General features: G+C 47.7%; 3 protein-coding genes across 7 annotated transcripts; 1 reads left to right on the top strand and 2 right to left on the bottom strand.

Moving 5' to 3' along the window:
• Window positions 1–29,204: 29,204 nt before the first annotated feature.
• Window positions 29,205–41,849, top strand: LOC144144459 (glutathione S-transferase-like). Its single transcript, XM_077675914.1, has 3 exons — window positions 29,205–29,444; window positions 39,353–39,630; window positions 41,350–41,849. Exons 2-3 carry the CDS (start codon window positions 39,365–39,367, stop codon window positions 41,747–41,749), a joined length of 666 nt encoding a protein of 221 aa, XP_077532040.1. The 5' UTR covers window positions 29,205–29,444; window positions 39,353–39,364; the 3' UTR covers window positions 41,750–41,849.
• A 2,612-nt stretch (window positions 41,850–44,461) lies between these two features.
• LOC144144462 (monocarboxylate transporter 12-like) lies at window positions 44,462–119,432 on the bottom strand. Of its 3 annotated transcripts, none has more exons than XM_077675918.1 (8): window positions 119,273–119,432; window positions 112,996–113,239; window positions 106,324–106,566; window positions 104,324–104,467; window positions 104,192–104,252; window positions 103,251–104,030; window positions 101,502–101,743; window positions 44,462–44,994 (listed from the first exon to the last, which is right to left on the bottom strand). In XM_077675918.1, exons 3-8 carry the CDS (start codon window positions 106,544–106,546, stop codon window positions 44,813–44,815), a joined length of 1,632 nt encoding a protein of 543 aa, XP_077532044.1. In that variant the 5' UTR covers window positions 106,547–106,566; window positions 112,996–113,239; window positions 119,273–119,432; the 3' UTR covers window positions 44,462–44,812. The 3 variants fall into 3 exon arrangements, with proteins under 3 accessions (XP_077532044.1, XP_077532045.1, XP_077532047.1); XM_077675919.1 differs by having other exon boundaries at window positions 112,996–113,169; XM_077675921.1 differs by lacking the exon at window positions 44,462–44,994 and adding an exon at window positions 98,491–99,569 and having other exon boundaries at window positions 119,273–119,429.
• On the bottom strand, window positions 64,226–92,184 carry LOC144144460 (monocarboxylate transporter 5-like). Of its 3 annotated transcripts, XM_077675915.1 has the most exons (8): window positions 91,913–92,179; window positions 83,881–84,048; window positions 81,803–82,004; window positions 80,268–80,411; window positions 80,136–80,196; window positions 79,191–79,970; window positions 68,684–68,925; window positions 64,226–64,591 (listed from the first exon to the last, which is right to left on the bottom strand). In XM_077675915.1, the coding sequence occupies exons 1-8, from the start codon at window positions 92,054–92,056 to the stop codon at window positions 64,458–64,460; spliced, it is 1,875 nt and encodes a 624-aa protein (XP_077532041.1). In that variant the 5' UTR covers window positions 92,057–92,179; the 3' UTR covers window positions 64,226–64,457. The 3 variants fall into 3 exon arrangements, with proteins under 3 accessions (XP_077532041.1, XP_077532042.1, XP_077532043.1); XM_077675916.1 differs by lacking the exon at window positions 83,881–84,048 and having other exon boundaries at window positions 91,913–92,178; XM_077675917.1 differs by lacking the exons at window positions 80,136–80,196; window positions 80,268–80,411 and having other exon boundaries at window positions 79,191–79,259; window positions 83,877–84,048; window positions 91,913–92,184.
• Window positions 119,433–124,107: the final 4,675 nt, after the last annotated feature.

The raw sequence follows: 124,107 nt of genomic DNA, 5'->3' as shown, positions 1-124,107 counted from the left end.
ACTAAAATTCTAGCCTATAATGCCGGTGGTCATTCAAAGCTTGAATATGTTTTCATTATTTGGTATCCGCACACCAAGAAAGATATTAAGAATCTGGAACGTATTAACAAAAAAGCCGCTAGGTTTATTTTTGTCCAAATCGCAGGCTTGATTCCCCGACCGCCCTAATGCAATTAAACGACATTTCTACTTTAGAAGCTCGGAGAAAGTTCAGTCGTCTTTCCTTTCTTTACAATTGTTTGTGTGGTAATGTAAAAATTGATCTCCCTGACAATGTTAAGCCGTTACCAGCACGACGTACTCGTCATGGTCATGAGCATGCTCTAACCCCAATTTTTCCTCGATCAAATGCTTCAAAATATAGTTTTTTCCCTAGAACTGTGGAGGACTGGAATTGTTTGCCCTGTGACATCTTCCATTCTAGTAGGTTTCTCGGTGACCTGGAGCGTGACATTCTTTCTTAACTTTTGTTTCTTTTGTATTGCTGTCTGTTGCTTTTTACAATTATGTGTTGATGTATCCACTCCTGCTTGGGCCAGCACATTGGCCTGAAGTATTGTGAAATAAATAAATAAATAATATACGGAGGAAAATCAATGCATATGTGATATTTGCAGTGTTCATTTATTAAAAAATTAATGTATGCTTGTTTTTTGCCATAGCGAATGAAATACTACATCAACTGCAGAAAACCCGCCGCCTGCTGTTGGCTGCACTACTATAGCTCCTGGCGGCATTGACGAAATCAAACGGTAACAGCAACGAAAGGTTCCACTAGATGGGTTCCACGTTCCGCTTGGAAGGCTCGCGGAGTCGGGCAACGTTGTAGTAGGGCGCCTCATTTTACGCGCGTCTCCGCCGTACGGCAGCGTTGGCATCGAGGCACCAAACATGAAGCAGTAGAACGCGGTAAATCAAAATGTACTTGAGCAAACCTCTAGCGTGTTATCCTGGGAGGAACGAGACGGGAAAGGAACAGCATGAGAGGTGAACGGGAAAGAGAAGGGAGGTCTTTACTTTGCAGGGACGCCAGTCGACTATCGCCTTTCGTCGACATTTGCAACGACAGGAGCAGATATACGGCCATTTTTTGTGTCATTTTATTGATACAACTCAACAAAGTTAGCAAATCATGGGCTCACAGTTCACGGTATTATTTGGAAAAGCTTCCTTACGCGCTTCCAACGTAACCGTAAAACGCTACGCGGCGACACGCTGAATGATCTAAAAGTTATTTAAATATGGTTTTGCTAAAGTAACAAAAGCACTGGCGCTTTTCTGGCGCCTTCTGCAGACAGGCAGCCTCCCCTGTCGCGCGCTGCTCCATCGCATTCATCCGTCCTTATTTCCCTCCCCGAACTGCCCATCATGCGGCATTCCCGCCACCTTATCCCACACCATGTGGGCTTGTCCCAATGATCCTTTTCCCTCCGTCACCTGCGACGAGCACTGGGAGAGGGCGCTGGGCAGCTCTGATCCGGAGGTTCAAGCCTCCCTGACGAATCGGGCTGCCATAGTCGCCGCCAGGCTAAAGCCAGCGGCCACCACGTCCCCGTAACAGAGCTCGGCTCAATAAAGTTTACCTCTCTCTCTCTCTCTCTCTCTCTCTCTGAGATGACTACATGTCTGCTTTGCAAAATCCTATCTTGGAATATCACTTTACCTGGGGAAGTTGCAAATAAAAGAAAAAAAAACATACAAAAAAACACGTCCCTGCAAAAATTTCTTCCAAGCAATGCAGTTATGTATAGTGGTGGCGCCGACTTTAAAGAGGCTCCGAAGAGCTATGCGGGGTCTTGTGAAGGTATTTAATAAACGGCGCCAATAAGGCACAGTTGCCTTTATATTTTGATGTAAAATGGTTTATTTTACCCCTGGAAATGTGCATTTTAAGCAAAGCATTTGTGAAGGAAAGTTTGACATCCACCTGAATGCAGCTAACGCTACAGAGGAAAGCTATACAGCTTTCGCAGGAACTTCGCAGTTGAAGAAAATTCGTCCTGGTCCAGGATTAGAACCCGTGACCACCGCTTAACTGGAGCAGTCGCTCTACCAACTGAGCTAACCAGGAGGCTCGTTTGTAGCACGAGAACGAATTTATCAACAACTCGAAGTGATGGACAGGTGTTAATCGACGTGATTAAGGGAAATCGCCAAGGTGGAGTAAGTTTCTGCGAAGGAAAGTTTGACATCCACCTGAATGTAGCCAACGAACTCCTACGCATCAGTGGCTCACAAAACTAAATGACTTACTCTTTTCTAACGGTCTCGGGGGCATCGCCAGTCTCAAGATTCTCTGGTGATTCCATGGCGGCGGGGGACGTTCTACAAAGGGTGCACGGATTCCAGAAATGGTATTCTTCTTCTTCTTCTTCTTCTTCTTCTTCTTCTTCTTACTCTTCTTCTTCTTCTTCTTCTTCGTGAGTGCTTCTCGTCCCCTGTTTTTCTTCAGTCGTATTTTTAAAGCACATGCTCTGACGGATTAGCCACGGTTGGGCTTGTCCGAAAACTAACCACTTATTCCGCTTTACACTGTTCAAACATTCTTCTGGTGAACAGGATATGTTGCTGTAACTATTTGATAAGTATTATTGTCATCAATTATATAAACCAGAACGTAAATCATAGGAACAGGAGGCTTTACAAGGTAGTGTAATAACCATCTCAGCTAATACCCTGCTGTGGCCCTTATGAAATTTTTACCTGCCCCCCTTCACCAACCCGTTCAGAAGCACATTCTGTAATTATTGAGGCCCACACGCACACACACGCACGCACAAACACACATGCACGCACACGCAAACGCACCCACACGCAAAGAGAGAAGGAGAGAGAGAATTTTTATTTTTATGACTCAAAGATTGGTCTGCTGATATTCGTTTGACTGAAACGCTCGCTGGAGTGACGTTCATTCAAGTGAAGTTTTATGCAACTTCCTTAAACACTGTGAACTTGAATGCGAAAGACCTCTTTTGAATTGCACTTAAGATGTAAGACATAATTAGGACATATTAAACACACACTTGACGTGTATCTTAAAAAACCCGAAACAAATCAACGAGCCTATTTCAAAAGTATAAGAATGGTCCTCCAGCGTTGAGAAAGCAAAAAGATGCATTCACGATTACTATATGCCCTAATGCGAAATTTGGGCGCAGCGCGAGCTGCAGCCTTCTGGGCCACGGCGCACATCTGCTGCGTCTCAGGAAATGATCGCGTGATCAGGGAACGCACGACGGCGTGCGCTACACTGCTGTTACCTCGGAGCGCGTCGCCGCCGGAGATCATGTGTGTAAATCGTGTTTGAACCTCCAGCGCAAATGACACGAGGTTCTGATGAGCCACGCACGGTGAAGCAGCGAGCATGTTGTTGCAAATCGTGTTGAAACCTCCCGCGTAAATGTCCCGTGGTTTGAATTAGCGGCCAACGGAACAGTGTCTGGAAGGGGGAGGACATGGAGGGCGCTCTTTGGCGGCGACGCAATGAAACCAGAGTGAAAGAAAGGCAGTGAGAGAGCTTTAGCCGCGCGTGCCACCCTCCTCCTCAACCTTCGCCGACGCTCCCATCCGTTTTCTTTCTGCCGACCCTCTGCGTTCGGTCATTCGGTTACGCGGGCGCCTACGCCGCGATTCCCGGGTGACGGCTGCCAGAAGGCTGCACCCTAAAAGCTGGTGTAGACGAGCTCGATGTATAGTAGGGCGCCCATGAACGAAAGCCAAGAAAAAGGCGCAAGCCAGAGTGTTACTGCATTTGAAACAGCGTACACTCGTTGTAGGCTGTACGCGTGGCCGGGGGCGCAACGCCTTTTTAAATTCAGAGCATTTCTTAGCCTCGCCTGTTCCTGCGTCGGACGGTGTCAACAGTTCCGCGTCCGCAGCAGGTGCGCCTCTCCTTCCCTCCTCTCTCTCAACAGCAGCTGGCGCGCGCATGCGTCGTAGTCAGCCCGTTCGCTCCGTCGCGGTCTCGGCGTAACAGGTGCGTGATAGCGGCGCGGTGGGGCGTGGAAGGGTGCGCGCTGCTTGCGCATGCGCGCTGTCCCCCCCGTACTGCTCTCCCTCTACTGCGCGCGCTGCAAATATAGCGGCTAGCGGTCGCTCGTGTTTCAGTCACTGCGTTGCTCCTTCCTTCCTTGGTTGACGCTCGTGCCCACGTTTACTCGTGTCTGCTACTCCAGCATCACGGAAGAAGCGATGGAAGCAACACTGCCTTCAATCAGTACTGAGGCCCCAATGCTCTGCATTTACTCGTGTTCCCATCACGGGAAGGCGCGGGAATTTTTTTTTGTTCATCTTTACTTCCATTTCAGTTGCTTTCTCAAATAATGCCCAAGCGTTTATAGTTCGCCACTCGTAGCAGCTTAGTCTCAGTTACCACTGCGTACCTCAGACTGGAGGTGTCCGTTCGAATATTTGGCGACGGCATAACCAGTTTACCAGAGGTGGCTTCGAGCCTTTCTGCGCAGGCCGTGAAATAGAAACGGAGTACAGAAGCTACCTGCTTGGAAATCTCAACGATGACTCTGGTTAGGCGAATTTTCGTTGTAACTGAGCTTGAGATAACTAGATAAGGCTGTTAACTGCACCTACGTGGCCTGCGATCTGAAATACGTTTTAGCCTACTGTAGGCTATTTCATCTTATTTTCGAGCTGGCTGTTCTCCGGGTTATTTATAATGGAGATTGCATTTCCTGCTTCTGCAAGAGCGGAGTTTAGTGAAGAGTTGTACATCATACCACAGCATGAATTCCACGGCTCTATAGGTTTCGCTTGCCGTTCAAGAATCAGGATATGCACGGAAGACCTCAGCGTCCGTATTCCTACATCGTCACACTATTTAGTCGCCGCCTCAGGAACAGCACGGATGCATAGCGCTCGGGCTGCTGTTAACATTGTTTTGAAGTCTACAATTGCTTAGGTTCGGTCACATGATGCTTTATTTTCCTCGGAGCCTTTATTTGTTCCCGGCAATCTTCCCGCAGTTGCTGCCTTCATGGGGCCACAGGTAAACGTGGGTACCATGGTAACGTTTCGTCTTCCACGTTCCGCTGGTGGCCTTCTGAAAAAAAGGTCATATTGTACGGTAAACTTTGTTTTAAAAGTTCATGCCAGCTTTAGCCTCTTCGCTACCCGACCAAGCTCGTTTTATAAGAATTCGGTATACTCCCAGCTGCACCAACATGCCTTGGTGAGTACGTACTCACAGAATCTACCGTGGCACTGGGAAAAGCAGATAACCTCCGGGGAACCTGGTGGATTTCTTGTCATTATTCCCTCTTGCAAAAAAAAAACGTATAAAATTGTCAGATTAGAATTTTTTTTACCGCTGCGGCACCACTGCTATGAAAACGTTGTCAATTAGAGCTCAGTGACCCTATAGCATGGTGAAATCAACGCAGCGGCACTTTTGTTCAAAAGAAAAAAAAGACTGCCTTTGAGAGGTTGAAAAGCTTCCCACATTATGTTCTGCCACTATACTTGGTCAGTTTTTATGACGAAAGGCTAAATTCCACCGGGCGTTGTGCCGCTGAGCCCAAGGACGCGGGTTCGATCCTGGCCGTGGCGGGTGCTTTTCAGATGGAGGCGAAAAGCGAAAGCGACGCTGTGTCGCGATTTCGGCGCACGCTGAAGATCCCCAAGTAGTCACAATTAGTTCGGAGCCCTCCACTATGGCGTGCCTCATAGTTCGATTGTAGCTTTGGTGCGCACGCCCCCCTCCAAATTCTTGTTTCTGGGGTGACGTGCAGACGTGCAGTGGCGTACGTACCTTTGGACTAGTGGCTGCGCCGTCGGTAGAAGAGCCACTTAATTGTGAAAGAGATCTTCCGATTCTCCCTCGTCGACGTCCGAACGCGGCCGCTGGCGCTGAAACGTGTTGCGACGTCAGTGACGCTACCGATGCGACCACGACTGTTGAGCGTCGTCAAGCGCGTCGCCTGGACTCTGTACGCTGTGCCCAATCGCTTGCGTAAGTCCGGCGGACGTGGCCGTGGACGGTACGACTTCATCGTCGCCGTCCTCGCCGAAAGGCCTGTGCGACGAGTGAGACGGCATATTAACGCCAAAAAACACGGCTGGGTGAGGTTAAAGATTCATAGTAACTTGTTGTATCGGCAATCTTAAATTTGGTCATCCAAGTCATCCCAGGAACCAAACTTGGAATTAAAAAAAAAGATGGTTAACTTCCGGTACAATCTTCGATACCCTAAGCACGTAAAATTGGGGCAAAAAATTTCTAATTAGTCATCCCCCCCGCAGGCGTCACGTGGTCCATTAAAGAAGAGGATAGGCCGTGCGGCAAAAAGGGTATGCGCAACGACCTACGGGAAGAGACAGGGTGATTAAGTGACCGTAGCCGTTACACGTCTGATACGCGCCAGTAATATGAGGAAAAGTTTTAAAAATATTCGCATTTAGCTTTTCCCGATGAACTTTTCCAGAAATTTCGGAAGCTATGGTATAGTTTTTCTTCCGTGGTTATAGCATTCCCACAAATGCATATGTCACGCCTTCTGTGACGGCATCAGGCTACGACGGCGCAGTAACTAAGTTTCTGAAGGGTAGGCTCAGTATAGTGGGTACCTCGTGGAAGTGTCTTCCAGCCGGCGGAGTACAGTCTCTCCCGCGGATGCTCCGGACCAGCCAGCGCAGCCGAGCGCACCGCAGGGCCAGCGGCAACGTCACCAGGGTGGCTGGTCGGTAAACAGCCGGGAGTTGGTCCCGGGGGGTCGCACCACGCTTTAAGCATGAGCAAGATAGGTTCCACTCGGTCGCGCGATTAGCCAGACAAAATGTTCAAGGTGCGACAGAGCCTGAATAGCCAATACCTAAATGCCAGGAATTATTCTCCTACCAACTGAACCAGAAAAGCAGCAAGTATACAACACATGCGCTGTAAATATGCCCCCTCCCTCCTCTGCCTCTCCTCTCTATCGATCTGTCATTCCTTCCCCCACACGCAGGCGTTCCGGTGCCCACCCCTATAGGTGTCAAAAATTACGCCTTCTGGTGGACTTTCTTGCTGACAATAAATTCATTCATTCATCATAACACAAGCAAAACGTACGACCAGCACAGCAAAGGGCATTTGAAAGTTGGTTCGGCCGTTCAATTTTACTATATTTGTCCGTGCCCTAGTTAACCTTCTTAATGGTTACAAGATGAACTATGCGTCAGCTTTGGCTTTCCCGCTACGAGCGAAAGTGGAGAGCTTTAACTGTATTCGTTCATGTTTCGAGCGCTCTCCCCAACAGCGGCCCTATACAAGAAGTGGAATGAATATGCACGAAGAAGCGCTTATCGTTTGAAAATGATTTCGGATCGGTGAACTTCCACTACAACAGCTTGTGCAGCCTATACACCTCGTTATAACGAACACTGATATAGCGATTTGTCGGCTGTAGCGAACTAAATACTAACTTTGGTTCGTCACGCTTTATTTCAAGGACAATTATACTTTTATAACGAAACTGAAACCGGGAGAGCCGCACGCGATATCAAATATAACGAAGAAAAATTTTTGCAGAAATTGAGAGAATTATCTACTAATGCGTAAAATTCTTATGTCGCCTGTCTCGAGTTTTTTTCCAGCCATTCTTTATTATTTTTTTGTTTTGCCAAATCCTGTCTGGCTAATTAGTTCCAATCACGCTATTATAACGATTACAGGTGAAACTTTCGCAAAATCTTCAATATTGTGGAAATGCCATGCGTTATACGTTTTGCCATTTTCTGTAATTTTTTTGTGTTTTTTATTGCTTACTTTTTCAAAATTTCGCCTTACCAATTCTCTCAATACGTTACTAATATTTGGAACTTCCGCAAAATCTGCGTTATTGGGGAAATGCAGGGCGATACATTGTTCGACATTTTCCGTAATTATTTTATATTTTCCCTATTTTTTTTATTTTTTCAAAATTTCGTTCAACCAATTATATCCATTTACGCTATTATAACGATCACAGGTGGAACTTTTGCAAAATCTACATTATAGTGCAAATGCCATGTGGTACACGTTTTGACGTTTTCCGTATCTTTTTTTTTATATTCTTGATATTTTTTAGTTTTTAGAAATTTCACCCGACCAATTATCTCCATTTACCTAACTTTAACGATTAAATTTGGTACTTTGGCGAAATCTGTAATATTGTGGAAATGCAGTGCGCTACACGGTTCGGCATTTTCAGTAATTATTTTATATATTTTTTATTTTATTTTTACAAAATTTCGTTCGACCAATGATCTACATTTACGTAATTACAACGATTACAGGTTAAACTTTCGAGAAATCTACATTAATGTGGAAATGCCATGCGGTATACGTTTTGACATTTTCTGTAATTTCTTATATTTTTGTTATTTTTTAGTTTTTCAAAATTTCGCTCGGCCATGATCTCCATTTACGTTGTTGTAGCGATTACATTTGGAACTTTAGCGAAATCTACAATATTGTGGAAATGCAGGGCGTTACACGGTTCCCGATGTTTTGTAATAATTTTATATTCTTCTGATTTTTTTAGTTTTCGATATTCAGTTCGACGAATTCTCTCTATTTACGCAATTATAGCCATTACAGGTGAATCTTTCGTGATATCTACATTATTGTGGAAATGCCATGCTGTATACGTTTTGACATTTTCCGTAATTTCTTATATTTTTGTTATTTTTTAGTTTTTCAAAATTTCGTTCAGCCAATTATCTCCATTTACGTTTTCTCGTGATTTCATTTGGAACTCTCGCGAAATCTGCATTTTTGTGGAAATGCAGGGCGTTGCACGCTCCTGGATGGGGGGGGGGGGGGGGGTATTCGGGTATTCGGCAAGAAATGCTAAGCATGAAAAACCCCGCAAGAGAAATGTAGCCCAAAGTGATCCTTTACACGTACTGATTATAGCGCTGGCCTTCTCCCCAACACACCACCTCAACGTTTGCTTACAATTTCAACAGCGTTTCCGGTGTTTCAGTCAGCCGGCGATTTTCCAATTCAATTAATTTATTGATAAAAATGTTATGAATTCCTAGAATTGCAGCGCCGGTATCTCATCTAGTAGCCCTCGCGACCAAGCTACGCCCGCGGAACCAATGCCGCACCTAAGTATCCTCTAGGTCTTACTGGTTGTACCCTATACAGTCCTCTATTAGCCACGGCACACCCACCTCCCTTAAGCCACTTCTTCTGTTAAGTCTCTTCTTTCTTTCCCTCGTTCTTTGCGCTGTGAATTAGTCAAAATCACCGCACCAACTTGCCAAGAATCCGTATGCAGTATTCAGAACAGCGCGCCGCCATGCAGCGAAGGCGGAAAGGCGCAAAAAACCGAGCCCGCGCGTTCGACGCGGGGCGCTGCTCCGCACCGCCTTGGCGCAGGCGAAAATTATACGAAACTGCGATTTCGTGATTGATACAAAAATTGCAAGGAAGCCGGGGTCCACAATCAACGCCACATCCAGGCGCGGACGCAAAGCCACCAGAGCGTTGCCGGACAACAGTCTAGCTATACTCCTCCGGCGCGGATTGCATCATGTCGCATCACGCGCGTTCTGCAGCCAGGAGGCGCCGACGTTCGCCGTCTACGTCTGCGAGCCGAGGCGCCGGGCCATGGAAGGCTGCACTTCCGCTGACACGGCGTCGCCGTGAAGCGCGTCAACGCTATGCCAGACAATAAACTGTCCTTCAGATGCCACCTAGTGCGTGGATTCGGTAACGTCACAACTGTATAATCCTTCATTTCCACAATGCCATCGAGCCTGTCGCCAAGCCGCCCGACTTTCGGGTGACGGAAAACGTGGCTAACACCTGCAGCAGATGGCGAGAAAAAGGCCCACCTGGTTCTATCGCTGTCCACCGTTGGGGCGGAGGCCGGTGGTATCACGATGCTGTCGGACGAACCGACTACGGTGCTGAGGATGGCCCACAGAAGAACGCCGTACAGCTCGCGAGGCTCGGCATAGCGTGGCCATTCCCGCTTCGTCCTCTTCTATTGTGGCGTCGCGAACGCAGCTGGCAACCTACTTATGAATTTTTTTGCGCAAACCAGAAATGCAGACGGGCTCGTTTTAGTTGTAGACAAACTTGAATATCGAATTCACTTGGCTCCGTTCTGCCCGTTTTATACTGCATGGACGTATACATACCCGATGAAGATGATGACTGGGACTATCAGGATAAAACACACCCACATAGGGCGACTGGCAAGTACTCGTCAGTAACCGCTGATTCAACTTGGAACAATAACAAATAAGACAAATAAATATGCTTTTGGACGTAACTACTGCACCACCTAAAAAAACAGAGAAAGCTAGAGAGCCTCATACGACGATGCCTACGAAAATACATTTCCCTTTGTCACATTATCATACCTCTTTACTTGCTCTTTGCTCGTTCACTGCGCGTAGTGTATGGTGCAGCCATTTATTTGCCTCGCTTGCTCAAAGGGGCCCTGCAACGGTCCTGATACTGCAACACTTTTCGTGCCTGGAACCCCTTCGAAAGCTGCTCTTACGGCCAGCCCAGAGCGGCACTGCGTGATTTACTCGACGCAGCAGATAACATTTTTGTGCGAAAGCATTACTTGCCTGTCAGCCTTGGTTTCGCCACCGTTAGAGGAGGTCAACTTTCATCGAATGGAAAGGCTCGAAGGCTCGCAGCTCATGCTGAACCTCTATCTATGGTTTTTGTTTGGTTTGTCTTTTCCACTGCCTCTGTACCTCGTCCCAATATGCATCGTACGTTAATATTGAGTTCTATGGAGAATTTTGCCATTAGTGTGAGGGTAGAGACGTTGACAGTCATTTGACTATGGTAACTGCAAATGTTCCAATTGCGACATTGTTTCCAAATCACTGATGTTCGGGCGCTTCTTGCTACACCTAGCGCTGTATAGTTACCATCTTTTAACTCTCCCACAATCTTCTTATTTGCTTAAACGCACATGCTGTTTGGCCTCTGTAGCCTTGCGGGTGGCGTCGCGGCTTTCAACGCTTACGTGCTGGGTTCGAGCCCCAGCAGGTTTGCTTTTTATTTCCAAAAAGTTTCAAGCGAAGCTTGTATTGGCTGACTTGCGCAGTCGGTGGTGGCGAACGCCGAAACGCCGTGGGGCAAAGCCAACTTTACCCACGTGCTCTTCAGGCGCAGACCTCGCTCGCTGTTCGCAACGGGCGCGCGCGCACAAGTGTCGCTCGTCGCCGTCGTCGTCGCTGTCATCACGCCATATCGCTTACCCCGGTTGTACCCTACACGAATTTGTCGCACGAAATTTTTAAAAACTAAAAAATAAAAAAAGATATTTAAAAATTACGAAGAATGTCGAACAGTGTAATGCGCTGCATTGTCGCAATACTGCAGATTTCGCGAAAGTCTCACCTGTAATCGTTATATGGCGTAAACGGAGATTATTGGCCGGACAATATTTAGAAAAACCGACAAATTTGGCTGCAAAGAACTCACACTCAAGACAAGTGGTATAAGATTGCTATGCTACGCGTTAATAGACTATCCTCTCAATTTCTGCAGATTTTTTTTTTTCCGCTTCTCGCTGTCGCCCACACAACTGTTTACTGTGCCCATTGAGTTGCGTTTTTCGCGTTGCTCACCGGAATCGCTTCATGTGGTTACCCCCCTTTAGGTCCTGGCGGTGTCAGTTGACGCCATAACACAAAACGTTCCTCTAGCACTCATAGAACGAAACCAAAACTGCTAGTTTTCTGGTGAATTCAGTAAGACTAGCTGTTGTAACGTGCTCTTGAAGGTAAGTTCCGCTTGTTAGACAACAGAGACGGTCACAGGAAGAAAAAACAACACTTTCGCAAGACGGCGGCGCGTTCTTGTGAAAGTGTTGTTTTCCCTTCAAGAGCAAGTTCTGGGGAATTGTTCTTCAATGATGCCTATTGCGATAGACATCAACGTTGTTGCGTTTCAGCGGAACTCGACGCAACAAAAAAGAAGCAGCGCCGGTGAAGACAAAACTGCGATGTCGATGCTAAAAAAAAACGGAATCCTTGGTTTTATTCCCAAGCTTGTAAATCCATAAATACGTGTACTACGAAGCTCGCTTTCGTTTCTAGGCTAATGTGATCATAAACTTTAGAAAATACACAAGATAGACTTCCCTGCAAAACAATTTTTAATTGCGAAATATCCTAGTTAATTGCCTTATCAATAAATCAGGTAATAGCTGCACTACCAAGCCTATTTTTTTTTATTTGTGGGCTTATGGGGCCCTAAAATTTAAGAAAAGACAGTAAACATGGTCTTGTTTGAAATAAAAAAGTCGGGGCTCAAAGGGTTATCACTTTAAAAAGACAAGTTAGGTCTCCGAAATGAAGAGCAAAATATTGTGCCCAGGAACATCGTCCATGCGACATTAGCAAGGCTACCACCTGCGTGATTTCATTAAAAAAAATGTGTCCCGGCCTTGTCACGTTTTGGGACAAACTTAAGATGCAGCAGAGAATTCGTTGATTGTCCTTTTAACTCAACAGTACTTTTACGATCCTATGAAAAGTTGTATTTTTCGAAAGGGTAGAAAGACGTGACTAGTGTGCAAAGCCTATGTGCTCGGACCTTACACACGTGTCGTGCAGCGTATCTGCCTAACAGAAGGCACGACTTGAAGCGACCATTCAGCTGGCACTGAAATCCTTGTCTTACTAGTTGGACTTTGCAAAAAAACGTTCCTCAGATGGGAAAGTACCGTTCACCTCCCTAAGCAGACATTACCCCATCACTGGAACTAGCGTGCCAACGTACCCACTTGCTCAGAAAACTTGATGTTCATAGACCTGTCAGCAGTCCGCACTGATTTCACATTTCGTTCATACTGCGTGTGGTTCGTTTTAGTTACTGTACAAATAAATGTTCTTATTTTTATTTTGCATTTTCCACTTTGTTTACACTGATGTAATGTGATTTATTTTTGCATTATTTAGTTCTTGTTCTATTAGACTTGCGGTTTTTGTGAAACCAATGTATCCCCATTACCCTATGTAATGCCCTCCCAAAGGGCTTTTGGGGTGATTGTGAAATAAATAATTAAATCAATTTAGATGCCGGAGAAGCAGGAGTCACCTCTTAGTTTCAGGAAACGTAACAACCTAAATTTAAGGAACGTCTCTGAGGCAAATTTAAGCAAATTTTAATACAATCATGCCAAAGCCCGGGTGGAACAGAAGGCAGCTAATCGGACATAACATGCCAAAAAAACCAACCAATTATGGCCACCCAGTACTTCGCTTTAAAGCTTGTGACGTCACAAATTGTGAACGACCATGGGGGCCTGGTGCAGATTTTTAAAGTAATTTGCTAGAAACGTCAGCCCCACATACGCTTTCGAAGATACAAAAATTTGACCGTCCACTTTTGCCAAGTAAGTATTTCTCGAACCGGCGCTTGTAAACACTCAACCGGCTGCTTTGCTTAAACCCCACCAGCGGCCTTCGTAGTATATATCATGGTTCTTGGATGCAGGAAAATGCTGTCAAAGTATTTATGGCAGTGAACCTATAATCCACCATCGCTTCTAAGCAGTTTACGCCGATCTAAACGGGGACACATGCGATGACAGAAGAATGAAATAATCACCACAGGTGACGAACTCCGCGTCAGCTTCAGCGTTAACCACTCTAACGAATTACGAGGGTACAGTTTCTGGGCCTTCTATTACGCGCCCCTCTAGGGGCCACCTCCCCAATCTCACCCGACGAATTGTAGCGTTACAAATATAGGCGGTTTGGCGCAGCTTCTATACCTCTGCATTAGAAAAATTGCCCATGATTTTTCAAACATACGGAATACCCTATAAAAACTTTTTATCGCTCCTTTCATTGTTGAAGCATCGAATGTGAGCTGTCAATGGAATGGCATTCCTTATAAAAGCGAAAATAAAATGTCTAAGAATCAAGGGAGATGACATCCCGCGTCATTTATTGTCAACACATGAAAAGCACTTTCCGTCGAAAAAAAAATGCCAATGAACGGGCACAAGTATAAATCCTTGCCGTTAAACAAACCTAAATTAGCTCATAATGTTCCGTAAACAACGGGCATTTCGGTTTTTGAAATAATAACAGATCGCATGAAGCCACGTTTGGACAAACGATGCTTTGACCGCACTGCCTTACCCTTCACAACGAAGCCGCTCCTGTTCCTTAAATGTACCGACCGAATCGCGGAACCTATATATACAGTTCCGACTGCGAGGGAATTCCTTTATGATATTTTTGTCAGCGAAGTTTCTCCGCAGATCACCCTTTCCCTGAACAGCATTGACGAAGTGCACAGCTTTAAATTTGCAATGCGTTACGTAAACACAATGTTCCCAATATTTTTCGGAACATTGCAACAAGTTTTGTCGTGGCGGGTTTTCGTCTGCTGTTGCGGACCAAACCACCGCTATGGCCATCTTTTGAATGGAATCTGATGCAGCAGTATATTGCGTGGCCTCGGCCCAGCTGTAGCCGTCCTTCAAGCTCTGTTATTGACATGGTCGCAATGGCCTACACGTGAGCATCCCAGCGACTTCAGAACGCGGAGCGAAGGCCAATGAAGCACGCAGGGCACGTTTCTGCACTGCTTCCAATCTTGCATAAAAACTTCAGCTCGGAAAGCCAGAACGAAATTAACACATCCTAGAGAAGAAACCCTAAATCACTTGCGCTCATAAAACTGCTTGGAGAATGTTCACCATGCCCCTCCAGATACCCACTATCCAAGTCTAGACTGGCCGACGAAGCCGCTACCTGAATTTTAACTCCTTTTAGAAAAATTGCTGAAAAGTGCGAGCGCCTGGGGTGAGTGTCATCTCCCACTTGACATTTTCTTTTGTAATAAGCCAAATATATGGTGGTTTTTCCTATCGGAACGTGGAAAGGCGACGCCTAGTGGCAGCTTCTCTATTAAGGCAGTGTGAGCCACCGTCAGATTCAGTTTTGGAACTGCCGCAGTAGATCCAAGCCTTCATCATGGTAAGCTAAATGCAAGCGTGCACTTTTAAAGGTCATTGGTTTGGCGCGTTTATGACAGTGGCAACAACAACAACAAAAAAGAATAACTGCGTAATTATGTATCGATCATCGGAGGGGCACCAGTGAGATCGTGAAAGTAATTGTCGTCCTCAACTCAAAATACACGGGTTATAACAATAAATAACCGACAGTTTCTGGCTGCTTCTCTCATGATATGTCAATACCGTTGTACGGTCCTGACTAATCCGCACTTGCTCTGTCCAAAAGTAATCCTATTTTCTAGTACAGGAGTTTTTCACATTTTCCTACTTCAACATTATCGATACCGTAAGTACCGTAAGTGAGGTGTGGGAAATGTTGATAATATTGGACAAACCCTAGAAAGAGCGAAACTTTCTTTTTCTCTTGCACATGAGCCGGTATGTATCTGCGTTAGGTATCATGGAAGTAATGCCGCTCCGTCATCGTATTTGCTATCTCCTCACTGCAGCACTTTTTCATGGGGCTTTTTTTGTCGATCAAATGTCTCTGACGCCCACAACGTTGTTTATTAATGCGTATCATTCTTTGCCGAGTACCCCCACAGCCAGAACCGTGTAACGCCCTGCATTTCCACAAAGAATGCAGATATCGCGGAAGTTCCACCGGCAATCGCTATAATAGCGTTGTTGCGGTGCAGGTCCGCCGCGCCGAGACGACGACGACGACGACGACGAAGACGGAACCACGAGGCGCACGCTCACGTGCGCTGGCGCTGGAGGAATAAAAATTAGTTCGAGCCCAAACGCTGTCGCGGCTGGTTGCCTCTGCGCCGGTGGCGACATGAATTGGTGACGTGGACCGAACTCGCTTCTTCTGACCGCGCCATGTCGCACCCTTCGGTCCCGCCGGATTCTGCGGGCCAACTACGGCCCTGCGGTGACCACGAAGCAGCTACGCCCGCCCACGAAGCACCGCTGCCTGCTCACGCTACAACCGCGGTTGTGCTGAGCACTACTCTACCCCCGTTTTGGACTCTGAACCCGCGAACATAGTTCACGCAAGTCGAAGCGCGCTTTCGTCTGCATGGCATCACTAGCCAGGAAACGAAATATAACACGTCGTGACCTCCTTGCCAGGCAGCATCGCGGACGAGCTAGCCGACATCCTCGACGCCCACATCCTGAAGCGCCGTACGACCACCTAAAGGCAGCGATCATCCAACGCAAGGCTGACTGGGAGCGCAGCAGGCTGCAGCAGCTTCTGTACACTGATGAGCTCGGCGACAGGCGACCCTCGCAGCTGCTACATCGCATGCGGCAGCTATTGGGCGATCATGGCCAGAACCTCAACAATCCACGTCTTCGGGAGCTCTTCCTTCAATGCCTCCCACAGAACATGGTATTGGTACTTGCGGCAGCCGCTGACATGCCACTCGACCAACTCGCGGAACTGGCTGACCGCATCGCGGACTATTCCCGGTCCCCAAAGCATCGCCACAGTCGCCGATACACCCTCCACCTCATAGGACGACTCCAGGCTTGGTCGACTTGACAGCCGCATTGATGAATTCAGCCATAAGCTGTCCTCCCTCGCACCCCTTTTGAAAAACTAAAAAAGAAGAAAAATATAAAAATACAGAAAATGACAAAACGTATAACGCAGGGCATTTCCACAATAACGCAGATCTAGGAAAAGTTCCACCTTTAATCGTTATAATAGCGGAAACGGAGATAATTGGTCGAAACAAATATTGAACTAAGAAAATAGGAAAAATATAACATAATTACGGAAACTGGCAAACGGTGTAACGCCCTGCATTTCTACAATCATGCATTTTTCGCGAGAGTTCCAAATGTAATTGTTATAATAACGTAAATGGAGATAATTGGTCGCACGAAATTTTGAGGAACTAATGATAGGAAAAACATTAACTAATTACGAAAAATGGCAAAATGTATAACGCATGGTCGTTCCACAATAATGAACATTTCGCGAAAGTTCCACCTGTAATCGTTATAGCAGCGTAAATAGAAATAATTGTCCAATGAAATTTTGAAAAACTAAGAAAATAAGAAAAAAAAAAACCTCCGTCGCATGCCCCCGCGCGAGGGACACGAGTAAATGCAGAGCATTGGGGGTGGTCACGTGGCGTAGGTTGTGGTAGTTGGCGATGGTAGTTGTAGTTGTTGTTGTCCTGGGGTTGGGGTTGGGTAGTTGGGTTGCGAGACGAGAGAGAGAGAGAGAGAGAGAGAGAGAGAGACGTAAGTACGTAACGTGTTATTTATTGCCATCGTTTTTTTCACCCCACCCTCTCTGCGGGGCAATCGGTTGGATCTTTGTTATTATTATTTTGTTTCTTTTCTTTTCTTTCTTATTATCCCTCTCGGGACGGCAGTGCGCCATCGTCGAAGTTCATAAGCGATGGAAGCAACACCTTCAACCAGTACCGCGACGCGAGCCAACGTCAGCGTTGCAGTACCAGTTCAAGACATCGTGCCATCCTCTTCATCGACGGCGGCAGAAGACAAGGCGGCGAGACGGCGCGCTGCCGACGCCGAACTTCGTGCACGAGAAGCCGCGGCCAAACGTCAACGTCGGGCCGCGGATCCTTCGCTCGGGCAACGAGTATATTCGTAGCGCGCGCAGTAGAGGGAGAGGAGGTAGCACCTGCTGCTGCAACGCCTCTTTCAGCGCCGGAGCACGCGCATGCGCGCCCGCACCTGTTGTTGAGAGCGAGGAGGAGCGGGGGAGGGGCGCACGTGCTGGCTGGCTGCGGACGCCGACTTACGGACGCATAACATCGTGAGTTAAAGAAATGCTCTGCATTTAAAATGTGGTTGATGCCTCTGTCATAGGAATCGGTATTACAGGACAGGGAAATGTGCCTTCACAGGAGCATTAAATGTTTATTGTGCATCCATATGAACTTGCACATAGCTATTTATATTACGTCGGTATGGCACCGTTAGACGCGTGAACGTTAGGCACTGGATTGCACGCTCCGTAAATCCGACTGAAATCACAGCCCCTTGAACACCGCGCGAAAGAAACCGAACCGAAACCGAAGGCGAAAGGAGATGGTGGCGGAGGGTGCCTCAATTCACCTGCGTCCAGCGTACACGAAGACGCTGGCATCGAGGCGCCAACTGTCAGCGCTCATTAGCGCCATGATGAACTACTTCGCTTCGCCTCTCCTAGACGACAGCACCATCTGAATGAATAGGTTAGTATGAAAGATATAAGGTGCGTTCGTAGGCCTGCTTGCGTTTGTATTCATAGCGCAGTGGGCATAGCGCTGTGTACCTCCCGTTGCGGCGAGACAGCGTGGCTCGAATCCGGGTGGAGCCGTGTCAATGAAACATTTTCTGGCGATGTCATTTCCGTGACGGATATGACGCCGGTGAAATGTTTGTGTACCCGGGCATAGAACACGTTCATGTTAAAATATAAAATAACGGCAACTAGAGAACTGTGTAATACCCTGCATTTCCATAATAATGCAGATTTCTCTGAGTTCTTCATGTAGTCGTTATAAAACGCGAATGGAGATAATTGGCTGGACAAAATTTAAAACTCAAACAGAAGAAATATATTAAGAAATTACGGAAATGGCGAACGGTGTAACACCCTGCCTTTCCACAATAATGCAGATTTCGCGAGCGTTTCAAATGTAATCATTATAACAGCGTAAATGGAGATAATTTGTCGAGCGAAATTTTGGAAAACTAAAAAATAAGAAAAATATTAAGCAATTACGAAAAATGGCAAACCTTCTAACGGCCCGCATTTCCACAATAATGCAGATTTTGCGAATGTTCCGCTTTTAATGGTTTTAAAGACGTAAATGGAGATAATTTGTCAGGCACGTTTTAGAAAAACCCATAAAATTGGCTGTAAAAAACTCACACTCATGACAAGCGGCATAAGAATCCTACGCATTAGTAGATAATTCTGCGAATTTTTGCAGAATTTTGAAGTATTTACTTATTTTTTTACAATATCTTCATGTTCAAAGGGCATTGGGAAGAGGGGGGACACATACGGTCATACAAAAGGTAATGGGTGCAGTACGGGGAGTAAGATGGATTCCAAATGAACTCAAGCCGAATACCCATAACGATCAGCTATAATTAGAACTACAGAGTTTACAAGGCCACTTCTACTGACCTAATGTTAGCTAATCCACCATAAGTGACGGCTAGTAGAATACCAAGGTTTCCAGTCGTCTTGTTGTCCCGCTATAAGCTAGCTAATGTACTTTTGAATAAGTGATTATAATAGGCGGCAACAATTGTGGTCCACGAGAGGCCGGAGGATACCTTTAGTAAATAACGTAATTCTAGGCATCGAAACTGCTTGCGAAAAGCCATTCCCGCACGGTGCGAGCGTCGCAAGTGAAGATTTCACGGCAGGTTGCACAGTCACGAGATCTATCTTCTCTTCCCCATTACCACTTCCTTTTCCTGCCCCAACCACTTTTGTACCACTACCTCAACCCATATTTCTACCCCCTCCCCTTCCCTTTTTCTCCCTGCGATACATATGTGGTGCAGGCTGGGAACCTCTTTCCCTCTCACAGTCACCTTAGTCACAAGAACAGGACTAGCATATAGCAGCGCACCTTACTGCATTGTGCTTAAATGTTTCAAGACAACAAATAAGGGCTGCCATAGTCTGGTCAGTTTTTGTCTCTCTCTTTTCACTGACGCATTACTGTATTCCGCAGATCCGTGCCTGCCTCGTCCTGGTCCTGGCCACATGCGCCTTCGCCGGCTACGTCGGCTACCCGGCCGCCTACTCCTACGCCGTCCACCGCACCCCCGCTGTGGCCCACGTTGCTCACGGCGTCGGCTACCCCACGTACGGCTACGGCCTCGGCACCTACGGTCTGGGCTATGGCCTCGGTGGCTTCGGCTACGGATACGGCATCGGTGGCCTCGGCTACGGATACGGCTTCCTCCACAAGTAATGTGAGTAACATCAAAGAAAATTACTGCCGTTATTAGCAGTACAGAACGGTTAGCGCCAGTGGTGGAGGGAAGGAACATGCACCTCTTCATTAGTGCTGGGTCTGTCGAGTTGTTTGCGTTCGCGCAAGCCTTGCAATTTCACAAAGTAATCCAGCTTGAGCAAGGTCACAGTGACTATCAGTACATAGAAGCAGACAAAAAGTGGCACTCAAGCAATTGTGAAAAAAAAAAATTTCCAGTCCAACATTCATTGCTCTAAAGAACACCGTGAAACTGAATGGCCGCTCTACACACCGTGCAATTGATTTACAGCCTTGAAATACTACTAAAGGTAACATCCATAGTTAACACTAAGCATAAAAAACATTTTCCCCGTCGCAATAAATCTTTCGGCCTCGATAATATTCATTCCCTGAAAAAAATTATCTGACGGCTCCTTCCATACAATGGGAAAGTTAATATCGGCTGCCTTATTGTCATTCGTATTTGCGGATTGTATCTTTGCGAGCCCGAGCAGGTTTTTTAGCATCGATTTTCTGTGCGCTACTTCGGGGTCGCTGTTTTGGTACTGCTTTTTAAACCCTTTTTTTAGCTCATCGGGGGCCCTAAAAGAGCAAGAACACGAAGTACATATAGGCAAAACATTTCAATACTACAGGCACAGTGTCACAGCTCATTCACGTCAACATTGTTCAGCCCGAAGGAAACCTTAGTCATACTTAACGCCAATCACAAGAGAATAAGAGGAAATACTACCATTCTTTTAAATCAAAATACGGGCTGGATTTAATTTTACGAAAAAAAAGCTGGGTTGTAATTGCGCCGAAACCGGGTGGGATAAAAGCACAACCAAAAAACAACAAAAGAGACACTGGATTACGCTACCACCTGCATCTACGCCAATAAATACGTTCGGGCTGTTTTATCTCACAGATTTAGCTCGATCTTTTCATAGGTACAAATGTTTATGCTGAAGTTCTTCATAACGTGCGCTGACAAAGAGCGCCGGAGAGTTATTTTCTCATCTCGATTCATTTTTTTTTTTTCAGTAACTGGACACGCCCGCTACCTTCGGCATGAAAACAATCAAATAAATGCTTTATTAGCCCCCAACGGCCTAACTCCTTTATTCTGTATTGCTCTCCACATTCAGAACGAGCATTGCAGTGAGGATGTCTTAAAGCTTAGAAGAAAATGAAACTTTATCCGACAAAGAGTTTCGGTTCAAGAAACGGAATGTTCAAAGGGAAAATTATGTTGCCGGAGAAGCTTTGGTTCAATGCTAGCAACGTAAGAAGAAGTTAAGAGTAGGTAGTTAAATGTTTCGTAAGGGCATACGCGCTTCGGAACGAACCCTTAGACACATGAAAATTTTAAGGACGATTTCAAGGGAGACAAACATGGTCTGAAAAACAACAAAGCCTTAGTGAACGCAATTACATTGGAGTTATCCCATCACTTCGGGTACTTAAACATCTTCATTACCGTCACCATTACAGATGCAGGACCATTATGAAGAAATTGTGTTTTAGGCCACTCGTATGGCAACCGGTTCATTCAGACATAAAGGGATAGAACTTGGAAGATACGATGCCTGGTCACGATTATCAACCACAGACGTTGTGATCACGCCTGGTGAGCCTGGATTATGTACAACATAGACTGAACCTTCTGGGGTTCAGTCTTCGCCATTCAACCACAGCCTTCGACACCACTTCTAGCTCAGCGGAAATCACTGCTGAATGATCCGGAGGCACTACGTAGTCGCATGCGGATTTAAAGTCTGATCAATCGGCTATCGGCGTGTGGATTCCGTCGGCGGGATCTGTTGTAAAGGAGTAATTCAACCACGAGACGTCTTCCCCCGTCCATGAGTTAGCTGCTATTAGGGCGGCACTCCTTTGTATAAGCAACAATCCCGCTCGGCAAGGGGTTATCTTTGTCGACTCACGGCCTGCCCTGCAACATCTGGGGAAGCCTTCCCTACTCCGCAGCCAATTTGTACGTGAATTAAACGCATTCCACCCACTTCGATTGTAAATGTACGCGAAGTACACCATTCCAAGTGGTGGTTGGTTAAAGCAATCAAGAGCCTTAAGCAGGGAGTGGCAACGCGATCTGGCACGTGGCACATGACCAGCAGTGTTGCGGAGTCACCCCTCGGGGATTCGAATGACTTCTGATTCATCCACCTTTTCGAGATGCCCAAGCGGAATGGGAATGGAATGAGAGGAGTGCTTTAAGGAATCTAATGGGAATGGATTCAGGTGCCTTTTGTCCGGAATGGAATGGCGATTTTCAGACGACGGTGTTACCATCGCTGGAGCCTTCCGACAGCTTAAGTAGTCTAAGGTTGCATTTTAGAAGCTTTTTCATACTTCAAATTCTGAACAGTTTATTTAGGGTTTTTTTTAGCCCCAATAAACCTTTTTTTTCTATCTTTGTCAGCCCTTTTTACTGCACTAAAAAGTGTTTTATTGCTCACAGTGGCTCCCACGCATGCAGTTACGAGTGCCCGAAAAAGAGCTGCGGTTTTGGAAGACGTGTTGAAGCTAGATTAGAAATGATATGTCCGAAGTTAGGGGTTTCTGGAGCACCAGTTCTTTCAAATTTGTTGTTTTATTCTTCTTCAATTTCGTGCAACGGTGTCAGATCATTGATCCTTCATCTGATGTACATACTGTGTAAAACTGATTTGTCGCGTCACATTCACTAAATTCTCACGTTTTACCTATTTTCTGCCTTCCCACATTGTACAAGAGCCCATTTTTATTATTCCGCTTCAGTAACGGAAAAAAAAAGCGCGAAGTCCCTGGACTACTGCCGGGGAAGAAATATTTTTAGACCTTGTGAGCAAATTTATCTCCACGTGTGGTTCCAAAAAATTTACTTTAGCTTTACATGTTGCAGTGGCGACTGCTGATGCAACACGGAGGTCTTAGTCGCTGAGGCGAAATCCGTCCATGCCGTGGACCCCCGGCTGCCCACGACGAAATGCGTCGAACAAATTGACACAGGTTTTTGTCCCTTTGGCGTGAATCGTCACGTCTGGCCGGTGGCGCCGTTAGGTCGGCACTACGGGCTTTGGCAGGTTTTCTGAGGCATAGCTTTCTTTGTACAACTCTGCGTGCCGCCGACGGCCGACGGGCGTATCAGTGGCAGGTGCCGGGGGCCAAGGCCATATATAAAGCGTCCACGCATGAAACATGAAACAGCGAGTCAGCTTGGTGTTCTCCTCACACCCTTCATACCCGGCGGGCAATGCAGACCGTCAGCGGTACTCCCGACACTTATTATGCAAAAAGGGGGCAGTGTGATACTGCCCCTTTTTGCATTAGAAGGGCGGTTGTTTTGCACGAAATATGTCACCAAGCTGCTACCATTTCCCTACTTGGGTAACAAGTACACGTTTTGAATACTTTTGTAGTTTTCAACGCGTATTATAACGCCAGATTCATGTTGCGTTCCTCCGTAAATCGATGCAGCACCACGAGACAGTTTTTACGTTGAGAAATGAAAGGAGTGGAATTGGACTGCCTGTCTATCCAAGAAGTGGTAATGGGCTAAGTTGTGTCATTCCGAGGAATTGACAGGAATGGGATTACGACAATTCTAATTCGTCGGAATGGAATTGGAATGGGGATGCCCATTTCTCAACGCTGATGGCCAGGCATGCATTTGATGCATGCACACGACATGCAACTTTCCTGGCACATGGCATGCACGTGATCCTACTAGTGTACATAACTGTGACGTGCTCGCACGATTCCTAGGTACAGTTAAAGGAAGTAGTTTGTTCTAGCTCTGAGTTGTTGGGGCACAACTTCATGTCGTTAGCATCAACGGGATAGCGTTGGAAGTTCAACGACTGAAATGTGGTGAACTTTCTCTTCTTAGCAATAATTTGCAACTTAATGGCTGTCATACGCTTAAATACTGTCATTTTTACGTTGGAGGGTCGTAAACAAAATGGAAGTAGTTCCACTGCAGGTCAAAGCTGTCAGAAGTGCACAGCAGTGATTCGACATACTGGCTGTGGCGCCGTCCCTCGCTCTTTGCTACCACCCCTCACACTATTCCCCTCTCTGTTTTACACCTCTCTTGCTGAATTGAACAGAGATTTGTTGAATTCAATTCAATTTTCTAGCCTTCGCAGTGCTCGCATGCCTTCTCCTGGGACAGCTCCCATCCTTTTCTTTATCTTTTGTGTCTTGTTCAGTCTGCAACGGCACGAGTGGGAGTTCTGTTCTTCTTATGCTTGCTTTCATCTCGCACGTGGTGGAGCCTTTGTGCTCCATTTTGAAGGCGGCGCGTTTTAGGGGCGAAGCACCTTAGGACCTTGCTTTGTCCGGGGCTTGGCGTCCGTGTACAGAGTGTTGGGCATGCGCGAGGAGCATTGGGCTGGGTTGGATTGGATTGAAATGGATTTGATTGGATTGGATTGAATTAAATTGAATTGTATCGGATTGGATTGGATTGGAATTCTACATACTGTACACCCGCGTTGCCACTCATTTACATGCCCAAGTGGGCAATGCCACGGGTGATTTACGGTAAGAACAATCCCCAGTGCTTCGCCCACTCGTCATGATTCCTTTCGTGAAGATGCGTGATTTTTTTTCTTCGGCGGCCACATATTTGCGCTTACTATCGTAAAAACCCATTAAATGAGCGTTCCTACCTAAACGGACGCGAAGCCTGCCGGTTAAGTGCATATATTTTGTCTCAAATGTACCTGCAGTTTTCTTCGCGCTAAATATTGAGGCCATATATGACAAGTGACAGTGGTTCCAGCAGTTTCGAATGGTTCTGCATATAAAACCTCTTGATCAAGTATCTTAACTTTTGTCCGGAAGGCTGAATAGAGGGACAAGTGGGTATATTTGCGGGGAGTTTAACTGCATACTTGATAGTATGCGCGATGTACGGGGTCCGGGGCAAGGACGACCGACGTGGACTGCACGAGAACAGGGGTTCCTGGTGCAAGCCATTCGCCTGGAGGATGTATGATTGCTCCACTGCGGAAATAGTTTCTCCCCCACGTGGAAGCGCCGCTCCTCAATGTCCAGACTAGACAGATTCTATGAAACTCCAGACCTAATCACCACTGTGTCAAGCATAGAAGTAAATCAATGCCCTATTATGGCCGGTTACATTTCCGACCATTAGCCAGTGCTCCTGCTTTCCACTGCTTACAGGTGACCGCAGACATGATGGCATCCGACACTGGAAGCTTTATACTGGAATACTGCAGGATAACGTAGTGTTATGGTCGTTAAATACAGAGGTTTCTTCGTCACTACCGGTCGAGAATATTATGCAGCAGAGGGACCGTTTAAAATCGATATGGAAGCAATGAGATCTAATAACTCGCAAACAAAAAACAAAAAGGTTTTTGACACAACTGAACTTAACAACACGCTCAGGCGTATCAGGATAGTTAAATATGACGGAGAACTAACGCCTTTAATGAGTGAATGCAAACGGTACAAACGCCAAATGAATGGGGGAGCGGTACAAACGCCAACTGAATGAAATAATGCAGCCATCAGCTGCCTACAATATTCGCGGCCCTTGCAACGGTAGTTTAGAAATTCGAGGATTTTTGGCAACGCGTGAAACTCCAAATATCATAGAGTGTGGGCGCTGCCCGGACAACAGCATCTCCACAGACCCATCAGTTATAAAATCAGGGTTTTTTTCTCTTTTTTTTCTGAGGTGTTTGCAGCAGATTCTCTTGAGCTAGATGAAAGACACACGGTAGCATAACTGTGTTCCACTTCAAATTCCCTACCTCAGGTTCTAGAGCCCACACACCCGCAAATACTGAAGGACGTATCCACTTCCGAGCTATACGACATTTTAAGAGAAATGAAAACCAGATCCCGCCTGGTCCGGATGGTTTACCAACTGAATTAAGGAAAATACCCTTCTCTCCTGAGTTTCTATAGACCAATAACCGTGTTTAATGCGGTTTACAAGATTTTAACTTCCCTTTTGGTGTGCAGAATTTAAGTTTTTTGGCCGGACCTCCTCTCACTCCAACAGGTTGGTTTGGTCGAATACAAGAATATTTTTCGGCACTTAGCCTAACTCGGGACATAGAAGCCCGTGCGCATCAAGCTGGTATTACTAGCCTGTGTGTCTCTTCGGGCCAAGAACAGGTATTTAATAGGGTCAACCATTCATACCTGCTTGCCATATTTCAGACATGTAGGCTTCCATCTGAATCTGTTCTACTTCTCCGAGTTTTGTATAATAATTTACCCAGTGACCTGGTCACTAATGGTGTGGTACAGGGTGAAATCTCAATTCATAGAGGCGTCAGACAAGGATGCCCCTTCTCGCCGCATGTTTTTGTCTTATGTCTAAACACCCTCTGCGGTGGCTCAGTGGATAAGACGTTGTGCTGCTGAGCATGAGGACGCGGGCTCGATTCCTGGCCGCGGCGGCCGCTTTTCTGATGGAGGCGAAAACCCAAAACTCCCGTGTGTATGAGATTTCGGCGCACTATAAAGATCCCCAGGTGGTCAAAATTAATTCGGAGTCCTCCACTACGGCGCGCATCGTCGCCTGAGTTGCGTCGCCGCGTTGAACCCTACAATCAATCAATCAATCTTATGTCTAAACCCCTTCATCAGAAAACTCGTCGGCAACCCCCAAATTAGGGGTCTCGCCCTGCCCGGATAAGGCTCTGTTAAAGTGTCTGCGCACGTAGGTGACGTCGCTGTTTTATTCAGGACCGAGATATTCTCACCGCTGCTTTAGGCGATTTCGATTCTTCTGTCCACCTTTCAGGTGCCGAGTTAACTCTCACAAAAACTGCTGTCCTCCGTCTGGAAAATGCAACACTCGACCCACATCACAACTTAGACAATAATCGGAGACGTGAGGATTATCGGCGTCAAATTCACCGAAGATGGTGTTTCACAAGACATGTGGTCCGAGCTAGTTGATGTCATTCAAAAGAATGTCGCCCGGGCTAGGTCTTTCAACTTTTCTTTCTGAGATAAATCTGATCTTATTAAATGCGTTTTTTTTTTTTTTGCAAAATTTTTCTTTGGCTCCAGGATTACGCTGCCTCCCAATTCTGTTGTCTCCCAATTCTGCCTCCCAATTTTTTTTTTTATTTCGTTTAGGGTGGGAACACCGAACGTTTAGCGAGAGATGCCCTGCGCCTCTCACGCTGTTCTGGGGGTGATGGTCTCCCTTGTATCAACCTCATGAACAGGTTGTTGGGCCTCAAAGTCGTCTCTTCCGTTTTCAGTGACGTATAAGCTTAATGCAGACCTTTGATCCTCTACTTTCTTGATCCCGCTAGACGCGTTCTTTGTCGAACAATCGCCAGCAACCTGCGCCCCAGTGCACCTGTCACATCGAGACTCTTTAAGTCCGTCATTAGTTTAGTTAAAGAAATTCGTGCACTTGATGCCGGTATTGATATTGCAAGTGAACAACCTGCCAGGCTGTGTGAAAAAATAGTTACTGCGACGTCGGGCAGGCGAGTAGACCGCCCGGATTTTTCCTGGTTATGCCTAACTTCAGGCAAGCTGCTCAAGAACCACGAAAAACATCCAGTGGCAAAATGCTGGGTGAATTCTTCCCACAAAAGACCGATTATTTCGCTAGTGAGTAACAGAAAACTCTACTGTCCCAACTGCGGCCAACCGCAATCCACAGCAGATATGTTCTCAAGCTGCACTATGGTGCGTTGCTTTTGGCGCATCGTATACACCGTGCGGCTCCAAGTTGGGGGCTTGCACGGTATCAACTGAGAGAACATTGCCCTGGCACTTCCCTAAGCAAACTATTCGCAGTAATTGCCGATTATGTAGTGTAGCGTAATCGCTGCACAGAATCACAGGCTACGTATGCAGTGACCCTTGCTTTTCTATTTCAGACAACACCTAGTGACCTTTCTGGAAGATGAGTTCGCCCTGTTTGGTAAGGAAGAGTTTCTGCGACGTTGGTTCACTCGGTTATTAGAGGTGTCGAACAAAAGGGCTATTATTCATGCCACTTTTCCAGGCCTGTGTCCTAGGTATATTCGTTGTTACAATGGTTCTTTTGTCGTTAGAGTTGGTTATTATTGCACCACATTATTCCTTGTGGTATTAACACCACCCTTGTACTGTATATTGCTGCATTCTCGTAGCGAATGCTTTCGTACCTTTGTTTCCCTGGCATGTTAACTTTTTGGTTGTAACCAACTCTAAACCGTTTGTCTGTGATCAATCTGAAATTATTTGTGTGTTTCTGTAAGTGTCTGTAACTGCTAGCCCAAGGGCTCTGTTAGTTTTGTAAGAAGAAGGCGCTGCACTTGTTTAATGGTTTCTGGTTCTTACGTTGTATTATAAATATCAGGACAGTTTGATAATAAATTTATCTTTTCAAGCGAATATCTTTTCGAAGCCACTGTTTGGGTGCGTGACGCGGAGTGACTGCGATGGCTAGATGGCGTGACCGCGAACAAGCCCGACGACGAGCCGGGCCCCTTAAGGACTCTGCACTTACAAGCCCGGTGGTCGGGACGATTCGATCCCCCACTCTCCCGCGAACTTTCCTGAAGTAGTTTGCCATTGTAGCAGCGCTTAAAAGTACAACTTAATTGGTCGTATGACCCTTGTCGGCGACTTCATATTCCGCCCAAACTGCCTGTGTATCCTAGTCCGTAACACTCAAGTATTTGCCTAGAAAGCAACAACAGTGACACCATCTAACGGGCTGCACATTTCCCCTAGTCGCGTTATATGATCGGCACAGTTCAAATTAGCATCCCGGACTGATGTCTTTAGTAGTGTTGAAGAAGCAGTGCCGAAATGGCATTACTTATCTGCATACATTACGGCGGTGCCCCTTTTTAATGCCTAGAAAGCATTCATATAGTTCCCCTGTGTCCCGCGAAGAGGTAAGCTTCGTGTTCTTCTTCTTCTTGCAAGAAAAACACTTCAGACAACAGCGCCAGTCTATCCAGCAGCAAAGCTTCTCGTCCGAGGCGCAGAAGCATTCCAGTGCACATAGTGTTGTAAAGTCGCCAGCCATGGCAACCGCTGTTTTGTGGAATATTCCTGCCATGGCAAATATTCCTGACAGGGCAACTGTCGCCGCAGCATCCGGAAAATGCTGTTCTATAGCCGGCGTGCCTTTTTTTCTTTATGCTCTTTTTGTTTTCGTTCCCTTTGATGCATGCACCGTTTATGCAGCGGCAAGCGAGCACCAACGGCGCTGCAAGGAGGAAAGCTTCCGGTACTTGCCGCAGCGGCTACACGCAGTAACATTTCTACACGCGCGGCATTCGTCCAGCGAGGTTTTCCTGCTCGTTCCCACGTGATAGCTGCTTCTCTCTCCGCAGAGCGAAGGGACGACCTTCGACGGTCGGCCTTCGTCGCCTGAGCACACGCGGTGTCATTTCAGCCCGACGTGTGAGCAGCTGCAGCCGTCGTTGTTGGTCGTACTGCCGGATCGATCGCCGCGGACTTCCTGTTTTCGTACACCGGATTGTGAGAAGCGCTTGGAACGTCTGTCACGGTTGTAAAGGTAGGAGATTACTGGGCTTTAGCGTTCATTTGCAATGAGACCTGCGGGTATGCGCCGGGAACATGAACGCTCAAACCGAATAGCGGTTGCCACGCCCCCTTTTGCCGTTGCGTACCTTTTGACATCTCTGATACCATACTGCTGTGTGTTCGGACACTCGGCTATCTTAGAAAGTTGCTACTTCCTGAGAGGAAGCCCTTGGAGTGGGCGAAAAGTTGTCTCTTTTTTTTTTTGGAGGGGGGGGGGGGGGGAGGGCAGGCTATGGGTTTGCTACAACTGGCGAAAAAGTTTGTTTGATGGTCTCGGCGCTTTTTGAATTGCACGTTGCCGGTTACGAAGTGCTTCAAATTTTGTTAGCAGCGTCGCAAAAATGCTTTTTTATCTTTATGTATCTCACTCATTGTATTCGACGGCTAGAATAAAGTTCGTTAAAGCCCGGGTGGCGTATTGTAGGCCACAAAGAACCCTGTCGTGGTACTTTCTGTGGTTTTCCTACAATGAGCGATGGAAGGGCCGACAGCCAGGAAGACTTCCATTGCTACCTCAATTGAAGAATGGCGTAGCTTTGCTCAGTCAAACGGAAATAAATTCTGCGAAGTAAACACAGACAAGAGTTTTTGGGCATTCACAATGGCAGAACCAAATTTTATGCGAAAGCATAGCCGACTCATAGAGCAACTAAACGGGGTTTGTCGCAAGGAAATTTTCCATTGGCGGCGAACTTTGCTAAGTGCCGTTCTGAGGCCCCATTGGCAGTGACGCGCCATGTGACTACAAAGCAACGACGTCATTGGCTAAGAAAGCGTGTTTGCGCCAGCCTGACGTTAGGCTGGCAAAGACCACCCGCTGAACTTAAAAGAACACGTCGCCTAAACAACAATTAACATATCTTAGCAATTTAGACCGAGTGGTTGTGGTAAAATCGCAAACCTCACAAACACCGTGCAGCCCAACTTTGTTTCGCACCATCTGAAGTAAGCGGTGCCCTCCGCAATTTCTATTTTTCGTGTTGGGATGCTAGTGTGTTTAGTTTTCTCTTTTTTTTACACCCTACCTTGGTTCTTGCTCTCATGGCTTTGTAAGGTTGCTTTCTAAAGATACCCAGTCTTAGGCCCTCAGTTTCAAGTGGTGAAAGCACTACGCGCCCAATCCTCGGCTACGCCGTTATCTATACCCCAAACTGCTGTCGTAAACTGTGGCTGCGTGGGTTGTACGCGTGACCCTGTGCGGCGCAACGCACAAAAGCAAAGGGCCGACAACAATAGTAGTAGGCAGTCGGCCTAGCTCCGTCGCTCGTCCAAGGACGAGCCGTCTGCCGCGGTTGTCGCGTCGGCCTATCATCCACTCGGGAGCGGCGATTTTGCTGCCGCGACGCAAGCGGAAAACTAAGTAATGTCGACCAAAGCGTATACGCTGCTTGATGTGCGCCCATATGCAAACCTGTAGTTGCGCGAGCAAATTAAAGCTTGTCACTTGTTCTAAACTCTTACAAGAACCGCCAGTCTATCCTTACCTTAACAAAGTTTGTCACTCAAAGGTTATTCCTGTGCTCAACTTCGGCTGCACAGGCGCCTTCGCAGGAAAAAGTTTATCTGTCTGCAAGTAAAGTTCGTTGTTCCTTGTGGGCAGTCGGTTATCGCAAATGCCAACACTGACGGGTATAAGATAACATGGTTCAAGTGTTTACTTGTATGCAAGTGCAAGTGGATCTATATTTATACCCTAGCTTCGAAAGACTTGGAAGAACTGACAAACTGCTAAGCCCAAATTGTAAGCGATGACGTCTACATCATTTATACGTAGCTGAAGGAGTTTGAAAGGCTTGGCATAAAAACTAATTATTAGAGACGTGCAGACCTTGTCTCTATTTGATTGTTTTTATCTCTATTCTGCTGACTGAAGAAACAAAATAAATTTTCGAATGCCCTGTTACCTAAAAAATAATTATTCACAACTTCAAATGTCGACACTTAAGTTATAGTGAAAAGTGAGTGTGTAATAGTCTTGCCAAGGATGTAGAACCTCTCACAGCCCTTCGTTTGTCGAAATTGGCATACGCGGTTCATTAAAAGTTTAGGGAGTCTTAACGGTGCGGAAATAGGTACGTAAAACCGGTAATTGAGCACGAAAGCAAATTTGGGTCTCGTCCGGGTTCCGCTTGAAAATATTTTGTTCCTGTTCAGTTCCAGTTGAGATGAAGCAGAAAATTACGGTTCGAAAATTCTGAACATTGAACTGGTTTCCGAACAAGTACTAAATTTCATGCTTCTTCACGTCGGCGTTTTTACGTCTGTTCTATGGCGTAGCTCCCCGCACGGGGCACCTTGAGTAATCTTGGTGACGGTACTGGCGATACCGCGGACCCCGAGCCCCCCAACATAAGCTGTGCCCTACCGTGGTGATGTGTTTTTAAGGTGAAGGGTAGAAACCTTTAACGGTGGCCGTCGGAGCCTTGGTCAAGCTCCGGCCGATGGGCTCCCTGCCTGTCTACCAGGCAGGGAGCTCCGGGACCTCTTTGACTACCAGGGTAAGGTCAAAGGAGAAAGTACCCCCGTCTCCCTGCTTTTATACTATGCTTTATGGTATTGTCTAAAACCCCCCCCCCAACCGTGATCGGCCCCCTAAAAGGGGCCGCACCGAAGTATCGTTTCCCCCATTGCCATCTTTGACATTTCCTGAACCAGATAAATTTTCTCGATTTCTTGTGATGGAATCGCTCAATCCAACCCACCCTCTTGCATCTCAGTCAGTCTTCTTGATCGCCAAGTATCTTGAAGCCATAGTAGGAAAATCGTATAAATGCAAAAAACAAAGGTCTGGTGAACTCCTAATTGAAATAAATGACAAGCAGCAGTCTGCAAAGCTTCTAGCTCAGACTAGACTGGCTGATCTTGACATCCGGGTCACACCCCATCGGAGCCTCAACAGCTCGCAGGGTGTGATATCCGAGACAGACCTCCTGAACGAAACTGATGCGGATCTCCTTGCCGGCTTGAAGGATCAGGGCGTCACTGCCGTGAGACGCATCACCATCCGCAGAGACGACAAGGAGATTCCCACCAAACACATTATCTTGACTTTCGACCGCGCAATTCTTCCACAATACATAAATGCAGGTTTTATCCGTTGCTCCATCCGTCCGTACATCCCGAACCCGCGGCGCTGTTTTAAGTGCCAGCGGTTCGGGCATGGTACGAACTCTTGCCGTGGCCGAACGACGTGTGCAAAGTGCGCGGCGCACGATCATCCGAGCGAGAACTGCTCAGCCGAAACTCTCACTTGTGTAAACTGCGGGGGGCCGCATGCGGCATACTCCCGCAAGTGCGAAAAATTTCAACTAGAAAAGAAAATCATCAACATCAAAGTCACGGAAAACATCACCTTCCCAGAGGCGCGAAAGAGGTTCGCCTCTTTCCCCCTGGGGAGGTACGCCGACGCGGCTCGCCGGGGGGCGGAGCGGCGTCTCGTTTCCACAGGGACCCAGTTCAGCGAGTCTGACCTGGTCCCTCGCCCGCCCCCCCCTGGGTTGCCTCTGGCAGCCCAACCCGCCACCACGCCGCTTGCTGAGGCAGCAGCGGTTGTGGTGGCAACCTCTTCCGTCGGGACCGGTGCCGCTCCCGTCCCTGCCTCCCCGTCCACCAGTGCGTTGGAGAGTGCCATGGACACCACGGGCCCCGCACTGGCTCCCACCGCCACCGCACCGCCCGTGCCACCTCTGGCGCCCCGGACGCCCTCAGCGGTGGCGGCTCAAACGAAGGGTTCCCGAGGGGGGGCCAAGTCCGGGGGGCCCGGTCCGTCGGGCACCCCTCGGACATCCGACGACGAGATGGATGTCGGGCCGTTCCTGCCTGCAACGCAGCGCAAGGAACGCGTCCCGACGCCAAAGCCTCCCGACAAGCCAAAAAAGGCGAGAGTCACAGCCCCGAAAGACGACACATAAACAAACACACACACTCCAGTAGCTCTCACACTAAATAATGGGAAGAGAAAACATAATTCAATGGAACTGTAGAGGCCTTCTTAAAAATCTTGACGATGTATACGAAATACTGCATGCTAATCAGCCAAGTGTAATGTGTGTTCAGGAAACACATTTGAATTCCAAGCACACAAATTTCTTGAATAGTTACATGGTCTTCAGAAAGGACAGGGATGGCTGCACACACTCTTCTGGCGGTGTGGCCATAATCGTCCGGAAATCCTTAGCATGCCACCCTGTCACTTTAAACACTATCCTTGAGGCTGTAGCAATACGCTTAATAATATTTAATAGGTTGATAACGGTATGCTCCATATACATTCCTCCTGATGTTACACTTTCGAGCTCTGACGTCGAGGCGCTGGTTGACCAGCTGCCCGAACCGTACATTCTAACAGGCGACCTTAATGCTCACAATTCTCTTTGGGGCTCTTCTCGTACGGATGCCCGGGGTCGCCTGATAGAGAGGTTTCTTACATCCTCTGGAGCATGCCTTTTCAACAATAAACAGCCTACATATCATAACATAGGACACAACACATACTCATGTCTTGACTTGGCTATTGGCTCCGCAGTTCTCTTTCCTCTTCTCGAGTGGGGTGTGGGAACTGACCCATATGGCAGTGACCACTTCCCCACCTCACTTACATACATAGGTAAAGGCCCATGCAGTCCATCTTCCCATAATAGGTTCAATGAAACACGAGCTAACTGGAATACATTTACAGAGACATCCAAACTACACCACACATCCATAGGACACCTACACGTTGAAGAATCTACCCAACTCCTCACGGCGCACATCCTCGACACCGCCGAAAAGTCCATTCCCCACGCCTCTGGTGCCCCGCGCAACCAGCGGAGGCCGTGGTGGAATGAGGACTGTAGGCGAGCGCGAGAGGCCCAGAACAAGGCGTGGGGTATCCTTCGTCGGTACCCCACGTCGGGAAACCTCCTCTTGTTCAAACGGGCCAAGGCGTTAGGAAAACGTGTGCGCCGTGAGGCAAAACGAGAGAGTTGGCGTACATTCATAACATCAATAAACTCCTACACAGACACAAGGAAAGTATGGACACGAATACGCAAACTCAAGGGACAACAAACACACAGCCTGCCTCTGGTCAGCACTACAGGGGACACACTCGAAGACCAGGCTGACACCCTCGCACAACACTTCCAACACGTGTCCAGTTCAGCACACTACACAAAAACTTTCATGAAACACAAACAAACGGCCGAAAAGAAACCTATACTAGATAACAATAGGTCAACATCTTCTTATAACTCAGAGTTTTCACTGCATGAGCTGAGGGCTGCTTTGAGCACGTGTAAACCCTCAGCTCCAGGCCCAGACAACATCACATACACAATGATACAACACCTGCACGCAGACACTCTTCTAACACTCTTACACCTGTATAACAAGATATGGCTTTCGGGGCACATTCCAAACTCTTGGAAGAAGGCTATAGTTGTTGCTTTTCTGAAAGAGGGAAAGGACCCGTCGTCCCCCTCAAGCTACCGTCCTATAGCCCTGACGAGCTGCCTGTGCAAGCTCTTCGAGAAGATGGTAAATCGCAGGCTCGTGTACTTCCTCGAGTACAACGGTCTTCTCGAGGGCTGCCAGGCAGGCTTTAGGGTGGGGCGATCGACGAACGATCAACTGGTTGCTCTTGATTCGTACATCAAGGATGCCTTCGCGCATAAGCAGTACTGTTTAACTGTCTTTTTCGACCTCGAGAAGGCCTACGACACCGCTTGGCGCTACGGGATCCTCAGTGACCTGAAGTCATTCGGTGTCTCGGGTAACATGTTAAACACTCTTGTCAGTTACCTGTCAGAAAGAACGTTTCGAGTGAGAGTCGGTGGTGCACTCTCAAGGGTTCACGTGCAAGAAAATGGCGTGCCACAGGGTGGCGTGTTGAGCTGCACTCTCTTCATAGTAAAAATGAACTCTCTTGGTAAGGCACTGCCACCCACAATCTCTTATTCCATGTATGTAGATGACGTCCAGATATCCTATAAATCTTGTAATATGTCAATCTGCGAACGTCAAGTCCAGCTTGGTGTCAAGAAACTTGCCGGCTGGGCAGACAACAATGGGTTTAAATTGAATCCTGCAAAAAGCTCCTGCGTTGTGTTCACCAGGAAGCGTGGGGTCCATCCGGACCCAGACATTACTCTTAATGGCGTGTCGCTTCCTGTGAACAAGGAGCACAAGTTCTTGGGTGTGGTGTTTGATCACAAACTCACATTCATTCCCCACATCAAGGAACTTAAAAATAAATGTCTCAAAACAATGAATATACTTAAGGTTCTCGCCCACCAATCCTACGGTTCCGACAAAGAACTCCTGCTTCGCTTGTATACTGCATTGGTTGGGTCTCGTTTAGACTATGGCAGTGTGGTATATGGGTCGGCGACTAAAACAGCGTTGCGAATGCTTGACCCAGTGCTACACTTGGGGCTTCGTCTCGCCTCGGGTGCTTTACGCACTAGCCCTGTCGAGAGTCTGTATGTCGAGTGTGATAAGTGGAGCCTTGAGAACCAACGAACGTACATGGACTTGCTATATGCTTTTAAAATTTCATCGCTGAATAATCATCCTTTTTATCCTGTCTTTAACGATACATCAACATCTCTGCTCTTTGCAAATCGCCCATCCGTTCCTCTGCCCTTTTCACTTAGAGTGAGAGAGCGAGCCTCGGATCTAAGTGCTTCGTTTTTAGATGTGTACAGGTCATCCTTCTCTAACAGTTTACCGCCTTGGCAAGTTCGCCCGGTGTCGTGCGACCTTTCTTTTATGAGACTTGACAAAAATCGTGTACCACGAGCTGCAATACTGCAGCACTTTCTGTCTTTGCAGTTTAAATACACATGTGCAGAATTTTATAGTGACGCTTCTAAATCCTCCAGTATGGTGTCGTGCGCTGCTCATGGTCCTAATTTCAATGCAGCCAGAACCATGAGCGTGCACACATCAATTTTTTCAGCAGAAGCGTATGGGATTTTACTGATTGGACGACACATTCTTGAAACTCAAATTCCCAATTCCATCATCTATACAGATTCTTTGAGTGTTGTTCGCGCACTGTCATCGCACAAGCCCCCCAAAAACCACATAGTCAATCTTGTATTCAGCACTATCATGTCCGTGTATGCACAAAAGCATGAGCTGGTCCTCTGCTGGGTCCCAGGACATGCAGGGATCGCTGGGAACGAGTTGGCAGATGAGAGGGCCGGTGCTGCTGCACTCAGGAACACTGTGGACATTACAACGGTACCCTACACAGACCTCAAGCCACACATAAGACAACACCTGCGCAGAACATGGCAAACACACTGGGACGAACAGACAGACAACAAACTACATGTAATAAAGCTACACTTGGGACGGTACACATCTGACTCACACAACAGACACACTGAAGTCGCCTTGGGTAGGCTGCGGATAGGGCACACCCATGCGACGCACTCGTATCTGCTGACGGGATCTTCTAGACCCCAGTGCAGCAGGTGCGGAGAGGCCCTATCCGTAGTGCACATACTAATCACATGCAAGGCACTTCACACAACACGACACAAACACTTCAGAGAACTCTACAGACAACATATTCCCCTACATCCATCGTTTTTCCTAGGTGATGATGCCATTGTTTCCGTGAAACGTGTGTTTGAGTATTTGTCCGACGTCAAGTTTTTAAACCTCATTTCCTATCACGCATCATGAAATCTGGCCCTATACACCAGCCATGCTCATTGTCGTGTTGTGATTTTACTTTTGTTTTTGCTGATTTTACTTAGTGTTTAAGGTTCCACCCCTATCATCGACTATTGTTTTGGCGCTCTTTGCCCCAGTTGGCCTTGCGCCATAAACATCCAACGATCATCATCATCTATGGCGTAGCTAGAATTGAGGCGAGGTGTACAAGGTGAATTAGACCTTCGTGTAACTGAAAACACGCGCCACACTCAATGCTGTGTAGTAAAAATAAAGATACCCAAAAATGTTTACCGACGGTAGCTCAAAGGTGATGTGATACAGCGGCAGCTATACCCCTTTACAATAAAAAACTTGGTCGCCGCCATTGTGAACTGTTTCATGCGTGCGCTGAATAAAGTGGAAATGAAGTGCTCGCGACACTCTAGAAAAGGCTAGGTTGAGCTCTGCTTATCTGAAATGAGCTGTATATTCACAAACAGCCGTCAAAAGTGGCAACAAAATAATTGGGTGCCAGCGCATGCGCAGAGCGGCAGCTTACGATAAACACCGGCGCATCTTCTGCGGCTGATCGGCGTTCACAGGGGCTGAACTTTTGCTCTGGGCTGCTACTGCGCATGCGCATCACCTCGATTATTGCCCCCTGATGGTAGGCCGCCTATCTGTTGCATAAGCTGGCACCTCTGGCTTTATTGTTAAGGCATCCTATACAGAGACATCGCGAGGCCAGTTGGGGCATCATGTTAATAGCAGTCGCTTATTCGAATAGGAACCTCAGAAATAGCGCATCGATCAGGTGCAAAGACCCAACCCAACAAAAAAGGTAGCCATCGCACCCGAAATGATCGTGAAAAACGACACAAATATAACGAGCTCACAGAAAGCCTGCATGGCCTACACCAGGGGTAGAATAGGGCAGGCAGCAGCCAGGATTTTTTAATGGCACAAAGCAAACCCTTGTATCATTCTGTGCAAGTGAATCAGTCTGTGCAAGTGAACAAAGGCGCACACGCCAGAACCCGAGAACTCCCACCCGGGAACCTCAACACACGAACGAGCAGCTAGTCGAACCTGCTGAACACTTATTCAGGCATTTTACAGTACTATAGGCTAGGTAGGCAGGAGTATGCACAACGTTGTAAGAAGCTGGATAAGGAGCAAGAAACATCGAGAACGTTGCAGACAAACACGCACTCAAGCCCCAAAAGACTGCGCGCAATCTTCCCGGACAGCTATAAGCCTCAATGCGTACACGCGCATGGAGGCGTTTAGGTCCCTGCACCATAACATATGGTATAGACTTGCCAAAGAAACACGGAAGTAACCAATATCAAAGACTCCACGACTGAGGGGTGAGAAAAAATGCTGTCCAGCGTAACCCGCAAGTTACCCGCAAGGGCAAGAGCGGCAACAAAATGCAACGGATACCCGGAATAGGGAATTGATCCCCAATTTTATAATAAAATAAAGGATATATTTTCAACATCATCATTGACGACTGTACGGGTACGCGATTGCAATTATTTATTGACAGTGTTTCATTTAAGACATCCCTGAGTTGTCGCTTAAAAACGCATGACGAAAAATCGAGCCTAGTATGAGCGATGTGCATGCAGGTGTTGGCATATGGTAGATACACTCGAGGTATACTAATAAGGAAGTGGCTTTGCAATTTTTGATCAATGCCTCTTGTGGGTATGTGGTATATAGGGAGGTAGGGGTCTGTAGCAGCAACGGCATGCATTTATTATGATACTTTTTAAGTTGCGTCGAAATGTATAAGCCGCTATGAATTTTTATTCCGCCTCCTAAGCCTTCGAAACTGCCACCAAACTTGGCTACAACTTCATACAGCGTGAACTGTTGCCGGTTTGAAATTACTCCCACCTCAAAAGCAGAAGGGCCTGGATTTGTTCACCCCAAACTTCTGAAGTGGACATGCAGGCTGTGACTGACAAACAGTGACACTGATGTCTTGTGATGCTCGCGACTAAAAGAAACCATTATTTTCTTACGGCTTTTGTTAGCACGAAGTCACCCTATAGATGGCCTCTTTACCGCGCGGTAGGTGGGTTGATGCTTCATGAAAATGGATGCTGCTGAATCAACCAGGCTGGTCGATGCTCACGTAGATGTAATTTAATTCTTGCGTAGATATAAACAAGACTAATGTAGTGATCACGAAATGCTCCACGCATCTGTTCGCAGAGAACAACCGACATGGCACCGATTCTGGCCTATTGGGACGCACGTGGCCTGACCCAGCCCATCCGCAATCTGCTTGTCTACAAGGACGTCAAGTTCGAGGACAAGCGCTACAAGTTCGGTCCACCCCCCGACTACAACCGCGAGGACTGGCTCAAAGAGAAGACTACCCTGGGCTTCACGTTCCCGAACCTCCCTTACTACATTCATGGAGACATCAAGATGGTGCAGAGCCTTGCTATAATCCGCTACCTGGCGCGCAAGCACGACCTCGCTGCCAGGTATGCATGGCAGACCAATCTTCACTGGTGAAGGAATCTCCTGGCGAACAACCTTACAATGGCAGCTATGGAGTTCAAGGCAAAACGACTGATTAAAAGTACAGGGACCTAAACCATTGGTGCAATACAATGGGGCAAGTTAGGCCTGAGATATTGAAATATTAGTAAGGGTTCTGTATGAAAGGAAAGCTGGATATCTTTTTGTGCGAAGCGCACAAAGCCAGATCAGGACAGCAAAGTTACTCACCTACAGAAGTGTGGACATTATACAAACGACTTCCAAGCAGAAAATGCAGGTAATTTTTCTAGTGAGATGTAGAAAGTTTCCTATATTGCGCCAACTGTTCTCCAATACTAAATTTCATTCGTCTCAGCAGGTTACAGCTCGTCACTAGCTCTACTCTCTTATCTAAAGCCTCCACTCTCATATCTAAAGTTACAAACAGTATTGCTATGTAACTTTTCATGTAATGGGCACAGGACTGCTCATTAGGCTGTTCTATATGCCATTTAATTACAAAAAACTCCCCTAGGTATTTTTTAAAATATACATCGATATCTGCATCAAGCAGACAAATTTGCAGAGTACGGTTTCATGCCGGTGCACCGGCACTGGTCTCAGCGACGACGAACAGCTGATCCACCAAACACCAGGCATAAGCACACAGTGTTTACTAAATCCATCCGGTGGTTCCATCCGCGTAGTGTGGCGGCGATGAGCTCCCACCCACTGTAAGAAGCGATGGGAGGGAGAACATAACATATGGCATCAATATTCCTTTCCAAGATAGGTGCATGCCCGCCACTTCCGGTTCGATGCAGAAGGCTAATTTAACGTGTCCATTTGCGCACCCCGCTCCTAAACTGACATTAAACCTACCAAGCCACCCCTATTTAAAAAAAACAACTTGTATAACCTCTAAACTAAAAACATCAATGTTCTTCAAAAAAAAAAAGCATTGTTGGGGGTCGAAACCAGGTCGTTCTCTAAAAAAACCGAGATACTACCCCTAGGCTATTGAGGCCGAACAGCGGAGTGATTTTAGCAGTTCCTCAAAAGAGTAGAACCAGTGTTCCAAGCGAACCAGTAGGTGGCACTCCCTGCGCGCAGGAAGTGCGTGGCTTGAACCCACAGGGACACGGAATGTCCCGAGATGGCAACAGGCTTCAGGGACCCCCAAGAGGGAACAGCGGCTTCACAAAAAGTGACGTCAAGGCACTTCTTAACAATTTATTTTTTGTGTGTTAGCATGGCACGGCAATATGTTTGTGAAGCAACGTCGCATAGCTTATTGCACATTCTGTACGGGTCGCGCTCAAGGACACGATGCGAGAAGCTTTATCATTATGGTTTCGACAAAACTTGATCACCAGCATGCCTGGAACAGCTGCCTTGAAAGTGGGCCAGTTGTCTCGCGTTACTTGCCGGCGAGCGAGAAGGAACCTTGAAGCAGTGCAATCTATTTCAATGATGGTAGAGTTTCCAACCACGGGCGGCAATTGCAGGTAAGTTATTCGTGTCTGACGTGGACATTTAGGATGCAGGAAGCATATTTCCCAACTCCGCCTCACCTGACTTACCCCCCGCCATAAAACACTTTCAATGCATGAGCTTCAGTCAGCGGCGAGCCACATTACCAGCACTTTCAGCTGGCACTAACTTGAGTGAATAGATCTGGGTAACTATTTTTTGTAACCTCAGTGTGTGATTTCGCGCAGGAATGAGCAGGAGACACGGGAGCTCGACATGCTCGAGCAGCAGGCTCGTGACCTGGCGATGAACATGGCCATGGCCGTCTACTCGCCTGCTGATCTGGGCGAAGCTAAGCGCAAGTACGAGGAAAACATGGAGAACCTGCTGCGACCCTGGGACGAGCATCTTCAGGGCAAACTCTGGGTCCTCGGTGAACGGATCACATACGTCGACTTCCTGCTTTACGAGGGTCTCGACTGGAACTACGAGCTGAACTCCAATGCCTTCCAAGGTTTCCCTGTCCTGATGGCCTACATGAAACGATTTGAGCAGCTTCCCAACATACAACAGTACTTCGCGTCAGACAAGTACAACAAGTATCCCATCCTGGGTCCCACTGCCAAGTGGGGTTTCAAGAAGCAGTAGAGCCCACTGCCTCCTGTTCCAGCTGCTGGAAATGGGCTATTTTAACGAATCGTCGTAACCAAAGCTAGTGCTCAAGATAACGAATAAAGTTACTACACGATGTCTTGTTGAACTAAACTCGTTATTTGCAATCATCTGCACCACAAAACAAGCAAGTGGTAAATTATTTGCGATGTATCAAATTATAAGAAAATTGATCGTCATCCCGCCCTGCGGAAGTGGATGTCTAAAAAAGCTGTAATCATCATCATAATCATCATCAGGCTGTCTACGCCCACTGCCGGAGAAAGGCCTCTCCCACAGATGTCCAATTACCGCGGTGCTGTGCTAACTGCAACCAATTTATCCCCGCAAACTTCTTGGTCTCATCTGCCAACCTAACTTCCTAACGAATCATCGTCGTCGTGTTCCAGCGTGGCACATTAGGAGCACGCTACAGGGCCATTAGTACAAAGTACCATTTCGTTTCATTTAAAAGAACTAGCACTCGGTTACCCGCTCAACTGAATTGCAGGCCCTAAGGTGGTTTTAGCCAAAAAGAAAGCGCAGCATAGAGAAACATATAGATTGTATTTTGTCTTCACGGTAACTTTCACTAAACGAGTATTCCGAATTGAGGCCCCAGATTTAATCTTTAATCGTTTTACCAGGTTAAATAACTGGAACGCAGTGTTTTGGTTATTGTGGCCCTGCGTTAAGCCGCGGATATATTCCCGACAACTGCGTTGGCTAGAAAATGCTCTCCGTATCTGGCCGCAGAGAACAACTGACATGACACCGATTCTGGCATATTGGGGCGCACGTAGTCTGACGCAACCTCCTCATCCTCAACGATGTCAATTTCGAGGACAAGCGTTACATGTACGGCCCGCCACGTGACAACGACCGTGAGGACTGGCTCAAGCGAAAGGCTTTTCTGGGGTTCATGTTTCCAAACCTTGAGTCCTACATTAATGGTTATGTCAAGATGGTTAGAGTCTGGCTGTTATCGGCTACCTGGCTCGCAAGCACGACCTCGCTGCCAGGTATGCACGGCAGACCACTCTGCACTGGCGGACGAATCTACCGAGGAACTAACAGACACGCAGATTTCAAATGCGAAAAGAGCAATGGGAGCTGCTGAATTCATAGAAAATTAACCGTTTAAATGTACCGAGACTTGAACTATAAGTGAAATACAATGCGTCGAGTTGGACCTCAGCTAGCCAAATGTTTCTAAATTAAGGTGTTCTAGGTTAAATGAAAGTTAAAAATTTATTTTTATACAAAAAGAATAAGAAGCCTGATCAGATATAGTAATGTTGCTGACCGTAATTCGCACATGATGCAGGTATCTCCCAGGTAGATTATTGCAGGCAATTATTCTAGTGAGACACAAAATCTTCCAATATAATGCCTAATTTTCCAAAACCCTGTACGTTGCATTTGTCTAAGTAGGTTTCGGATAATCACAAGCTTTACTCTCATATCTAAGGGTCCGAAATTCTGCCCCTTCATCCTATCCCAAACAATGACCAGCTTTGAGAAACAATTTTCTAAATATAAGGCTGTCATTATTGCTGGAATTGTTAGGCTGGTGTAGGGGCCAATTGAGACAGCGTGTTTTGGGATGGGTTTGGTTTAGGGACGGTGCGCTAAAACTAGTGTCCAAAAGGGCAAACAGGTGACCCACCGAACACGAACCACAGGCACTCGGTGACCACCACATTTGTCTGGTGGTTCCTTCGGCCATGCTCGGCCTCTTACTCGGCCTCTTACAGCCTGTTACTCTGTGCTGTGAAGCATTTTCAATGTTTGTGCCGCAGTCGGTGGTGAGTGGCAGTTCCAGAACATGCAGCTAGCACTGACATGGGCGAAAAAATGTGGGCAATTGTTTTTCGTGACCTTGGTGAGTGGGTTCGTGCAGGAATGAGCAGGAATGAACAGGAGACACGCGAACCCGGCAGCCTTGTGATCTGACCTTCAACGTGGTCATAACTGTCCGCTCGCCTGCTGATCTGCCGGATGCTATAGGCGAAAGTACAAGGAAAAAGTAGGAAACCTGCTGCGACCTTGGAACAAACGCCTGCAAGGTAAAGACTTGGTCCTGGGTTACCAGATCACATACTTCGACTTCCTGCTCTACGAGGAACTTGATTGGAGCACCGAGCTGAATGCCGGAGCGTTCCACTGTTTCCCGGTCCTGGTGGCCTACATAAAACGCTACGAGGAGCTGCCAGAAATGCAACAGTACTTCGTCTCGGATAAGTAAAACAAGTATCCCAGCCTGGGCCCCACGGCCAAGTGGTGTTTCAAGAAGCAATATAGTCTACTGCCTCCGGTTCCAACTGCTGCGAAAAAGCTATTTTAACGATTCTTCGTTACCAAACGAGCATACAAGATGATAAATGAAGTAAGGTATTTTTGATGTGTGCAATTCAAAACAACCTGGCAACAAATAGGTAGCAATACATTGTTGCACTTTGTGCCAGCCACCTTTTATGCAGGAATCAGTGTGCTTATTTGTTGCATGGCTTGCCAAAAATTACAGTATTATGCTCACAATTCTTCTGACGGAAGCGCCAAATTAAAACCCTCGTATGCCGATTTTTAAGGTCGTTTAAAGATTCCCGGATGCCCAACGTAATATAGAGTCCTCCACTGCGATGAGCTACATAGCCCATGTGTAGATTCTGTGCGCTAAAACGTCATTTCTAGAACAAAAGTTCTACGCCATGTCTCGCAAGGTCATTCATTGCGTCAGCATCACCTTGAGCCGCGGGAACACAAGTGTGCCGGGTGTGACGACAAGCCACATGATTTTCTGTCCAGAGCCGTCGCGGCTGCGCTCGCTCAGCGCGTCAATTCAGCGCTAACACGTGACGAGGCGACAGTACGATGACTACTCCGCTGGCGCTTGGTCACTCAGTCTCGCCATGGATGGCGCTCTGCCGACGCGGAGCAAGTGGGGCAGGTGGCCTAACTTTCATGAAACATTGTGTGCACAGTCTTTGCAAAACCAAGCCAAACAGAACTCTCGCTAGTGATAACTTGGTTTACAGGTGTTTAGCCTCACCATTTTTTTCAACTGAAAGGACAGACTAAGCACCGAAGTCCCGATGTTCGTGTCAGCTCTTGCCGACGTATTTTCGGTGCTCGCCTCTGCAGGAAGCACTCTATAGTCCAAACAAATCTCGCAGCGAAGCATGCCACTCCCAGCAGCACGTAGAGGCCGGCGTACGACTTCCTTCTGTCTCTGTAGTAGCCTGGGTGAGGGACAAAAAAAACAAGCTGTTCATGATGAACGCGTTTAATATATGGTTTTACAAACACCTCCCCGACATTTAGCGCCATAATTTATAACCTTTGTACGCAGTACGTTTTAACTGGGCTTGTGATTGCGCGTATATATTAACCTGTGGACCCGGTAACACTTCCATGTCGAGGTCCGCACATGGCGGCCTTGAATAAGCCCTCACACCGCCAAACATGAAAGCGATTGTTTCACATATGACATTCAATTTTGTGGACATCAATGTATTTCCTGTCTGCCTCCATACACTTGCGCTCCGACGCACCCAGCACCGCCCTTGGAGCCCACAATCACAGTGAGGAGCTGCAGAAGCTAGCCTAGAGCGTGCACCACGAATGGCATAACTGAGGCTTGAATCCAGTGCAGTTCTGTTTGACGTATGCCTCTTCTTATTGCCGCGCCGGACGGCCGCCGGACCAGAGTTGCAAGCGAACCTGCGGATATTGGCGTGCTCGCGTTTCTGTGCAAACGCCCCTTGCTCGCCCTTTCGTAGTGTTGCTTCAGAACACCATCTGTCTGCAGTGAGCACTGTGAGGCCTCTATTTAAGCTAAATTGATGCTGGGAGAATTGCTAAAGTGTCACGACATATATGCGGGAACCGCGTTGCTTGTTGGCTATTTTTTGGCGCACAAACAGCCTCGTTGAATGCTTCGTCAATGTATGAAATGTTCAAGTCTATGCGATTATACTGTGCTTATACAACGAGAAATTGCTATGCTATCTTAAAAGAACTAAACTTCGTTCAATGGTTACAGCTGCTTATATAATTTTTTTTATTTCATTTCATTTCATTTACTGAAGCCTCAAGGGCCCGGAGGCATTACATAAGGCGGGGGCAAACAATATATGAGGGATTGTTCATCACAGAAATGGCCGAAAAAAGGAAGAAAAGACGAAGAAAGGGAAGAAAAACATCGCTCAGAAAGGAAACAAGCAAGTAGAAAAATATTCAAAATCGTAGGCTAGAAATAAAAGAGCATATACATAAGTAATAAGCATCAGAATGCATGGGTCACTAAAAGTTTGTTACTAACATGGTTCAACTAACAAGTCATTTTAACAAAAACCATTTAGGTCAAATGTATTGTTAGTTTCTCGCGAAAAGTAGTGCGGTCAGCGGACGAAACAATTCTGTCTGGCAGGGTATTCTACGGGGTTATTGCATGAGGGAAAAAAGAGTCTTTCATCGATGAGGTGCGGCACTGAATGTGTGCGATTGGACCCGCCGCGGTGGCTCAGTGGCTAAGGCGTTGCGCTGCTGAGCACGAGGTCGCGGGTTCGATTCCCGGCCGCGGCGGCCGCTTTTCTGATGGAGGCGAAAAGCAAAAACGCCCGTGTGTTCGAGATTTCGGCGCACGTTAAAGATCCCCAGGTGGTCAAAATTAATCCGGAGCCCTCCACTACGGCGCGCCTCATCGCCTACGTTGCGTCGGCGCGTTAAACACCACAATCAATCAATCAATGTGTGCGATTGGTTTGCTATGGTTGAGGCGCGGCGAGATTCTGGGCGGGGGTTGAAGTCGAGGGTGCCTGGCTTGTGGGTGATAGTAGAACGAGTGAAGCAAGCAGAGATGCGAGATGATTCGACGTGATTATAGACATGGAAGGTCAAGTGTGCGTTTGAGTTCAGTGATGCTAGATTTACGCGAGTAGTTTGACATGATGAAGCGAGCAGCGCGATTCTGTATGGATTCTAGTTCGTAGGTGAGATATGCTTGGGAGGGGTGCCAGATAGATGAAGCGTATTCCAATTTAGGCCGAACGTATGTCTGATATGCAAGTTTTTTAATAGCTGGCGATGCAGATCTGAGATTGCGGCGCAAAAAGCCAAGTGTGCGTGAGGCGTGTGCGCATATTGTTTCAATGTGAGTGACCCATGATAATGACGATGTCAAGTGAACGCCTAGATTCTTATAGCAGTCTGTTCGAGTTATTTCATTTGAACTGATATGGTATGCATGATTTGTGATGTTGCGTTTACGAGAAAAGGTCTTACGGGATTTAAAGTTCTTCATGTATAAACGACCGTGAGGCTGTGGCTTTTTCTTGCAACAGTTGGGTTGTCGTGTTTGGTTCATGCTTTCAAGGTGTGCAATGTTCAGCATGTGACAGATGTTAAGTTTGTGCTAATCCCCATCGGTAAATGTATTTGTCTTTTCTAGCACTCCCCCACTTCCATGTTTTTTTGGATCAAAATAGTGTGAGCTAAAATCTGTACAAACTTCGAGGGGGCCCCAAAATTTATTCCTTGTTTATTATTGCCAGATTTTGTGAGGCTCAAGGAAGTTGCCCCACAAAAGACATTTTTGACTAAGTAGTGCAGTGTGCAGAACACCAAAGCGGTGCAAGAAAGCTCCACACCAAAAATAGCATACGGCTGACATAACGGCAGCAGCTAATTACCCTCAGAACATATTTCGTTTAAAAGGCCCTTTCACTGCAAAGCATGCCAAGTAATTACCAGATTGAACAGAAACAGGGCATACCCGCCTCGGTGGCTCAGTGGCTAAGGCGTTCTGCTGCTGAGCACAAGGTCGCGGGTTCGATTCCCGGCCGCGGCGGCCGCTTTTCTGGTGGAGGCTAAAAGCAAAAACGCCCGTGTGTAAGAGATTTCGTCCCAGGTTAAAGATCACCAGGTGGTCAAACTTAATCCGGAGCCCTGCACTACGGCCCGCCTCAACGCCTGCGCTGCGTCGGTGCGTTAAACCCTACAATCAATCAATCAACATGAAGCTGACGTGTATTTCTCCCGTATTTCCCTTTTTTTTGTTCCGTGAGCCAACACGTCTGACAGCGCACCGCCATTCTTTCCTGGAGCTGAGAACTGGAGACAGTGTGTAATGATCCATAACGAAGAAGAATGCGTAGAAAACATGTGTACTGGATAGACAAAAAGCTGACAGCCAGATAGGGCTTCAGGTACAGTCAACAAATTGTGTCTCATAGGAGGGTGCATCTAGTGTCACTAGATAAGGTTACAGAGTATCGGCACTCTTTTCTCCTATTGTTCCGTGCCGCCGCCATGATCATTGGTCAGTTCGAATCACGTGACACTTGTTTACACTGCGACGGTTCATGGGCGCTGCCATTTTATTGCTTGTACATTTTCAGTCGGTAAACTGTGGAAGACTTAGCTTGTCCTCTGCGGCTGCGCGCGACTAACGTTGTTCCGAACACGAATCAGAGATAACGCGTGTAGCAGCATTTCAGCAGCTGAAGTGCGTACGAAGATGCCGTTTTTCTGTATATTCGGTAGTGTTGTTAACAAACGCCCCGGTAGAAGTTAGCGGTGAGGCCGTAGAAGGGGCAATCTCGCAACAACCCCACCGGGCGCGGCGACGGCGGTGCCCACTCCGTCCCCTCCGTCAGGGTCAGTGACCCAACCGGTCGAGCAGGCTCCCCCGCGCGGCCTTCCCGTCCGCGCGCTCGGCGGGATCTCCTCCGACGCCCAGCGCCCTGCGGAAATGGAAACTGAGCACGGAAATTCTGATCCTCATATTTTATCCGATGACCCCGCTGGTATTGAAGATCGGCCGGCACGTATAGCTCCCACGTGGACCGAAGTCGTAAGCCGTAACAGCCAGAGGCGCCTCCGACAACAGCAGTCCCATCTTGTTGGTCAACCCTCCCACCAGCAACACGGATCCTTACCGAATTGCACCACTCCGCAGCATCATTCCCGAACGGACAAGCGCCTACCCCACCAACCGCGACTGCCACCTCTCCCGCTTGAGGATTACAAAGTGGTCATTCGGCCCCGTACTGGCCTCATCCTTGCCCAGTGGCTCATTCAGTGTGTCACCAACGCAATAAGTGCCGCAGCGCAGATATCCGACGCAGCACAAGACCGCATCACTTTTCGCATCCGAAGGGACCAAAACCTGGTCGTAGTGAGTACCCCGGACCTTGACATCGCTAAGAAAATCCAGCAAATCACCACCCTTAACATGGAGAGCAAGCAGTATGAAGTCACCGCTTACATTGCTGTCGCAGACAACTCAAGCAAAGGTATAATCACGGGAATTGCGGCCAACACCACCACCGACGAACTTGTAGAGCATCTGCGGTCACCAAACGCTGAAATCATCCACGCCAGGATGATGGGAAAATCCACCACCGCCCTCTCACCTTCGCGGGTCTTCGTGTGCCTCATTACGTCAACTATTACGGGGGAGAATACCGTTGCCGCGTATTTCAACCTCGCCACCAAGTATGCCGGATATGCCTTAAGCTCGGCCACCGAGCTGACGTCTGCCCGAGTCCGGACACGCACAGGTGCAGCGCTTGTGGGACGGTGAACCCAGTTCCAGATCACGTGTGCGTTCCCCGCTACGCCAACTGCCATGCAGACCACCCGGCCACGGATCCCCGCTGCCCGGTCCGCCAACGACGCCCATACAACAAGACGCATGTTCTTCGATCCTTGGCATCGACAAACCGCTCGCCACCATTTTTCCCTCCCGCCACTACCCAACAGTGTAACACCACTGACTGTACCGGTGAAACTGTTGCCCATCAAACCCAGGGATCCCTGCAGTCCTGTGCAACCACCGAGCATCCGCTTGCCGATTCGGAGCTACCGTCCACGGAGTCCCGTTCGTGCGGCCGCAGCAACAGCCACGACCGGAGACGCGGGGACCGAGGCCGGTCAGCGAGCCACGGCCAATCCAGGGTACCAGGGTGCAGCCGGGAGGCCAGCGACAGCCGCGGAAACCAAGCTCCACCTAACTTCCGGCCGCAGAGCACCAACCTCAAGGTGAGCTGGACAGAGCAGTTTCCTCCCCTCCCTTCTAACAACACCTCCTCGTCCCACCCCATCACAACACCGTGCCCCACATTCACACACGCACCCCCAATACCCGATGCGCTCCAGGCGATGCGAACCGATCTCCAAGCCCAATTCATGGCCACCATACAAAAACTGCAGGCAGACGTCGACGAGCTCCGTCAACAACACACACGAGCCTTACAGCACTACACCGCCACCATTGATGAAATCCGGAGCCAGCTGCGGACGCATCACGAGTCCCTTCAGAACGAACTCCGAACCCTCGTAACTGATGCCATCCGCGAGGTGCTCAAACAAGCTCAACCCCAGCCGATTCTCCCACTTACTCTGTCCGTAGACACGCATGGAGGAGACAGAGATCACCTAGACTTACGCCGCGTCCACCCCTGCCTCACACCCACGACGGATCGCCCCGGCAATGCTCTAAACTACGCCCAGCCACCCCCTCAACACGGCTAGCAAGTCGAGACCACCAAAGCCACACACCCGTCATACGCCCGAACCCCTGCGCATTTGGCAATGGAATTGTAGAGGCTACCGCCGCAAGAAAGGGGCACTTTTGCAATATATAGCCACGCACTCAAATTCGCCGGACGTAATTGCTCTTCAAGAAGTCAGATGCGATCCCACCCTACCAGGCTAGTCTCCGTACTCCAACTCCAGAAATGACGACCAGGCACCTCTAGTGACGACATTTGTAGACAAGAGGATTGCAGTCATTGATCACTCTCCAAGCAGTCCCCATCACATCCCGCACGTATTACTAGAAATCATCCCGAATACCTCCAAGCAAACAAGTGTATACGTCCTCAACATTTACAGTACGCCCCAGGCCAGACGAGACACATTTGACCACCTCTTCGACAGCACCCTCTCTTTAGCAAAACGGACCAACAGCCCCGTACTTATAGTGGGCGACTTCAACGCGGCACACCCTACTTGGGGCTACATGACAGAAACTCCCAAGGGACGAAAGCTAGCCCTGACAATAGCCAGGTGCCATCTTACGGTTCTTACAGAACCTGGCCAGCCCACTTGCATGGGTAACAGCGTTACACGGGATACATGTCCGGACCTCACTCTAACCCATGGCCTCAGCAACCACAGGTGGTCTAACCTTGGAGAGACACTCGGCAGTGATCACTGCATCCTCTTCACTGAGATAGCGGACTTCGGCGCCAAGGTTTCCAACCGATCGGTCGCAATCACCGACTGGGTCGCCTTCCGCAAGCGTCGTGCCCAACCGAGTGGAGATAGCTCACCCGACACTGACCCTACGTCAACTACTGGAGACCCCGAGCAATCGCCTCTTCCTTCCCTCCCAGAATGGATTAAACAAATTCAAAGTGATCTGGCAGACACTACTAGAACCGTACAAACAACAGCTCACATGCCAGATGTGGACAGCCACCTTCTTCATATTTTGGATGCCCGCCGTAGCCTCAGCAAACGATGGCGAGGGCAAAGGCACAATCGGAAACTTCGTAAACGGATCGCCTTGCTCACCGCCGAAGCCGAGCGCTACGCAGAAGAGTTGACACGGGCCAACTGGCAAAATTTCTGCAACCAGCTACAAGGAACACTTGGAACAGCAAAGACATGGTCGCTGCTACGCAGTCTCCTCGACCCCAAGCAGACCAAAACAGAAACCACGAAAGCCATCCGTACATTACACCACAGGGAAAACCTTGACAAAGATACCCTTCTCGCTACACTGAAACAGCGTCGGTCGGTCCCCGCCCCCAGCGTCGGTCCCCGCCCCCAGTATCGGCCTTACCCAGACACCTCTGACACGAATGTCCTGCTCGATGCTGACATCACAGAGGCAGAAGTGAGAGCGGCCCTTCAACACCTCACAAAAAGCACTGCACCGGGAGCGGACGGCATCCAATATAAGTTACTTCGCAACCTGGACGACCGCGCCATAACCCAGTTGACGGCTTACTACAACGATGCGTGGCGCAAGGGCACTCTACCACAGGAATGGAAGCACGCGGACATCATCCTGATACCCAAACCGGGGAAACCTCTTTCATTTGGCAAGCTCACTTACTCACTCACGCCCCATCTCACTTACTTCGTGTCTGGGCAAGCTTCTCGAACATATAATTCTTGCTAGGCTGCAACCAAATCTCGAAGCCAACCACTTTTTCCCCGACACAATGTTCGGTTTTCGTTCCCACCTGGCCACACAGGATGTGCTCCTTCAACTCAAGCACGACATCCTGGATCATCCCAACAGAGCCCAAACACGCGCCGTTCTGACACTCGACCTAAAAAGTGCGTTTGATAACGTTGCACGCGACCTCATTCTTGACAATCTGGCATCATCAAATTGTGGATAACGCACATACAATTACATCAGAGCCTTTCTGGCTGATAGGACAGCCACCATAGGGTTAGGTGAGCACCGCTCACCATCCTTTCAACTGACTGGAAGAGGAACGCCCTAGGGCTCAGTTCTATCCCCGATACTCTTCAATGTGGCCATGGCTAAGTTGCCTCCGCTACTCAACGCAATTCCGGAGCTTCACCACGCGCTGTACGCGGACGATGTGACCATGTGGGCAACACGCGGATCGGACGGCCAAATAAATACAGGACGCCCTGCGAGAGGCAGCAGATGTTGTTCTGAACTATGCCTCTCTGGGGGGCCTGTCTTGCGCAGCGAAGAAGTCCGGCCTTCTTGTGTTGCCTCCCCGCATGCGACCAGTAACCAAGCCAGAAATATCCGTTTACCTTACCAGTAATTTGATCCCGTGCGTCACCCGAGTCCGAGTCCTAGGACTCCATCTACAGTCTAACGGCCGCGCCACGCACGCAGTTCACCTCCTCAAAACCCAAATCACGCAAATCACGCACATGATCCGTCGCATCTTCCAACAGACGCGCCGGCCTCAAGGAAGCAGACACCCTCCGCATAGTTCATTCCTTACTCATCAGCCGCCTTGCCTACCACGTCCCCTTTCACAATTTGCTGTGCTGCGAACTCCAGCGCCTCAACACTGCCTTACGGACGGGAATCAAAGCAGCCCTGGGACTTCCCCCCTACACTTCTACACAACGTCTCCTTCAATTGGGTGTCCACAACACGATAGAGGAAATTATTGAGGCACAACGAGCTGGTCAGCTTATCCGCCTTAGCACCACCCGCACCGGTCGTCACGTGCTCGCCAGCCTGGGATACCCCGAGCCGTCGTCACCTCTCCAACCAAACCCTGTGGCTCTCGCCCCTGTCCTTCGTGCACGTTTACAAGTTGCCCCGCTCCCCAAGAACATGCACGCGGAAACCAACTAGGGCCGACGCCGCGCCCGAGTCGAAGCGCTAGCCCGCCGGTACGGTCAGGACCCACATGTGATTTACACCGACGCAGCCAGTTATCCAGCCAACCCCAACGCTCAAGTGGCAGTGGCCTCTGCAGTTGCTGGCAATGCGCAAACAACTTGCTCTGTACGCAACGATTCCATCAGGGTGGCCGAGGAGACAGCCATAGCATTGGCTGTCGACGGCGGAAGCTGACGACGACGATACCTGGGCAATTATAACAGACTCGCAAGCCGCCTGCCCGGCATATTCTTCTGGAATCCTCTCCATCCAAGCAAACAACATTCTTCGACAATCCGATCCATCCAAGCTTCCCTTCATTCGTATCGTCTGGACCCCTTGCCATGCCTCCCTTCCTGGAAATGAGCACGCACACGCGCTCGCTCGAGAAATGCCCACCGGGCGTCAGAGGAAGCGGACAGACAGATCCGGGGTGGCTCCAAGACATCAGCTTCCATCATCCCATCCCACGAACCTCTCAACTATACACTCACACTCGCCTACTACCGCACACAAAGAAAAACACTACTGCTACCCCACCACTCCCTATCCCGCGCCGACGCCACGTCATGACGGCAGCTCCAGACACACACGTTCCCAAACTTACACCACAAACACCTCTTCTACCCCACCCAATACGCTGGCAACTGCCCGGCTTGCCAGAGCCCCACTCCCACCCTCTACCACTCTGTATGGGAGTGTCCGCGTCCACCATACGGGCTCACCCCTATACGCATCCCCACCCTCTCCTCTTGGGAGGCTGCTCTGTCCAGCACTGCCCCGCAAGACCAACAACGGCTGATCGAGCGGGCCCGCCGGATAGCGTCCGCCATTGGAGTCCTGGACTGAGGACCCCACTCATAGAGGCTGCTCTTCGGCTAACAAATGATCAATAAATGTTTTTACCCCCACCACTGATAAACCATAAAATGGCCGCCGTTGCTGACTTACGAGCTTGAGTGCCGCTACTCTTATACGTTATCTAGTGACACTAGGTGCATCGACATGAGGGTGAAATGTCTTCTAGATCCCTCCACTCTGTGCACCAAGTGAGACCTTTTTGAGCCAGCTAAGCGGTGTTTATCCCCAAAAAAAGAAGGTACCCCGTGCTGTGGCTGCAGAAAGGAATTTAGCCTTGTCGAGGAATGTCTAGACTTTAGTGATGTTCTTTTGGCGTTTGCATGCTCGCATGCCGTGATCAGTGGAATGCCAGGGGACGCAATATAATCGCTTCATCCTTTCATCGTTGTGTTACACTGGTGTCCTGAAGCTGAAGTTTGTTTCCCTGTTAGCGTAGCTACAAAACTAACAAATGATGCCCCCCTGCCCTTTTTTCCCCTTTCAGTACGTGATTTAGTGACTGAAAAATACAAAGAAACTAACCTGATGGCTTCAGCATGCACGTAGCACACGACCGTACGTTTTGCGTAACCTACATGGTTTTCATATACAAGTGCCATGCTGGACAACCGATAGTACGCTTTGATGAAGCCCACAAAGGCAACAATTGTTAAAGAACACATTTATGTGAAACCAGTGTAGCAGCTGCACTAAGCTATGTGTTATTTAGCCACGCAGAAGTGCTGTGGAATACAGCCAGCAAGTGTGCTACCCAGTGATACAATGTAACACCATTGTTTACTAACACGTACAAAGTAGTTGCAGTGAAATTTACAGCAATGTATCAAAGTATGAAAAGTATCAGTTTGATCTATCTTTAATGGGACAGAATTTGGCACCTGTAGTTCTTTGGCGGCATCTTGTGGCATCAATTCGCCTCGACGTCCCTATACAAGCACTTCCGTCTCCTCATCTTAAACTACCCAAACAGGATCCTGGATCTTGTTTGGGTAGTTTGGGACGAGGAAACTACCCGTAGGAATCACGAGCAGTTCCCCTTACCTCACTTAGCTACACCACAAATGTCAAAACAATACCCTGCAGAATTCCTTTCAACCAGGCACCCATGTCCATATCATTATCGGGTGTTCTCACAACCCAGCCGTCTTACTACTTTCCTCTCCTTTTTACCCTCCCCGAGCTGCGAGTGACCCCGACCACCAGCACTAAGCTGGACGCCAGCAACTGCTAGTCTCCAAGTCGTTACCGGAGCGCCTGGACTGTACGCGTCATTTCATGTTTTAGTGGATATTTTAGCTTTTGTAAAGAAGAACTTCCAGCTATGTTACACGTTTCTTAAATAAAAAATAATTTTAAGAGCACAGCGCGCTAATCTTCTTTTCCTCCCATGTGTTTGATTTTTCGCCTGGAAAGAGTCGATGCGTCCTTCTGATTTTGAGTGGAAGCCATGGGTTGTGACTTCTCCTCTGTGTTGTGCCTATCCTTGTCGTAGAGACAGTCTTTGCTGACAAAGCGTACCACACAAAGGGCATATCCAGGCGCATAGTAGTGACACCCATTGAGGTGTAAAAGAACAGGTTACCTGAAAATAATGAGTTATAGACATGTACAGCAACCACGTCCCAACTACTAATACCCCTGTCACACGCGCCAACCTAATGTCATTTTAGACGAATGAGATTCGTTTCAAATGACATTCGTTTTCTGCATAGGTGCTACACGAACAAACCAAATGTCATTCACTTGTGATGTCAATGGCAATCGGTAGTATACTTGGCGCACTCGAAATTGCATGGAATGATGATGTAATCCAGACAAGCGTTTATACTTTGAGAAAAAGTATCTAAAATGCTGTAGCATGCGTTATGCGCACTCTTTTTAGGCCGTAATTTGTTGCAATAAGTCATACGAAGCCAAGACAAATAACAAGCAGATCCGCCATGATCCATACCGCAATTTGTCCACAAACATGGCGGCGCGCGGGGACGACGCCGTGATGAGCGACGTGAAAAAGGCTGTCGCCGAGCGAACGTCTCCCTCTCGGACCATTACGTGCGTTCGTTTGGGTTTCCCGCGGCATTGCGGGCGCGCGCATTTTCCGTCCCCATGCCGACGGCAGCCATGTTGAAATGGTTGAAAGTTGGAAAAGCCGGGAACCCATGCGGTCACACTGAAAGCGGAAGTAATTCATTCAAAGTGCTCAATAAAGCAAGCGAAAGCTTTTAAAACAGGCAAGATCAAATAAAAAGTGGCAAACAATAAGTTTCTTATTTTTTAAAGACATTTTTTTCTGGTCTTCTGGTGTTGAGAGTACGCAGTTGGTCCGAATTCACAGTCGAATGAGTTCTCTGGACTCATTCGGTACTGAATGTCATTCGCAGCGAATGTCATTAGACTGAGCCCGTGTGACAGCAGACGAATGTCATTTGAAACGAATCTCATTCGTCTAAAATGACATTAGGTTGGCGCGTGTGACAGGGGTATAACTTTCGATCTGCTGTAATTTTATTACAGTAAGACATAATTTCTAGTGAAACTGATACAAGGACAAGAGTAAGGCCACTGGCAATGCTAAATTTGGTGTGATTTCAGTCATGACATTGCTATACGACTTGTATGTCTACCTTATCAAAAGTGAACCTGGTGTCCCTCTCGATTACATTGAAATTATGCTTTTTCAAAAGATCACAGGGTTCGAACCTGCGGCCACTACCTATCCAGGGTAGCCGCTGTACCAAGATATGGGCGAGGCTGTTTTGTTTACATCGTCAGGTTGCATTTCAGGTGCGTTCCACTTCTTCCTTTGCAAAATCTTATTCGCCGTTGAAATCTCCTTCTTAAATGTTAGTAAGTTCAACTATTAGTATTGGTAAAGAGTTCCATCTAGGCAAAGAAACTTCCAAATAATTCTCAGTAATAACAAACGTTTGCATCACTATAAAGTTTTTGTGCGGAGGTGCAGAACCGGGCGTCTAGGACTCTTTTCGAATTCCCCAACTTGTTGAAATTTTCCTTGCCCACGTAAGCTAATCTTTCTTGAGCAGAAACCAACAAACACATTTTAAAACAGGTAGAACCCCTTTAAGGGAGAACTCAGACTATTCAATTTCTGCGACAGGACAAGCGTGCGTACTACAAGAAAAATGTGCTTTCGGCGCTTGAAGGTGTCTAGGTGTTTTTTTTTCCAGAGTTTTCCGTTGTACTTTACTAAGTAATTTTAACTTTATTTATTACAGTTAATTAAACTATACTGCATACTACTACTATTACTTGCCTTTACTGCATATCAAAAGTTCATGCGTTTTTATTTTCTCCAAAGTTTCAACCCTCAGTAGCACAGGGTGCCTGGTACTGGAGATGACTAATGATGTTATCAAAGCTTGGGACAGTAATGTTTAAAAGGAACCTAGGCTGTTGAGGGCATCGCTGCGTTTTTTATGTTTGCGTTGTGTTGTGAAATAAGTGATGTTCCAAAATATTAAAATAACCACCATAACATAAGTTGATGTCGTAGGAGGAAGTTTATTTCAGTATCGTTTGGATGCGTGCAAAAATTTTTTTTGTTCTATTTTATCTAGGAGGGTACCACGTTTGGCTAGTTTTAGCAATCAAATGAGGCTTCTTTGCGCAGCGTTTCTGTCGCGCAAAAAACCGACCCGATGGCAATTCTTTCCAAGTGTCAATTTTGGCGCCATCCAGTGGCGTCATAAAAGGCTGCCATTTGACGTGACGTCGGAGTTTCAAACGGTGCCGAAAATGCTCTCCCGCATTGGTGGGGCAGTGAGGAACCCGAGGGAAAGTGTAGGTACGGAGTGTGGGAGAGGAGTTGAAGGAAATGGTAGTTTGAGCCACGGGTGGCAAATTGAAAAGGAGGAAGGGGCAGGTGGGAGAGAGAGAGAGAGAGAGAGAGAGAGAGAGAGAGAGAGAGAGAGAGAGAGAGAGAGAGAGAGAGAGAGAGAGAGAGAGAGAGAGAGAGAGAGAGAGAGAGAGAGAGAGAGAGAGACAAAAACTTTTGGGAGGGGCAGGTGGGAGGTGGATGAAAAGACGAGGAAGAGCGGGAAGGATGGGACGGAGGAGAGGGGGAGCCATTACGAGGAAGGAGCGGCTGCAAGGCTGTCGTATCTTCTTGTCATTCGCAGCTAAGTGGATACACGGCCAGTATTTTCGTAACTCTTCGCTCCCCTATACGATGAACGCGGCTTCAAAAGAGCAACTCCAATATACCGACGCCAGAACAGTGATGCCCAAAAAATCGACTACAGGATCGTACTTCTTACACATGATTGCCGTTACATGTTGTTATCAATAACCTAGTCCAGCATAATGAGTAACACAAAAACTTTAACAAACTTTTGCATTGGTGACGAAGCAGGGGGAATGAATGTCAGGCTATATAAACCTGTTATGACGTCCTTGATCGGAAATAAATCCGATCATCAGTTCGTATACAAATCCTGTCGCCCGCCTTTTAATGCAGCATCTAAACAAAGTACCTGCGCTTAACTTTTGTCCTACTTTACGTGGACGGATCTCTTTACGAATTAAAGCCTAAGAATTACAGTTTTAAGCCATTGTTAGACCCATACTCGGTTGTATACGTGCTGTTTCAAACCCACCGCTGAATAGAAAGATCAAGCAAAATTTCGCAGAATAAAATAGGTTAAATTGTTTTCTTTATCTATTGAAGGGATACGAGAGCGGAGACAGCACAGTGATGACTCTGTTGGCGTTGCTGAAGACACTGAGATAGCGGGAACTGCTATCTTACAATGACGATAAGGATATTAGGAGGCAGCTGCCAGTAGCCCCTCCTTTTCCTTTCTAATATTTGTCCAGGGGTTGATGTGAGAACATTTCTATTAGGCTCAGTATTTTTTATGTTTTACAGCTTCGCTAGCGGAGACAGAATCCCGGTTACTAGGCATGATTATGTGTCGATAAGGGGGATCGTATGTTTAGAATTCACTTCGCGCAAATGTGTTGTTACAAACTGCTATGAGAAGATGACCACGAAAAGTTTTATGGGAAAACATCCACAGCATTAAACAACCCACTAGCACAATGGAAACTATGCTAACGCACTGAAGTGGCATCAAATAACAAATAATTTATATGAAATCGGATGCGCTACGATTGCTTACGCTGAAATATTCAAACCACACCTTCAACACCTCTATCGTGCTTTTTTTGTCGTTCTCGCCTATCACTCATGGAAGGACGAACGGCTCCCAACGGAATTTAGGTATCTGTAAAATTTTGCCCCCCCTTTTTTTATAACGCAATAATTATTTCTGTAATGCTTTACCTGCAGCTGTTCCGAAAGAGGAACAAATCGCAGAAGCGAAATAATCGCTTATGGTACCCAAGCATGCAGGCTAACGTGGTACAGGTCACCACTGCACTGTTTGCGGGGGAATTCTCTGGCAATCAGCAGCCGTATTATAGTGACAAGTCACAAATAGCTACGGAACGCTAACGTGGCGGGAATGGAGGATTAACGCTGGTGACCATACTTGCTCCACAATTCCCTAACCTTCAGGGGATGCTTTCCAGACGGAGTAAAATGCTTTCGCGACGGCTTTCTGCTTTTGTTTCTTTTCACGACATAAAAAAAAAAAACTCGCGGCACGTTGATGCCGTCCCTTTTTCGTACTGCAGGTTGCAACCCTGTTTACAGGTTGAGTCACGGCTGAAACAATAAGAACCCGCTCCACTTCGCTTGTGATAAAAGGTCGATACGAAAACGTGAACGACCGTGAGTGGCAAGGAAGGCTCCTTATCTTTAGGGCAGGGTGCGTTGGCGTATTCTCACATCCAGTAAGCGTTCGATAAGCTTTCTTGCGACAAAGGTGTGTTTTGCGTCGTTTCTCTGTCAGTTCGACATGACTACCGATGTTCCCGACGCATAAATATAGGCTGGTACCAAGTTTCCCCCATACTAATATTGAGTTAAACGTGGCATATCCATTGCTCTCGGTTCTTGCAACAAAGCTGGCTTTACCGCAAAGCGGTTCATGTCGGGGGATGCTGGGTCCCATTCGCGGCAACATAAATTCACTATGAATTCGCCATGATTTTGCGTAAACAAAACGTTGGCAATCAGTGACGTGTGCACGTATGACGACATGCAGTGTAATTTGACGTTTAGCTTTTAAAGATCGCAACCAAGCTATCAAATATGGCGCACAAAAGATATAAGAACACTTGGCATGTATTATAAAAACTAGGACGGCAGCTGAGGCTGGCAAGACAAGACATTTCTTCAGGTTAAAATTGGCGTCAACACCATAAGGTGATCAAGTAACGATCCAAAAGCGAGCGAAAGGCGGGTGATGAGCTAAAGAAAATCACACAATCTTTTAGATGCAAGGCATCTCTTACACTCGACCTGTCCTTCCGTCCGGCGTGCATGCGTCCGCAACCCTTCTCCTTTCCCCTCGCCTGCCAGCTGCGTTAGCGCGTTCTCCTCCCCATGCCAGCTATGCGTCAGCGCGCCGTGAGCGCGCGTATGCTACTCCCTCTCTCGTTCTCCTCGCCATGCCAGATGTGCGTTAGCGCGCATGCGCGTCTCTCTCTTATCACTCTCTCTCGCGGAGCGGCTATATAACCGCGGTATTTGCGGCGCGCTCGTCAGTCGCTCCGTCAGTCGCTCTCGCTGCTACTGCTCCGACTGCTGCTCCACCTGCTGCTCCTATGAGTTGAAATGGACACTAACATGACGTTCTTTACGTAATTGGAAATCTACGTGTGATTGAGTATCATTTAAGGTTCGCTACACTTCAACCACATTTGGGTAACCGACATAACGGAAACGCGAATTGAACCCCGTGAGATGCCTTGCATCACCCCAGGGTTCCCCTCGCGGGAAGATGGAGAGAATTTTTTTTACCGTATCTATTCATTTCTTTCAATCGCTTTTAGTAAATAGCTGAGCTCTCTGCTTCAGTGCAGGGTTTGTTCCGTTATCACCTTCCCGGCCGTCACAGCCGCCACGCTATCGTCTGCTGCTATGTTACAAGTTCATGGAGTGATTACAAAAAAAACGGCCGTGACCATCGGTTGTAAAACGCGGTAAAGAAAGCAAAACACTACGCTTGCTAACGGAAGAGCGTACCGATGCCGCCGATTCACTTATTCGTCAAGCTCGAACTCCATCAGCGCAGTAATGAATAAAAGAGTCGGTTTTCTTTGTTATTTTTCTCTTGAGCTCGATCATGTGACCAGAAGCTTACTAGGAGGAGTGTGGAAAAATGTCATGCGTAGCGCTCTCTTTGTCATGGAGAGGCGTGTACTGCCCTCTTATGTTGCTGTTACGTCAAACGAATACTTATTTTTTCACCAAACATAAAAACAAAATACGGTACGTTATTTGTATGCTTCGTGATCGCTGACTGGGAAACAGTCAGAACTATTATTTCTTTCGGTAGAAAACAGTTTTAAACTGACCGTCATGCGAAACTCCGCCTGCTGCAAAGTCACGGGGATTTCAAGGCGTCGAAGGTCGGTGAAATACGGTGACAGCAGCTGCCATTTGCAAGCATTACGTCCTTTTTACTCATGCTGAAGTTGTCGATGTGTGACGTAAATGTTCCCGCCAACAATTTAAAATACGTCACGTCTTCTCAGCCAATCACAGAGAGCACGTGCCATACAAGCCCTATTGTTGTTGAATATAAAATACTGGCGGTGTTGTCATGTCCGCTGCATTTCATCCAGTTTTTCATTGCGGGCAAATAATTATGCGCTTTCAGTAGAGAGAAATAAGGCAAACTTTACAACTGGTAGCAGTAAAAGTCACGAAATGTCAAAATGACAGAAGCACACATAACCCCTCCGTCGACCGGAAGCATGTGACCACAACTGCAAGCCAATCACAAAAAGTTCGGGCAAATTCCCAGCTCACGGTGAATTTACGGAGTCGAGAATAGGACCCCTTTTCACAGTACAGCCGTTGGGTACTAATTTGTGGCGTGCGCCATAGCGGTAACGGTGTTATTGTGTGGTCCCAGCAACTCGTGCTCTGAAAACAGCTCTAACTCAAAAACGGCGCAGTGCGCGCGTACAGCCCAAACTTACCACAGAGAATTAAAATAGCTGAGTCTTCAGGTAAGCATTTGGTTCTGTTTTAACACGAAAGTGTTTTATTCCGGGATACACAAACATTTGAGTGACGTCATCCGTCACGGAAATGACGCCAGTACAACGAAGAAAGCGGCCTGTAAAGGGTGCACTCCTGCACACAGCCTCTTCTTGAGGGGAAGCAACCTTTAGAACCAAAGAGTACGTTATACTTAGGGTTTTTCGTTTTCGGGTTTTATATTTAACATGAAAGTGTTTTATGCCCGGATACACCAAGATTTCAGTGACGTCATATCCGTCACGGAAATGACTCCAGTACACCTTTGCCGATGCGACCTGCCAGCAGGACGTCGCTCGCCAAGCACACCCACAAGACAGCCGCCGACCCGCAAATCATGCTCAGCTGCAGATTGCGCTCCACATTTCGCTTTCGTGTTTTACCGGTTCCCATGACTCACGAATCAACCAGTTTTTCCCTATGTGTGACCATTTGTGGTTTCAAAACCGCACACCCGCCTTAACTTCGCTGTCATTTCTTTCTAGGTAGTGCGATCGCCAGTCAATTTTCTGCTTCTGACACTTCTTATCGTTTGTATCACGGTATACTTTGACAGACTTTTCGAAACTTCAAAGCGACGGAATTGTAGTAATGCCAGGGTCAGGGCTATTTGGTAGACGTTGAAAAGAACTAGGCAATTAAAATTTGTGCTAATTTTATTTTGCCCCTGTCAGCCTAAGTAACTTAACGTCCAAGATTTCTTATAATCTACATTTTACTCACTGGCGCAAAATAATATCGGATAAAGTCATCCACTAGTAGATATACTGGCAATGTTCGACGAGTTAACCATATAATGTCCATATTCTTGGAAAACGCAAACGATTTTGCGTTGCTCCTGGGCAGAGTTACGCCTTACGCATAAATCATACATTCATGCGTAGCCTACTGGCTGACGCTCGAATTCTGCAAATGCTTTTAGGGGCGAAGCTCCTTAAGGCGTGGGTCTGTCCATCCTCGACGTATGTATGTAGCCACCTCTAGTTTAGTTCTTGGGTTGTTTACTAGATGGCGTGGCTACCTCTAGTTTAGTTCTTGGATTGTTTACTAGATAGCGGTACTTGTATATGATGAAAAGATGCGCTTGGATTGTTTACTAGATGGCGTGGCTACCTCTAGTTTAGTTCTTAGATTGTTTTCTAGATGGCGGTACTTGTATATGATGAAAAGATGCGCTTGGATTGTTTACTAGATGGCGTGGCTACCTCTAGTTTAGTTCTTAGATTGTTTTCTAGATGGCGGGGAGCGTTGTAATAAAATCCGTTCGCTGTTGGCGCGCGCTCGGAGTCGCCCGATGGATAAGGCTGCAGATGTGCGAGCCCGCGAGGCAGAAGCGCTCCGTGAAGCTGCGCGACGCCGCCGCCAAGATCCTGCCGTACGAGAGCGGGAGGCCGAAGCGTGTCGTCTGGCTGCGCGACGACGCCGCCAAGATCCCAGCGTTCGAGAACGAGAGGCCCAAGCGTCACGGCAACGGCGCGAGGACCCTGCCGTACGCGAAGCGGCACGGCTGCGGCGCGAAGAGGATCTCCAAAACGTCAGAGAACGGGAAGCAGCGAGAAAGCGCGCGTATCGGCAGGCAGACCACGATGCAGTGAGAGCTCGTGAGGCGTCTGCAAAACGCATCAGGCGAGCTCAGCCCCAAGGTGCCGACGCGCGGTTTAAGCGAGACTTTCTAGACCTTACGTTCGGACACAGATGTAGTGGGCGAACTTTCACTGAAGAGTCACGGTTTTACCGATGATTTCCCCTCAGGAGCTTCGCCCACTCATCATCATTCACCCCGTGGATATGCTGTGAATTTTTTTTGCTATGTGATTTGCCTTCCAGTTTTCCAGTTACGGATGCTGCCATGCTGATTTGGCGGTACGGTCTGACATGTTTAAGAAATTGGCTAGTTTTACGCGCGCAAGGTAAGGCGAAATTTAAAAGAGAAATAACTTGTTTCTTCTTCGCAATTAGGGAAGTTCATCTCCTTATGCAGGTATTCCATAATCACACTTTTCTTAGAAATTCGTATTGGTGGCACCAAAACGAGTTCTTTCCGTGAGCAAGTAGTAACTGACCACGCCCCTTTTCAGAATGTGTTCCGAGTTTATTGCCATTTTTTCCACCAAGAAACATCCAGATCCATATCAAAACGTTTGTCTAGAACCAGCTGTATTAAGAAATTGTTTGAAAACCATTGCATAGCTGATTTTTAGGCCAAGGCAATCCAAAGACGCTGTGCACGTTTCACATTTATGCTTCGGAGCATAACCAGCTGGTTCTTTTTTCTGTCATCTAGATAATTTGCAACATGCCAGCTATAGCCGACGTCTTTCGGATGCCCGCCTCTGTCGGAAGCACTCCGCAGTCCAAACCAAGCCTGCAGCCAAGCATGTCGCTGCCAGCAGTGCGTAGAGACCGGCGTATGACTCTCTTCTGTCCCGGTAGTATCCTAAGTAAGGGATAGACAAAACAGGCTGTTCATCGCGAGTGTGAGAAATGTATGATTGCTGATCAATCTTCACCGACGTTTAGCACACAGAACTTGTGATCCCGACATGGAATACGCTGTTAACGGAGCCTGTGATCACGTGGATATGCGAACCTGTATACGGTAACGACTCCACGCGAAAATCGGCATATCGCGTCTGTTATTGAATCCGCACACAGAGAAACGAGTAACAAATACAATTAGAGATGGCATTCTTTTGGAGATCAATGAACTTGTTCCTCTCTTAATCTACTGGTGCTGCGACGTATACAGCCTCTACCCTTCGCGCTGACAGACACGGTGTCGCCATTTGCTCCTTTGTCGCAGCGACGTGACAACCATATATTAGATATTATTTGTTGTAGCGCTTTACAAGCGATTGATATAATTTAAAACTGACCCATAGTTTCGCGGAAGTAACTTTTGGCTACTTTAAAAACACGCACAGTTGCGTGCCAGGATCGAATATTTCAATGCCCATGCTATACGTTATGTCACCGCAAAAAGTCTAGTTAGAAATGTGATTTCCATGCATAACAACGCCTCAAAAACACATCGGTCATTTCATAGGCTCCACAAGATTTCTTGGTACCCAGTTTTAACAACAACGCTACAGTGCCATCACTTGAAATAGCAATACCACTTGTACACACTCACACGGTGGCAAAGCATCGATCACATTTATGGGGTGATTATCACTGCCAGGAGTAAATACCGGGTTAAACACGCTGTTAAAAGTTTGTGCAATCGCAGATGGCCTAATGCAAGGGTTTCCGTCTACCTTGATTTCATTAATGTTATGCTTGCAACACGAGAGAGAGGGAGAGAGAAAGAACTTTATTTGAGCTTTGCGAGGTTAGAAGGCTGTTGTGGCTGCCGGTTTATGCCAGGCAGCGACGTCGCCGGCTCTGGTGACTAGGAAAATTTGGATCTCCTGGCCTGAGCTCGCCAGTGCTTCCTCCCACTGCTCGTTTGGAGCAAATGGGGGAGGGGGTCTTCGATGCATCCCCATATGATGTGGGGAAGGGTCACGAGGCCTCCGTATGCTGTGCATGCGGTGAGGGGTGAGGGGTGAAGGGAGAGGTGGATAAGGTCGAGCTTGGCTGGGTTCGAAAAGGTGTTCGTTTGGAGGAGCCTCCCCGTGTGCTCTGTGTGCGGGTGTGAGCGGCACGTTGGCTGAGGGGAGTTTTCTGCGGCAGAGGCGGTAATGCACGGTATTTCTTGATGTGAAACCATTCTGTCTCTGACGGATATAGCACCATGGTAGGGGAAGGTGCTTGCCCAGGCTCGGATAGTAACCCTCGAGGCATTTGCCATACTCTGAGTGGCTTCGTTACCCTCTAGGCCAGGGTACGCCGGAGCCCATGCGACTTCTACTGGGGATTATGGTGGCTGCTGTTGGATTATTTTGGTTGGCTGCCGCGATAAAAGGCCTACGACAAAATTTTGAATGGCCGTCAGAGAATCGGAGATTATGGTTGTATGGGTTGCAAGAGCGCTAGGGCTTTAGCTGCCTCCTCCGAAGTGGCAGGGCTGGAGGTGAGAAGAGTTAGGGAGTTAAGGGGGTGGGAGGGTGGGTTGGGGTCTTTGGTTACTGCTGTTGCGAATGCAGACGATGTCTTTATTCCGTCGCGTCCACATAGATTGTTTCCACTTTGGTGGGAAATCGCTGTTGTAAAGCATTCGCCCTGTGCCCTCTACGTCTGACGTGGTATACAGGATGTATATTTCTGGGGATTTACTTGACAGTCAGCTTTTTGTGAATTTCAGGGGGTAGGGGGAATGTGTCTTCCGTATTATTGGTCTGGTTTATTTTGAATTGTTCGAGTGTGTGGCTTACCGTTGGTGTTTTGGATAAATGAGCTATTTCATTAGATATGTGAGATTCTACGAGCTCTTCAGCAGTGTTGTGTACCCCTAAGCTCTCGAATCTGGCAGTGGAACGGCTTAGAAGGGGCTGAAGCGCCGATTTATATTAAATTTTGCAATTCGGTTTTAGAGGGTTGCAAGTATTGTAGGGAGTTTGTAATTCTGCTAATGACGAATGATTGGATTAGCCGGATTCTTGCGCATTCGTGTAGGCCTTTCCAGCGGTTGGAGATTCTATTGATAAGGCCTATCATTTGGACGATGTGCCGCTCAAGTTTTTTCAGGTGTTCGTTATTTGCGCTGTTGTTTTGGATGAGAATTTCTAGAATTTTGAGCTTGGAGACTTCTGGTATGGGATTATCCCCTATCTTTGATGTTGGGGGATACTTTTCACCGTGTTTTGGTCGTCATTAGAAGCAATTCGGATTTGCTAGGAGAGCATGTTAATCCCGCCTTCTCGGCTTTTACTGCAACCTCTTGTATTCCTTCCTGCAAGGTTTGTTCTATTTGTGCGTTCCTTCCCCGTTTGACCAACAAGATGATGTCATCGGCGTATGAACTGTATCTTAGGTTCGGAATTAGGTCAACTCATTGGGGGATTTCTAGTACGGCCAGATTGAATATCAAGGGCGACAAAACTGCTCCTTGGAGTGTCCCTATAGCATGTAGCTCTAGCGTGTCCGACGTAACTCCTCCAATCTGCAAGATGGCCGTTCTATCGGTTAGGAAGCTTCGTATGTAATTGTATGTGCGCTGCCCCGGGTTTACTGAACCAAGTCCTCGCATAATGACTGAGTGGGATACGTTGTCGAATGCTTTTATTAGATCGGGTGCTAGGATGGCTGCTGTGTCGAGGTTGTTTCTAGAGGTTATGATTTCGTGCGAGATTTGGAGAAGAATGTCCTACGCGGAAAGCCCCGCCCTAAATCCAATCATAGTATGTGGTATAGAGCTCGTCCTTTGTAAATGACTGACTATAGTCTTGCCTGTATCACGTGTTCAAGCAGTTTTCCCACACACAACGTGAGGGATATAGGTCGCAGGTGTTGTGAAGAGAGTGGTTTATTTTGGCGTGTCTCCATGAATGTGGTAGTGAGCCCTGTTTCCAGTAGTAGTTGAAGTAGCTGGTGATCTCGACTATCGAGTTGTCGTCTAAATTTTTTAGCAAAGTTGTTGGGGATTTCATCAGGCCCCGGGGCTGAGCCAAGTTCGAGTATGGCTCCCCTAACCTTTGCTTTGGTGATGTTCATGTCCATGTTCGGGCTATGCGTGCCCGTATATGGGGGGAGGGGTCGTTGGTGGTTTTGGGAAGGTGCGTATCTTTGATGCGATTAATAAGATTAATCTTAAGCGCAGAAAAAAACAGGGGCACAGTAGACGAGGACAAACGCAAGCCCTTCTTCAAGCGATTAATAAGGTCTGTGTCCGAACCGGTGAAGTTTTGTATGATGTGGGTGAGTCGTTGGACCTCGTCGGTTTTCGACTTGCTGGGGTCCAACAGGTGTTTGAGTAGTTGCCAGGTACGTTTCATCCCCAGATTCTCTTGCATTCAGTCGCCAATTTCGTCCAATCGGTTCGCTGAGAGTTGAAGGGTGTGTTTTTAGATGGCGGATTCTAAATTTCTAAATCAGGGAGTTTTCGGCGTAGCTTTCTATTGTGTTTATTTTTCCTCCACCTATTTTTAACGCTTTTGAATGCTTCCCATGGGTGTTGAACGTGCGTGTCCACTGCTGCCGCGGTAAATACGTGCAGAATTTTCGAGGGGCGTTTTGCAGGTAACCCACACAAACTGCCGCTTCTAGCAATCCGGCTTTCATGGCATAACTGAACAGCATTGAATTCTCCCTTCCTTTATCCAATTAGGTTTTGTGGAATGAAGCTACACACAGGTAATAGGTCGCACCATGGTAGAGGGCTACAGTTTAAGTATACCTAACGCGCAATCTTAACGGGAGCTCAAATGTACTGCGCAGTGGTATTATTGTTTTTCCCAGCCTAATGCTATGTTTAAACTACCGACATAACAGTCCTATCGTGCGCTATGGACGTATGAAAACAGCGTTCCACGCAGTTCGGTTGGCTGAGACGAGAAATGACGTCATTATGGAAAGATATTACAACAGTAGCGGCAACATTCTAAACCCGGCCTAAGGGCACCACAAAGACAAGATGTCAGGATCGCACCGATAAGAAGGGGCCGGGGAAAAGCCACCAGTGCGCATGCGAGTGACTGGAAACTCAGGGCGAGCGGCAGGTTCTTCAGCCCCAGGTACTCGACCGCGATGACGGCGAAGAGAATCAGGAGGCTGCCGCCCGCAAGGCCGTACAGCACCGTAGTCAGCACGAGCAGGGCCATGGTGTTCGCGTAGATGAGGCTTATTAGCGACGACGCCATCAGCAGGAAGCCCATCGCCATCACTTGCCGCCTGCGTCGAGGGTCAAGGGCGACCGCGATGAGAACTCAGAGCTGTTAAGGCCGAGAGTAGTCCGTCTGTCGCCCCAAAAAACCCAGAAACCTCAAGGAAAAAAAGTGGTTTGGGAAGTCCCGAGAATCTAAGCCGGGACCTTTACGGCATGAAACCGGCAACCTAACCACTCGGCCGCCCCAAAGGCCCGAAGGGTACGGGTTAGCAGCGGCGGCGAACAAAATCATGCACCCCTCCGTCTAACGACGACGACAGTTAAACGCGAAGCTTTCTCGTGATGGATTCTTTGGTTGGCCAATCCCACACTGCGAGTATGGGCTAATCTGCAGGTGCGTACCAATTTTTTAGAATGCCCACAGCAATTCTCGGGTGAGTACTCCTTAGGACTAACGTTTGGGTTGGGGGTGTGGGGGTACCTGCTCGGTACTGCTGCTGCGCGTGCGCTTCCACCATGTCGAAAAGGAGCGCCGAAATCGGAGGAGGTTGCGAAACTGAGGCAGATCCCTGGGTATCGTCCTATTAGTCTGACAAATGTAGATGATAAGGTTTTAATGAAAATATTGGCTAGCCGCTTACAGAGAGTTATAAAGGACGTGGTAGGGCCGCGTCAAACGTGCAGGATCAAAGGGCGGTCGATAGTTATAAATATTCATACCGCCCGAAGTGTTCTCGAGTGTTGTGACGCCACGCAAGGGACTTTGGCAATGCTCCAATGATCAGGTGTCGCACGAACTTTTGTTAAATATGTTGGAACACGTGAATGTTGGTTCTGTTATTCTTAATGGTGTGCGCATGGCGTACACTGGGTGTTCTACTAGGCTTTTTATTAACAAAACGATCGGCACACCCGTTCCTGTTCAACGTGCCGTTCGTCAGGGTTGCCTCACGATTTCCTCACGATTCCCTTCGGGGAGGTGGGGTGAATTTTTTTGTTTGTACATTGAAGCCTTTTGTTTAAATGTAATCAGGAGCGAAGACGTCAAAGGGTTTAAAGGGGCACTGACACAAAATTTTGAAGGCGAGATAACTTCGGAGATAGATTGGTGGGAACACATATACATCATCTGCAAAATATCAGCGGTGAATACAGCCTAGAACATATTTAAAATCAATTTTGAAGTGTGCGAAACGCAACCGAGCGGCCAGCAGAGGACCACGCGCAAGTGTAAATAAACAACATCCAAACACGTCACGAGTTTGTGTTTGCCGCTTCCGCACTGCCGGCTCGCCGCTCCAATCGGAGGGCCGGAGGGCGGAGCTTCTGCTCTCGAGAACGAACGACCCGATCGTTGGCGGCGGAGGCGCCGTGATTTCGTCAGCTCATCGGGCAGCTGGCCGCGACCAAAGTTCTACAGCGATTCCAGGCACTCTGTTTCTATTACTGTTTATTACCATTGGATGCGGAAACGCGCCGGAGGCACGAAAAGCCCACTGAGCAAGCCGCACGGTCGCTGTGCAGGCGGCGGCCACTGCCGCGAAGTGGCCCACGCCGGCGCAGGTAGCTTGTTACCGCTGCACGAAATTGTCCCCAAGTCCCGACCATGGTGGCTTACATGAGAAAGGAGTTAATGATGCCATGACGGGTTGCATTAAAAATTGTCATCTGCACCGCTTACGAGAGCGGCACTCGAATATCCACCGCAGTGCTAAGCCGAACACATCTGTAGGCGGACCTGTAGGCAGACCGGCCGGCTGCTCCCAGCGCGCGTCTTGCCACCCACCGTCTCGAGCGTCGCGCGTCGTTCGTTAGCCGCGGTAGCATTTGCACTCGCAGCGCCTGCGTCACATCCACGGTCGCTTTTTAATTAGGCGCCTCACGAGATCAGTACGGGGGGGCATTCGCAGAAACTGACGTCGATGCGGATTCGACAGTGCTACGGCGGCTCTGCTCTGTAACTGTGATATCCCTCCGACGGTCACGTGGTCAGCTTTGTTCACACAAAATCCACAAAATCCATCGTTTCGCGGCACTCGCTGAAACCGAAACTGCGACTGGCCGCATTGAAAATGCCTCTAATTAAACAACCGTCGCACGCTGAAGCAAATGAGGTTTCTACAGGTTATAAGTAGGTCACTAGCTATTTATCGCAACAAAAAAAACAAGATGCAAAATTTTTGTGTCAGTGCCCCTTTAAACTTCAGTCGTGTGAAGTGCGGGTGTTAGCCTACGCTGACGACATTGCTCTTTTTTTTGTTTGTTTATAGGAGAAGCATAAGCATTGCTTCTTGATAATTTTTTGTAAGTACAGTGCCAGTGGTGTTAATTGGCATAAATGTCTAGGCTTCTGGCATGGCCACTGGGACAGTACGCCTAGTGTTTTCGAGTGTATCAGCTGGCAGACGACGCCGGTGAATTACTTGGGAGTGCCCCTCGAGAACTATGTAGACAGCGACCCTTATTGGCGCAGTCAAACAGTCGAACTGCGTGAAAAGGCCGAGAAATGGAAGGGTAGCGGACTTTCAATATTTGCGAGGGCCTCACTGTGTAATGTATTTTTAATTAGCAAACTGTGATACGTTCTACAGGTGTTTCATTGTTCGCGGGCACATGTACAGGCCTTGCTCCGAGTTTTTGCTGTGTTGATTTGGGAGTCGTCATGGGAGAGAACCAGCCCCACGAACCTGTTTCGGCGCGTGCGTCTTGGTGGTCTGTCATTATCGTATGTGTTTTTGCGTCAAGTGGTAAATCGTTTTTTTGTTTCTTCGGGATGTGAAGGACCCCTTTTTGCGCACTGTGTGTCAGGTGAAGTTGGCCAGAGCGCTCCTGATTTTGTTGTAACGTCAGCTTCTTTGTCTTTTGGCGCAACGAAAGGCTACTTCCGTTAGGTGGTACAAGCCACCATTTTTTTGCGTGCACGCTTCGCGCTAGAGTACTGATCTAGTGTGACGCGTAAAATATTGTATAATGACCTCGTTGATTCCGTACTTCCTGTTCCTTTGTATAGATCGCTCTACCGTGTAGGGCCAGGACAAAATGTGCTTAAGCGTGGGAAACGTATGGTGATTGGCCCATGGGTTAAGACGTTTTAGATACGACGCATCTCTTGCTCTGAGGCATGTCCCTCCTGCGTCGTTGTCGCGGCGTCCGTCCGCATACCTCCTCCGTTCTTCTCTCCCACAGCTGTGTGCAACACTCTCACTCCGGCTCATTAGCATACCACAGCTGGCGCGCTTGTTTGGGCGCGCTTCGCTGCGTAACGCTGCATTAACAACTGCTCCGGCGCGCGCAAGTGCGCGCATGCGCGACGCACACCACCTGCGCATGTGCAACTCTCCCCCGTTCTTCTCTCCGACAGCTGTGTGCAACACTCTCACTCCGTCGCATTAGCATAACAACAACAGCTGTGCGCGCGCTTCGCTCCGCTCGCGTCTGCTCCGGTGCGCAAGTGCGCGCATGCGCGACTCTCCTCCGCTGTCTCCTCTCCTTCAGGCGCTGTGAATATAAAGCTGGTAGCGCGCTGCGGTGGTTCAGTCAGCGCTCGCTCTCGTTCGACTCCGCGTGACTTTGCTTGACGACTCCGTGCTTGACTTGATTCTTCCGATGAAGACGTGATGGAAGCGATGGTCCCTTCAGCGAGTGGGCTGACACAATCCAATGCCAGCGTCAGCGCAAACGCTCAAGGCAACGTTACGACCAATTGAACCCCCCCGATGCGTCGCATCACATCAGGGATGCGTCGCATCACATTAAGCCCATCTTCCCTCGCGGGAAGATGGGCGTTCACTCGCCTTGTCCCTGCATCCATCCGGCGTTGTTGTCGGCGTTGTCGGTGTCCACCCGTCCCCCATTCTCCTCGCCGCGCCAGCTGCGCTCTCCGCCGCTCACCCCCCTCCTCTCCGATAGCGAACACTCTCTCGCGAGGGGCATTGGATTTAATTCGATTGGCTTGGCTTGGCTTGGCTTGGCTTGGCTTGGCTTGGCTTGGCTTGGCTTGGATTGGATTGGATTGGATTGGATTGGAACTCTGCGATGCTTCGCATCACCTCAGGGTTCCCCTCGGGAAGATGGTGTATTTTATTTCTTTAAACTTCACTCAGGCGTTCTTGATGTGAAAACGTGGCAGAAGGAAAAGGGAATGTTTTTGCCGGGTGGGGTTGACTGCTACCCGTGCAGAAAACCTGAGACTGTAGAACACGTGTTTTTGGACTGCTGGGACGGGGTCTTCTTTTGGGACGTGCTTCAGCGGACCCTCAAAAAAGACTTCCCCCTGGACGCTCACGGCATTAGGTTTTTACCGATTGAGAGTGACGAAGTACCCTACGACCTCGTGATGGTCCTGGCCCTGCATGCAATTTGGAAATCCCGCATAGCCATACGCAATAGGGACGTTGACGCTAAATGATCAAGACAATATTTCGGAGATTCAATGCGTATGATTATTGAAGTGTGGAGGGCTCAGCCTGAGCCTCCAGAGTGGTTACCTGTGATGGAAACACTGACCAAACTCAAACAATTTTAATCGTTTTTCTGCTGGCAAGGTGGTGACTAGCAGTTTTATCGTTGCAGTGTTTTGTTTAATGGTGCTTGTTTTGTACTGAAATATTGCAGTAAAGAAAAAAAAAGAAAGTCGAAATGGAGCAATTGGATAGACGCCTGCTTCTTAACTCGAAGGACTTAGGTTCGACTCTCGCCACGGGAAGCGTTTTTTTTTCTTTCACTTCACCCGCCGGTCGCTAATCATCATAGTCAGAAAACGTTTGAGTTTATTTTGTTGAAATGGTACATAAGTAGGCAAGAAAGTGTTCGGCCAATAGCCGAAGCTAGTGGAGGCCCATATACAAATGCGTCGGCAGCGAAAAACATAAAGACAAGCTTTATGTTAGTAAATTTAGAACCAGTAAATACACGTCAGCATATATGTACAGATACACACACATATATATAGTATATATACAGTGCACTCATCTATTTAATCATATATGCATACATTTACCCATGTACACAGGAAATTTCACATGAATATTCCAGTATCTGTGTACACGCACGCGTTTTCTCTGTATGAGCAGACACATCAAATACTGAATAAATGGTTCCCATGTCCACATGAAATTGCACGTGAATATGCTAATACATTTGTGTACACACAAGCATATACTCTGTATGAGTATACACATCGCACACCGGATTCATATACATAAAAGCACAGCATAAATAGCAAGCCGTACAGTGTAATGATGGGAAATATTTGGCATGATATTTCGCAGATGCACATATAGGGAACGCAATCAGTTTTTAAAGTTTACACAGGAAAAACTCTTTTTACAGTAAACACAAAATTACTAGGTACTTGAATTTCCAGTGGAATCGGGTTCCATATTTTCGCTCCATAGTGTTCAATGAGTCTTTTGCCGTGGTTATTTCTAGTGATTGGTAGGGTAAAGTTCCTATCGTTTGCATGGCGTGTATTTCTGGTGGGAAATGTAAGCAGGTCGACTGGCATTGGGTAATTGTGCATCACCTTATTTATTATCATTGCAACTTCCATTTCAGCTGTGAGCTCCAAGGGAAGAATCTGTAGGTCGCGAAAAAGCGGGGAACTTGGTTCACACCAGGGTAAGAAAGTTATGGTGCGTAAAACCCGCTTCTGCAATCGAACCAGAGGTTCGAGATGTGTACTGAATGTAAATGCCCATGACTCGCAACAGTAAGTGAGGGGACAGTGGAGCAGGGTAAAATAAATTTGTTTTAATATTGGACAGCCAAAATAGGTTCTAATTCTCAGTAGTATGAAGCATATAGTGGCAAGTTACGAACAAACGCTTTCAATGTGGGCTTTCCAATTCCATTGCGAATCCAGTGTGACGCCAAGGTATTTAATGCAGTCTACTTGTTCCAGTTCGCACTTGTCTACGAATATTTTAGGGGATGTATCAATTGTAGACCTCGGCTTCGATTGAAAGACAACGCATATATTTGGTTTTTGTTCCGTTTATTGGTAGTTTATTACCCTTGTACCAATGAGAAATCCGCGTTAATTCTATATTAGCAATAGCTTCCGCCTGAGCTATTGTTTTCGCTGTAAATATTATTGCAGTATCGTCGGCGTAAGATATAGCTTCAGAGCATGTTAGTATGCTGGAAAATCATTTGTGTAAAGAGAAAACAAAATAGGCCCTAGCACTGACCCTTGTGGGATTCCAATATTAACTGCCAAGAGGGAGGACTTGTAGTTGTCAAGGAAACGCATTGCTTACTGCGAGATAAGTAACTCGAAAATCGGTCATACGCGGAATTGCTGAATCCGAACATCCGAAATTTGTCTAATAATATGGCGTTAACCACAGTATCGGATGCCTTCTTTAGATCTAAAAAAAACTACCAAGGCTGTGTATTTTTTGGTGTGTATTTTTTGGGTTAATTCTCTTGCAGCGGTGGACGTCGACCTATTTGCCCTAAAGCCATGCTGGCTGCTCATTATTATATAATTCGGGACTAAATAGTTTTGCAATTGAATTGATATTAGTTTTTCAAGGACAGTGTCTATGACAATGAGCATTGAAATTGAGCGATAACTTCGAGGGTCACTGGCGTCTCCGGATTTAAATACGGGAACAACCTTAGCAAGTTTTAAAATGTTAGGGTAAACACTCATATGCAACGCATGGTCAAAAGTTCTTAGTAGCACTGGAGCAAGGACGTCGATGCTATCTTTCAATGTCCTAACGGTTACCCTGTCTTGTCCAGTAGCATTTTGGTTTACCAAGCTGGTAACTACAGATATCAGTTCGCAATGGGTGATGTCACGCAGCGAAAACGTGTCCTGCAATTCCGTAAATTTATTTTAAATGAAATAGGGGGTATGTCGCGAACTCATTACTGACCAATGTTTACAAAAACCGTGTTACATTTTTGTGCTTTGTCGGAGTTACCTATATCCGGGGTGATGTTTTTGTTCGTGGGGCGTCCTATGGCATTGTTAATTATTTTCCTTGTTTGTTTGGTGTTTCCATTCGCATGTTGCATCAGTGACATATAGAATTACTTTTCGGCTTCCTGATCATGCCAACCACAAGGTTACGGGAAGCACGAAAGCGCTGAAGATAATTGGGGTTATTTTTGTGCTGTTTCCACTTATGGTACCAAGTATCCTATTCATTTCTTTGATTGTCTCAAGTATCAAGTGAGTCATCTAGGGACAGAGCGGTTCAGAGTATTTGTTAGTACCATACGTAGTACTTTCATCTATTGTGCGTTTAGAACCTCCATCAGGTTTGAGTGTGCTTTGTGAACGTCAGAATCAAATATAATGCTGGTGTTTATATCGGCTGTTTTTCTTTGAAGCGTTGTGTAGTTAATTCTTCATTTGCCAGTAGCAGGGTTTGTTAACGGATGACTGTTTTTACACACGAGCGCAAACACTGGTGAGTGGTCAGTAATAAGTACATCGTCAACGGCAATACAAATTTGTTCCTCATTGCTCAGGATATGGTCGATGCACCTGCAGGAAGTGCCACAAGTTGTGGTAGATTCAGAAATCAGGTTTTTGTAATTGTATGACTGTAATAAAAGGAGGTAGTCTATATTCTGGTTATGGGCAGTGTCTAGCTAGATTATAGTCACCGCTGATTATAACAGAGCCTTTATGGCTCTGGCTTATATTGCCTAAAAAAATTTTATTAAATCTAGGAACTGCGCCACTCTAGAATTTGGTGACCTAAACAGCGCGCCAACAACTATGCCATCGCGTAGTCTGATAAAGACGGGTTCCAGTGCTTGATCGTTTATCAGCACGTCATTCAACACATTTACTGCAAGGTTTGACCTAATGTAAAGGGCAACACGCCCTCCTGGTGAGCGGTTGTTTCTGGAACTGCAAACGGCACTGTATCCAGTGACAGGAACATTTTCACCATTTTTAAGCCAGGTTTCTGATAAGGCCATAACATCGAACGTGAAACTGTGCTTCGCTAAAAATGATTGATTGATTGTGGGGTTTAACGCGCCGACGCAACGCAGGCGATGAGGCGCGCCGTAGTGGAGGGCTCCGGATTAATTTTGACCACCTGGGGATCTTTAACGTGCGCCGAAATCTCGTACACACGGGCGTTTTTGCTTTTCGCCTCCATCAGAAAAGCGGCCGCCGCGGCCGGGAAACGAACCCGCGACCTCGTGCTCAGAAGCTCGCTAAAAAGGTCAAAAGCAAGTCTTCATTTTTTCGACCACTACGTATGTTGCAATGGACCACACAAAAATTCGGATTTTTTCGTTGCGTGTCGTTCACTTGAATAATGGAGAACATTATTTTGCAAGATTAGAAAGTGCCGAGCGGGTTTGCGTGACGAGTTTAAACAACCTTTTCAAGATCTTCCTCGGATGTTATACGTAGGACTCAGGAATTTTCTGTTTTCTTTATGAGGATTTTTTCTTCAGTCACCCAAGCAAACCTCCAGAGTTAGTTTTTCCGCAAAGTTGGCTTTTCTGCAGGGCGTACTGACGTACAACGGCATCAGGACACTAAAGTATCGCTTGAATAACATGGCAGCCACTTGGGAAACAAAAATGCTTCCCACGGTCGAACTGGAAACTCAGTCCCTCGTGTTATGAAATCGGCGTCCATCCGATTGAGCCATCATCGCATTTTTTGTTAATTGCCTGGCTTTGACAATGCACAACACATCACAGATCACCAGAGTATATGCTCATACAAAAACGTGGCGAGGCTGCCCAACCGACAGCGAGCGATCTTATTTAAAATTCCTTCAATTTCGTGAGCTGTTTATTTTCCTGTCCGTCACACGGGCACTGCCTCTTGAGAGTCCTTCATCGTGGCGCAACTAATACAGTGTCGGCTCATATACAAATAAGCAATCATCGTTTTCCAGGCGCGCAGCATTTTATTTGGGTTCGTACCGCCCGGGTTGGCTTTGGACTTGGCCGTGTGTGCTTGTGCATCCACTTTGGGAGGAATGTAGCACTGCGGACGAAACGATTCGGGCCCACCAGTCATAGTCTCAGCGGCAACTCCGGAAATAAATGTGAGGTGATCACATATGGAGCGAAAACTAGGCGCCTTACTAAACAACTTGAAAGCAAACTTAGGTCGGCTCAACGGGCCATGGAGCAAATAATGATCGGAGTAACACGTAGAGACAGCAAACGAGCTTCCTGGATCAGAGAACAAACTAGAGTAGAAGATGTCGTAGCTCAAATAAAGAAACGGAAAAAGACCTGAGCTGGCCACGTAATTCCGGGAAATGACAATCGGTGGACTACCGGTCCGGAAAAAAGAGACAGGTCCGAAAAAAGAGGCAGGCCAATCACTCAGTAGACGGACGAAATAAGGAAATGCGGAGGCGAAGAGAAGACTCGATCGGAGCGGGACAGGAGCGGTTAGAGGTTGACGGGAGAGGCTTTCGTCCTGCAGTGGACCTAGAGGGCTGCTGCTGATGATGACGATGCAACGCCGGGTCTCCGATGAAGGGAGAGGGGCCGCTAGCTCTGTTGTTCCTCCGGCCTTGCGCTACTAGTGCAAACTGCCCCAATATTATTCCTAAGCTGGCAGCTACGATGGGAGGCTCTACGTCGTTTTAACCCGGCACATGGACGGAATTTAACCCCGATGAGCTTCCTGTCCTAAGAATTAAAACATTTAAGCTTTTACAATAACCTTAATCCGATTAGAGTTCTACAGTTTGTGTACCAGTTGAAACTTTGCTGAGACCTTGTTAAAACAGAGTTTGTTAGTAAATAAGCAATCAAACCCGCCATTAAACACCGATTTGCACCATCTATGCACGTCACACAAAATGGTGTAATGCTTACTCCTTCTTTCGCCCTTTTCCTTAACGTTATAATATGTAGTCAGTATGGCGGCCGGTTCATTATGGCTTCACTGAAAAGGAAAGAAGGCCCGCCACAAATGTTGTTTTTAATTAATTTATTTTTTTTTTGATTAAATAGAATTGAAAAAACTTTTTCGCCCCTGCGGTAATAACGCCTTTTTGCCCATAGCTTGGGGACTTTCGTGCTTGGTGTACATTAGCAGGAACTTAGGATTGATGATCCAGGCTGTGCTCAAGCACACACTTCCTTCATTGTCCCAAAAGAATGCGACTTGGATGCACAAGGTGATCATCCGTATGTGCGAATGTTTCTTAGCTTTAGAGTAAAGCAAAATCGCTTTTTATTAAAACGTATTTCGTTTAAGCATCAACCGCACAACCCCTAAACAGCAAGAGGCTTGCGGCCCTGAAAGAGTTCAAGCTTACTGCTGAACACGCAAGAGAAGATAATGGACATTGCGAAGAGATAAACTGGTGCTTACTTTTGCAAAAACTTCCTGTCCGATAGCTGGCCAGACACAAGTCGCCCGATGATGTCGCTTGCTCCAGTACTGGAAAGCAGAAAAGCTGCCTGCCACTCTGGAACGCCTTGGCCCATAGCGTAATCCACAAGCGTGACTGCGTAAAGCACTGTTACAGACGCATACACAATACTTGAGAAAGTAATTACATAAGTAATGGGCCTCTTCAGAAATCCCAGTTCGTTACGAAATGCAAACATTGCTTTCCTGATAAGGCCGGTTGTGTTATTGTTTCCTACATCCCCTTCAGCGTCAACAGAGTGTTCTGGCGGCCCCTTTCTGTTGCTTGGAATTCCAGTGTCCCATCTCGCGGCTCCGTAACTGTGCTGCGACGCTCTGGCGGCAGAGTTTCCGTCCTGATATTTGGCTTTTACTTCGGACTTCGTTGACATAAGGGGTGCACTCGCTGCAGTTTCACTGTCGTCAGTCTCCAATTGGTTTTCTTCGCACGCGTTAGGGGCCACTTCGTAGAAACGAACGCCACTAAGCTGCCTGTTTCCAGTTCCAGGCCAGTGGCCATCTGAACGGCGTCGGTAGGCAGTTGACTGGGACTGTCGAGCGAGAGCCTCCGGATTATGTATGAGAAGGGAGCCTGCGGCAGCGTTCAGAGTCAAGCCACCCACGACCACGAAGGTTCCACGCAATCCGTAAACGTCGTTGAGGTATACAACCACAGAAGGGAACACCAAGGCGACCAGGCTACCGCCGGCCCAGCTTATTCCACTTCCAGACGCACGGTACCTGAAAAAAAAAAGCACAGCGATGGAAATAAGTGCCTGCCCTGCCCATAAGCCAGAATTAGTGTTTCTGCCTTTGGAGCGCGAAGAAACTAAGCTGATTTGCTCAGCGTTGTAGAAAGTCTGACTTTCCTTTCACCATGTTAATTATGATTAAGAAAATACTCACTTTATGAAATAGGTGTTGACCGCCAAATCATTGGAAGGAAAGATCAGTCCTTGCCCAAAGCCTGCACAAGAGGACCAGCAGAAATATTGGTTGTTGTGCAAAACATTTACACGCGTGTTTCCACTGCCTTACCACAGAGGACGCCGAAGCAGACGGTTATTCCGGTGACATCGTAGAAGACAGCACACAGAAGCACCCCAAGTGCCGTAAGCAGACTTCCCGCCATGGAGACGGCGCGTAGCGGGAACGTCCGTAGAAGCAGTCCTGCTACGACGCCTGCCCACACGCGGGGAGGCAGTGTGCAAGGGTTTAGAATTCGCTGAACGTGGCTTGTGCATTCACGAGTTCACTGCCCATAATGCAGTCGCATGCGGTCCTGTGTCATATATATACATCGTAAAGTTTACATCAGCCTAGCCCGATACCCGTGTTTTTGGCCTTACAATCCAACTTCATCACCCTCTATGGGGAGCCAAACGCTCCATAGGTACTGCCAAAGGCATACTGCTTCGGTGACATCGCTCGTTGTGCTGCGGACGGGGCTACAAAGACGGAACAAAAAGAAACTCAGCTGACTTGTTAGGGAAGAAGACCTTCAACGATGAAAACGAGATTAGAAACGCATGACTGGGTGAAAGCAATCTAGCAAAAAGAGGAAACAAGAAATCGGTACAGTGGGCTAGTACTCGTAGGCATTTCACCTTGGCACCAAGGAAAAGAGGATAATATTAGACTTTTTCAAGGTTGCGATCATTCGACTCTTGAACCACTCCTGCCCAAATATGAAGCGAAAGTGGAGACTCGCCAGCTTTCTTCGGTGCGCCTCTTCAAATATAACAGCGGAATCTTCGATTCGAAAGCTCAGAAAGATGGTACATGTTCGGGAAAATCTTATGTCCACCTGCTCTAAGACATATGAAAGATCCTCAGCAAAATTATATTCATTTGTTTGACATGCTACATGACAGGCCTGAAAACATTCCTAACAGCAATACTGGGGTACAACAAAATGGGATTGGGATCAATTACCCTCGTTATGACCAAGAATGGGATGTTCTTTTTCCGCATTTCTAGGTGATTCGTTTATGTGAATTACCTGGAACTAAGCGGAGAGCTGGGAGAGTTGGTCACTGGCTAATGAACTCATACTTCTCACGAACTTTAACGCAGGACGAAAAAGAAAAAGTCGAAACACACGCTCGCGGGCTCGCGTGTGTTTCGTCTTTTTCTTCTTTGTCCTGCGTTAAAGTTCGCTAGAAGTATGAGTTCATTAACTACGTAGAAGTTAGCGACAGGCAACTTTGTATCCTGGACGAGGTAATAATAGATTCTAAAGCCGATCCGAATGGCATTATAAACCAGCGTAGCCCCCTGCACCACTGGAACACAAAATGAATGTGTACTTGAAACTTCAATATGACTTTGGAACCTTACTTTATTTATTTAACACTGCTACACAATTCTTGCGGCGCCTAGCGCCTCAAGATGTTGAAAAATGCGGACTAAAGTCAATTGCAATCATCATCATCATCACCAACCTATCTACGCCCACTGCAGGACAAAAGCCTCTCCCATTAATCTCCAATTATCCCGGTCCTGTACTAATTGCGCTTGCAATGCATTAAACTTCATCGAGAGTAACTGTTCGCAATAACATGTAGGCTTACCGGACACGTTGATGACGGCTGCGAGAAGGTTGAATGGCCACGAAGCAGCTTCCCGCGACGCCCCCATCTCGCTTACGATGGTTACGAAAATGATTCCACTGCAGGAGCTCAGTATCATTACCCAAAAAAGGGTCCAGGCGCCGGCCACGGCTACAATCCAGCTTCGAGCCGAATCCTGGTACGGCCGCGGAGGCACGTCCCGCTGTCCAACCGGAGACGCCATGCTCAACAACGGTCCTCCCGCAGGTGTAGGAGGAATGGTAAACGGATGGACAGGAAAGGAGAGACAATGTTATCTACTCTTTGCGCTGATTAACACGACAAGAGATAGAACCGACGCGATTATGAGTAGGTAGACACTATGCACAACATTTTACGATTAGAGTGATTGGAAGAAACAAACACCTAAACAAGGAATACAGAACAAGTCAGTGATTTACGCCGACGATGTTTGCATATGGGCGTCGGGTCGTAATGCTCTCTTCCTCCAATCCATCGGACAAAAAGGTTTAATAGTGTGCAAAACTTTATAAAAGAGTGCAGGATGTCATGTGCGAAAATGACTGCGTTGGGTTTCACGAGAAAGCCTCTAAGAATTTCGCCCTCTTCCTCGCCGGTCAACCAATTAAGACAGCAAAAGTGCATCGATTCCTGGGGTTACCCTACATCGGCAACCTTCGTGCGCTTCACACAACAAGGTGCCTAAGAAAGCGTCAATACAACTATTAATGTTCTTCGTAGGTTTACAGGCACATCGAGGGGCGGATGTGCATCATCCTTATTAAAGGTCAACTCTGCACTAAATAGGCAAATAATTGCTAAATTCAGCACCAATTTTGAATGGGCTCTCAAACACCGCTGTGGGAAGAGTTCCAGGGCTGTTGGCGAGGGGTCTGCGTGTTTGATTAGGTGTTCCTAGAGCATCGTCGAGTTCTCTTGTAATTGCTGAAGCTCGTCAATTTCCTTTTCCAGGGAGGCGAACTGCGGAAACGTGGCGGCACTCATTCGAATATCAGCCCAGCGTGACCGCCATCATCTTAAACAGGATCTACTAGAAAGAAAGGAATGTAGAATGCAGAGGACGCTCGAAGGCAATAGAAGCATTTTGCCTATGTATGAGGTTTGGCCAGGTAACCCTGCCTATCTTCCGTGGCTTCTTTCAAGTCCATTTATCGAGTTGTCTGCGCACTGTCTATTCCGAAAAGGGGATATCCCTGCGGTCGCGACGCAGTAACTGGCTCTTTGTCAAATATGCATACACTTTTACGAACACAAAGTTCGGCTGTCCAGTTATACTTCGTCGACTACGGCAGAACTTTACGCTGTTCTGTTGGCTCGTCGCTTCATCTGCAGCGGGGAAGTCCCTCAAAACTGATTGGTTCTGTCCTACTCCAACGCAGCGCCAGGATCTATAAAGCACACTAGCAGCGCTTCAATGATTTAGTAGTACACAAAACTGTAAAAGTTTTCACTACAGCCCCTTCGGTGCACCATATTGTTTTTCAATTGATTCCTGTCCACTGTAATACTCCGGGCAATGCAGCGAGAGATGCGGCAGCTGGCCTGGCCCATCCATTTGCAATCATAGACAACTCGCCCCTGTACATTTCAGAATTGCGACACCTGCTAACGAGAGCTCCTGATAGCCTTTGCCACGCTACGTGGTTTGCCGGAGAAGCACGAATCACCCTGCTATTTGAAGTTGATCCTTTATTAAAGACGACAGTCTTTCTTGGGCTACCTAAACCCAGAAATTTTGGTCTGTCAGTCTTTTGTCTTTTTTTGATTGCCTTTTTTGACAGGATGACAATCAAAACACATGTAAATGCTGATGTGTACACTCTATACAAACACTGAAACTGCAGCCCTTCTTGGGCCAGCGGGCTGATTTCAATATTCTTTCATTAAAAACAATGCTTCAATTGCCGGTAGCCACTCTGGTTCAGAGGGCTCATGTTTCTGTATCTACACAAAAGAACCTAGTGACTCTTTGAAGCACTGTCGGATGGGTTTGACATCTGGATCGGAGTAGCGTACAGCCATCCTGTTTCCCCAGAGGCTATGTAGGCCATACCAACGTTTTCAGTTCCGTATCTCCCCGCCGCGGCCATGGAGAGAAGGCGGCTGGCCGCGACCCTTGCCACCGCGGCGCTGAGGTGGCGAGTTGCGCTAGGAAAGCGAGTGTCGTCTGCTAGCGGAGAGCGTTCCGCTCGGCATCTCTGGTCCTCACCACTTCTGGCTGCGTACTGAAAAAGAAATAACTGTTAGCGGACGTTTCATCATTTTGTTGTGGCCGTTGCAGTTCGAGATCTATTTGAAACGGACGGTATTAGGCAAGGGATTTGAGCGGTGGCTAAAATATCAAGAACGACAGCGTTTTAAATGAACGTTCGTGTAGCAGTGGCTGTCAAGCGTGCACACAAATTATCTTGCCATGCCAATTGCGCAAATTTATTGCATCACGAATTATATTTCCTCACACGACTGTTGGAGCAGCTTTCCGTTTCGTGGACAACATAGGTGATATCGTCCCTCACAACAACGCTCTTCAGTGTAGGCCCCCGCTTTCATCCTGGCCACGTAAAAAACAATTTGCCGACGCTGCCTCGGTTCTTTTTCGAGTGCTGCCGTTCTCCAGTTGACTAGGAGCCGTATTGCCGCAGTATTCTCGACTATCTGAGCAAAATCGATGCACTGTAGGGTAACAGGCACCTCATGGTTGGACAACTTCTCTTGTTGCTCCATGGGCAAGTGCTCTGCTTTTGTAATCACCTAGCTCGTGCGCAGACGCTGGCTTTCTCTTTTTCGGGGATCGCCGCAGAGTCTGTTTCCTCGACAAGTCGCTGGAAAAGTTGGGAAAGTTAACGGAAACTGCACCGTCCTTCAGTGCCCAGTAAGCCCGGTCGATCTCGACGACCTTACGTTAATGATTACCTATACGTCTTCGCAACGTCCTTTTCAAGAAAATGACGTCCACATACCTTGCGCGTTTTGCTTAGCTCTTTGACCGCGCGGGGAAATATGGATCCGATGGCGGCGCTAAAAAGTGACGCTTCTGGGTGTTGCTTCTGTATCTGCTCGTACAGCCAGGTGCGGAGCACGTTGGCATTTCGGTAAGCAAAGCTCATCAAAGACGTATTGACGGAGTCAACGAAATCCTCGATAGAATCGGCACTGTTCAATAGCGTCACAAACTGAACGCACCTAAAGGGCAAGGTTCGCGCACAGGGGTAAAAAACAAACGCAAACGAAAGGAAGAAACATGTAGAGAAACGCAATTACTCAACCTACTGGAGCACGCGTATATGCTCTTCTGGAGGAATGGACTCAGAAGAACCACTGCAAGGGGCAAAAAAAAAATTTGATTGCCTGCTGTTTATCGTAGCAGTTTGCTTCCAAGAATGTACACAATTAACAGATGTGTGCGCCCACCCACGCTCGGAAGGAAAGCATAACTGAAACCGTATGCCAGCGCCGGGATGCCAGCGCGCAAGAAAAGCTCGGTGCGCTTGAACCTAGAGCAGGCACGGAGAAGAATAATCAGCACCACATGAGAACGTTCACTTGCCGGAGCGCGCGTGCAACGCCGTGCAAACGCAGCGTGAGCGCGCGAGAAAAAAAAAATGGCAGAAAAAATAACAAAACTACGTGGCGTAACACGTTAAGTAAGCTTGGTGGTCACGTGATTTTTTTCGCTGTTGGACTCCTTCGCCCTCATGCAAATGCCGGCCCTCCAGTAGCATTCCGCCCCGGAATCTCGGATAGTGACCAGCTAGCTCTGGCTGCGTACTCGAAAAGAAATAACTGTTCTCGGAAGTTGCTCAACGTTGTTGCCGCGCTATTTCAGTCCGTGATTTATTTGAAACGGGCCTATTATGCAAAGAGATGTACGTACGCCCAGTGATTTTTAGCGGGGGCTAAAATACCAATCAGAACGACAGCATTTTAAATGAATTTTCACGTAGTGGTAGCTGTCAAATCCGTGGGCACACGATTTCACTTGCCATGCCAATCGCGCGAATTCGTTGCAGCACGAATGATATTTTCTGGTAGCCATGCGCAGCAATTGCATGCTTTCTTTATGAAAGACATCCGCGTATCTTTTGTAGTTTCAAAGAAATCACATTGTTCCGCCGGTTAATGCTAACCCGAAATCCTGGGTAAATTAAGAAGTTTTGTATTGAGATTTGAATTGCATCTTTTCTGGTTATATTGTTAGCATTAAGAATTTTTGTTTTGTTCGTTAGTCTGTTTTGTTTTAATAATAGTTCTTTAGCATGAGGAGCTGTGCACATTCCGTCCTCCTCCTCACAGTTGGACACTTTGTAAAGGGCACGTGCGCCATGCACGATGCATGGGCCCAGCCTCCTCACAAGTATCAATGCTAAAGGGGGCTGGAAAATCTCGTACAGCCGACGGCGAATTGAAGCAAGTCGACATTGCACCAAGCACAGCACATGGAAGAAAACACAGCATGTTGACGGAGTCACGAAATGCTTTCACCCGCGGCCGCACGCCCTGTTCAATAGCATCCCGAACCGAATGCACTGAAAAGGCAAATTTCTCCCGCAAAGGTAAAGACAAATGCAAGCGAAAAGAAGAAGCTCGTAGAGCAGACACGCAACTACACCGCGGCCGCAACTTTGAGCCCAGAGGACCGGCCGCGCACGCCGTCAACGCTGCCGCCGGAGCCGCCGCCGCAGCCGCCGACACAGCGCAACTCGCGACCGGAGCGCCCTCTCAGCGCCTAGGGTAAAGTCGCGCCCGCTTCGGAGGGCGCAGTTCCGAAACTGACAAAGTTGGGCCATGCAGTATAATTGTGTCAAACGGCACACCGTCCGCATTTTCAGCATTCAAAAACCTAATACCGTAAGCATCCACAGGCGAATCTTTTTTGAGTGTTCACTGGAGGATGTCCCAAAAAAACACCCCTTCCCAACAGTCCAAGTCCAGCAGTCCACGCTCAATTGTTTTTGGCTTTCGACACAGAAAACAGTGAACACCCCATGGTACAAACCATCCCTTTTCCTCCACCCAGGTCTTTACTACCAATGTTCCAGTATGGAGTTTAAAAAAGATTTCACTCCACCGGAGACCGGCATTCTATTAACTCGCTTAAATACATCTCTCTCAGGCGTTAGATTATACCTGCTGTGGTATATTGGAACTGGCAATACACTCTCGATGATATCTTTGTACAGTTTCTTCCGACTCACCACGTTTCAATAAAAACGCACTAAAAGAAAACGGTATGACCACACCAACTCCTCAAAATGTCCTCGTACAGAGCCTCTCATATACTCAGAGCTCACAACAAATTTAGGCAAAAGTCTCGTTCCCTTCATACACGTCTTTTTTCGCGCTGCTGTCCAAAAAGTCTTCCAAGTCGCAGCTGACAAACCGTCCCAAGAAACGCGTCTTCAACATCACGAAGAAACAGAAATCTACTTGCCTCCAAAGTAAATCCGATAAACCAAGTCCGCCTTCACATACTTTCCGAAAAAGGTTCGTTCTGTTCGTTCTTTCCCATGATGAACTCTAGATAAGCACGGTGAACACACGATGAAATTTCTGAATATTAGCCCTTGAACAATGCAAAACTTGAAATACATACCACAGCTTGCTTATAAAAAACAAATTGCAAACTGTGGCTCTCGCGAACGTTGATAAACCCCACCCTTTCCACTTCTCTATCTTTTCTCGAAGTTCCTTGAGTTGCTTGGCCCAGTAAGGGTGACTGTCTTGATAACTGTCTAATGGCATCGCCAGGTGCTTAACAGGACTCGTGACCCACTGGGTGTTGGCGAAAACGCCTAGCGTGGGCTGCCATTCGCCATGACAAAAGCCAAGTATTTAGGCCAGTTTACTGCGCTACCGCTAACCAAGCAAAAATTTTTCACTGTTCGTACTACCTCGAGAATGCTTTCTTTAGTAGTGAAGAATACTGCAATGTCATCCCCGTATGCTAGTAATCGAACTTCCGCCGTATGCAATCGAAAACCTTGAATGTTACTCCTTCGAATGACACTTAAACAAAAAGTCCCAATATATGCAGAAGAAATATCGAGCATCCTTGCCTCACCGATCGCTGTACCTGAACTCTTTTTCCCACTGCCTTATTAACTATAACACGGGTTGTGCATTGCCGTACGCCAAACACACTTCATTTCAAATAACTTTGCCAACATTATTGTACTCTATAATTTGAAATAAGATATCGTGCCTCACACGATCGAAAGCCTTCTCCAAGTCAATCTGGAGCATTGCAGCCCCAAATCGTGTGGCATCACAACACTGCAGAATACAACGCGCCTTATGTACATTCATGAATATAGACCGCCCTCTGATCCCACACGTCTGGTGTGAACTGACAATATCTTGCATTACTGTTTGGAGCCTACTCGCTAATACTTTCATTAAAATTTTGTAGTCTACATTTGTTAAGCATATAGGCCGGTAAGATTTCACATCTCTGAGTTTGACGGCATCGTCCGTTTTGGGGATAGCACAGTGTGTGACGTAGAGAAGGATGAGGGCAGTACGCCGAGATCGTATGCCTCATTAAATACCATTTGCAGCACCGGCGCAATTTCATACCTACGCTTCTTATAAAAAGCAGCCGTTAAACCTTCCGGTCCAGCGGATTTCCCAGGATTTAGATTCGCTTTAGCTTTCATGACTTCATCAAGACAAATCAAGATTTCCAAGTATTCTTTTGTTTCTTACTATAATCTGGGCATTAACTGAAGAAAATCTCGCTTCAAAAATTCATAATTAACTTCATGTTTTGCGAAGAGCTCACTGTAGTGTTGAAAAAAGACAGTTTATATAATTTTTGTGGCACGGGTAATTGTTCCGTTATTTTCTATTTCGATGATGTCACCCGCCGTGGTAGCTCAGTGGCTATGGCGTTGCTCTCCTCAGCACGAGGCCGCGGGTTTGATTCCCGGTCACGGCGGCCGCTTTTCTGATGAAGGCGAAAAGCAAAAAACGCCCGTGTGTGCGAGATTTAGGCGCACGTTAAAGACCCCAAGGTGGTCAGAATTAATCCGCAGCCCTCCACTACGGCGCGCCTCGTCGCTGCGTTGCGTCGGCGCGTTAAACCACACAAATCAAATAATTAATTTCCACAATGTCATTGCGCCACGCATGCCATTTTTCAAGGCCTAAGGTTCGTTTTTACGGCATTTCACCCGCCGTCATCTTTTTAGCCCTTGCCCCTACAAGCGCGCCACGGTAATGCTCTGTGTCTATCGCTTCAAGTTTTTGCGTTACTGACGAATGTCATTTTTGTACTCGCCAGGTTTGATGCATTCTTCGGCTAACAAGGCTTGTAAGTTTGCCCGCAATAAGGCCTGTAGCGAAAGAAGACCAGCGTCTGGCTTCCGATGTGGTGATCGAGTCGATTAGCCAGGCAGAGCGCACCTCCCATCCTCCTCTTCCTCTTCTCCTACTGTCGCCCCCTGCCTGCGCATCTTTATTTCTTAACATACTCCCGTTCCGTCCACGTCTGATGCTGCTTCCGTGAAGTAATCGGTGTGTTCCAGAAGCACACCCGGTTTGTCTGCGAACCACGGGACTTCGCTCTCTTCGGACCTATAAACATTGTATAAAGGTGCGTCCAGCATCGACTTGTGCTTGCAGAAGAAGGGGTCGTCACCATCGAAGAATTTGTTCTGCTTCGCCACGAGGACGCCTCCCCACGGGACCTGGACGAACGCGGACGAAACTCGCTTCCGGCGTCGAAGCTCGCTCACGGAGCGTCGGAGGAGTAGGCGCTTCGCTATCCCCCGAAGCGAGTCCACCTTCTGCACGAATCGCGTTTTCGTTGCTGGACCCAATGAAAATATCTTCGACTCGAAACCGGGTTGCTGAACTGCTTGCGACAGGAGAGGTGCGTCACCGACGTAAAGGCCGCAACAGGGAAGCTCGGAGGTTTCCAAAACAAGAGTCGCATCATTGACGCTAAGGCCGTGGCAGAACGGGTCAGACGTCTCCGGAGCGGAAGTCAAGTTGTCGAAGCGAGGGTTGCGAAAGGGCTGTAGTGACGTCTCCGAAGTTGGAATCGCGTCTGTGATGCCAGCATCCGTCTGGGGCCACATAGACATCTCCAAAGCAGAAGTCTCGTTGGCTAGGCTAGATTCACGGCAGGACCGCTGGGCTCCCTCAAAAACGATAGCCGCGTCAGCGATTTCGAGGTTCCTGGAGTGTCCTTGAGACTTCTCTGAATGGGCAGTCACGGAAGCAGCAGGACTGCGCAGTTGCTGGAGCCTCCCTCCCTGGCTGAGCACCTCGGTGTCCTGCTTGGCATCCTGAAAGGCCGCAGCGCCTCTGTCCTCGTTGTCCTGTTCTTCTACCCGCGCACCAGTCGTTTCCCGGACGGGCCGCACGTAACACGGAAGCATTGGCCGCCGGGCCTCCTCGGGAAGCGAGAAAATAGTCGAGGTTGCGATGCGGGTAGTAAACAGGGCCGCCTGAGGTTGAGGGACGGGGCTTGCGGAAGAGTCTTGGCTCGCGGAGAAGCGCACGCGCGTTCGCAGGGCGCAGATACGCTCGTCGTAATCGATCGCTTCCAACACGTCAGCATCAAATTCTTCATCCTTCAGGTTCTCCTGAACTTGAGCGTCGAGTTTGTGAAGGCTCACCTGGTCGTGCAAGATGAGGTCGAGGACATTTTGTCTGTCAAGGGCCGTTGCTGCCTCGCTCCGCAGCAAGGCGTCGAGGACTGTCATGGTCCCGGAGATGGTCGCTCGCAGGACATCTCGGCGAATACGAAGAGCGTCCATGGCACCAGTCGATGAAGCAAGACGCTGGGGTTGCGAATACCAAAGGGACAAGGGCGGGCTTGGGCACGAGCCGAAAGGGGCGGCGGCCGAGGGCAAGGCTTCCAGGATAAAGCAGTACGAAGGTATCCAAGCCTCGCGTAGCTCGGAGCCGCTGCGCCGTCGAACGTGGGTCCGCTGGTGCCTCGTTTCCCGGGTTTCACGGCACCAGAAAATGTGTAACGAAAGAGGACCAGCGTCTGGCTTCCGATGTGGTGATCGAGTCGATTAGACAGGCAGAGCGCACCTCCCATCCTCGTCTTCCTCTCCTACCGTCGCCCCCTGCCTGCGCTTCTTTATTTCTCAACAAGGCCTCTTGCTTTGTCGCCTCATGTTTTAATAGGCTCGACCTTTCAATTGCTTTGATTTTGACACTAAGTTTGAAGAGTTCCCATCCTTCACCATAGCAGCTGCCCTCATTTTTCACACTTTCTAGCAACGTCAGCGTATTAGCTACAAACACATATCTTCTAAAAGCTTCCAGTTTAGTTTCCACCCTTCCCAACTAAAAGCATTTTTTTTTCTTCCCAATGCAAAACGAGTCCAAACGGGGATCATCTGAAAGTCACCGCACATACTTCGTATTCTCAACAACCTGTAATCCATTCTAAGGACAGATACGCCCTGTCCAGTCTAGCGTGGCTAGTATCTTGGAAGTGTGTAACGAATACGGGCTCATTGTTAAAAGTCGCTCCTACATCTTGTAGACCCCGTTCATTACTACATCACTCAAAACAACTGTACTTTCAACCCGAAACGGCGTTGCACTCGTTTTATCGCGCGAAGAACAAACACAGTTGAAGTCTCCCAATAACACTAAGAAACGATCCGATTTGCGATAGTTCCCCACAGACTGAAAATCTTCCTTTCGCGCTTAAACTTTAGTTGACGCATATAAACATATAACTCTCGATTGCTGATTTGACAGTGTAAAGTCACACACAATAAATCTCCCATTCACACAGGCAGTAACACTTTCTATCACAGCGCCAATACTCTTTCGAATAAAAAGAAGACACCCTGCCTAATTTCCAACAGCGTGACTTACACAGACGTTATACTGATTTTCCAACCATTGCGCAATGCTCTGTGTCTGATCTTCGTGGTCAATTTTAGTCTCTTGAATAGCAAAGACATCGATGTCCTTTTCCGTGGCTATTCGATATAACTGGGTTTTCCTCATTTTCGTCGCCGGCCCTCTCACATTAAGGGTAGCTAATCGCAACGGCTTTTCTACTTCTACTGGCATAGTTTATAAGGGAAACCAGGAAAAGAGCACTGCGCTTACCATTATGGCATGTGAGCAATGACACTGAACCAGTTCACTTTTCGTCGCGTGAAAGTGACGACGACCGTTGTTCACATTTCTCCTCTTCCAGACGACGACTTTCCAGTCCTGCTCTAGGTGTCGCAGCCGCTGCTCATCCGTCATTCCGTAGTTTGCTCCCTTCGTCACTTTGACGAGCCTTCTTGGTGTTCCATATTTTCTGCGTTGCTTTCTTGGGTGGCGTTCGCCGCTAGTTCTTGCTGCGGCTGCACGCGTTATCACTTGTGGACGTCGCGTCCGCCGATACCTCCTTTGTGTCTGTTTCTGCCGTCTCGATTACGACAGGCTTCGTTGTAGCTTTAACTTCGTCGTCCCCCTTGACCTCGTTTGAAAAAGCTGCGGCTGCATTCTCTGCTTCTTTCCGTCCTTCAATAAGTCAATGTGTTCGTCGTGGGTGCCACGTCTTGATGCGCCCGCGTACGAGCGCATGCATTCAGCTCGCTCATGTCCGTAACCGTGACACTCGCCGAATTTCGGTACCCGGCATTCCCTGCGAATGTTCCCCGTGGTGTTACACCGTAGGAACATGGGCGCTCTTCCAGGCACGACCACAAGAGCCGTACCATTGTCCAGCCGTACCTGGGCTGGGAGGCAGTCCAGGGTCACGCCCTCTCGAAGAACCAAACATACGAACCGAGTCGTCGAGTCGGCGTTTTCAAAGTCTTCTACTCTCCAGCGGTCACTGGTCACTTCACCGTACGCCCCGAATACACGTCACATGGTGTCGTTCCTCACGTCGAACTTGTGACACCCAATAAAGTTTCACGCGAATTTTCTGTCTGTTGGGGTCAGCCACCAGACACACCCGTTTCTTCACGTCTAGGTGCCCTGCGTCCACAATCGTCTCATTCGCTTCGTCCGTGCGAAAATTCACAAGCCACACGTGCGACATTTGGTACGTGCCAATGCCATGGACTCACCTCCTGAATGACACCTAAGTCCTTGAGCAGCTGCCGAAAATCTTCTATTCTGTACGGTCGTCCCTTGGTATCACAATGCAGCACAACTGTGCGGTTCATTTCTTCTCCTGAAGGTATTTGAGGCAGAATAATCCTGTAGTCCTTGCGAACGGCATCGAGTTGCCACGGCCTGCGTTGGCCGCTGACGCAGCTCGCCCGGATCCCACCATTCTGCGTCCGCTCCAATCGGCAGCCGGAAGCGGAATCAGTATGTCTGTCTGTCCGTCTTTCTGTCTGGGACTCGGTTCAGCCAGCCGGCCAAAGTGAAACGAAATCCGCGCAATAGTCTTATATACTCATAGCCAAATCTAAACGTCTAAGTCCGGTTTTAACGTTCATACTTGCCAACATTGTTCAAGAAGAACAATGCATTACGCAAATGTAAGGCAGAAAATCAATACATGAACGATATTTGCAGCGTTCTTTTACAAAAAATTCATAGATGCTTGATTTTTGCGAAATGAAACGTTACATCCACTGCAAAAAAAAAAATCCCCTCGGTCGCCTGCTGTCACCCGCGCCACTATTGCTTCTGGCGGCATTTTAAGAAATCAAGCGTCAACAGTTACGAAAGGTTCCACTAAATAGGTTTCACGTTCTGCTTGGAACGCACGTGGAGTAGGGCAACGTGGTTCTATAAACGCTGAAGTAGGGCACTTCGATTCACGCGCGTCTCTGCCATAAGGCAGCGCTGGCATCGAGGCACCCGGCCTGGAGCAGTGGAACGCGGTAAATTTAAATATACTTCAGAAAACCTTTAGTGTGTTTTCCTTGGAAGGGGCGCGACGGAAGAGGAACAGCATGAGATGTGAGCGGGAAAGCAAAGGAAGGGATTTACTAGGCAAATGTCGACAAAGACTTTCGTCTTTTCTCGATATTTGCAATGGAAGGAGCAGATACACGCTCTTTTTTTTTTTCGCGGTTTAATATTCCAGTACCCACGGACGGAGGCTGAGACTCTTATACACCACCTTCATATAGGCACTGCTTATACAAACCATTTTCTGTACAAAATTGGCAAATTTCAAAGCGCATGCTGTTTATGTGGTAAACCTTATGAAACCATCGCTCACGTCATTGTATAATATCCCCGTCATGACGCTGCGAGGCAGCGTTTTAAAAGTGTGCTCCTGACTTTGGACAACCCGCCGTTTAACCCTGCCAAAGTCCTTGGACCATGGTCAACACCAAACCAGAAACAGCGTTCGTTTCTGCCCCTTAAACTGGAACTAGACTATGGAACCTTATAAGTTTTGAAATACCGCTCTCTCTTTAGCCTTTATGCCCTCCGTACAGTCTACAAACACTGCTACAGGTTTTCCCGCGCAATTTAATCCAATGGCTATAAAATAAAAACTCCGCAGGCTCCGCGTGGCTTTACAGCGCGAGACGTTCCATGGCCCGAGGCATCAGTGAGTGCGCGTTTGTTTGTGTGTTTGTTTGTTCGTAACTTCTTATTTACTTGCTTCCTTGCTTGCTTGCTTACCTGCCTCCTTTTATTTGGTGGGAAGGATATGCCTTCGTTTTGAATTTCACTTCTTTTGAGTCCGGATTCCCGAAGAACAACGCACCTACGAGGAGCGACGGCGGGAACAGAGACGAGAAAGAATTGTCGCCGACGGGCAGCGAACACTCATGAAAACTGGGCAGAAACGCCAGACGAATGCGGCAAGTCAGGCATGACGACCAACATCGCGGGACCTATGCCCATATTGCTAAATTAGATAACTTTAATGAAGCCTACGCTGAATACAATTGTTCTCGCGTGCATTGCATGGTTTCATGTGCCACACAAATTACACAAACCCCGCCACTCATTGCCGCTCGTGCATAGATTTCACTCTGGAAAATACCGTGTCCGAGGTTGCACAGAGGCGATCCACAAAATAATGACATATCTAGACAAATAACTGCAACCAATCAAGATAATAAATGAGTGTGTCTACCGTTGGTACGACTGACCGATCAAGATAATCAGTGAGCTCCTGCCTGCGTTGAAAATTCTTAGTCACCAAAGCCTCGCCAGTCTTCCACCTTCACAAGCAGGTACGGCTGATGATTTTGTCGCGCAATTACTTTTGTGGCGGGCACGTTCGCTCCCCAAATTATCTAATAAAGATTTATTTATGGGTTATACGAGCTGCAAATTCATGCAAGCGGCATTTCGAATGCCGCTGCTCACACCAAGTGGCGCAGCGCATGTTCCACGGCATGGCCTCCGCAGCTGTGCTGTACGCGCTTCCACTCGCCTACCTGGGACCACGACGCTGGCAGGAGCTGGAGATCGACCAACGCCGCGCCATTCGCCTCTGCCTGGGCCTCCCCTCCACGTCGCCCGTGGGGGGCACTTACACCGAGGCGGGCACCTGGCTCATCGAGATGCGGGCCTTGCAGACGGGGCTGCGGCACATCCAGCGCCTGCTGACCGTACGCGACGGGGCTCCGCTCCTGCAGAGGTTCCGTAGCCGGCCCAACTCGCACATGGGAGCGCTGCTCACTATCTTCGAGGAGGGCATTGAGGTTCCGAACCGACCCCGTCTGGAGCCGCCACCACCAGACACCGGGGAGGCCCTGCAGATCAGCACGACCCTCCGCGGGGTCTGCAACAAACGGACCACACCACCCCAGGCCATCCGCCACGAGGCGGCCGCCCTGCTGCAGGACGAGCTGAGCAGCTGCCTGCATCTCTTCACGGACGGCTCCGTCAAGCACAGCACGTGCGAGGGGGCGGCTGCGTGCGTGGTGCCTGAGCTGGGAGCCAGCAGGAGCTGCCGCCTGCCCTTCCTCACTTCCTCCACACGGGCGGAGCTGGCAGCGCTGCACCTGGCCGCCGACCTCCTCCTTGGGAGGGGTTCCCATAACCACCCCGGAGCGGTCATCCTCACGGACCCCAGGACTGCCCTGCTGCGGCTGCACGCGGCCGATCAACCCACCAACAGCAGCGGCTACCCGGAGCGCTCCCTTGCAACCAAGCTGCGCACTGTGGCCTCCCGAGGCTGCGACTTGCGGCTCCACTGGCTGCCGGGCCACAGTGGAGACGCAAGACGCCAACGAAGACGCCGACGCCCGCGCCAGGGAGTCCCACCAGGAGGGCACCCCAGTCTCCCAAGACGTCACCGCATTCGACGAGGCCCGCACTGCCCTGGCCCGCATGGTGCGGACGATGCTCCCCGACCTTCGGGTCGTGAGCGGCCTGGTGCCCAGACCGTTGCCCACACGCATCAGCAGGGACGCCCGCTGCCTGCTTCTCCGCATGCGGCTCAACTGCTGCAATGTGGCAGACCGTCTGCACCGACACGGGCGCAAGGAATCCCCTACATGTGCGGACTGTTCCGATCTGGAGACGCTTGAGAACCTACTCTGCTTCTGCCCCCACCACGCGAGGCCGAGAGCAGAGCTCCACCGAGCGCTCCAGCGTCGAGGCCTTCCCAGCGCCGGCATGGAGGACCTTCTGTTCCCGAAGGGGCCTGCGGCAACCCAACGGGAAGTCTTCGCTTATCTACTTTATTTCATGGAGACGACCGGCCTTACGTAGCGGCTGTAGCCCGGACTGCAGTGATTGACTGATGGGCCCGGACTGACAGCTTTCTAGGACTGACAGCTCTTTTTATACCTTTCTTTCTCTCTCTCTCTCTCTCTTTCTACTTTATCCTATCACTCCCCACTACTTCCCTTCCCCTGCACTGGGTTGTATGCAGGTGAGCTCCCTGCCGAGCTCAAAATATCACCAGTGAATTTCCTTTCCCTTTCCCGTCGCAAACCACAACTACTACTACTACAGCTGGCTTCCGTAACAGTATCGTATTTAAGTAGCACAACCCTAACTATCCCTTGGTTTATTTCTCGTCTTGCAGCAGAGGGTTATTTTTTTTTGTAAGTTAAAGCCCAAGTTTGTCTATCCCCGAAATTTAAATTTCAGAAACATTATTTTTGAACCCCCATTACAGAAACGAGCTTAGTGTATGAGGAGCAGGAGTAGGAGGTAAAGGAAGAGTAAACTTTATTTGAGTCAAAACTATACTAGTATTGTCTTATTCCTGGTTCCCGATTCGTGGGAGGGCTCCCTGGTCCATGGGCCACTGGGCTGTGGCGGCCAGGTGGGCTCGGTTTGCGAGCTAAAGCTGGTCGCTTGAGTCCGAGCTGGCGAGCACGCCGGCCCAGTCTTCGAAGGTAGCGGAGGCAATGGGAGTGACGGTTTGGGAATATTTCCGGACCATGTGGTAGGCAATGCATGCGGATGGTCAGTATTCGCAGGTGGTGCAGTGGAAAGAAGCATAGATGGCGTGTAGAAAAGTCACATGGGGAAAGGCGCTAGTTTGGAGGCGCCTGTAGTCGGTACAGTCCTCAGTGAGTCGGTCGTCGGATGGCGGGAGGGTACAGCGGGAGAGGCGAGGGTTAGCAAGGATGTCACGGTAAATGCGAGGAACAGCCTGGTTGTTTTCCTCGGAAGGAGGGGCGGAAGACCGTGGGGGGGGGGGGGGGGGCGTATTTTCCGGAGTATATGATGTATATAATTCGCACGCCACGGCATGTGCTCTACTACCTACAGTGATACGTGTCCCGGGGGAATACGTCCAAACTTTTTTCATCGTAGTTTCTAATTTAAAATCAAATCATCCTTCTTCTGGTATAACGTTTCTTCAAATTTGTGTCACAAAGACCGCATGTATGTACGCCAAATTCTCTCTGCCGACAGTCAGACCTTTCACGCGACTTATGAGGCACACAACTCAGTACACGCGGCCGCATATAGTTATCGAGGCGAAATTGGGCTATGCACTATGCATTTGTTTGGCGCACGTTACTACTTGTGTTGTAGAACAAAGTGTAATGTAGGGTTGTAGAACCAGGTGTGTTGTTGCAACGCATAGCGAAGTGTATTGTGGTGTATAGAACGAAACGCATTGTTGTTACATAACGAAGTGTATTGTAGCCTGTAAAACAAAGTTTCATTTTCGTATGATGTACGTCATTACTTTTGTGGTATGCGTGACGTGCCCTTCCTGCTTGGACCCCTTAGGGTCCGCAGTATGTATTAAATAAATAAATAAATAAATAAATAAATAAATAAATAAATAAATAAATAAATATGGTGAGTCAGTAACATCACTTTCTGTGCAGACCTACATTTCCAGAATTTTTCTACACGAGTCATGACACAGCTCACGGCACCGGGGTTGCAGAGTGCAAACCAACTCCAAACTTACGTTTTGCTAAAAAAAATTCCCCTATTGCAGTACATAACGCAGGCCGCTCGAGGCATGTGAATCCTTGCAAAACAAAGAAAGAGAGAAAACTCTTTGAAGAGCCGGCGGATTCAGCCTAGCTAGCTGCACTTACAGCAACAAGGAAGTTATAATATGTAATATGTGCGTCGCAGTTCAATGGGCCTGTGTTAGGCCTAAACATTACATATCGCAATAATTTCTAAGAAGGACTATACAACCGGGCTTCACAGCAGTTTTATAAGAGGTATATACTTCGTATCAAAGCCATAAAACCCTACGAGATGGCGCAGGATCTGATTGTACCAGCAAATGGGCGCATTCGCAGGTTTATAAACTTGAATATAATAAAGCGATTATCAACATGTAGACAGGGCAGCTTTATTTGCCGACATATTTACAATTTGTCCATGGCCAAGTGTATGCTATTCTATAATTGCGCGAGCGCGCAACCAAAGGACACAGCAACAAATATTTAAAATAAACCAAGAGAACAAATTTGAGGTGACTAGAGTTGCGATATTCACTAAAGTGATCATCACGATATGTTATAAATGTTAATATGTTAGAACGTGTGTTAATTTTACACCAGGACGTAAAGGAGCTACTTTGTTTAAACTAAGCAGCTCTTTTTGTTGCCGCTAAGCATGAAAAAAGTGAGGAGAACGGGGTTGGCGGTTATATATGCGGTTACCTAACATTATAATTGAAGTCATCAATGTGGACGTGGTGTTCCTCGTTTGCCAAAAATATTCTGCATTTTACGTTTTTCGCGTAATTTCCCCACTGTTGTGACGTTTTAGCGATTGGGAAATCTAGTTTTCTGAAACTCAACCCCCATGGTTTTCATTGTGTAGGTCCACATTCGACACCCTTGTCACATATTCTCGATATGTAACATGGTATCTATCAGGGGGATACTGATTTTCATGCTTATTTGCAGCCACCACCTGACGTAGCAGGCGGAGCATTCACCAAAGCTGCCCTCTTAATCTCTCTTGCCGCAAATAAAACATCCTGATTCAATAAAGAAATCAACAAAATGAACATGCTGTACATAAACGAAAAAAAGCGTCAATGAAGTTGGAGTAGGAGGATGGACTCAACAATGATGTCGCACTGACGTGACGCCTTGACCACAGTGCACATCTGCCACGTTCTGTTGAGTCCTCAAGTACTGCAAGCCGCCTTTCCTTCCCAAATTATACAGTGCGCACTTGTTTCACGACCTGCATAATACAGCGTTTTGTTCACAACTAAAAACAGGGACTAGGCAGCGAAGTTCCTATGACCGTGTCAAATCCTGCCGACGTCTTTTGGATGCCCGCCTCTGCCGGAAGCACTCCACAGCCCAAACAAATCCCACAGCGAAACATGTGGCTGCCATCAGCGTGTAGAGGCCGGCGTACGACTCCCTTCTGTCCCTGTAGTAGCCTGCGTAAGGAACAGACAAAACAAGCTGTTTATCATCAACGTGTTGGTCTGGTTGTGTAAAATACCTCTGTGACATCTCGCGCGTGAGATCACGCCTCAAACACTTAGTACGCTTCTCTCTAATTTAACCTCTGATCGCTCGAATGTGCGAACCTCTGGTTGTGGTAACGAATCCATGTGCAAGGCGACACATGTCAGTCCTTAAATGTGTCCCCAGAGAGACAAAAATGGAAATGATAGCAGCAGAGGTGGCATTCAATATTTCGGAGATAAATGTCATTTCTTTCTGCCTACATGTATTGAGTTTAAAGGGACTCTGCAACACTTCTGATAAACGCTTTCACTATTTCCCTCGCGTCTCGAAGCACTGTGAAAGCTATAGTTATCACCAGCACGGAGCAGCATTGCGGGATTTGCTCGTCGCAGCAGACACGCATTTCATTACTGCTTTGCTTTTGTGGCTTTTTTTTTTAAGTGGATATCGAATGCGTTCATTGCTGCAGCTGAAGGAAAGCCGGCCAATAGCCGCTACACCGCTGCAATGACGTAATTTAAGCGGTTGAACAAGGCCAGGGCTGGGAAAGAGGGAAAATCTTTTGAGCAGGTTTTTAATTTATTTTATGGCCAAAACGCAGTAATGTTCGGCTGAGGTACTTTGTGACCCCCAAACCTAAGTACTGTATTATGTGTTGGTTGGCTACAATCTGCAAGCATTTGAGATTTCAAAAAAGCTAAAAAAAAGTGTTCCAGGGTCCCTTTATATATATGTATATATATATATATATATATATATATATATATATATATATATATATATATATATATATATATATATATATATATATATATATATATATATATATATATATATATATATATATATATATATATATATATATATATATATATATATATATATATCCAGCATCGCCCCTTCCGCCAATGAACACGTCGTCGACATTTGCTCTGGTGAGATGAGTCACGATGATATCACTCTATTTCTTCGATACCTGCCCGCACTTTATCGTGCAAGGTATCGATGCCGCAAATTAGAACCAGTTTGTGATTTTGATGGTGATTTAAATTCGTCTAGATCTTCGTCAAGATGTAACCGAATCATGAAAGCTCACTTTCCGTGTTCCTTCTACTTCTCTCGAAGCTCCTGTCAGTCCCCTCATCACCACACAGTCATATTTTGAGACGGACTCATCGGCACCCCTCTCGTTTCGGTCGCATTAGATGTCGGGTTCGATTCCCACCAGTGACTGCGCTGAAATATCGCTTCCGGCTGCTCAATACCGCTTTGTTTTTTAGGTGAGAACGAGACACACCCAAATTCCAGCGTTTACCTCGCCCCAGTACGACAACCATTTTTTTAAATCATCGTAACACTCCAGCTTCTACAGTTTGTCACAATTTTATATCGTGATATACGTCTTTGCAGCAAATCTGCTCAGAGGATGCAAGGTGAATCGTTGTATTCAATCCACGCTTGCAATCATTGGGCATGTGCGGGGCCTACAAGTGCACCATCAGTCATCCAGAGGTTACGTTCATGGTCATTTGGATGGAACGATTTGGCAATGCATCAGGTGAGGCAGGTCTAAATGATGCGTTCGAATCCGTCTGAATGACCGGCATTGAAGATGCATTATATCATACGACCCCGGCACTTCACGCTATCCCTAACTTCTTTTGAAATTCCAAGAATTCCTTCCATATTTTGGCAAAGGCGACGCCGATATTTCCACCTTACTTGAGCATTCAATTCAATTAGCTTTTGCGCACCTAAAAGGCGCGCCGAGGGAGATTGCGACAGGTTATTTATACCTACTATGTAATCTTTACGTCCGCCCAAATCTATCGCGCAGTGGTCTTATCATTATGATTATCGCCTGCGTAAGCACTAATAGCTAGAAGTAAGCAGCGTACCGATAAGAAGCGGCCTGGGAAAAGCCACCAGTGCGCATGCGAGCGACTGGAAACTCAGGGCAAGCGGCAGGTTTTTCAGCCCCAGGTACTCGACCGTGATGACAGCGAAGAGAATCAGAAGGCTGCCGCTCGCAAGGCCGTACAGCACCGTAGTCAGCACGAGCAGGGCCATGGTGTTCGCGTAGATGAGGCCCACCAGTGACGACGCGATCAGCACGAAGCCCATCGCCATCACGTCCCTCCTGCGTCGAGTTTCAAGGGCATCAGCGCTGACAGTCTTGAAAAACTGGCGGGCATCATCAAGAGGTCCTACGTCACTGCCCTAATTTCGGCACTGCGTTGTTGTGCGTGTTTCTTCTTCGTCCCTGTTTGTCTGCGCCGTAGTAATCTTCAAGCCCTAATTTTAAATTGCAAGCTGCCGCGCGGGTGGAATTTAAAGCGGATGCGCTTCCTGTGTGTGGACTAAGGACATGTGAGCTTTTGGGGTCACCTCAAGCGTGTGGGATTGTAGTGAATATGCACTAGCTAAAGCGACAGCCTACCCATTTTTGTGGAGTATACGCTCTCTATCCCAACTGAAGGGGCATCACATATGGTTTTCCTGATAGGGCACTATAGAATGTCTGAATGCGGAATTTTTCGATTTACCAGGTTTAAGTGTGCCTTCAGAACGAATGCTCTCAAACATGGCAGTGAGCCGCCCAGCAATATACCTTTAACTGAACGCGAGATGAAAAGAGGTATTTAAAAACTTGTTTCGAGGTAGCAGCAATACAATGCGGTATATTCTATGCAGTTTTTGAATTACACGTTGAAAGTGACAGAGATGTTTGGGCTCTTTGTATAACTACGGCAGTGTCACGTCCAGACACTACATGGCGCCACCTTTCGATTCCAGAAACTTTAATGCCGCATTAAATTATTTCCGCCAGTTCATTGAGAAGTTCCCTAATATACAAAATGGTGTGATTGATTGTGGGGTTTAACGCGCCGACGCAACGTAGGCGATGAGGCGCACCGTAGTGGAGGGCTTAATTTTGACCCCCTGGGCATAACGTGCGCCGAAACCTTGTACACACGGGCGTTTTTGCCTTTCGCCTCCATCAGAATAGCGGCCGCCGCGGCCGGGAATCGAACCCGCGACCTCATGCTCAGCAGCACAACGCCTTAGCCACTGAGCCGCCTACTATACAAAACGCTGGTTTCCACATAAGCTAATGAAAACATGCACTCCCCAACGAGCGATTGGCTCTTCCTTTAAGCTTTGTTGAAACTACGCCGTACAAAAGGCTTTCAGCAGGTTAAAAATTAATTCTGGCGCAAATTCCGCTTCGACCCATTCGCTAATTATCACAAAATAGTAGCATTTTCCTTCGCTCTTCTCAATCGTACTTTAGAGAGAATATTGCGGCCTCTCCGTCTGTCTACGCCAAGAAGAGAAGGAAGCTTTTTTTTTCTTTTTGCTAATAAGATAGCTCAGGCAAAAAATTTCTTCGTTTGTGTATTAACGCTTCCGTTCTCACGATGTGGACGCTTGGGCGCTTGATTTGCATTGGTACGACTTGAGGGTTGATGATCTCGACTCTGACTAAGTACCCTGTTTTCTCAGTGTCAAAGAAATGATGCTGGAAAGCTTAAGGTGACTTCTGCCGAATTCACGAATGTTTAACAAACAGCGAGGGACATGCGACCGTGACCACTTCAAGCTCACTGCTAAATGATACTGAGGACCAATAAATTGGCACTTACCTTTGGCAAAGCTTCCTATCCGACAGCTGGCCAGACACAAGTCGCCCGACGATATCGCTGGCTCCAGTACTGGAGAACAGAAGCGCCGCCTGCCATTTGGGTAGCCCTTGCCCCATAGCGTGGTCCACAAGCGTGACTCCGTAAAATACGGTAACGGACGCATAGACAACGGCAGACAACGTGATAACATATGTGATTGGACTCTTCAGAAAGCCCAGCTCTCGACGAACAGCGGAGGCCATCCTCCCCATACAACTGACCGTGCTGTCTTCGCCTGTTTCACCTGTAGCATCGACTGAGCGTACAACCAGACCCCCTTCTTTGCCTGTTATCCCGGTGTCCCCTTGTTCGGCTCCGGAACTGTCCGAAGCCCGCCTCCGAGGAGAGACTCCGTGCGGTTTTTCCACGTCTGCTTCGGCCTTCATTGATATAAGCGTCACACTCGGTGAATGTTCACTGTAGCCACGTTCCATCTGTTTTTCTACGTCCGCGTTGACGGCCACTTTGTAGGAACGAGCGCCACTAAACTGCTTGTTTCCTTTTACAGGTTGGTACCTATCGGAACGTCCTCGGTGGGCAGTTGACTGGGACTTTGGGACGCGATCCTCTGGATTATGTATAAGAAGGGAGCCTGCAGCAGCGTTCAGAGTCAATCCACCGACGATGAGGAAGGTTCCACGCAATCCGTAAACGTCGTTGAGGTAGACAACCACGGAAGGGAACACGAAGGCGACCAGGCTGCCGCCGGCCCAGCTTATTCCACTTCCCGATGCTCGGTACCTGGCAAAAAAAACACATTGTGAACAGTATACACCTCCCTCCCCAAGCAAGAATTTGTGCTTCGGCGTTTCCTCGGTCAAGTAGCTACGCTGACATGCACGCCTTTCGGAATGCAGGAATCTTTCTTTCGCCATATGTGTTATGGTTAAGAAAGTACTCACTTTTTGAAATAGGTGTTGACCGCCAAATCATTGGAGGGGAAAATCAGACCTTGCCCAAAGCCTGCACAAGAACAGAAGCAGAAATATTGGTTATTGTGCGAAACGTTTACACGCGTGTTTCCACTGCCTTACCACAGATGGCGCCGAAGCAGATGGTTATTCCGGTGACATCGTAGAAGACAGCACACAGAAGCACCCCAAGTGCCGTAAGCAGGCTCCCCGCCATGGAGACGGCGCGCAGCGGGAACCTCCGCAGTAGCAGTCCTGCTGCGACACCTGCCCACGCGCGGAGGGACAGTGTGCAAGAGAGAGAGAGAGTGAAAACTTTATTGCATAACAGCCAGTAATCCTAGACGTTGGCCAAGAGCCCTTGGGCTCTAGCAGCGTCTTCGGCCAGTTGAATGGCCCAGACTTGATCAGCTGGGTCGGAGCTGAGCAATACTGTCTCCCATTGCTCTACAGTAGCGATGTTGCGACCTAACGTTGTCGCCTGTGGACAAGCCCACAGCATGTGGGCTAAGTCTGCCCTGTCCTTACACCGGTGGCACTTGTCAGAATATTGTCCAGGGTAACAGCGACTGTACGCAACCGGGTTGGGATACGAGGTGGCCTTTAGAAGTCTCCAAGCCACGGATTGCCATTTACTGAGGGTAGGATGAGCCGGGAGGAAGCGGGTCCGCTCTAGCCTTTAATGATTAGTTATGTCCCTGTAGGACACAAGGCGATCCCTACCCGAACAGCGAAGTGAATGAGCGTTGTTGTCGTCACCAGCTCGGTCAGAAAATCCTCGAGCGGCGTCGTGCGCGCATTCATTCCCAACCAGGCCAGAGTGTGCAGGTGCCCATATTAGAAATATCTTACCCGAACGCTGAATGTTGTTGAGCTCAATCCTTAGAATGGCAGATGCCTCTGGGGAGATGCGCCCCTTGCGTAATTTATAATAGCAGACTTTGAGTCGCTCACCACGTATTGAATTTAAAATTTGTTGAGCGAGCTTGTGTGTTCACAGATATACTGTTCATAATGCGGGTGAATGGGAGTGTGCATCTCATAAAGGCGAAAGAATTGTCTCCAATCTAGCCTTAGACCCATGTTTTGGGGTCTTACCGTCCGAACTGACCATCAAAACTGGTGAGCCGAACGCGCCAGGCACCCGGTAAAATGCACACAGCTTCGTTTGCGTTACTCGTTGCGCTGCGGATTTAGTTGCAGCAACGACAGAAACGAAAATCCAGCTGATTTATTAGTGTCAAAGACACCAAGTGATGAAAACAGGATATGAACCGCACGAGTGGGTGGCTGAGCAAGCCCGCAAAAAGCGGAAACGAGCAATCGATACTGCGGCGAGTAGACTTAGACGTGTGTCCATGGCATGTAGGAGGTGCCAATAATCGACTTTTGGAACGCTGTAATCAATGGACCCTATGATACCCTCCTTCCGAATATGAGGCGGAAATAAAAACTCACAAGCTTAACTCGATACGGCCGACCAAATATTTGAGCGGATTTTTTGTTCTCGAAAGCTCAGAACGATAGCACGTTAGCATGAAGGACCCATCTTCACCTTCTCTAAGGCTGCTTTAAGATATCCAGCTGGTTTTGGTTTGTTTGTTGGACATGCTAAATAAAATGGCCCGACAATATTCTTAACGGCAGCACTCGGGCAGTACAAAATACAATCGATATCAAATAGCTATACGTGATGCTTGCGAATGCTCTATTAGTTTCAAGAATTTCTAGATAATCCATCTGAATTCCGATGAGATTACAAAGAGACAACACTATTAGCTAGTAAAATATTCGAAAGACAACCTGAACAGAATAAGAAATAGCGTCGTGCCGTGCACCTGTGGAAAATAAAGTGAACTTGAATTTGAACTTCTTATTTGAATCAAGAGTTATTTATTTATTTATTTATTTATTTATTTATTTATTTATTTCATTTAAACATGGCTGCACGGTTATTGCAAGTTCTAGTGCTCACTGAAGTGTTGAAAAATACGCAGTAAAATAAGTGTAAACTGACTTGCCATATATGTGCGCCTGCAATGAATTAAACTACATGATAACTAATGTTTTGCAAGAAACACACTATCTGCCCGGCAGAACGCACGTGTACAGAATAGGCTTACCGGACACGTTGACGACGGCTCCGAGGAGGTTGAATGGCCACGAAGCAGCTTCCCGCGACGCCCCCATCTCGCTTACAATGGTGACGAAGATGATTCCACCACAGCGGCTCATTATCATTATCCAAAACAAGGTCCAGGAGCAGGCCACGGCTACAATCCAGCTTCGAGCCGAATCCTGGTACGGCCGAGGAGGCCCGTCCCGCTGTCCCGCTGGAGACGCCATGCTCAACAGCTGTCCTTATGCTTGTGAGGAATAGTAGTCACATTGGCCGCGTATAAGGGAGACAATGTTATCAACACTTTATGCTGACTACCATGACGAGAGATACAATCGATACGGTTAAGAGTGGATAGGTGGCGTACACACTAGGAGAGGGCAAACCCGTCTACTATCGACCGGATTCGGCCCATCAGTAGGACAAGGTGCTCTGTGAGAAGGCAAAAAGTTACTCAGTGCTGATTACTGTGGCACTGCTGAACCACAACCGTCTTTATAGATCGCAACCTGCTCGTGCTCGGCGATTGCGCGTGTGGAATGTGTTATTGCTTGTTTGTCTTCTTTTAGTTCTTTTCGCCACCTCTGCAACTGGCAGCGCTGCAATTGATCCCCATTGCTCCGCTGTGTACGCGTGTGCTCGGCATTGGGCTGCTGTTATTTCGTCTTTTTCTCGGACCGTAGAGTTCACTTTTTTATTTTAACACAAAATTGTTACTTTGCTAAGTTGGAGACAGCACGCACCCGGCTGGCTTCCACCAAACGCGCGCCCACCGGGATATCGCCCCCAAAAAACATTCGCAGCTGCTAACCTTGCTAACGCATTCCATACCGTTCCACGCGTTTCATAGCGCGCGTACAGCAGAAAAAATAAAACACAAATATTCAGCATGTTTGGTTCCATAGCATGGATCAGAAAAATAAACACAAAGAAGCATTTGTGGCGCACAGTTTCATACAGAGCAGCAAAAAAAGACAGGAATAAACACTCAGCGCGCAGTCAGTTATTTACGCGTATAACAAAACATTAAAGCCGTTCATACTTAACGGGAAAGCTGATGGAAGTGCAGAGAAAGTGATTCGCCATAATGGGCTGTAGCGCCGTTATCCGCTCACTGGTATACCCGCGAAAACAATTCAAATTTCCAGCCTCCGTTGTGCTAGAACGCCCCCCGCCTGAAACAGCGTCAGCGGGAGTTCTGTTATTTTGTGCTTGCTTTTCCTCCCGCACGTGCGAGCGTTGCAAAAGCAACACTGCCACTTTTTTTCCGTTACTATCGCAAAAACCAACCCAGCGAGCATTCCTAACTAAATAACTAAATGAACGTGAGTGGTGCCTGTGAATTATGTATATATATATATATATATATATTGCGTCAAATTTACCTGCAGTTTTTTTTTTAAGACGATAGTCTTTCCTGGGCCACTTAAACGCAGAAATTTCGGACTGTCTGTCTGTCGGTGATTCGATTCAGCCACCCGGCCAAAGTGAAATCTTATTTGCGCAATAGTCTTATCGACCAGATTTAGGAGAAATCCCCAAGGTGGAGTAAGATTCTTCAAAGGCAAGTTTGACATCTACCTAAATGCAGCCATACGGCTACAAAGGAAAGCTATACAGCTTTCTCAGAAACTTCGCAGTTGAAGAAAAATTCGCCCTGGTCCAGGATTCGAACCCGGGACCACCGCTTAACCGGAGCAGTCGCTCTACCAACTGAGCTAACCAGGAGGCTAGTCGTTAGTACCGCGAGAGCGAATTGATCAACAACTCGAAGTCATGGACAGGTGTAATCGACCAGATTTAGCAGCCATCTCCAGGGTGGAGTAAGTTTCTATGAAGGAAAGTTTGACATCCACCTGGTCGATTACACCTGTCCTTGACTTCGAGTTGTTTATCAATTCGCTCTCGCGTTACAAACTGCTAGCCTCCTGGTTAGCTCAGTTGGTAGAGCGACTGCTCCGGTTAAGCGGTGGTCCCGGGCTCGAATCCTGGACCAGGACGAATTTTTCTGAGAAATGGTCTTATAAAGTCACAGCCAAACCTAAACGCCTAAGCCCGGTGTCAGTGTTCATACTTGTCAACATAGCTTAACAAGATCAAAATATTACACAAAGATAAGGATGAAAATCAATACACAAGAGGTATTTACAGTGTTTCTTTATTAGAATTCATGAATGCTTGGTTTTTGCGATAGAAAATCAAATGTTCCATCAACGGCAGAAAACCGTCGCCTGCTGTTGCCAGCGCTACCTCTGGGCGTCATTTAAAAAATCAAGCAGCAATAGCAACGAAAGGTTGCACTAGATGGTATACACGTTCCGCTTGAAACGCTCGCGCAGTAGGGCATCGTTGTTCTATAAATTTTGTAGTAGGGTGCCTCAATACACGCGAGTCTCTGCCGTACGGCAGCGCTGGCATCGAGGCACCCAACATGGAGCAGTAGAACGCGGTAAATTCAAATATACTTGAGCCAACCTCCAGCGTGTTATCCTGGGAGGAACGAGACGGGAAAGGAGCAGCATGAGAGGTGAGCGGGAAAGAGAAGGGAGGCCTTTACTTGGCAGGGGCGCCAGTCGACTATCGTCTTTCGGGGACATTTGCGACGAAAGGAGCAGATACGCGGCTAATTTTTTACATCGGTTGCTTCAGTGATGATAGCGGGGAAGAGTCCTCGTCAGGCGATTCAGCCTTTAGTCTCTGTCCCTGTAGCACACTTTGTATTTCGGTCTCTTCAAATAAAGAATGAATGAATGAATGAATGAATGAATGAATGAATGAATGAATGAATGAATGAATGAATGAATGAATGAATTTCGTGCCAGCGATGGGAAGAAAGAAGTTCAATAAAGTGAATTATATTTTGTTCAGAATAGTTTCTTGTTAGCACTTCATGGCCAGTTCGACACGGACGCATGTGAGGAATGAGACAGTAGATGGGTAGGTGATACCTAAGATCGCACATCGAAACCTCTGCTTTTATGTTGTCTCGAGGAAAGCTTGTCCCACAGAGGTGAAGGAATGTCTGCGTGGAAGATGTAATTCTCGTAGGGGAATCTATTACATTCGAACAGCCACACGATTCAAATATTTTTTTGAAAACGTAAGTAAGATGGGATTGTAGAACATGCGCTTATATTAAAGTATCCTACCAATACGGTTTCTAGAACTAGAGCTGCGCTGAATTCAAACAGCCTTTCTGGGAATTTTAGGAAGTCTTCAATAGATCCCGAAGGTGGGCGGTACGCACGAGAAAACAATGTGATAGCATTTGATAGCGAGTGTTTCATAGCTACTATCAACATTCCTGAAATCGGGAATCATTTCATAGGATAAGTCCGAACGTACACTCGCGTGCGATTTGAAGGTAATCGCGTGAGCTTCAACCGATAAAGACGATAACGCCCCCGCGCGGCATTTTGGGCGCGCCTGGGACCTAGTTTATTCATTCTGCTCTCCTTCGGTCGCTGTTCCTTCAAGCAGTCATTACTCCTGCGGCTAGTCAACCACCCTTTCCGCTTTGTGGTGATTTTATGTGCTTGTAATCACGTGCGCGATGCCTTCTTGGTTATCGTGAGCAGCGATAGCACCCATTGCTGCAACTATATACCCACTATTTCCCGACGAAGTGCTTCTGTGCCCCTTTTCGAGAACTGCTGTCAGTTGCAACGCCTCTGTGCTATCTTGCACAGCTTTAGGTAAAATTTCATTACCATTTCGTTTTGGTTTATTTTTATCCCCCCATCCACTTCAGGGTCTTATGACCTCCTCCAATAAACAGCCAATCAATCAAATCAATTTATGCACCAACCGAATACTGGGCTTGTCGTTGCGTCAAGGTTTAAATACTGCATTACTGATAAAAAAAGAGGAAGGGTTACCTGTTTTGCCGCGGGTGTGATGGCTGCTTGAATAAACAGCGAGCCAGGGAGAGAAGAGAGAGAGAGAAAAAAGGTAAAGGAAAGACAGGAATGTTAACCAGGCTACGGCCTAGTATGCTATCCTGCACGGGGGAAAGGGGAACAATGAGGAAAAAGAGGAAAATAGAGAAAGAAGGGGAAGGGTACACACATAGCGCAGAGTGGTGTGCGCAGCGGTAGGACACTATAGACAAACAAGTTCAGTGAGTTCATAGAGGGTAGTCTTTCGCGCTACAGTCTTCTGTGCAATTCCGTCGTTTTTAGAAAACACAGGAGCGCTTTTGTCGCCTTGTCCGTAGATGACCGAAAAGACCAGTGGCCCAGGATTGTCTCCTCAGAGAAAGGGCGCCGAGAGTCTAACTTTCGTAGAGTCGAAGAGAGTTGGCTTCATTCAGATGAAAACCGTGGACACTTGCATAGGACGTGTCGTATGGTCTCTGGTGTGTCACAGACTTCGCACGCCGCACTGGCTGCCATTCCAATCAAATAGGAGTAAGCATTTGTGAATGCGACCCCAAGCCAGAAACGACAAAGAATGGTTGCATCAGATCATGGGAGGCCTAATGGGAGGGGGCGCTGAAGATGCGGGTCCAGGGAATGAATACGAGCACTCGTGAACTCTTTGGTAGTCCATTTGGATAGCGTGGTCTCCCGAGCAAGTTTGCGGAGAGTCCTAGCGGCGTCCGTCCTGGATAACGGAATAGATATGGTCTCCGTTTTTTGGTGTGCCAAGCAGGCGGCAGCGTCCGCACTTTCTTTTCCGACAATGCCGCAATGACTGGGAAGCCACCGAAAGGCAATGTCATGACCCGCTTGGGTGGCACGGTCGTACAGTAGTCTGACCTCGGCCAGCAGCTGTTCATGAGGTCCACGGCACAGGGCTGGCTGGAGCGATTGAAGCGCAAGCTTTGAATCGCAGAAGATCGCCCATCTTCGGCATGAAGTTTGTTCAACGGTGTGAAGGGCACGACAGATGGCGGTAAGTTCTGCAGCTGTGGAAGTGGCAAGATGGGCTATTTTGATATATTGGGACATGGACGTTTGTGGTATAACAACGGCGCCGGCAGAACCAGTTGTTACAGAGCCATCGGTGTAAATATGGGTGCGGTCACTGTATCTCTCGTGTAAATAAATGAGAGTCAGCTGCTGTAGTGCCAGCGTTGGAAAATCTTGTTTCTTTGTTAAGCCTGGGATAGTGAGGAATGCTCGAGGCTGCGTCGTACACCAAAGTGTGAGTGGCGGCCTCATTGCAGGCGTATAGTTGGACGGCATGCTGGTGATGTTGGAAGCGACAACCTTTGCGGAAGACGCATGGGCACGTGCGCGCGCGCCTGCAAAAGGCTGCAGGGAAAGAAGAATGCGTAAACTAGGAACCGGGCGCAGTCAAACAAGCCGCGCGGGTGCGTTAGCGTCGTGGTCGGTCGGCGGTAGCTCGATTACCTTCAAATCGCACGCGACTGTACGACATAAACAGCAATTCCACCACCACTCGTTTCCGGACGAGAAACAGAAACACAATCATAATTATTTATAGAGTAGTACTCATCAGGCAAAAACTACGCTTCGCTGAAACGCAACAAGTCAAAAGAGAATTTTAACTTTAACAGAAACAAACAAACTTCATTAATTTTATTTCTCAGGCTTCTGGAATTCAAATGAAAAACTGAAAAGGGACAAAGGTTTATTAGCGATACAATGTCGTACCAAAATTGATCAAACTGCTGCAAAGCCATGGCCTAATATTTAACTGCTGACGTTCATGCCATTACGTTAAACTTGTCACTTTAGAGCGGACAGATCTCGCTCGTCCCGAATAACTACCACTCGATAGCCGCTCGCCTTCCTGACCCGCACCTTTCCGTAGGAATGCCACATGAACTGATAACCAGATTCTAGATTGCCATTCTTTGGCTTTCGACGAAAGGGCACGTGTGAGTCGGGTCAAATTTTCACAAATGTAGGAGTTTTGATTTTCCTGCTCTAGTTCTTTTTTGTTTGCGTGCCAGTAATCATGCAGTTCTTGGCACGTGAAACGAACTATGATAGCTCGCGTCTTTCCTGGTTCAGTGGGAAGCCTGCGAATAGCTTCGACGTCATTTTTGCTTTGGGGGGAGGACCTTGACCTGTTTTGCTATTTCATTCACTTTTGTTACCAAGTCACCTTTTTCCGTTTCTTGAACACCGTGTATTTCGACGTGTATAGGACGGATATGGTATTCGAGGATATTTACATCCAGTTGGAGGTGCACCAGTTCTTTGCTCGAGTCTGCAACCTCCAGGTTTCGGGCTCGCTTAGTTAATTCTTTTATTGCTTTTTCTTGGGAAGCAAGACGAGCTATCAATTTTCTCAGAAAGCACTTGGGCTGACGCCTCAAGTTTTCCCATTTTCGTTGGCAGAGTCAAGAGAGCGTCGAGTTTAGGGTTCTATTCAAGAAGCTGGCTTGCAACATCTTTGTCAATTTTTTTGCTTTCCTGTCGCACCATTTTCTTTCTGAGTGGCGCCTCGGCAGGTATCACACTTCCAATGCTTCTTTTTACCATCGGGTTCCCAGTGAAAGAGTCTTCGCTTACTCCTGAGCAGTCATCGAGGTGGAATTTGAATTTACATTGACTGCAAATCATGTAAAGGCCGTTATCGGGGATTTCCAAGTGAGAAGCACAACAGCGTGACATTTTCACCCCGGATTCAGGTACAGAGATACACAGCTTTGGCAGCAGCTGCAGACACTAAATGGGTAGTCGAAAATAACACAACCAACCTGTAAAACAGAAGCAGAGTTGCAGCGAAGCGCTAAGCCGCTGCCGCCGCTGCCAAATGACGGGAGTCGCCCCTCGGTGAATCCACGAGTTCACAGGTGTCGTTCATGCCACCGATGTCGCCGACGATGGTTGACCGAAAATTTCAGTCAAGTCGGCTGCATCCCGAGAAAGATCTGTGAATCGTAGAGAGGAGGCCCGGTCTCACAAATTCCGGGCGCAGCTAGCGTTGTCTCTCGTCTTTCACTGTAATACAGAAGAAGAGTTGTAGCGATGAGCTCAGCCGCTGCCGCCGCTGCCAAAAAATCGACGGAAGGCTCGGCGGCAAACCTATCCAAAAGAAACGCTTTCGAGAAAGAATACGCTGGAAAAAAAAAAAAAAAAAAGCTTTTTTTTGTATTTTGCGTTCAGTTTAAGCACATCGCACGCGATGGTATTTGTTGCGTATAGCTGAGAAAGACTGGCAGCCGCACGGTATAACGTCAATTTCCTTTCACCAGGTTCCGACCGGTTCGGTACCGCGGCACTGGTTCAAAAAGACGTCCCGAAGTAACTGCGGTCCTCAGTGCAGGCATTGACCGGGGATGGCTGGCACGCGAACTTTACCATTTGTTGGGATTGTAAGCCACCCCGGGAGAGCTTCTGCAAAAAGCGTGCCTGCAGTTATGGTCAAAATGTTGCAGCCGGTGAAGAAGTTGCCGCCGATTAGCGCTCCCTTCGCTAGAAAAGTATTCTGTTTGCGTGCAAGAATGACGCTGCTTCCACGCACAGATGAACCTGTTGGAGCTACTTTGTACAAGTTCACGCCTTCACTGTGAAGATTTGGAAGTAAAATAAGGAATGCCGTGGTCGAGCAGGCAGATATGCATACATGTGGTTTACTTGCGCTCGTTGACGTTTGCATAGCTGAGAACCGTCAATTCTCGGTGCTGGCCGGTATTATGGATACTGACTGTAATGGTCGGTATTGATTGGTACAACCGCTTCATTTTATCGGGACAATATTTTGATGGAGGCGAAAAGCAAAAACGCCCGTATGTACGAGATTTCGGCGCACGTTAAAGATACCCAGGTGGTAAAAATTAATCCGGAGCCCTCCACTACGGCGCGCCTCATCGTGTGCGTTGCGTCGGCGCGTTAAACGCTACAATCAATTATGCGGACATTAGCAAATCGCACTTCGAGCGAAGCGAAGCGGTGAAGCTGGCGAGGCTTGGGATTAAATTTACCACTACCTGACGGAGCGCGCCGTGCCTACAAAGCAATTTTGTAGCGTCAGCTACCTGGCCGAGGTTGAACAGTTTCGCGTGGCTCCTGGAGAGCCATGCTGCGCATGCGCGAGGAGCAGTGACGACACACGGCGCACAGCTGGCGCGCCAAAGCCGCCGCCGCCCGCGCCTCGTCGGTCTGCGCATTCCAGAGGAGTGACGTCATAGCCGCGGCAGACGCATTGGCGCCGGCGCGTGCCCAGCAGTGCGCCTCCGTTGCGCAGTAGCCAAGTCTGACACTGCGCTGGAGCCGCTTGACAGCGCCTCTCATTTTGTGCGCATGCGCAGAGGTATCAGTGGGGGTATATATATAGCGGTGTGTTTCATAGACAACCAGGAAAGCTTTGAATAACTAGCTGAACCTTAGCTCACGCTACTTATATTCTGGCACAGTCGAGCTAAGCCACTGATAATTTTTTTTTCGGCACGCGGGCTCCCATTATCACCGGCTGTTAAGGCAGTCGCTGGCTAATCAAGCACGCCTTTCTACCTTGCTAAGAGCACCGTTTTCAGCAGTGAACTCTTTGCGCCGAAGGATAGAACAGCCGCCAGGGGGAAAGGTGGTATGTAACGAATCGTTTTTAGACAAACAGGGTTTACGGCGGAGAACATTCAAAAGGCCTACAAGATCGCGGGAATGGATATCTTGTACGCGGTGAATGTTACAGCAGATAACGAACTGAGGGCGCCTGTGTCCAATGACAAATCGAATTGTGAATGCGCAACAGTGCGCTCACTCGCATGCATGACGCCCTTCCTTTTTTTCTTTATTGAAGCAAAATTTCGGTGTCCTCACTGATAGCGTCTGTACCGCGAAAACGCCCTGCAGCAAAGCTGACTTTTTCTGAAGATTATAACGAATAATCGTGGATGAAGTGAAAGAAAAAAAGTCACGGATGCTTGCACTCACGCGCAAGACTTTAATGGCGGAGCTGTTGTAAGTGATCATTGACGGACAGAAAGTTGAGTTGTAGTATCATTGTGTTATCGTGGTTGACATCGGCGGCATGGCATTTCAACGACCTTATTTTGAGCAAGGCCAGAGTGAGCCCGTCGTTTTTGTCGACGTTTTCGTACGCTACTCGGCAAGCGCTACTTATCATCTGCCACGCACGCCGAGCCTCTCGAAGCGCGGCCTCTTCCTCGGCCGTGCAAACTACCCGCGTCCGGGCCATGTGGAGTGGACCTACAGCAGTCTCGACATTCAAGTAGCGGCTCTCTTACGGCACAGAGCGCATGCGCACGAGCACGAATGAACGAAGGGCGTACGCTATCCGCGCAAGTGGCGCCACGATACGGCGAATGCTGGAGTTTTTTGTTGCCAATGTTGGCGAATCTCCCTAAATGTTTCACGAATGTGTTGTTTTGACGAACGTGCGCTCGAGGCACGCGTGCAAGAGCGCTCGGCATTTTCTTGGCATTTTTAACTTCGGACGCACAAACGATTCGCTCAACAGCTTCGCTGTTAAAAACGCTTCAGTGGCTGCAGAATCAAACCCGGGCCCCTCGCGTTGTGAAGCCGGCGTCTATTCGATTGCTTTATTTCGGCATGGTTGAAACTCAGTCTAAACTCAGACGACAACCACAGATTCCGTCACGAAAAAGCTCCGCATTCAACCATCGTCGTCGTTAGACGGATGGGTGAATGATTCTTTTCTTTCTTTCTTCGTTATTTCTTTCTTCATAGTAGGCGGAGCAGAGGCTGAAAGCTTGATAATTGATCAAAAAAAAAAAAACAGAGTCAGCAGGGAAACGCTACCTAAGTTGCCATTGGCTGCGAACTCGCTGCCGGGGGGGGGGGGGGGGGGGGGGGATACGGCGTCTTCTGCTTCATGGCGGCACCGTGACATCCCAGTGGCCACGCCTTGAGATCTCGTAAAGCGGGGAAGTCAAACGCACTCATTGCCGTCTCGTCTGCATCCTAGTATTTTTTGCACTGCTTTCTTAAAAGGGCTGAGATGCCTCTCTGATTTTGTTTTATTCTGCGCAGCTAATCCTGGTAAACATAGCAGCTTTTAGGATCGATTTTTTTCACGTCAGTGTTCTGTCAAGTATGGCTGCATTGCCCCTCATTCTCCTTTGAAATTCTTGTTTTAATAGAACCCTTGGCCTACGGTCTAGCTGTACACCTAATTAAAACTCTCTCGGTTGTAATGACAGCTTTGAAAGTCTTTCACACGAGAAGGTTCATTATCAGTTATTTTAATTTGCAAACATTTATTAGTACGAAATAGTTGCACGCCCTGCTGTTCACGTGGAGAAAGGGCATCTGCCCCTATTTTTAGGTGTCTCAGCTATCGTCACAACGCCGAGCGATAACGTGCGCAGAGCGATAACGTACTGGGGTAGTTTCCCGTCACAGTTCCTGCAGCCGAATTGTGTGCAATGATATTGAACGGGTTCTATCGGCACGAGGTCACCACCAAAGTCGCGCGCCGTTCGAAACAGGATGTGAATCTCAAGCGTATGCATTTAGCAACTTGGATATGCACTTTGGGTATATGAGTTATCAACAGACACCGTTTTCAATATCAGTAGAGCAGACATAAATGTGTGTGCGTCTATGCACGTGCCTTTGTTAAGGATTAGCGCTGTCTCAACACTCAAATTTGTTCATAATTTTCACATACATTTTATGTCACCTTCATGCCGTGTGCTAGAAAGCTTCGCTGGTCATCTACCTTGCCAGAATGGCATGACTGATGATATTTTTTTTTGCAGCCATTCAGTTCCTGTGAGCAGAAATCGGCTTTAAAAAAGCAACGTTAAAATGTCAACGTAAACAAATTGCGTGCTAAAAAATTCACGTCAAGTACCTGCCGAAATGCGCCAAGATATGCTTCGCAAATAAAAGTGCTTTTCGGGCAAAAAACAGCCAGAATTGTCCTGAACAATTAACGGTCGGAAGACATGAATGTCGCTTGGGAAGTTTGTCAAGGTTCTGTGAAGGCGCAACATTTACCGGAAATAATTGTGAACAATATGTGGCCTGATATTTGCATGTTTTCACCTCACAAATATATGACGTTATCAGTTATGTTATCTCACCGAACATCGCAAGAAGTTATGATGTTAACATCGCATGGTGTTATCTCACAGAAGCGGGTTGTTGCAGTGTCTTATATGACATTAAAAAAAACCTAGCGGAGCGTCACCAGTTTCTGAAACATATGAACAAACATTTTGATTGCTGCCACCTCCTGGTAAATAATTTTAAAACTGCCGAAAACTGTTCACACGTCCTTTCATGGAAATAGGTCACTTTATTAATTTGCACGAAAATTATTGGCCCGCCTTTCAGCGCAGTAACTACAGAAATATCTCAGTGCGTTGCATTGAAGTATTTGTGCACCTGACATGACAAATATATGATGACGAGAGCACGTCGCCCTCATATGCTTTGAGCAGCTTCGTTACTGACAACTTGCTAATTAAAACTGAATAATTATTCATTAAAGCCCCTGTTTAACACATGCACGATTTTTTACATCTGCTGTATGGAAACTACTTTTAAGCTGAATATCGATAAATTTTTTCAGAATAAAATGTTTCGCCGTATGCTTTTATAACCATCTACGGGTTCGAGAGCGTAGGCAGCAAACCTGTGATTTGGTTTGGATGACAGAGTAACATTTCTGCTAGACTCAGTATTTTACGAAGTATTTTTCACAGCAAGGCTGGTGGAGACAAAATCGCAGCTTAGTGAGGCACACATATGTTTTGATAGGGTGGAATCATACATCTAGAATTAATTTTTCTCGGTCTTGTTGTTATTGACTGTGCGGATAGAAGATGACAACCGTAAGTTTTATCAAAGTTGTCTACAGCAATAAAACACACACTATAACGCCATAAAAAACATGCGGATATCTACAGGTGACACCAAACGGCCAATAATAGTTTTTGAAGGTTCAGATAGCTATGATTCGCTAACACTAGATCAAATCAAGGTTCATTTTTTCAAACTTTGGTACAGCGTCGACCATGTTGCCGGTCACTCTGGCAAAAAGCTCTAGAGACAGCTTGACGGGGCCAGAGCGCCGGTGCAGCTGCGAAAAATTTGGTCCTGAACAGTACATTGCACGACTTCATTTGCTGAAAACAAAAATTATACAGAAGCAATGCTATAGTACACCGAACAATATTTCGGCATTATTAATCAATCACGTAGAAATCCAACTCTACAAAATGTCAAACACATACCACAGAAAATGTCAGTCCTGAGAAGGACGTGAAAAACATTTTTGATACAAACATCACGGTAATTTGTCGTTAAAAATTATAGAGTGCAATTCTTTGCGACTGATACGGGCACATTCACCAGGCGTAATCGGTTAAGCATCACAGGTATGCTGTAACTAAGCGATTGTAAAAAGTAGTCAGTGCGACGTCGGGAAACAACATATTTATCTCGTTCACGAGTTTGACCTGTTTCGGTTCGCAGTGGCAGGCCAGACATTTCCACTAAAAATTATGGTGGGCAGTGCTCGAAAAGTAAAGCTGTTACAAGAGGCGGTACCTATAAAGATTCTGAATTTTTATTATCTCGTAATGGTTAAATAACTCTTTGGTGGGATGCAGATACGGAACACCCCTAATGCATCGAATGACTTTTTTTTTCAAGGAGCTTTTTTTTCTCAAGAGATTAAAAACATCCCCACAGTACTTGTACACCTTTTGTCGTGTTAGCCTGTCACTGTTGAAAGGCCAAATTGGTTAGCACGACATTCATACGAAAAAATACGGCGTTATGTTCTTATTAATAACCCAATACGCACATGCAGTGTGATGTTTTCGAATTTTACGAGCTAAGGCGCAAAAGAGAAACCTCTTGCAGCAGCAAAAGCATCGCCTATGGTATAACAACATGCGTGCCCAATATGCTACTTGTATTAACTGCACCATTTGGCGGGTTTCTTCTGGCAATCATAAACCGAATAAGCTCAAAAGCTGCAAATAGCTACGGCGCGCTAGCCTAGCGGACAAAGAGAAAAAGAACATGTTACGGTACCACGTCCACAGTCGCAGACCCTCAGGCGATGTCTTTCGGGCGGCAGAAATCCTCCGCGTCAAGTTTTGCTCTTTCTTTCTTTTCATGCCATTAAAGAAACATGTTGAAGGTGTCAGCCCCACTTTACAGACTGCGGATTGCAGCCCCATGTGCAGGCAGCGGCACGGTTAGAATAATCAGTAGCCTCTCCAAGCCGCCTGCGATAAAAGGCCGATGCGCTCGTGTATGACCCTTGATCGCCGAGGAGCGCTCAAAATCTAGAGGACAGCTCACGTCGACGTATTTTTATTTCAGGTAAGCGTTGGAAAGGCTGGCTTGCTGCCGAAGGCATGCGGTGCGTCAAACATTTGTCACTTCGACCTGGCTACCTCGGCTCTTGACATAAATATTGGCTTACAGTTGGATTGGCACCAACTACAGTAGTATCTCGATGAACAAAAATCGCTTAAACGGAATTTCCGCTTAAAGGGAACAGTAGCCTGTAAATTGGTTGGTTTTGTATTCAGATAATGTAAAAAAAACTCGGTAATCGTAACTAAAATATCCGCGTAATGACGTTGGTGCACCGGCTGAGAGCAACGTACACGCCCTCCTCTTCGCACCTTTGTCTTCTTCTCCTTCTTCTTCTTAAAGGAGCCATGAAGATAAAATACAAGTTGGGTTTATTAGAAAGACTGCTTAGTCCCGATAACAATGATACCAATATCATCGCAATCTTCGAACAAATAACGGAGATATGAAAGAAAACGAGAGAAGCAGTCGCGACCCCCTAGCCAATTTCCCGCAACTTTTCTATGACGTCACGGAACCTTGTTTGTGCGATTGGCGGCCGCCTAACTGGCCTGTCGCGACGACACATGACTGGACGTCTTTAATGGGGCCGCTAGTTCCATTTGACCGCATCACTTCAATGCTAACGTGCAGTTAACGCACTGAAAATTATGTTTTATTGTTGGCCCGTGTGACGTCATTGTTGCTCATAACACGTCACTGTGGCGCACAACTTGAAAGTTTTTAAATACTTCTTGCTTTTTTTTTGTTAAAAAACATCTTTTGTGGCTGTAATGTTGCTGAGTGAGATACTGAATCCTAGTTCTTTCAAATTAAACGAAGTTGTATTTTCTCTTCATGGCTCCTTTAAGCGGTTCCCCTACGGGAAGATGACGACGGTGGTTGAACGCGAAGCTATCTCGTGATGGATTTTTTGGTTGGGCAATCCCTAGGGGCATCCTGCCACAATCATCATCAGAGGAGCTGCGGACGGGTCACGAACAAGTGACATTCCACGAGCAAGAGATGCTCCGCATCCAAAAAAAAAAAAAGTCGCCATCCTGCCCTGTGAAAGTGGATGTCCCGCGAAGCTTGTAAACATGCTGATGGGGGAGGGTAAGAAATGTTCATCGTCATGTCCGCGGGTTTGTCACTTGCGCTCGGCTTTTCTGGCCGCATATGCTGGGTCCTCCCTAGCCTGACGCACGCGCTGGCCCTCGAATGTCGTCAACAGCCCTTTTCGATAGCAGCTGCAAACCTACCCTTTACCAGTAACATAAGGGTCGGGGGGCTTCATTGTTCCCAGGCGTCTGATCGTCCATCATGCAGTTTCCATGCTTGTTTTGTGAATTTATTTTCTTTGCACGAACACTCAGCTTTATGCTGTATGCCTAGTTATCCTGACTAACACATGCGCTCGGCGTCTTGGGCGAGAAGTGCTGGGCACTTCCTGGGTTTTTTGTTAACGACACGAAATTTTCCGACCAATGAAAGGATAACAGCTGCGCTATAAAACAGAGAAAAAAATTGTTTTATGCTTATTGACAGGCTGATGCAAAGAAGAACAAAAAAAACAGCCGATATGAATACAAAATGTTTGTCATTAAGGTCAAGTAACGTGGATAAAAGGCAAAGTCAGCACAAGCCGGAAGTATCGGGCAGTATCGATAAAGAGCGACCTTCTATATCAAGGCAATCGCAACGATAAAGGGTCCTCTTTTGCAGCGACACCACTTCAGATATCCGAAAGGTGTATGTTTGCTTTTACGGTACTTACCAGATTGCCTTTATTGGCTTTTTTTATATTATCATTTCTTGGCCATCGGAGCGCTTTGTGTTTTCAGAATAAACCCTTGATCCATTGACAGTGAGCGCAGGTCTTCCTTTACTTGTGGTTATCGTCTCCTGCATGTAAAGTCCTTTTTTCTTATCTTTCTCGGCTCTTTTCGGCGAGCGGGTGCATGTGACCACTCAGATGCTCCGCTGGTCGTCCCCCTTCGCAGGGGGAGCGGCCTTAACTTTTTTATGCGGTACTTAATGTGTCAGCACGAAGGCGTCTGTGCGCATGCTCTGCCGACCCAGTATTACATGCCCACAGTGCATCACATACCCGCAGAGGTTTATTGAAAAAGCCTTTCTAAAACGCCTAAGCAAGTGAATCATATAGGTCAGTCGACAAGCTCCATTCATCAATCAATCAGTGCGCAAGCACTCGGATGTTGATCAGAAGAAATTTGTGCTTGTAATCTGAACACTAGCGCAAAGTTAGGTGCCCACATAGTAGCACATATTCTTCCTCCTTACACAGTAGCCCCGGAGTGTAGGTATGGCGGGAAAACAGAAACTCTCGAATACAGTGTTTGGGGGTGTAAACAAAACCCTGCCTTTCCCCTGTCCCCTACTTTCGTGTGAACTGTGGGGGTGCGTGATGTCTACCACGCTCCCCGTGGACCGACCACACGGTCTTCTAGACGAGGAAGCCAACGCACTTTTTTTGCACCGGTAGAGGTGCATTAGATAACGGCTTAAAGGCAGGCATTTCGGCTGAGTAGGATGCGCCCTCATTAACGCCGACGGGCAAGATTATTTATAACCGCCTAATTAATGGCGCAGATGGGGCTTGCTTGCGCACCTATTATGATTATCCATGAGACGAAAGTGTTTTATGCCGGTGTACACCAAGATCTCACTAAAGTCATATCCATCATGGAAATTACATCGCCAGAAAAAGTTCCATTGACGCGGCTGCGCCCGGATTCGAGCCCACGAACTCTCTCGCCGCAACAGGAGGTACAAAGCGCTCTGCCAACTGCGCTATGAACCCACGCGTAAACAGGTCTACGAACGTGCCTTATATCCTACCCTATGACCTTCATTCAGATGGTACAGCCGCCTAGGAGAGGCAAAACGAAGTAGAACATCATGACGCTAATGAGCGCCGACAGTTGGCGCCTCTATGCCAGCGCCTTCGTGAACGGGGGACGCGCGTACTGCTTCGGGCATGATGGCCTCGAGTAAGAAAACTGTGGCATTAAGCGCCGCAGAAAGGTAACGGCGTCGATGGACGAATATAGCACTCATTACTGCTCTGGTGCGACGAGAGACGCGCCAGCGGGAAGCGGAACGCGTTCACGTATTCATGCCTATCGCGTTCCACAAGCTGAGCTCCTCACAACGCAACCGCCTGCCGTACACGCCACGGAGCAGAACCCGAAGTGGCCGCACCTTTGATGAAGCGACGCGCCAGCAGGACGTCGCTCGCCAAGCACACCCACAATACAGCTGCCGACCCGCAAGTCATGCTTCTTTCGCTGCAGCAGACCGTGTGCTCACCAAACGACTCGCTGACAACCCGTTCGCTTTCGTTCGCATGGTTTTCAAGCGGCTGTGGTTTCGGCAGGTTTACGCGATGCTCCAGCGTGCGCAATACAGCGTCTAACGTTGATGCGTCTGACGGTGCCATACCGACACAATATAAATAGCGATGTGCAAGCTCATATCGATGCACAATAAACATTCGAATGTTCCTGTTAAGGCACATTTCGCTTACGTGTTTTACCGATTCCTATGAAAGAGGGATAAACCACGTTTTTATTACTATTACACGAGGAAACGAAGCGTGTGTGCGTCACTAGAACGCCTCTTTCTTGCAGAGAAAGAGACGGGCAAACTGCACTGACTGGCACGGCTTTCAGAGCTTCTGGGGGCCTAGAATGCGTTCAACAGCCTCATCTCCCATCCAAACGAATTTCTTTTTTTGCTCCCCATGCGGCATTTTAAAGGGGGTTTAGAGAAACACAATATCAAAGTAAATGGAACACGGAGTGTGATATCTGAGAGATAGTGAGGAACGCAAGAAGAATGGTCAAGTGGGAAGACAGGTGTACAGGTTGCCATGCAGTCCGATTTCGTGCAAGTTAAGTGGCGACATGCAGTATCTCTCTGCACCCAGCAGTTGCAGTCATCCGGTTTATTTAACCGGGCACCATCCTCTCTGAGCGCATTTTCCCGAGCTTTGCATTTGGGCACTCCATAGATGCTTGTTACCGGATCCGGATGCTTGGGACAGCTTCCTGGTATTAGTACCGAAGTCCAGGTGACTGACGGTGTGAAGGCCACCCCTGCCCGAACCATCCGGAGAAATACTTTGTCCATCCGAGAAAGGTTAAATGGAAGGGAGCCGGTAGGCGGGGGAATTAGTACACGCGTGTCCCGTCTCAGAAGAGATTTTCGTGAAAAATTGGTGCCCTTCCATTCTGTGAGATGACATGCCAAGCTGGATGCAGTCGACGGAGTGCACGAAACAACCCGTGTTTGTTTGTAATTTGCGTTTGAGCATACTTCCTAGCCATTTAGCTGAATGAAACTTGGAAGGACTCGAGCTTTATCCTAGCGAACAAACGTGGGGCTCTGTTTCCCTCCCGCGTCGTAGGCATCTTACAGTCCGTATAACACACAAACCAATCCGCTCGAGCAGTGAAAACACCAGACAGGCCGCATTCGGCTGCTTGACGTCCACGTGCAAGCCTCCCTCCAGCACAACGGACATGTCATCAGTGACGGCA

This window comes from Haemaphysalis longicornis, unplaced genomic scaffold, assembly GCF_048455015.1.
Source record: "Haemaphysalis longicornis isolate Haplotype H1 unplaced genomic scaffold, Haemaphysalis longicornis Haplotype H1 scaffold_7, whole genome shotgun sequence".
NCBI classification, from domain to species: domain Eukaryota; kingdom Metazoa; phylum Arthropoda; class Arachnida; order Ixodida; family Ixodidae; genus Haemaphysalis; species Haemaphysalis longicornis.
This window is presented reverse-complemented; position numbering and strand designations above follow the sequence as displayed.

Excerpts from the sequence above, each read along its gene's own strand:
- LOC144144459 (XM_077675914.1), top strand. The coding sequence starts at position 39,365 with ATGGCACCGATTCTGGCCTATTGGGACGCACGTGGCCTGACCCAGCCC. Across the intron at positions 39,631-41,349 it reads AAGCACGACCTCGCTGCCAG|GAATGAGCAGGAGACACGGG; the intron begins GTATGCATGGCA and ends GATTTCGCGCAG.
- LOC144144460 (XM_077675915.1), bottom strand. The coding sequence starts at position 92,056 with ATGACGGATGAGCAGCGGCTGCGACACCTAGAGCAGGACTGGAAAGTC. Across the intron at positions 79,971-80,135 it reads GTCAACACCTATTTCATAAA|GTACCGTGCGTCTGGAAGTG; the intron begins GTGAGTATTTTC and ends TTTTTTTTTCAG. Across the intron at positions 68,926-79,190 it reads GACAGGAAGTTTTTGCAAAA|GCGGCAAGTGATGGCGATGG; the intron begins GTAAGCACCAGT and ends CCCTCGACGCAG.
- LOC144144462 (XM_077675918.1), bottom strand. The coding sequence starts at position 106,546 with ATGGCGTCTCCAGCGGGACAGCGGGACGGGCCTCCTCGGCCGTACCAG. Across the intron at positions 104,468-106,323 it reads AGCCGTCGTCAACGTGTCCG|GTGTCGCAGCAGGACTGCTA; the intron begins GTAAGCCTATTC and ends GCGCGTGGGCAG. Across the intron at positions 44,995-101,501 it reads TCCCAGGCCGCTTCTTATCG|GCTACTACAGAGACAGAAGG; the intron begins GTACGCTGCTTA and ends TCCCTCACCCAG.